This window comes from Rattus norvegicus, chromosome 5, assembly GCF_036323735.1.
Source record: "Rattus norvegicus strain BN/NHsdMcwi chromosome 5, GRCr8, whole genome shotgun sequence".
Lineage (NCBI taxonomy): Eukaryota > Metazoa > Chordata > Mammalia > Rodentia > Muridae > Rattus > Rattus norvegicus.
In genome coordinates this window covers 133,001,851-133,146,029 of record NC_086023.1, presented here as the reverse complement: position 1 = coordinate 133,146,029, position 144,179 = coordinate 133,001,851, and the positions used below count along the sequence as shown (strand labels likewise).

Genomic DNA, 144,179 nt, shown 5'->3' with positions numbered 1-144,179 from the left:
CAGGATCTTAAAATCACAAACTTGCCCACTGCACTGATTTCAGGGTCATGGAGGCTGAGAGGACCACTACCCCACCACTCCTGTGTCCTTTAGCTTTTCATTTTGAGAGGATTCCTGCACTCTTTCCACCCCTCCAGTGACCTGGAGCTGTCTCTGGGCAGTTCTGCCTTCCCTGTCATCACTGGGAGATGGACTCAGGTTCCCAGGAGATTCCCTCCATGCTCTCCGCTCTAGCTCTGGGACTGGCTACTCTACTTGGGAGATGCCCAAAAGCAATAGCCATGCCTTATAAGCCCCATCCTCTGAATTTTCACACCCCCTTCAGTATTTCCTCCAGATCCTTCTGTGGTGATTTGAATGAGAATGATCCCCACAGGCTCATATGTTTGAATAACTTGCTTTCTAGTGGGTGGATCTGTTTGGGAAAGGATTAGGAAGTATGGCCTTGTTGGAGGAGGTTTGTCACTGGGGGTGGGGTGAACTTTTAGGTTTTAAGAGATTTGCCATTTCCAATCTGCTCTTTGCCTCCTGCTTGAGGTTTGAAAAGTGAGCTCTCAGCTGTTCCTGCTGCCATCCCTTTGCTCCGCCATCATGGACCCTAATCCTCTGGAACCATGAGCCCAGCTTCTTTCATAAGCCGCTTGGTCAAGGTGTTTCATTACAGCAATACAAAAGCAATGAGTCCACTATCTCTACTTTGAGCATACATCCTTCTCAATTGCCTCAGTGTACTTCATTCTGCTTCCGTTGCTCTCAAGGCTGCTCCATGGTAGCGTACCAGGAGCCCTCAGCACACTTCTCATAGCCTTTGACCCCACTTTAAGACCACATGTGCTGAGAGAAGGCAACACTAGCACTTAGTGCAATGCCGCGAGATGCAGGATGGTAGATACCTCAAACTTTAACCCAGAAATTCCATTTTTTCAGTGTACATGCCAAAAACAGATATTATATACCCACATGCTTATGGCAGCATGAGTCACAATAGTCAAGTGATAGAAGTGTACTATGTGGTGAAAGCCTAGCAAAATGTCACATACACATAATAGAATTGTCACAGCCTTACAAGGAAGGAAAGACATATGGATGGAACTCGAAAACGACAAGCTAAGTGAGTCAGAAGCACAAGAATAAAAACCGCTGACTCTACTTCTGTGACATTTCTACAGCAAGCCATTGACAGAGTCTGAATGTGGAGGAGTGGTTACCAGGAGGCTGGGTGGGTAGGAAAGGAAATGTGGAGTCACTGTTTAAGGAGTTGGGTTTATGTTTGGGATCAGAAAGTACTAAAGATGGATAATAAGGAGGGTGGTAACAACACTGTGGACAGTGCTTTATACCCCTGAATCATATACTTAAATTTTTATATTTATGGCTTTTATATGTATATGCATAAAAAAGCCAAACATTCATATCCTCCACACCTGGCAAAACCCAACCAAGTATCTACACAGCTGAGGTGAGTTCAGGGACTGTCTTATAAACTGAGCCACTGAGGCTGGCGGCAGACTGTGGCTGTTCAAGGTATTAGTGGTCAAGCACGAGATTAAGCTCTTCTTATGAATCCCTTTATTAAGGCTACACAGTTTCTACAGTAACTGTCAATTGCTCCAATGAGTGGGCCTGAGGCTAAGAAGTTTGCTTAAGGTCATACAAGGATAGCTGGGAATTTGACTGTGAGTGTCTGATTACAGGGTCCCTGTTCTCAGTCAGGATTTGACTGTGAATGTCTGATTACAGGGTCCCTGTTCTCAATCATTATACCCAACTACTTCTTGAAATAAAATTAAGAGCAAGAATACATTGGAACATTTCACAGGTACACGCATGCGTGCATGTGCACACATGCGCGCGTGCACACACACACACACACACACACGCACGCATGCACATATGCATGCACTCAGGCACATGTAAACATGCATCCTGGAGGTAGAATAATGGGTGAACCACGTGTAAAAGCTTCTTAGAGAAGGAGTTGCCTTGACTCCAGGTTTAGTCCTCTGTTGAGATGTGTAAAGAAAATAAATTCTGAAGGGCCATCGATGTATTCTTAAGAGATCAGGGCATCTTAGCAAGGGGCTTCAGTATGGGATACAAGAGGACAGAGAACCCCTCCTGCACTCTACTCACAAGCCTTGCCAGCTTTCAGGCCTGGCTTTGGAGAATCTGTGTTTCTCTGTGCTCCTTTCCCTAAGTGTTCTTGTGGGATGGCACCTGCAAAATTGTGACCTGGCTGTGGGTCCATTATTCCTTTAGGCTGTCAGTGCTTCAGGGCAGAGCCCCAGCAGGATCTAGCACAGTGGGCACTTCTTGCTGAGGAGATGAAAAAAGGCAGAGAGGGCCAGAGAAAGCTTTGGAAGACCTTAGCCTTGAGCAACTCCTGTTCAATTCTCCTTGTTTCCTCATAATTAGAACAAATTCGCCGCTGTTAGCTCAGTTTCCATTCCTGAAGGTGGGAGGAATGCAGGAAACGTCTCCTCAGATGCTGAGTGTCCTTTTCAGTCTGACTGTCTAGACATATGACCCATGGGCTCCCCTTGGTGTGATGTCGTGCTGAATTGGTGGGGGCTGCGGCTGCAGCTGGGGAGCATTACCTCTGGGGTTGGCAAGGCCTCCGTTGTGGGCTGAGGATTCCTCATTCTGGACCGCAACAGCCCCACTAAATGACTGTGACACACACCTGGCTGGCAGTCGCCTGTGCGGGTGAAGCTGGGGGCTCCGCTGCACTGCCAATCCCACCAGGCACAAGTCGCATGGAAGGCACAGCAGATGGTATTTCCTGGAGCTGCACACCATGTGTACCAGGCAGCGTGCGTCTGTGTAGCTGCCTGTCCTTGGGGCCATCTCCCCTACTTCCAATGATCTTGATACTCTCCAGGCTTCATTGCTTGCCCATTGCTTGCTGGGGTCCTGGAACCCCAGCTCTCTATACTGGATATAATTTGATTTCTCTTTTGTCAAATGAACCAGTGCAGGGTAAGTGAAGGACTTCTTATAGGTCTTGCAGTTTTAACCTTATTTATAATTTGGAGGTAGGAGAACCTACCTTTAGTTTTGCTTTTTTTTTTTTTTGCAAGGTTTAAATGAGACAGTATTGACAACATTATTAGAATAGTCCCTAGTGCATACAAAGTCTTATGTGTTTTGTTTAGTGCATGCATATTTATCTACATGTGCCACTGGTCAGTCTTGAGACTGGAAAGCAGTGAAAAACAACTGAAACCTGGGTCTGAGTCCTAGATCTATTGCTTTCTTTAAACCTCCTTTTCTTAGTCTTACAACTGTGGTTTATGTCAACTCAATCCTGAGGGTCTAGTCACACCTTCACACCTTGGCATCCTAAGACTCAAAAGCTCAACCACTAGATTCAACTTCCGTTCTTACCTCGAAGTCTTGGCTGAGCTCATCTCTGGCTACCCTGTGCCTTAGGGTTCTTAACCTGGGTGGCCTGAGACTTCTATACTGCAGGACTTAGACCCGGTAGAAAAGACTGGGCTAATCAACAGAGATTAGTTCTGGGAAACAACAGTGTCCCCAGAGAGGGTGCATACATAGCCAGGCTATTGGGAGTGGGGAACTGCACATTCCAAGTCTGCCTAAAGTAGCCTCTGGGGAGGACCTAGAGGAAAGGAGAAACTGGTACGGGGTGGGGGGTAGTTTGGGGATGAGGGGTGGGACCTTAATCTTGGGGGATTAAGCTACTGCAAAGTGGACTCAGAAAAGAGCAGGGATTTACTTCTCCCATCCACCGGCTGCCCTGTGGAGAGAGGTTTAAAATAGCAAAGGTGACTTTGGTTTAACTTGGCCAAGCTCACAGTTGAACACATTCTTCATTTGGTTCCCAGAACTCAGAAATAGTCTGGTGATAGGCAGGGAGGGTAATGAAGGTTCTCTGAGGGAAATAAGACAATGGTCTGTTCTGATGGCCAAAGGGGAATTAGCCCCACCAAATAAACCCAGTGGTACCTTCCTGATCATCATGGAGGATTTTAGGGTTTACCATGCCTGAGAATTCTCCTGTGACCCTTAAACAGTGAAAGCAAATCTTGGAGACAAAAATAGATTGGCTCAAAATCACCCTAGAAAAAAATTAAATCATTGGCAGGGTCAGGGCAAAGCTCTGGGTCTCCTGGCTAAAGTAAGGCTGACCTCTACTATTTATATACAGATGATGGGCTCCTACTCTTTAGATATGCAGCCTCTGCACCAGTCACCACCAGTATTGCATGTAGGTTATAGACAAAGCAGGATGGAGTTGGGGAGGTTCCAAAGAATAAGGGCAACTCCTGCCTCCATCAGCAAGGATGAGAGCAGCCTTGGGGAAGAACTAGAGAAGAGGTACACATTTGCCTGGGGAGAAGAAGGCACAGGTCTTGGAGGTGGAGAACTGTTTCTATTTTCTGTTTTTGAATTTCCATCATTCTTATAACTACTCAGCCTAAGAGAGGAATAAAAAGTCCTTCCTTAGCACGGCGGCTCCTTCTCTCATATACTCCAAGTGAGCCTTTCCGATTTCAACAGGCAGAATGAGCATCCCATCGGTTAGCAACATCCAGCATCAGTCATCCCAACAGTCTTCTGTATCTATTATGACCTTGCATTGAATCTCCAGCATCCAGCACAACGTCCTATCAGTCTCTATACTGGCTGGTTTTGTGTGTCAACCTGACACAAGCTGGAATTATCACAGAGAAAGGAGCTTCAGTTGAGGAAATGCCTCCATGAGACCCAACTGTAAGGCATTTTCTTAACTACTGATCAAGGGGAGAGGACCCATTGTGGACGGTGCCATCCCTGAGCTTACCAGCTCAGGGTTCTATAAGAAAGCAAGCTGAGCAAGCCAGGGGAAGCAAGCCAGTAAGTAACATCCCTCCATGGTCTCTGCATCAGCTCCTGCTTCCTGACCTGCTTGAGTGCCAGTCTTGACTTTCCTTGGTGATGAGCAGCAATGTGGAAAATGTAAGCTAAATAAACCCTTTCCTCCCCAACTTACTTCTTGGTCAAGATGTTTTGTGCAGGAATAGAAACCTTGACTAAGACAGTCTCCAAAATCTAGCACAACCTGTGTTTGACTTGTTCTGGCCTAGCTTCTGATTGGTTCAAGATACATGATATCTCACCTGGTTTAATACTGGACTCCTCCTCATCAACCAGCAGTCTATTTTTGCCTTCTGGGTGATATTTCTATAGCAAAATAATCTTTAGGAACTGAATTTTGCAGGTACCTGATATCACCTAATTCTTGTCAGGGCTGTGTTCTGGAGCAATCACAGTCAAAGAAGTTCTGTGTCATCACAAACACCAGAGCTAGGACCAGTGGGAGGGGCAGAGGGAAGAGGTTCCAGTTCTGATGACACACTCTACTTACCAGAGAGTTCAGTGTTATAATGTGCTCTTGGGGCAGAGAGAAAAAATAAGTAGTGATTTCCACATCTTGGGAAGCATACAGATAGGTGCACCAGGCTCCTTTGCTTAGTCAGACATCATAGAGAGTGCTCAGGGATCAAATACAGGTCTTGGATTCCACATCAGGTCTGAAGTCTGCAAGCATTGTGTTCAGCCTTTATTTCCATGCTGTACCTGTTGGCAGGAACATTGTGGGATTTTTTTTCCTTCTTTGGAGACAAATATTTCCTAGGGCCAGGTAGTCTCTCCTACTGAAATATGTTGAAACTATGGTAAGGAAAAGCTGCCCTCTGGTTCCCAGCCTCTGAGAGCACCTCTCCCCTGCTTCTAAGAACTTGCAGATAAGAGGGGCTTTGTCACTAGGTGAGATCCTGCCTTTCCCCACCCTCCTCTCTTCCCCTTGCCAAATGTGCACAAGACAATTTAACTTCCTTATCTGACTGGGATTAGATTTGTTACCCTGGAGCTTGAAAGGCCAAGGTGTATGTGTGTGTGTGTGTGTGTGTGTGTGTGTGTGTGTGTGTGTGTGTGTGTGTGAAGGGGGTGGATGGCCCATTCAAATATCCTTAAAGGCCTCCAGCTGTGGACCATAGGACATTGTTCCTTTTGAGGAATTCCTACTTGCATGGAAGTGTGAGGTTCTGCTTGGCTAGCAATGGAAAAGGATGCTGGGAAATCGGGAAGGCAGCTGGAACCACTAAAGGAGGAAGAGTTGGGTGGAAAGGATCTCAGGAGAGGAAAGAAGGCACTTTTGTCTCCTAACTAAATGAGGCAAAGGCTCTCTGCTTTGGAGGGAATGAATTTCCTTTAATGCAGAGTGCTTATTTCACAGGCGATGAGTGGGTGGCTGAATGGTTGGAGAGATGGAGAACGAAAACAGATCACAGTTCATTTAAAGACGTATTGATGCTTCTTTAAATTCCATAGTGAGTCAGCTCTAGCCTGTATCCCCAAGGAGCTCATAGTAAACGCATTGTGACACCACAGTTGTCATTCAATTTGGAGCCAAGCCTCAAAAGATGGGAAGGGTGTGACTACAGGCTAGAGGCAAAATTGAGCTGAGGTCTCAAAGAGGGTTATGGGCTTATTCCCTAGGAATTTGAGATTTTTCAGAACATTTCACGGACCACTTTGAAATGAAATTCAAAATGACTTGATATGTTGGCTGAGTGTTGGATTGCCGCTTTTTAAATTGGATTTTAGTATGGTTAAGGTATAGGAGGCATAAAAATTCATGAAAAGCTTATGGAAGAAAATAAAGAAAATAGATTTCAATGTAATCCGTGTGTGTGAATTGAAAGCGTGAAGAAGAGTGCACTCCTCGAGATCTCTTATCCCACACAAACGGTGGGAGATAACTCACACACTTTTCGTATCTGCACACTTAGGTTCAAGGAGTTCAAGGTCGCATAGTCAGAACGACTCTGGGGTGAAAGCCACCTGATTTCTATTACATCCCAGGGCACAGGCCTCTCCGGATCTGTCCTTGAGCGGGACCCATGGGTACTCCTGCTGGAATTAAGAGACCATGGAAGCAGAGATGGAAAGCTTTTCGTCTGAACAAAGAATGCAGAGCAGCAGGGTTGGGGTGAATACCATGGAGACGTGCGTATTGTTTATGGTGGTTAGGGAAAGTGTTTGCTCAAGAGAGGGGAGAGAGAGAAGGAACTGGGAAGGGAGAGATAGGGCCTGGACGGAGGAGACTTAGATCACTGGATCCAAGCCTGATCCCACTTTCTCATATTCCTGGGATAGAGCTGACATCAAAAACTCTTTGTTGGAAATACTGTAAACCAAAGGAACATATGGCAGCTGGAGTTAAGAGAGGAGCTGAATTTTGAGTCATTTGATTACGTTCCTACAAAGAATATTTTAACAGGCACATCAGTTATGATGGAACATCTATGGACAACTTCTTAGTTTGTGGCAGGCACCTTTCAAATTTTTACATGAATTAATTCATGCAGCCTTAAAACATCCCTGGGAGGTTGGGATTGCAGTGCATCAGCTTAGGGAGGCTGTAATCATTCATCTTGGAGGACTCACATAGAATCTCTGGGTCCCAGTGTTTGTATCTGTAACAAAAACTGAACGACTGACGTGAGGAAGAAATGTTTGTGTAATCCTTATCAGGCATCAATATTAAGGCAACAAGCAGGACTCCAGACATTACTTAGTTTGCTACCCTATGCTTCCTCCTAATGATCGCGCATATAGTAGGTGGGCGTTAAATGTCTATGAGGGGGCTGATGAAATCCTTGAGAATTCCAGAATCGGGTCACACTGGCTACAGATCGACATTTCATTCATAGGAAGGACAGGGCACATTTTCCTGGGCTAGGAAGTCCCCTCCTGCCAAGACACACTGCTTCCCTGACTCATGGGGTCTGATCTCCAAGTGGTAAGCTTTTAAGCAGCTTTTGAGGAGGGAAGGCTCCCCCTTGACAAGGTTATGCTTCCCTTTATGCTGGTGTCAGCCCTTGGGCAGGGTGGATTCCCGACTTCCTGGGTGGTATGTGCGAAGGCTGTGTCGGCTTGTCTGAGAGCCAAGTGCGGATGCTGAGCGCGAGCGTCTCATGGTGCTGGCTGGGGGGTAGCAGCTTGTGTTTGTGTTAGTGCGAACACAGCGGCCTTTGCGGCTGGTTGCTGGCCTTTGTGGTTGGTTGTTCCTACATGGGGATTATGTGGTCCTTCAGGAAAAATAATCACTCAGCAAAGGAAATGTATGCTGGGAAGTACTGATTGTGAGTGTTAGGCAGTGGTACCCTGCAAGAGATCTCTGTGTGGCCTCCAGCACCCACGCTGATGTTGGGGACTTCTGTATAACCTTTGCTAGGATCCTTACAGTAATGTCTGCTGAGATTCTGGCCTTGCATTTGGGCCTAATAACGGGGAAAGGGGTGAGGAAGCTAGTGGTGCAGAAGGGTGACTCTGGGGCACAAAGAAAATGGAGGGAAAAAGATGTGATCAGGTAGGAAGACTTGGCCAGTGAGGTCCTCAGGCATTCTTTCTTGCCAGGGGTGGCACTCACAGGCATTGTGCTGCAGTGGCGACCATCATAGAATGTGATAACACATATAAAAAGCTTGGATTGTGTTGCCAGGTCTTTGAATAGCCGCTCAAGCAAGGCCCCTGTGAACCTGGAGCAGGGGCAGGTGGTGAACAGTTATTTTTATTGTTAGATCATTGGCTGACTTAGTGTCAGGGCCATAGCCCCTCTCCTGGCCATAGGAAAAATGTTTTCTATGCTACCTTGGGGTTGGAACTATTCACAGGAAGCCTAGCTCACCCTAACCTGTCAGACCTTTTATATCCTACCCCCAACCCTCAATAGAACAGCTCAGTTGGAGTCTGTTTACACAGCTGGGCTGGGGTAGACCAGTAGGTGGGGAGGGGCTGCCCTCTGGATCCCAGGTTTTCAGCCAAATATCCCTAGGCCAATTGGAAATAACCCAGGAGGATGAAAGGAACCTTGCGTATCCACAAATGGGATGTGGAATCATGGATGGGAACCTCAGGGCTATTTTCTTCCTGTTGCCCATTTCTACCCAGTGGATCCTCTGTGAGTCCCACTTCCTCATCTGTAAAAAGGGAAGAACGCTGTGCATTTCTCTAACACTATGACTCTTTAACACTATACAGCCTACTGTGGGGAGTTGGGGAACTAACCTGATCATCTATGGAAGCAACCTGGCCAGTGGCAGGCACGACAGGGCTCTCCTTGTCATTTCTGTTTTATTTCTCCTCTGCCTAAACCGTCTCTTCCATCCTTTGCCAGCTATTAGTTATTTCTGTGCGCATCCACGCAGGCCACATGCAGCATTCCTTAAGGATGCTTCCGTGAGTGACACAGGTCCTCCCCTCCCAAACTCAGCCCATGAAGCCATGGCAGCACAAACATGAACAATCCATATGGCTTCTCAGAAGTGGTCCTGTCTGAGTGGAGCTGAGGCCTGCTCAGCACACCGTGCTCAGGATCATATGCCTTTCTCATAGCGTTGCCTCTTCTGTGAGTTTTCCCTGGGTCTCCTAAGCATCAGTCGCACCTAAAGCCACAGTCCTCAGACCTCTGCTCAAAGGACAGAGACCTTATCATAGTGATTCGTAAGTCTGTTGAACCAAATAAGGGTGGGTCCAAGTCTCAAGTCTCAGCTCTTTTCAGCAGGCTGATTTGTTCTCTCTCTCTCTCTCTCTCTCTCTCTCTCTCTCTCCTTCTCTCCCTCCCTCCCTCCTTCCCCTCCTTTCTTTCTTCTTCAGCTTTTCAAGGGTAGTTTTCACTCTGGGCCCTGATGATTTATTTGTCGAGCTGTCCCCACTACTCAGAAGATCTTCATTCATGCCTGTGACCACAATCCAGCAGAGTCCCACTCCTCATGTCCACAAGTGTCCATCTCTCTACAGGAACACCACTCAACAGTTTCTCGAGTGCAAGGGGGAAGAAACTAATTTGCAGCAGGGGCCTTTCTTTCTGGATTTGACCTCTGAGGCACAATCCCACCCCTGCTGGCCTGGGCTCCTCTTCCCCTCCTTTCTGCTAAGTCTCTGTGTTCTGAGTCCAACAGGATGTTACAAGGTGGGATACGTGATGGATACACACATCTAGCCAAGAGGACAGAAGCTTCTGACTCAGCATGAGATGAGGATGTGGCCAAAGGAGAAATGCTGGTCACACATCATCTCCCAGGCACCCAGCAACACCAGCAACACCATAACACCAACAAAGCTTTAGAAGAAGTTTTGGGAATTTAGGGTGGAGATTCAGAGATGCAAGATGGGAGTGGCTTAAAAAGTAAAACAGACACAGACAATTCCTCCAGTGCCCACATGTGGGTCTGTCTGACATCTGCCTCTAAGTTTCTGCCTCTTCTCCCTGTCTGAACAGGCTCTCTGTGGTGCCCATTTGCCCGGAGTCCTGGAGGCTGTTAGACCAGAGATGCCTAGGAAGTAGATCGCTCTGGAGAATGACTGGCAAGTTTTCGGCAAGACATATTTTCAGATGGAAACTTGGTCCAGGAGTGCGATCCCAGAGTGAGTTGCCCTGGTGATGGATGCTGAGATGTTCTCATCTGCCTCTTTGCTCTCTCCCACTCATCCTATCCTCCACTCAGCTTTCTTGTTCTCTCTTTGGTCTCTGGCCAGTGATGCTGGGGGTAGAAAAGCCAGCTAATCCATCAGGCAGGGGATGCAGGGAAGCTGGGGCCATCAGTTCATGAATCAGCCCAGCTCTGCTACTTTGACAGATATAGAACAGAGGCATCTGGAATATGCACCCCAGGGACACTGACTGAGAAAGAGGATCCTGGCCCTGACAGACCTGAGCTCAAATCCCTGTACCACTTCCCGCCAGTTCATGACCTTGAATACACTACTTGATTTCTCCATGCTTCAGTGATCAACTGTCAAACAGGGACAGCAGAAACCACTTTGCTTAACTTTGAGGTTACGGAGATAAGTGAGGGGGAAGAGAGAGAAAGAAACAGAGAGATAGAGAGAGATAGGCAGAGAGAGAGTTTCCAGGCAGTGGACATGACCATGACAGTATACCAGTGGGCTAGTTGCCAAGTCCAGTTATATACAGGTCCCCTAACTTGTAAACTTTTGTTATATCTAGACAATCAACACATACTGACTATTCCTCGCTTACAGCCTGGTCTAGAGGCAGAGGGATATACTTGATGAGCTTGGACTGACTCCTCTGGGCCTACATGATACAACTGCAGGGGGTTGAAAACACATTGAAATTAGTCTATAGTTATTCTAACTGCCTAAATGACTGGTCTGTGAATGTGGCTGACAGCAATACAGTGCACTTTTACAAATATCATTAGAGCCTCACTCAGCATGAAAGGTGTATTTGTTTATCACGGAGCAGAAGGGAACAGGTGTGGGGAATCAAGAAAGAAACAACTAAGCTCCAGTCTTCAATGAACTTGTAAGCTATTGGGAGAGAAGAGATTCCCACTGAAGATAACTTAGCCAAACATGCTCACAAGGATATCCAAGATACCAAGTCTAGTCATTTCACAATAGAAACCCCAGTGTCTCATGTACGCAGTCAACATTTAATATATCTCTGCCTCACAAAGGAACAAAAAAGATGAACCATTTTCAAATCCTTGTGTCCTACCCCTGTGGCCTTTGGGATTTCCACACCCTTTATAGCTTTGGAAAGACCCCTTGTGAGTCACAGGCCACTCAGCTGCTCTGCAGTTGGTTGTCATGTGTGTCTACTGGCTCTGATGATGAGGGTCTGCAGCCCCTCTCCCTTGTGTCAAACCATCAGGCACAGACATAAAACTTTGCTCTTCTTCTTTTCCCATGAAAATTTAATTACACATGGAATTTTTTTCCGGGTTTTGTCACTTTACTGAAGAGTTGATGGTGTCATCAAGGAGGGATCACAGGTCTTACCACCTGCATAAGTTGGGTCTAGGGAAGACTTACCATTTCCTCTACTCTTTGTGACCTGTGACCCTGTCCACAGACTCTAGAGAAGTCCAGTTTAGGGACTTCCCATAAGCTTTTGTTCCATTCCAGACCATAGAAAGAGGACTGCTGATTTACTTTCTGCCATAGGTGAGAATTAGAAGAAAAGTAGTGTTCTTCATTTTCCCTCCCACATTAACATCCTGACAAGAGTTCTGTCCCCAGGGGATTCCCAGATGAGTCCACAAAGGGCAGAGAGGCTTGTTCTGACTCAGGATGGAGACATTCATTTCAACACTGAGACCTACCCAGATTGCCTCATGCTTTCTCTGTCCTAGGAGGTTTGCTGCTAGTGAGAGGCTAAGAAGAAGCCTTCAACACATTGAGTGGATTAGCATCCATCCATCCATCCATCCATCCATCCATCCATCCATCCATCCATCCTTCATTCATCTATCCATCCAATAGGTATCTCCTATTTCCAAAGAGCATAAAAGTTTTTTTTAAGTACTGGAGCTTTGTGTGCTTGACAAAATTCTCACCCATCTTTGTGCCTCAATTTTTCCATTTATGCCAGTGGCTGGGGAAAGTAGCCAGGAAAGAATGACTAGTTGTTCTCTTAAGATCTCTGAAACTTTGAGATTCTGTAATTTTTGATGTCTCAAGAATGGATGTATTTCTTACCTACCGTAGGATCTAGGTGTGAAGTTTATGGACAACTGCAAATGAGTTACTGGATCCTTTTATATCTCTGGCTGCAGGTTGGGCAGGGTCTCTATTCAGCTGGGGCTCTGTTCAGCTATAACAAACAGAGATAGAGCCTTGGAGTGAGAAGAGCTTGCCCCAGGCAGTTCCCCAAGTAGGTGAAGCAGACCCCAGCTGTGGAGGGGGTGGTCCTTCCCAACCTTGTTGATGGTGCAGCAGCACAAAGTGGTGTGCTTTGTAACTGGGGGTTAGGGGGAGAATGAGAGAGCATCTCTAGCACCCCCGTATTATTCAGGGGCTGGAAGAAAATGAGCTGCTCTTGAGGTGAGCCTGAGCTATGAATGGGGCCTTCCTCCAACAATGTAGACGTTGCAGAAAAAATGGAAACCTAGCACTCTGATACTGGGAATGGTGTAAAATTTCCAAAATTTCCCCTCTCAAGGTCTCCAGATTAGTCTGTTTAGAGTGGCTATAAGAAAATTTATTTTTTAAAGTAAGGTTTGTTTGGCTCATGATTATGGTGACAGAAGTTCCAAACAGCGCAGTGCTAACAATCCAGTAAAAGTTCCTTGGCTGCACCAGAAACATGGTAGAGAAACAGCTACATACATGGGTCATGACTTTACAACAGCCTGCACTGGTGAGAACTAACTGGGGTCCAGGGAGAACTCAGTCTGTTTCTCAGGACAGTGTTCTCATGACCTAATTACCTTGCCCTGGGCCCCAGCTCTGAAAGATTCTCCCACCTTAATGTTATTTCACTGGGGACCAAGTTTCAAATGCATAAACATTGGGGATGGGGCTTAACACTCAAACTGTATCCAACCCATAGCATTCTCCAAAACTCCTTTCAAAAATAGTAATTTGAGTGTCTACTGTTATTGTAGGTTGTATGCTTGGCGCTAAGCCATAGCAGAGAAAGAGAGAATGATAGTACTGAATGGTATCTTCCGCAACAGGAAGTTATATGATACCTGGATGTAGTTGGGCCAGACAAGGATTCCAGTGTCTAAATAGGGATTTGCTTAAAACCAGGGAATGTAGAGCAGAGCTGGCAGTTTCAAGGGATAGGGCTGAAGCCTGCAGCAGGGAACGAATCACCCAGAGGCCAAAAGCGCTCTGTCTGGAGTGTGAATGGCTGGTGATGAGCGACAGGAGGGAGGGAGAAGTGAGTTTGGTGTGATGATTCTGAGGCTCTTGGGATGGTTGACTTGGGCTGACCTTGTTCAAGGATTTTCTTCCTTCTCAATGCTGGCTTGATGATTCAAAGGTTCTCCAGAAATAAGGGAGATCAGTGGATGAAGCAGAGCTCAGATAAATAAGTGGGGCTTCATTTCTCTGGGTCCCATGGAACACCTCTCCTTCCTCTTAACACTCCCTCAGCTCTCTTCATGTTTGTCCTGAAAGTCTTTTATACACCTCCTCTTCACTCAACGTTTCCTTTTAAGATAGAATTTGAATCTGATTTGGAGTCAACAGTATGTCTTTTATAAAAGACTTATTTTAAATTATATGTATGCATGTGTGTCTATGCATGGTTATATGCTTATGAATGCCAGGTACCCATGAAGGCCAGAAGAGGGCGTCTGGGAGCTGGAATTACAAGGCATTATGAGCTACCTGACCTCAGCATTTAGAAACTGAACTCAGGTTGTCTCCAAGAGCAGTATGTGTGCCTAACCATTGAGCCTTTTCCCAAAAGTCCTGATCCACAGTATTTCTACCTGTGGTCTGGAGTTCCTGTCCTAATCCTTCATTCATTCATTCGTCATCCATTTGTTCAGTATCTCATTTTCATTTCTTTCCAGGTTATGTTCTGTGTTGAGGCCACAGTCTAAACACATTCTGATATGGTTGATGCCCCCCTCACTGTCCACAGAGAAAGGTAGCCGCACCCTAGGATGACCACTAAAGAATAAAGGAAAGGTGGCAAGGAATACTTTTCAATGGAAATAACACCTCAGATTACACATAAGGATTCTCAGATTTAGCTAGGATAGAGAAAGGAAAGAGTAGGGTACCCAGGGGAGAACAAGCAAACGGGACCCTGAGGTTAAGAAGGGCCTTTTCTAGATTTGAGTGTAGACACCTGAGTATGTAGACGTCATGTTTACAGGCTGGTGGGGACCACATTACAAGGGGACTAGGAACTCCTGACTTGTACTTGACCTTCATCCAGAGGCAGTGAAGAACCGTGGGAGCATCTTGGCCTCCACAACTACAGAGCAAACATGACCATCCTCGTTTACATCTTATACTGGAGGCTTAGACTCCAGTGTCTCCTCTGCTAGCTCATCCTACTACCTTGGACCTTTCCATTGTTGCTATCTATCTTAACACCTACCCAGCCTCTCTCTAGCCTCCAGCTCTAGGCCTCTGCATCTCTAAAAGAGGGTGTTTGTACTAGGTAAGCATTTGAAGGAAGTACTTGCATTCCAGGATATTCTATTGGACTCATTTACAAATCTGTGCTGGGCATTTGATGAAACGATGGAGATGCCTCTTGCTGACTAGCAAGAGCTTTCTTACTCTGGGTAGATAGATGCATAAATCTGTGCTCACAACACAAAGAAGAATGAGCTCAGAACTGCGGGAGCACAGTGGAGCTAGTGATTCATTCTCCCTCGGGGATCTGGAGGCGGCAGATGATCCAGGCCTTGAAGGATGTACTGGAGGATAAGGATAGGGCCTGCATTGTTCGGGGTAGTGAGTCACCTGGGGTCTGGAGACCAGAGCTGGGTACCCAAAAAGACCTTGAATTCCAGCCCAAGGGGGTGTTCTCCACCCTCTGTAGGTTGTGGGGAGCACTAGAGAGTGCTAGGAGTGCTAGTGGGCTTACTTGCTCTATCTTTTGGGGCTTCAGTAGTGTTTGTTTCATTCACGGTAGTCAAATTCATGTGGTGCAAGCAGGAAAGGAGGGATAATTTCCCAGTCCCAGACATAGGCCTGACCCAGGGCTGGTTTACTGAATATTTGATCTTCATCATCATCATCATCACCACCACCACCACCACCACCACCACCACCAGCAGCAGCAGCAGCAGCAGCAGCAGCAGCAGCAGCAGCAGCAGCATCATCAGTGTATGAGTGTGTTTTCTGCATATCTCTCTGTGTACCACATGCAATACGGTACCCCAGGAGGCCAAAACAGAGTGTCAGATATCCTGAAACTGTAGTTACAGATTCATGTAGGTGCTGGGAATTGAACCCAGGTCCTCTGAAAGAGAAGCCAATGCTCTCAACTGCTGAGCTCTCTCTCCAGCTCCTACTTCATCTTTCTTGTCTTAGCCTTGGCACAAATTCCCAATGGAGTTATAATAAAATGAGATTTAATGATAGCTTAGCCACATTCAGTTAGAGGCCAGTAGAGCTAGGAAAGCACATTGGTTTAGGTCCAGTCCAAAGCTGTGCTATTCCTCCCAGCTTGCTGCCTCGCTGGTCAGAGCTTTGAGCTCAACGTAGTTATTTTCCACTGGACCTGGTGCCTGTTTAGACGTGCTGCCTCCAAGATGTTTCATGCTGGTGATAGTGGGGTGTGGAGAGGAGCACGTGCTGGAGAGAAGGGTAGGAAGTACCTCACATTTGTCCTGTCACCGGACACCTTCCAAGAATGGGCACTAGGCACCCCACTGCCCTGGATGGGAATAAATTATTGAACCCTCTGCAGAGATAAAAAGCGTTATCTCCTCCCAGCCTTGAGTGTTGGTAGATGTGGCCTCTCAAGCCAACCTGGAACTGTGAGGAAAAGCTGTCTGAGCAGAGTGGGATGAGGTTGGCCCTCAGCCCCATCTTTCTCTGGGGGATGCCCCAATGCAGTTGTTCATCTTTTTAGCAGGGAAGATGGAAAGGTGACCTGGGAGATGGATAGATCTACCTGCCAGCCCTGCCAATTCTCTGAAATGCAACTGTGAGCAAACCACTTCGTTGAGGCTCAGCTTCTTTTGCACAGTGGGTATAAGCTGTTTGAGGCATACACAGTACAATGCTTTTGTAGGTGCTTTTGTTAGTCTTGCATAGAGCAAGCCCTTTGCCGGTGGATCTTGTAGTGATGTGATGGAGTCAGGCTGCTTGTGATGGTTTATTTATGCACAGCCCAGGCCTAGGGGTGGCACTTTTAGAAGGTGTGGTCCTGTTGGAGTAGGTGTGTCTTTGAGGGTGTGGGTTTTCAGATCCACCAGTATTCTGTTAGCAGCCTTCAGATGAAGATGTAGAACTCTCAGCTCTGCCTGCACCATGCCTGCCTAGATGCTGCCATGTTCCTGCCTTGATGATAATGGACTGAACCTCTGAACCTGTAAGACAGCCCCAATTAAATGTTTTCCTTGTAAGAGTTGCCTTGGTCATTTACGGCAGTAAAACCCTAGCTAAGACACTGCCAGCATCCATATGTTAGCTACATCCTCTAAGTGTTGACCGTGAGAACATTTACTTCACTTCAAAGCTTTGGCCTACTCTGGTATAAAGTGAGGGTGGTCTTGAGGATGACACTGGTTACTTCATGTGAGATGCACAAGGTGATGCCCAGCAGGCAAACAGCATAAGAGTCAGTGATTCATTACTGGGGTTAATCTCCAGCTCCCTCTCTGATTGTTCTCCTGGACACCTTCAGCCTCCTTCTGTTCCCCTGCTCTGGGAACCCTAGTATCTCTCATTGTCTTTTTCTTCCCCTGGTAAACCTCCTCTTCTATACCCTTTTCTGCTCATGTCTCTGGAGAAAGGACTGCCCTGGAATCTTTTCCCAGCAGGTGTGATGGGGACCTGAACTTTCTGTCCATGCTTAGATGAGACAAGGGAGTCATTTTTCTGTCTTTCTTGATATCTCCTGAGTGCTTCAAAGGAACCATTCTTTTCCTAATACTACACACACACACACACACACACACACACACACACACACACACACACACACACACACACACAGCAATTCCTCATAATCAGAGAGCCAGGGCATTAGAGTGCATCTTGTTTCATAGCCTTATCTTTTGAGTCTCCACCTCAGTCAAGATTGAATTAGTTTCTCCCTGTTGGTAGGAATAATACTCAAGGTCTTTTTATCTGGGCCTCAAGGCTCAGGCCTAGGGAAGGGCTGGCTTGTCCCTCTCCACACAGATCACAGCTGAGCTGGCTGGCGCTGAATCTTTGCTATTTGAAGGGATGTTTTGATAACCTCTAACCACACTGCCCTGTGCCTGCAAAGCCCCACCTGGTCACCCCACTCTGGGTCCCCTCTTATCTCCTCACCCTAAGCTTCTCATCCATTACTGTCAGCTGGCAACATGAGTTTTATCTGAGTCTCCGTGGAACAAAATTGATTTCTATGAATAATTGGAATAGCTGGCTGGTGACCCAGCACTGCTGCCACCAGGGTGGCTGGGGCTTCAAAGCTCATGGTCTCTGTTTCTATTATCATGACTGTTTTCTGGTCCAAACCACCCTAACCTTCCGCTGGGATTGGGGTTATACCCTCTATCTCTCTTCGTGGCTTATCTTTCCCAACTTCTGCCAATCATTCTTTGTCACCAATCCTCTCTGTGGCCCCAGAATTGATCTGCAAAAGCTCAGGCTCTCCTACAGAATAGTTATGTCTTTCCTTATCCTGTCATTTAAGGGGCTTTCTGGTTTAATTCCAGCCTCCAAATCTTCCGAGTAAAAACTCCGTTTTGTGTGTCTGGGTCCTCTGTGTTCCTGGTTGCTCCCTGGAGTGTATTGAGGAAGGCTGAGGCAGTTGGGAGTTGATCATAAGATCCAGACTAGCTTAGGGATGATAGGGAAGTTTTCCAGAAGAGATAGAGAGTGGATGGTGTGTGAAGGATGAGAACAATAGCCAAATAGGCAGAGATCTTGTTAAGTAGTATTGACTGCTGGAAGCTTCCTCCAAGAAATTCATCTTCACTGTTAAAACCCACATTACTCCACACAATTTTTGCTTTAACTAAGCCCCTCCCAACTAAGTAGATAATCCTGCCTCACTCACTTACTTCCTGTCACTTTTGACCAGATTCTTAACTCTTTCTTGGGGTCACTGCATTTCCAGGTGGCTCAGGTCACCTTTGACCAGAGATAGGCATGAGAGAGGCCCTTGGGACAATATGGGTAAATGCAGTGAGATCCTGCTACCACACAGCTGTTTACTCAAAGCCGGGTTAGCTCCCTGTAGGAAGGGGTGCAGCCTATTCTGCATTCCCTGTAGAAATTCAGAGACATGGCTGTGGGTAGGAGAGGTAGTCTTCCAGAAGACCCTTGGTTACTGTCCTATTGATGTTTTTACTGTCTTGGAAGTCCCTTCTGCTATCTAACCCTCATTCAGTCAGTTTGCTGCACTGATCCCCACCCTCAAAGAGCTTCTCCCATAGCCTCTGGGCAACAGAGAGAATCTGGGAGGTGGGATGACAGCATCTTCATTTCTCTGCTAATTATAAGTGCTGGGAAGAGGGGTGCTAAATGCCAGATAATTACCCAACAGGAAATGTGAGCCAGACTTCTGACTGCTCCTGGCCCAAGGAATTTTACTTTAATGGTTTTCTTTTTTCTTTTCTTCCTAGAAAATAAATAAATGCACGAAAATTAAAAAAAATTTGGAAGGAGTTAAGTCTATGGCATTCTCGAAGTCTTTTTATTCGGCCTCTTTCTACTCTCTTTTAACCAGGCATCCAAATCTAGAGCTCCAGGGTGGGTCTGGGCAGGGTCTGAGCAGCACACTTCTTCATATACAGTGAGCAGCACACTTCTTCATATACAGTGTAAGGAGGAGGAGAGCCCCGATTCTCTACACACGTCACCACACTTACCCATTTATTCATGAATGAAGGCATGTGTGCACACCACACACACACACACACACACACACACACACACACACCACACACACACACACACACACACACACACACACACACACACACACACACGAATAGCCACCCACAGCTCCTCTTCTGAGAATGTGAACTGAGCTATGCATTCACAATTAGGATTGTAGGGCATGCGGAAGCGGGGAAAGGGTATCTTTGGTCTTCTTCTTTCTGGACTTCTTCGAGAGCAAGGAGGAGAAGAGCAGCATCAACCAGCTACTTGGCCTCATTTTGATCCTTTCTCCCTTACCCTGTGCCAACCAGCTGCAGGCAGGGCTTGAAAGGTCCCCACAGGAAGCTCCAAAGCTGATGAACATTTTTGTGGTCATGCATGGGTACATAGATGCTCTGTTTCTTAAAGCTATTGTAATCTCTATAATAACATTTTCCTCTCCTTAAGTAAACTTGGATGGTAGCCCAAAGAATATGCCTGGTTTTGCCTGGGGGATTCAGAACTGGAGGCTAGGGAGGGAACTTGACTTGGAAAAGTGGCAAGAAAGGAGTAATGAAGGCTGGGGCACAGAGTGAAAACTGCACATCCCAATAACACTAGTCACTGGACTATCTTATCACTATACATGGCTTGAGTTAAGGACAGGGACAACTGGTTGAGTGGGAACCTCAAGATGGCGCTAAAACTAACTAGCTGTGGACCTTCCAAGCAACTTGACGTTTTGGGTATAGTACCTTTACCACCTAGAGGTCTTGGTCATGGCCACTAGGTACTACTGTGTCACCTCAAGAAAGCTATCTCACTACTTATGCCTCAGTTCCTCACCTGAAAAATGGGAATAATCATAATCTATAACCAAAAAGGGTACAGGAGATAAATACATGCAGAATGTGCTCAATGCCTCTTTAAAAGAAATGCACAGGGATGACCATGTCTCAGGAAATATGACAATTCTAAGCCTCTCGGGTTCTCAAGATATGGGCCTTTTGAGTCACTGAGTTAAAATAGTCTTGGGATCATGGAGTAATAAATTCAAAAAATAATTAGTATCCTAGATTCTTGGAATCACAGAAATGACTATGAAACAAAATGAAATCTACATATTCAGGCTTCAAAAGGCCAGACATATACTGCTTGTTGAGTGCCCCCCCCCCCCGCTCTCTCTCACTCTCTCTCTCTCTCTCCTATAAACCCCAGTGTCTTAGGGTTTCTATCTTGATAAAACATCATGACCAAAAAGCAACATGGGGAGGAAAGGATTTGTTTGACTTCCATATCCTGGTCATAGTCCATTGAGAGAAGCCTTTGTGGGAACTGAAGCTAACTAACCCCATGGAGGAACGCTGTCTATTGACTTGCTCCCCCTGCTTGCCGAGGTTATTTTCTGATATGCTCCAGAACCGCCACCCTTCCATTTTAATCATCAGTCAACAATCAAGAAAATGTCTACCGGCCAATCCCATAGGGGCATTTGCTCAACTGAACTTCTTCTCTGATGACTCTAGTTTGTGACAAAGCTATCATATGCACTCAGAATCTGCTGCCATCGAGGATGCCCCTGGGATCTTCTTGGACCCTAAGGCCAAGGATCTGCCTGACCAAAGTTGGCACTACTTTTGTCTGAGACCCCAGAGCACATTGGTCTCTTGGTGCGGCCAAGCTCTGTCTAAAATGCTTCAGAGCGAAGAACAGTGCTTTATCAGGGTTTGGCTCAGAGGGAATTCTGTCATCTTTCACAGCTTGGAAGTGACCAAGACCCTGTTCTTTCCAGAGCGCCATTGTCATATTCTCTTGCAGTGAGTACAAAGAAGTAAGCTGTGTGCCTGTGTGTGTCTCTGTGTGTCTGTGTGTGGGCAGAAGGCTGGGAAGGGAGCTTTGAGGCTGACTCTCAGAAGTTAAGAATACTAAGACTAAAGTGACATGAGAAAGGAAATGGAGTAGCTGGCATGTTCCCAGTAGACACAGACCTAGCCCTTGCTACAAATGGTGGACACTGAAGTGGGGTGGACAGTGCAGCTGGTAACAAGACCCATTCATGTCTTCCTATGAGTCAAATGGACTTTCAGAGTTCCTCAGTCCTGTCTCTTCATTTCCTGCCCTGTTTTGTGATAGAAGAAGCAAATAGCAATCAATTACTGCTTATTACAAGTGTGATTGTAAGATGAAGGTGTGTCCCCCAAATTGAGCTAACTGAGCATCTTGGCAAGGGTCGAGGATGATGCATGGAGCTGCCTATGTGTATTCTGGACTAAGAAGCCCTGCTAAGGTGTCTGTTAGAGCGAAAACACAGCCAGAGAGCCTTGCTCACAAATCTAATATCTGGCCTAGGGTGTCTCCAGCCAAAGGAAAGGTCTCCTGTTCTTTCTTTCTTTCTTTCTTTCTTTCTTTCTTTCTTTCTTTCTTTCTTTCTTTCTTTCTTTCTTTCTTCCTTCCTTTCTTTTTCCTTCCTTTCTTTCCTTTTCCTTTTTAACTTTTCATTGGTTCTTTGTAAATTTGACATCTTGCACCTTAGTCCCATTCATCTCCTCATCCCCTCATATCTGCCCTTCACCTGTACAATCTGTCACCCAAAATAAAACACACACACACACACACACACACACACACACACACACACACAGAGAGAGAGAGAGAGAGAGAGAGAGAGAGAGAGAGAGAGAGAGAGAGAGAGAGAGAGAGAAACAATAACAACAAAGCAAAGCATAGAAAACAGCTCCTTGTTAGAGCTGGAGTGTGTCACAGAGTGTCCTGCAGTGTATCCTTCTGTTCACACATCTTCACTTGCAAATGTTTATTGCATTGAGTCATTGGTTTGAAATTTCTGTCTTAGAACCTCATCAAGACTCCTCTGGATTTTCCTGTTGTCCTGGGCCATGAAGGTCTTGCAGCTTTGGATCAACAGGATTGGCCATTTCATGTGTTTCAGCTTTTTGCAAATGATATGGATTTTGGGATGGGCCAACTTAGAGCTGTGGATCTGGGTGTAGGTTCCTAAGCTGATCAGAGCTCGATCTCCCCAGTACAGCTTTGGCTAGGCCACCAGTGCTCATATCGGCTGGAGGTAGGGTCTGTTCTCCTGCTATCATGCTCTTGCCTTTAGAGCCAACTCCACTGTGCTGTCCAGTCAAGGCACAGGGCCTTCTCTCCCAAATGCTGCACCCTGGCTCTTGACCTCAGAGCCGGCTCACCTGAAACCCCCTCCAGCAGGGCCACTTCTACTGTGCTGCCTAGATGAGGTGAAGGTGGCCATTGTTCTAAATGCACAAGGTTATCCTAAGAACTATCAGCAACAAAGGGCAGAAGAATGGGGTAACACCCAGAGAATTGCAGCCTAGGGATGTAAAAAGCCAGGAAGGATAATGATTTATGATCTTTCTCCAAGGGCTGCCATCCTCAGGCCTTCTCAGGACTGACAGAGGCACAGTACTGACTCACACTGAACTCCTTCCCTGGAGGCAGGCAATGGATGTTCATACAGAGTAGGAGGGGAGGGAGGATGGGCTGGGGTTTCCAGCTTTGAGTTGTGAAGTGCCTGAAATACAGCATCTGAAGGGTCAGCTGAAGTAACACGGAGGTGCTGCAGAACAGGTAGGTTCTCAGCACCTGGTACAGTGTGAGGGTAAAATGTCTTCACACACACACAGATGTGTGATTGCAGGGGATCCTGCAGGGAGGTCATTTGCTTCTACCCCTAGCAGGGAGCCCTGCCCCCGATTTCTCCATGTTGCATCATAACCAGTTTTGCTCATGTGATTGGAGTCAGAGACTTGAAATCCTGTGTTAAAAATAGAGAACACCAGGCTGTGGTTCTTTTAAGTGGCCTTAGATCTTCACATCCAGGTCCAAGCCCCACTGTAAAGTAAGGCTGCATTGGACGGTTTTATTGAACTTCACACAAGAGTCATCAGAGAGGAGGAAGGTCACTTGAGACAATGCCTCCATACGATCTTGCTGTAGGCATTTTCTTAACAAGTAGTTTATGTGAGAGGGTTCAGCCCATTTTGTTTCTGGGTTCTATAAGAAAGCAGAGAGAGCGAGCCAGTAAGTGGCATTCTTCCATGGTTTCTGCATCAGCCTCTGCCTGTAGGTTCCTGTCCTGTTTAAGTTCCTGTCCTGCCTTCCTTCCATGGTAGAATAAGCCAAATAAACCCTTCCTTCTCTAAGTTGATTCAGTTATGGTGTTTCATCCCAACAGCACTAACCCTAATTGAGACAAAGGGCAGCTACTTTTATTTAGGGTTTTATCTCCTCTATCTTGCCTGAAATGGTCCTGGATTTCCCTCTTGTCCCTGTGTAGTTATTATCGGTGATAAGTTTACTCTAGAGGAGCCCCAGTTTGTGTGATAAACTATGTTTTAGTGCACCTAAAGCCCTTCTGACAAAATTAGGTGATCCCATTACATAATTCATGTAAAATCTCTCAATGGGTTGCCTGGCACAGAGTGTACATCAAACACTCACCGCTGTTACTCTTGTCCCCTGCCCCAAAAGACAGCTCAGCATGGAAAAGACTATGTATCCTTCAGTTACCAGAGGAGAAAAGCTAATTGTGAGAAAGTTGAAAGTACATTCACATCTAAATATGCAGTTGCGGGGCTGAGGGTGACCTGTCTTCTGTGACTCAGGAGCATGTCAGCAATGCCATTACTCACTCATTGCAGAACAGTCCTGTGGCCCACCAGCAAGGGTGACCAAATGGGGAACCTATGTGTCTTCTGTACCAACCAGCTAAGAAATAGAGACTCACATTGGTTCAGAGAGGCAGGTCCAAATCTACAGGATCTCAGCCAGTAATGAGTTCCTCAGTTGGGATTATAAAAAATTAGACCAGTGTAGGAGGGGAGACTCAGTTTTCCTCAGGGATGCAGACTCTGAGATGCATACAGGCAGTAGTAAATGGATTCAGTAGGTATTAAGAAGACCATGAATTGGGAGGGCAAAGTGTGGGAGAATAGGGGAGGACCTAGAGGGAAGGGGATCTGGGATATATTTGATTAAAGTACTTTATATGCAGGTATGTATATTAAATTCCAAAAATGAAAGTTATAAAACAAAGAAGCAAGGCCAGGCTTAGTGAGAGAGAAACCTAGGAAGTCAGCAGGGAACATATTACTAATGGAGTTATGAGGTATGGAAAAGGAGTTTCACTAGGACTAAAACACTAGAGGGGCCCACTCCAGGCTGCATTCCTGCAGGGGTCAACCAGGGCAGCCATGTGGGCAGAGGCCCATCTGCCTTTTAGAAAGGCCAGTCAATGATGGCAATGGTCACTCAGGTGGAAGGAAATGAGGGGCCTTGTCAAAAACTAGAGGATTGTCAGAGGCGGTGGTTCTCATACAGGGGAGTCCTACCACTGGCATATATTTACCATTCATAATGATTATTAATAACTCATGGAGTTAATGATAGTACTTATTCATTGAGCATTACTTCACAAGGTATGAAATGCCACATTGTTCCATGCAATCTTTATCACAGGCAATGCTATCGTCTCCACTTTACAGTCGAGGAAGCTGAGCTGGAACTATGAACATTTGCAGGGATGGATGTCTTTCTTGTTACTTGGGTGCTTGATTCCCAACTCTGACCCTAGTAATTGTGGAAAAAAATACTCTTAACAACAGAGCCACCTGTCCAGCCCCAAATTCAGGACTTTTAGGGTACAGCATTGTGACTCCAGAATTAATCAAGTCACCACAGTAATGCCCGTGGAGGAATTTCATAAATGTCACCTGGGCACTGTGAAGAGAACCAAGGGAACTGACCCTTGTTCATCTGCCCTGGAAGAGAGGGGACAGGGAGATTGCCATTTAGCAGGTCACTGAGAAGCGTCCCATGGAGATTCCAATACAGTTGCTGTCCCCAGAAATCCCTTCCCAGAGATACAGGCTGAAGCTGTCCCGGGGGAAGAGAAGAAGGCGTGGGGAACCAACATCCTTTATTCTCAGGCTTTGGCCTCCTACACTGTTAGCATCTTCTTTCTTCCAGCCCAGTTTCTTGTGCTGGAACCATCTCCTTCCCTCCAGAGACCACCATCTCTCAGCTAATTGGTGGAAAATTGGTTGCTAACTGTCAGGAAATCGCCTATTTTCCATCCATTACTGGGAGGACCAGGCTCCATAGCTGAGAGGGACTCTGGGTGGGAAGCAGAGGCTGATTAGCCCTCAGAGTTAACAATTAGGTTCGTGGACCTCCTCAGGCCGTCCTCCCAGACTGCTTATTAAATCCCCGCGAAGACCCACTGGTAGGAGATATTGGTTACATGGCACGCAGAACTGCCTGAGTGACTATTCATCAGGCCTCGGCTGTGGTGAGGGAGGAGACCAAGGAAAAGCTGTGGCCTCAATCCAGGAATGTTAAACAGCCCCAGAAGTTGGCAGAGAACTTTATAATTGCTGCTATTAAAATATATGTATTTATATAGGTGATTTGTAGGAGGAAAGAATTCCAGTATTCGGGTGAGATCCTTGCTATGATTTCACCCAGGATTAAGTTGTTAGGGACTAGATATTAATTAAGGCTGAGGGCCACAATCCCTTCCTAATTAGCTCATGGAGTATAATTTGCTGGGCAAACGCTACTGTTACAATCACCCCAAATTTGTCTAGAGTTCTCCATCCTCCAGAGGGACTGGGTGGGCTGATTTACCCAGTTGCATGAGCAGGAGGGGAGGGTAGGAGAGAAGGCTGGTGGGCTGGGGTTCACTCCAACCCCTGCTTCTGACTGGTAAGATAAGGTTCCCTCAATGGTGGAAGGCTAGTCAAAGGGAAGAGGTAGGGTGTGTCTGAGAAGACTTATCCAGTGGGGGCTGTTCTGAGACCCATGGCATTGATGTGTAAAGATAGAATAAAAAGATGCTCAGGATTCTCTTGGGGAGAAACCTGACAGTCTTGCCCAAGGAAGTCAGAGTGTTCTTTAGATGCTTCAATCAGAGTTGCCACTAAGCTGCTTTCTGAAAGAGCAGGAAGTGAGGAGGCCTGTCAGTGCCTTTGCTAGGCAGACTAGAACCAGCAGTGCTTCCCTGAACGTAGACCCTAGGTGGTCCTCTCTGTTTTTTGACCTGTCCATCTTTATTCATGAGCACTTCAGTATTTGCTCATCTCCCTGATTCAGAAATCCTTCCCTGAAGCTCAACACCTTTCTGCCTACCAAGCTCCTCTCCATTGTTTAGCTTCTCTCTCTCTCTCTCTCTCTCTCTCTCTCTCTCTCTGTGTGTGTGTGTGTGTGTGTGTGTGTGTCTGCCTGTGCTCAGTTTGATATTGTGTGTCTTCCTGAATTGCCTTCTATCTTATTTTCTAAAGCAGGGGTCTCACTGAACCTGGAGCTCACCAACTTGGCCAGCCTGGATGCTTTGGACAAAGTCCCATGAATTTACCCACAGACCCTCTGCACACAATGATTTTCTCTTTCCAGGTTCTGGATATTACACTAAGATTATCACGTCTGTAAATTAAACACTTCATCAAATTAGCCATCTCTCCAGCCTTTAGGTTTTCTCAGGTTATTCCATGCAAGTATAGTCAGGATCTTCCCTAAATTTCTGCTTTCCATAAATTTTTTAAGATTTCAGCCAGTCTCACTGCATGTGGAGTTTGTTTATGCTTTGGTTTTATTTGTGGGTGAACTTCCTGTAAGTGGCAAGCGTATTGTCCAATTGAACCCGAACTCTGTAGACAAAGCGTATTGTCCAATTGAACCCGAACACAGACCAAAGTAGATTCTGAGTAGATTGCATTCCATGTTCTTTGGCTTTATATAATGTGTTTGAGAAAGGTTTTCCTGGTCTCCTGATTCTCCTGTGAAGAGGACAGTAGGCTTGGAGGATAAATAGTATCCTGGACATTGGGTGCTCTTCAGGTCAGTAGGGTCTGGACTCTGGTCTCAGTCTTAGCTGAGATGGTTAAGAAGATCTACTTATTCTTTTTTTTTTTTAAATACAGGACTTCTGGTCTTGGAGGTCATGGGTTGGGAACGGAAAGTCTGTATCTTCCTTCTGATCCTTGGGGTATCTCTCCCAGCCAGATGAGGAGGTGAAGCCCTATTGCAGATAGTTTCAGCTGGTCATGATGAAACCCACAAAAGAGACTAGAAAATCCATTCAGATATGAGGAGTTAGCCTGTAGAACTTGGGCTGGACTAGGGATCAAAAGCTGGAGAGGTGCTGCTGACTGGGATAAACAGGTCTACATAAGGCATAAAGAAATTCTGAAATTTCAGATCCATAATGTGTACAGGTAGCTAATAACCATGAAAGATGAGATGGTAATAATAATTATTAATAATATCACCTGCAGGAGAGCATTTAGACTTTTTAAAGCATTTTTTTGTGTCACTATCTTATCAGATTGTCTCCACCCCTCTGGGGGATGCTAAGCAAAATGAAGGGACTTGTAAAGTGAAGTGGCTTGGTGGGTGCAGTGCTTCTAGTGGCTGTAGGGCATACCTGACTCCTTCTGCAAGACTTTCTTAGCAAGTGGGCACACTGTTTAAAGGAACCATTTGGAAATGAGCCTAATCGGATGCTACTCCCCAGTACTGCATTGGATTTCTGCTTCTGTAAATTCTCCTTCAGCAGGAGACCAGGCTCATTTCCCTGTTTATAGCGCTCCTACCATGTATCCTTGAATGGGATGCTCTACTTTCTTCATTTTCTTATTTGTGTTAGGTAACAGCTGGCTGTTACCTGGAAAGGTAACATGTTCTATTGCTATTATTGCTTGTTGAGTCACATATTTTAGGCTGGCCTAAAACATTTTATGCCACCCAGGATGACCCTGAACTCTCAATCCCCTTGCTTCATCTTCCTGAGCGCTGGAGGTAGAAGTGTCAGCTACCATACCTGGTCTATGTGGTTCTTGGGATCAAAAGCAAAGCTTCCTATATGCTAGGCAAGTACGTTACCAATGAAGCTACATTTCCAGCCCAAGGTTAACCCCTCAGTTCATTATTTTCTCATGGTAAAGTCAGATGTCAGGATCATGGGTTCCAAGGGCATAACATGGTGTAGGCAACCAACTTGGCAGTGCTCAGGGCACATGGTGAGAACTTGGCATGTAAGAACTGGAGGCAATGTCTGTGAAAGTTCCAAGGTAAGATGCTGGTGCAGAACAGGCTGGGGAAAAGGCAGCTGTTCTAGAATTACAAGTAGCACCTCTCTTGCTCTGGAGTTTCCAAGCTGGGCTCTGTAGGTGCTGACTGTGTCATGGATTCTGAATAATGGTTCCTTAGAAAATGGTGATTTGTGGAATCTTGCTAGAGCCTTGGAAAGACTATTTCACAAATGGATTGAGGCTTCAGAAGTTCGACAGATTTACATTTGTTACATTTTACACATGTGAGGATGTTTACTCTGGGACTAGTTTATCTCATTTTAATCTCTGCACTTTACTCTCTTGAGGCACGCCTTCTCAGGGGAAAAATCAAGGTTCCTCTTGGAGAAAGGGGGCAGTGCTGCCATCTACAGACGGAGACGTGATTAGAACCATTGTATGAAATGGTTGAAGAGCAAGGGAAGAGGTGAGGTTCACTTTCCAATTTCAATGTCTCCCTTATCTTGCTTTACACATCCCACTGGAACAGAATCTGTTTGTTGCAACTCAAGATGCTAATGGTGCCGTTTCCATGGTGGGTCACCAGGAGAGCTCTGGGGCTATCACACTACCTGCTGCACACACAGACCATGATGCCCAGTATCCTTGCTTGCCTCATTCTATATTACATCATCACTTCAATATTAGATCCTGATTCATGAAGGTTCTGTGTCTTCACTAAGTTCATAAGCTTTGGTTTGGCAGGCCCCAATAGGATGGCAGGATCCAAAGAGTGGTTCCAAGAATAGATCAAATAAGGACTTTTTCTTTGTGGATGAATGAACTCAGAGGACTTAACTCTTGTCCTAGAGAATGAAACAGGCATACTTTTAGAGTAAGCAGCACAGTCTGCTAAGTATGGAGAGCAAGAAGGGAAGGTCTGAGACCCTGCCCTCTATATGGTGACTCCTTGCCAAGTCTCTATGGTTTCAATATTGCAATTGCAACTGACAACCTGAATCTTCAGAGTAAGAAAGGCAAGCATGTATACCATCCTCAGGATGGCAAACCCAGTGAAATTTTCTCCATTTACCTAGGGAAGAACTTAAACTCTGAATGCAGAATGGGCATGCCCAGTGTTCCCTGGCAAGTTGAAACTGGAGTCAGGACTGGAACCTAGGTTACCAAACTGCTCATTGTAAGCTCTCTGAGAAAACTTCCACAGTTGGTGACCTCCTAGAGCAGGGCATAGCTACCCAGCCACAGCTCCCCTTCCCTGAGGGGTTTGGAGGGGAAGCTTAATCTTTAATGAATTGGTTTTTAGTTTAACTGCTCTTTTGGCAATGATTAATACCCAGTGACCTAGTCTGGCATGGGTGATCCTGACCAGGACTGACCTATGCATGTGCTGGTAGCCTGGGATTAAGTATGGCTTGTTGAGGTTTGAGAAGGATGGCCTTCTACCATGGCATATAATCAGTCCTATGTCTGTGGCTATGTCATTAAATTGTTACTTTTCAGAAGAAAAACATCCTAAATGACCCTGGCAAAAGCAGCTGGTAATGTAAGTCATGTTAAGAATGTCCCTTGAGCGGTTGATGTGATAACTCTAGTGTCTAATGGTTCAAAAAGTTGTGGCTTTTAATTAAAGACCACCCTCTAATGGCTGGATCCACAGCACAACCCAAGAGTATGTATCTATAAAGCCAGAAAAGGGTCCAAATGGCAGGCCTGTAAGGTGCTTGAGGGCAAGGATTTAGATCTTAGTGCAAAGGCTACCAAGTAGTTATCCACTGTAAGGATTGGGGAAGCTGAGTCAATTAGAGGGAGCTTTTCTATATGTTAATGCTTTCCTGTATTCTCTCATTCTCAATATTGGCTAAAACATACCTTTTGAGAGGAAGTAGAGTAGGGCCCATAATTGCATAATGGCCACCACTGGAGTAGTGGGAAGCCATGGATAGGGCTGGTCCTCTCTCTTAGGATCATGGCATCTCTTCAGAGTGTCAATACTGCAAACTGTCTTGATCTTGTTGTCCATGGTCAGTTTTGTGCCTCAGAATTGGTTGGTACCAGCAACAGATCTGGCTGCAGTTTCTTCCCATGACTACTCAATGGATGTTTGTGGATGTTGGCACTCTGACTTGGTGTGGAGATTGGCATTGCACTTCAATATCTTGGGCTACAGTGTTTGTATTCCTTATCTTGGGGTAGATGTAGAGCCAGAAGAAGCTACTGTGGAATAGTGTTATCTCCCCCACCCATGCTACAGCTTTGAAGAAGTGTGCTCCTTCATGCCTCAGACTTCATTTTTTTCTTCCCTCTACCCAGAAGGCCCTGCTCAGAAACGTTCTATAGACAACTCATCACTCAGCTTAGAGACTCCTGCTCTAAATCTCAGGAACTGGAGACTCTTCAGCCTTGTCATTCCTATCGAAGCTCTCATGCTCTGCACATTGTCTGTTTACCCCCTCAACTCTTAAGTCCCTAGCCTGGGATTTAGTGCTCAGCATAATGAACCTTGAGGTCACTCTTGGAGGATAATGACTCTTGAGGTCACTAAGCTTTGTGAAGACAGGAGTGACTCTTGTGACCTATCCTGTAAGGATAGATTGATTTGCAAGGTCAGACAGGCTGGAGCAGGTGACCATGAAGCCCCCATCGGAAGCTATGGTTGCTTCTCTGTTTTGGTTTTGCTTCTTTGTTTTGTGTTTGCTTTTGTGGGCTTTTCATTTCAGACGTTAATCTAGTTAATGCCAGCAATGTCATTTTGGCAAGCTAGCAATTTCCTTTTGCCCTTTATTTAAGGAGCCCCACCCCCACCCCCAATCTTTATAATAAAAGGCATGCAGGTGGGTAATTATAGAGGTGTGAAATAGGGGTGCTGGGTCACCGCCAACTGAGCATTCTGGAGCATCCGTTGGAGAGGCTTTTGGAGAATTACCCAGCCCCACTATTCAGTTCCACTTAGGGAAATGGAATGTTAGAAAGGCTGCGAAACTCAAAAAAGTAATACAAACGGAAGGCAGAGCCAGACACACTAGTCCAGGCTCCTAATTCCCAGAGGAGATCCTTTTCACTGCTTGATGTCAACCTCGTCCCAGGTATTCTGTTGAACACCTTACAGGGATGCCATCAGTCCTTGCATCCATCCTTGCATCCATCCCCTGCATTGACACAGCTACCCATCTGTCTGTCCATGCATCCACATATCTTATAGTTAATGAGGGTCTACTACATACAAGGCACTGTGGCTATGACATCGAGCAGGTAAGGACTGTTTCAGCTCTGTCCTCACACGGATCAAACTCATGTTATTAAGTATAATGGCAAGTACCTTGACCCATGGGTCATCTTACTGTCCCTATAATGCAGTGGTTCTCAAACTTCAAAATGCAGTGACCCTTGTGTTGTGGTGACCCCCAACCATAAAATTATCATTACAGCTACTCCATAACTGTAATTTTGTTACTGATATGAATCAAAATATAAATATCTGATACACAGGATATCTGATACTTGGTCCTCAAAGGGGTTGCAACCCACAGATTGAGAACCACCACTATAATGAGTCTTGAAGAATAGGTAAGAATTGACCAAAGGCAGAAAAAGCATTTAAAAGAATCTGGAAAGATATTTCCCAAAGGTTCATTGTTGAGTAGAGTTTATAAGAGAGGAAAACAGGGAAGAGAAATTTTACTCCCGCTTTCTAAATTTGCTACTACTTGATTTAGAGTGTGAGTATTAGCATCTTGACAAAAAAGACATTTCTATTTTGAAAACAAATATTACAGAATATTTGTGGGATAATAAGTGCCTGGAGGTAGAGGTAACGGAGAGGAGATTATGAGGCTGTGGAGGGCAGTGAGGGACCACCTAAGGTTTTGAAATGCTGGGCTGAGAGTTTGTCCTCCAAGCCTTGAGGTAAGGCAGAGACTGCATCCATGGTGCCTAGCAATGCCAGTTTATCTTGGATGCTCAGCTGCCTCGTACTCAATTATGAATATAAAGGGAAGTCATATCTTCTGAAGTTATCTAAGGTTAGAAACAGAAGGACTTTCTCCATGTGTATTGATGATAGAAGTGTTTTCCACTGGGGGGGGGAATGTTCTGCAGAGTTGATGAAGTGATTTGGGAGAAGTTTATAATACAAGAAAGGCCAAAATATTATGGTTTATTCTCAGATCAGAGGAGGGTGGAACTAATCAATATTCAGGAGACTTAGCATCAGTTGACAACTACAGGGCACACCGTTTTTCCAGTAAAAAAATTCTTATTACAGAGTTTTCCAGACAAGACAAAACGTTGATGTCTTTTGTGGTAAATATGACAAAAGCAGGTCACCACTATCTTTTGTCACCCAAATGCTGTCTTCTTTGTTCTCTTTCCTCTTCTGAGCATCCTCAGCCTACAGAAGACAAGAGTTCCCTTAAGTGAAATTCTAACCATGTTGCTTTCTCATTTAATGCCGTTAAGGTTAATCTCAGTCCCCTTGCCCCAACTGAGGACTTCTCTAAACTCCTCTATCATGGTAAGTGTATTGGTACCCCACAGGTTATCCTCAGACTCCTGATCCCAAATCCCTACAATGTGGGTCAGGATGCCTCTTACTCGAATCCTGCTCTGCAGACAACTCAATGGCCCCAACCAGTTTTATGCCTTTAAGCAGATGTCATACTCCCAAACCTCCAGGATCATCCCATCCCCGTGATCTCCATTTCCTATTGGTTCAACCAACATCCATTCCTCCCTTAAGTTTCCATCCTAAGTCAGCTTTTATCTGACGCTTCTATCTTTCTATTACTACCTGCACCCTTGGTTTTGAGTGAAATCACTCATTCCTGCTTTGATACTCTGTGCCCACCCCCATGGCCCCATGTGTTCAATACTCCAACCTTTGCGATTCTCTAATGAGCAGATATGCTAATTTGTCTTCATTATTATTAATGAGCATAGTTTGCATGTCACTTTTCCCTGCTACACTCCACTTTCCCTTGGGCCATGACTATAGGTTCATGATGTCAGGACTCCGTTTTGCTATCCTTAGCACCTGGCACAGCAGCTATAATACTGAATATATGTATTCAGTATACATTAAATATATGTGTGGCTAACAGAGCACCTCTGTCATGATTTCACTTGGAAAATACAAACCAAGCCACCCCTCTTCCTTCTCTCACCTCAGGGAGGGTCTCAACACCCCTGAAAGAGGTGGCCCTCCTGTGTTAGATAAATGTCAATCCTGGTGTAATCACTGTTTTCAAAGTGAGGGTATCTCTGCCCTCTCCTGACATGATTTTTTTTTCATATATTCGGTGAGGGTGCGAATCCTAATGCTTTGTCCCCATAAAGGCTTAATGACACTCAAAGGTGAGACTCCAATCGTTCAGTGTGGAAAATTCAGATGGGATCACTGTGTTGGCTGGGTGGGCATAGTGGTCTGCTAGGAGTCCACGCTTATGCGTTGGGGTTTCCGCTCCTATCACCCATTGCTAGAAATGTTCTCCTCTCCTAGGTCACTCATATTGTAGGGCTCAGGGGTTGTTAATTATTAGAGTCCAGCCCACCTGGGGCGCCTCTGCTGAAAGCAAACTGAGAGTATAAAGTCGAATCCATGCCCCGCGCCTGGCTTCAGTCAGGGCTTCGGCTCCCTCTCCTGGGGATGGATCATTAATCCAGACACTTAGACTTGGAACACTGGGCCCAGGAAGTCCTGAAACATTCCTGACCACCCACGGCTTAGCTCATCAGTCCCAGCAGGCAGCTAGCCTTGCTGCTGAGTTGCAGGATTTTACAATCTCAAAGTGAGATGAGACCTAGCAGCTGCTCCGGTCTCCCACCAAGCCAGAAACCCAAGCTCGCTTCTCCAGCCCATGCTGGCCCAGAGCTCAGGATCTGAATGCGTGTTCCTGAGGAACAGTCCTGGGCCCAGAGGGGATAGTTACAAGACGCTAGACCCAACCTTCCTCTTTTGTTGAAGGAAGACCAATTATCCAACTCACAGAACTGTTGTTTAGGGTTAAAAATCAATTTGAGATTTACACCTGATACATATGACCAGTTATTATTATTATTAAAAACAATACTGTAGAAATTGGGTCCAGTTCTTCCTCCCAGCTCCATGCTACCAGAACTAAGACTCAGTCTCAAAATATATTTACACATACTTTGGCTATATAGCTAGGCTCATCTCTGACTAGACCCATAACTTAAGGTAACCCATTTATTTTAATCCACATTCTGCCATGTGGCTGGTTACCTGTGCTCAGGTACCATGAGTCTATCTCCTCACGTCTTTTTGGGTGAATCCCCCACCTGGCTCTATCCCAGAATTCTTTGGACTTCTCAGGTGTCACACCTATTTCCTGCTTAACTTGCAGGCCATCAGATTTATTATTAACAGGTGATGTACCCATACAATACACAAGATATTCTTTCTACAGCATATTAATTTCTCCATGCTTAGAGACTTTAACTTATAAGATATTGTTTATCTAATTGAACGTTTTTTTAGGATGTCTTTAAATATAAAGCAAGGGCATCCTTCCTTTCCCCTAACATCCTTTAGATTTCTTCCTATATCTTGTCAGTTTTCCCTACTCACCAGCTGCTTCCCAGACGGCAAAATAATCTTTCACAGCTCTTTAGCTTGGGACATCTGTGGAGAGCCTCCTTCCTTTCCTCTTGAGTGAATTTATTCCCGGAGTTCAGGGGCCTGTTCCTGTGTCTTCTCTCTAAGAAGTGCCTGAGCTTGCCCACTAGAAACCTCTGCTGATGTTGGTTGTACTTCTTCATTCCTACCTAGACCACCACAGCACATTTTTTGCATTTTAGTTATTTTTCCTTGTGAATAAATTTAGAATATCAACATGCAACTTCCTTGGGATGACTGACATTCTAATCGTGGCTAAATCACAACAGCAGCCACTAGTAGTCCTTGGCTCCTTGGATGTTTTCTTTTTCTCTTTCAAACAGCTGAGTACCTCGAAAGTGACTATAAAATTAAAATGATCTGAATATGATTTTAAAGTAATCAAGGGCTGTGACCTTAGAGGCTATTTTGTATTTCTTAGTCTATTTCCTTTTTGGAACAGCAGTAAATTTAATGCATGTGACCTCTTAGTATTACGAACTTAATTTTAGAGACAACTATATTAACTAGTAGAATGTCTTGTCTGGTGGTGGGAATTATTCTTCCTGTTTGGGTCCAGCTCTGCCTCCCTCTGGTTCTCTGTATCTTTGGCTACAAGGTTTCTGTGTCAGAATGTTTCAGGATGTGATCCTGGTTGACATGGCTTTATACCACAGAGCATGGCACTGCAGATGGGAGCCTATAGTGTAAAACTCAATCCTTTTTAAAATTTTGTACCTTGTCTAGTTTTTTAAGGGTCCTTTGGGCTCTGATATCCAATGAAATGAAATGAAATGAAATGAAATGAAATTCAGCTTTAATGAAATGTCACAGTTCTGTGAATTGAAGCTAGGAGAAAGCATAAGGAAGGGGCAGGGTAGAAGAGGCTGGGAGCCTGATAGATTCTGAGGTAGGATTTAAGGACCTTAGGTACCTGGGAGAGGTAGAGTTTGTTTCTTTTGCATACTGTCTTACTGATTCTTTGCACAATGTTTTGCATAGAATAGGTGTTAGCTGTTCACCCTTTGAGTGGATCAAAGGAATGTGCATAGAATAGTTCTTCAGATAAGATATGTTGAGATGATATTCCATAGGAGTTAGGCCTATCCTTAATTTCTTTAGAAAACATTAATTTAATGCACTTATCCAGTATAGAAGATGACCAGATTTTTACTTCTCAATGGCTACCAAACCATAGCTTCAAAAGAAAACTTCCCAGAGGAGTACAGGTCTGAAGGGGTAGGAAGTTTGGGAATGCTTCCTGCTCAGAAAAACCAAGGCAGACAGAGCTAGATGGCATGGACCATCTCTGAGAAGGTATCAGTAGTATTTGAGGTCAGAAAATGGTTATAAGAACTCAGGTTCTTGGATATGTTCCTGTGTCTGTAAGCTGCCATTGGTAAGTATTTCAGGAGATTCCACCTTCGAAGGGACCTGTGAGGCAAGGTTGTTTACAAGGAATGGGGATCTGTGGAGGACAGAAGTCCTTCAAGAAAGGGGCATAAAGTGATTATGGACAAGGACAGAACTCTATGGCTGAGGAGACTGGTAGCCAGAGATGGGTAGGAAACACAGGAGGCAGCTCAGAAATAAGAAGAGCATTGTAGCTACCTGGAGCTGCCTGGTCTGACCTCTCTGAGAATAGGGTGGGCTTCAGGGTGGCTTTGAGGACAAGTCACAGGACACTTCATGTGGCTCCATACCAAGCTTTAGTATGGGACACATGATTAACACTGCTTGAACTCACCCCTTTCTATTTTACCGTTTTTATTTTAAGCGCAGATCTTTCTGTCCCTGATGGAGCTCTCCCATCTGGTTACAGAAACTGGATAAGGGGAAAGAAAAATCCTAGGATGCTGGAATGCCAGGAACGTTTCCAGGATGCCAAGAAAAATAGCTCTGTGATGAACCAATGGCACCATGGTGGCAGGTCTGGAGAATACATTTGATTCTGTCTGAGTTGCCATCTCATACTATCACAAAGTCCTTGAGGTTGTCTGGTCTATGCCATGATGGCACAGACCCAGGACCTCAGACCCTGGGACGGAAGCCCCAGTCAGTAGCAAAGACAGGCTTTGGAACCAAATGCTTTAGACACATGCCCCATTCTGATCAGAGGCCAGAGCTTTCCGCCTGGGTTTCCTAGGAGCTGTCTGATATGTAGCTTTGCCTTATCAGCAGGAAGAAGAATGACATCGGGCAGTCTTCCTGGCCAAGCAGCCATCAGGACCCACATAAATATTTTCTCAATGTCTGCATGACCAGAAACTACTGGCTGGCTTCCATGGGACAGTAAATAATTCAGATTGGTTACTTCCTGACCACTTTCTTGGGTGTGTTTTCTGACAACTGTGTCTTTTGAAGAGGACTTTGCAGAGACCTTGATAAAGGCAGTGAGCCAAGCTCTTACTGGATTCTGATGATGGCACTTTGTGGGCAGGAAAGAAGTACCGATGGGTCTCCATGTCTGTGCACTTGGAGGTAGCAGATGGCTTTTACTCAGTCTTAAAGATCTTTCAAGTGGGGCCAAGAATGAGTTTCAGACATTAGGGTGGGGCGAGGTTAGAGATCCTGGGACCAAAAAGTCAGAATTCAGCTCATGTGGTAAATTGGGTAAGCTTGACCAAAGGCATGCTGGGGTTTTGGCAGATAACCCAGTGGGGAAGGAAAAGATAGTACTGGAGCCAGTATGGTCTCAGATTATTTAAATGGACAATTTTGGGGTTGTAAGTTCATGAGAGAGTGGGTACAACAAGCAATGTCTATTCATGAGAATTACCCAAGGCTTCTGATGGCAGTGAGACATTAGGGGACAGTAGTTCTGGAAGTCAGGTTCTTGATGCCTTGCCTGGTTTATAGTAGGACTTTAATTGACAGTGGAAAAAAATGAAAATGGGGCAGAGGGCAGGGAATGTCTAGAAAAAGTGCCAGGGTCAGCGTGGTAGTGCAAGTGAACCTGCCGATGTTGGGGGGGAGGGGGATGTAGTAAAATTCAAGGTCTGACTTTCTGGTGGGAAGACTCTTAATTTTATGTCTCAAGAATTGTAGTTTTTGTATCCTACACAGGTCTGACTATGTAGTGGAAATGCTTTAGAACCTGTAGTAGGCTGACCTAAAGCACAGGTCCCTGATGGGTTTAAGGATACAGAATTCTAGATGGTTAGAACTGAGAGGACCTGTGCTCATCGGGCTTTGCCTGAATTGTACAATGGGAATATTTGGGCCATGTATCTTGCCTCCAGCCCTACATGGTTGCTCAGTAGAGAACACAGTTGTTCCATCCCTGGAGGAGGTAGGGAATGGAAATTATGAGGTCAGATATGACTTTAAAAATATTGTTGATTATAGAATTGTGGTTCTTTAATCTCCAGTAAGGATTTGTCACTCATGCATTATCCATATTAGTTGCACAATTAGTGGGCTTCATTATGACATTTTGATGCATGTATATAAAGTTCGTCCATAGGGTGATTTATTCCCCATCACCCGCAATTGTCCTTCCTTCTTACTGGTCTGCTTCTTATTTCATAATATCCTTATTACTGCCATGTTTAACCCTCTCATCTAACTTATGAAGGTAGACATATGCTATTTGCCTTGATGCTTTATACTGCTGTGACAAAAGATACAACAAGAGCACCTTTGGGTCTCAGTTTGAGGGAATAAAATGGCCAAGGAGACTGAGACAGTGGGTCACATAGTGTCTATGGTTGAGGATCCCAGGTCATGGGATACTATTGCCTGCATTTAGGGTGGGTCTTCCTTCTCAGTTAAACTTTTGGAAAACACCCTCACAGACATACCTCTGGGTGTGTCTTGAAGGTGATTGTATCTCAAGTAAAGTTCACAACAAAGATTAACCATATCCTTGCTCTGTTGACATTCAAACACACCAGTTTTAAACCGTGACATTTCACCTCTAAGGCCATGGGCGATTTCTAATGTGAAATGCTCTTAGTTCATTTGTAAAAGCCCTAAGAATCTTAACAGTTCTAACCTTATTCAAAAGTCTCAAGTCAAAAGTCTTTTCTGAAACTAAAGGTCATCTTCTAATTATGAGACATACAATATACAATGGCAAAAAGTAAAGATTCCTATTCTAAAAGAGAATGAGAAAGACTAATTCTAAACAGGACCAAAACCAAGTCAAATAGTAAATCATAAAGTTTCTTTTTGTCTGGGACTTGTTGCATCATTTGGGATCCAGTGGTTTTCAGTAGCCCTGCCTTCCCAGCCCTACTAGAGCTTCTCTCCTGGAATAGCTCTACTTGCTACCTTCAGCTTTTCTTGAGAGATGTCTCAGCATTGCCAACATTTTGCAGTCTTCGTTGCAACTTTGGCTTCTCCTTTATGACTTTACATAATGGCCCTGCAGGAAATCTGACCCTTCCTCACATTTTCTGGCCCTAGCAGCTTTCTAGAAGCTTGATGCAAGCCACTATGATTCTACGATGTTGCATTTTGCATGCCTGAAAAACTGTGGATAGTATTGCTAAGGTTCTCTGCCAACTGAAGGTGGCACAGATCTTCCCTCTGGCACAGCAATAGTGGACTCTGTGGACTCTTGGAGAACACTTTTAGGCTGTTTGTTTTAAGCAGGAAACACCTTTAGTTTCATTCTCAGCTCAGGATTTCTCTTTGTAAATGAGTTTGCATCTTCACAAGCTTGGGCCTTTGTTGCTTGATGTCCTATCTTCAGGACATCATTCCTACTGTCTCAGTGAAGAATTTGTGATTTCTCTTTCTTTGTACCAGCCAATGTCTTTAACAATAAGAGCTGCTTTCTCTGTACTATGTTTGTAAACTTTAAACTTGCTCACACAGCTTTTCTTACCAACTTGCACCTTCTTGTGTATTTCTGATCTCTCTCATCGTAAAAGGCTTTGTAAGAAACAACTATGGGAAAGCTTTGTCTTTAGTTATGCTGTCTTCAGATTTCCTCCACTGTTGGAGGAAGTTCTTGTGCTCTGTATTCAGATGTTGGTTTCTGTACCCTGAGATCAAGTTACAATCCAGGCATGGGCATTGTCATGAACATTGGAGAATCTCTTGTATCTATATCGTATAAAGAATGTTCCTCAATTATCTTCGACTGGTTAATAAAAGGCTGAACAGCCAATGACTGGGCAGAGAGGATAGAAAGCCTGGAATTCTGATTCCAGCTAGGGATCTTCCAAGGGAGAAGAGCCAGGAAAGGAGTTCACAATAAGGGAGGTGATGGCCTAGGAGAAGAAATTGGTCACAAGGAAGGTGGAGGAAGGGAAAGGAGGAGAAGGAAGCCTCCATGGGGCTGGGCATGAGGAAGAGTCACTAAGGAAGTTCGCCATTAGGACAGACTTGGAGCAAAGCAAGTAAGGAGAGACAAACTACAAGTAACCTGGAACATGTGCTTGGGGAAGTAGCTAGATAGCATAGAGGGATAGGAATATCTGTTCAGTTATTGTGCATAAATATTGTTGGCTAAATCAATAGGTCTTACCTCAATTATTAGGGAGCTAGGTGGGTTAGAGAAAGTGCCACCTTGAAAACTCATCCTATACTCCACCAAATGACTTAGTTCATTGCTGTTTTTCAAAATTTTTTGGGTATAGACAGAATACAAACAGATTCTTTGTCAGGATGCAACATTAATTCTTTTTTTTTTTTTTTTTGGTTCTTTTTTTCAGAGCTGGGGACCGAACCCAGGGCCTTGTGCTTCCTAGGTAAGTGCTCTACCACTGAGCTAAATCCCCAGCCCCCGCAACATTAATTCTTACTAGAGTTCCTTTCCTCTCTGAAACCTCACCAACCCAACCTCTTTTGTTTGTACTTCTGTCAGCCTTCTGATCTTTGAAACTTTCACCAAAAATCCCCATTAAGCTCCACTTACCACATCCTAGGGCTTAGACCTTAGCTCCAAACTCTTCAGCACTCATACAAAATATTTTAGAAGGCTTTGAAAACCACACAATCAGCTCTCTCCAAGCAACAACCCCACTCCCAGTAACAATTTCTTTTAGTTTTACATGCATGCACACACACAAACATATATATTAAATATCCTGTAAAGCTACTTCTAGAAAGAAGGATTTATTTTGGCTTAGTTTGATATGCAGTATTATGACAGGAACTTGAGGTAGCTGGTCACTTTGCATCTGCAAACAGGAAGCAATAAGACCTGAATGTTGGTACTCCGTTAGCTTTTTAAAAAATGTTTCATTCAATCTAGGACCCTAGTCAATGCGATGACGTGACTCATATTCAAAGTAGGTCTTTCTTCCTCAGTTAAATCTCTTTGGAAATCCCCACACAGTCATGTCTTGAGATGGTATATCTTCTAGGTGATTCTAAGTGAAGTCAAATTGACAGTGAATGTTAACTCTCTGATCCCGTTCTGGATTTATTTTATTTTGCTCACCAAGAAAATAGGTAGACCTGAGGGTGAAACTTTTTCAAACCAGATTATAATCTAAGCCTTTTGTACTATCAACCCACAGGAGTTCTTAAATTTCCTTTATTCTGAATTTTATTACAATGTGTTTTTCCTGATTTTGGAACAAAAGTGCTGAATTGTTGCAAGATTATGGAGATTAGAGTGAGATGGATTGAACCAGCAGGCTTTCGTGACAAAATTTGCCAGCATTTATAAATCTCATTTCTTTTCTTCTGAAAAAAAAAAAAAACACGGAACAATAACCACTGACACACTAAATGGAGAGTGCATGGAGTTCTAAGCAGTCAAAGGGACCAAAGCAGGTACTTTAGAAATGCTTATTAACACAATGCTTTATTTGAAGCAAATGTGATCTAAGCCTTCAATCTATCATCCAGGGTGTGTGTACTTTTTCTCCTCTACTGAACTTCAGTTGTTTTACCAGTAATCTGAGGAAAATAATACCTACTTTACAGGGCTGTTGTTCTAGGTTTATGGAAAACTACATCATTGTGTAAAATATTAAAAACAATTGTGAGCTCAGTCTCCACAACCTAATGAATGCAACAGGCTCAGGTGATAGGTTAGACACATAGTCTACTCCTTCCTTACTATACTGTTCCTTAAGTGAAGACTCATCCTCTCTCAGGTATGAGCTGTTATATCTGCTACTTCAGAGAGTCCTGTAGTGTTTCTTACCATAGCTGATTTTCTCTTTGGAGGACAGAATCACATAAAGAAGAAACTCGACCATTCTGATTACCTGCTCAAATCCTCCTGGACACAGCACTTGACTGGCTAGGCCAGTCTCTTCACTCTGTGTCCCAGGTTCCCTATAGCCCTCTACTTGAAATTTGTATTTAACTCATCTTCACTAGGGAAGACTCTGGAGCTCAGAAGTAGCTGGTGTATGTATTATTTGGGCTTTTGTTTGTCTGTTGGATTGTCTCATGGAACTTTCCTTGAAACCTGGGACACTGGGAAGTAAACTAGACTGATAGATATCCCAAGGAAATGCTATGGCTTTAAGGATGATGTGCCTTGTAAAATTCCCATTGGACTCAGTCTCCAAGGCATCAGCATTAAGAGGTGTGGCCTTTGGAAGGTGGTTAAGGAGTGAGGGTCTGTCATCATGAATGGGATTACCTTCCTTGTAACAGGACTTCTTAGTTGCCTTTTTGCCTTATACTACGTGGGAATTCAATGTGATACTTACTATCTTGGAAGCAGAGAATGGCTCTCACTAGACTTCCGTGTAAGTGCCCTGATGTGGTGTGCTATCCTCTAGAATGGTAAGAAAATGATTTCTGCTTTTGATGTTACCAAGTTTGTGGTATTTTGTTTTGAGCAGTGCAGATGGCTAAGCCAGAGCCTTTTAGCTCAAAGGCATTCTAATAGATTTAACAGTCTGCATCGTAATCAGGGGTTCTCTTTACTCTCTTACCACATGCACATGTGCACAGAAGCGCTCAGACACCTACTGATCCACGTGTAGTCTCAAACACAAGTACATACGTCCTCATATATCTGGGCACACATTTTCACAAACACATTCCCATGTACACTTATGGATCCCTGTGCCTCTGTGAACACCCTCACATATAGGCAAACTCTAGTCTGCCTTGCTCTCCATTGGAATCCCAACATTGAGAGCAAGGAAGAGCTTTCCCTATTCTCCTGTAGAGAGAGAAATAAACGGTCATTCTTTTTCCCTTCTTTTAATGCATACCTATCTATACAACTCTCAGATGTACACACTCCAGAATATTGATTCACACTGACAGACATAAAATACACTGAGTACCTGCATTCCCATTGCATTCAGTTGTTCCTCAGAGTCCCTTATTGGAGTGAAGGGAAGGCTGAAGTGGAAACTTAAGGGAAAATCAGTTGGATGATGCTTTGCTAGGGCAAACATGTGAAAGAATGTTTTGTTTAAGTGGACACAGGTATGAAAGGCTAAGGAAGACTTGTGAAGGAATGTTTCACTGGAAAAGACACAGGAGAGAAGATATTTCGCTAAAGCAAGCACCTGAAAAGACATGTAATGAAGGAATTTTGCTAACAACATGCATGCATTGGTCTGCCTTACATTGTAGGGTTGAGCTGCATATGTTGGGACTCCATAGAGAGAAATGCACCAAAAAACTTCTGGTTGTGTGTTGCAGTTTGTGGCCATTTCAGTGGACTTGAGCTGACTAGATGCATCTGCCAAGGTGAGGTATATGGAGGACATGTGATGTTTGAAGGGTATAAATAGGATTCCAGAGAGGCCGAGCTTAGCTTGTTAGTACAGCTAGCTGTGCAATGCTTGGGGATCTTGCTTCTTTGCTGATCTTCACTTCTCTGAGAGAGGCACAGCCAAGAACTTCTCCTGGTGTCCCTCTAGGTCCCTTCTGCTGGCTTGAGCAGAGCCTGAGGCCTGTTACTGCTGTTGTTAGCCTGACTCTACTGAACTGGACTGCTGGTGTATCCATAAAGTGTTTGTGAGAAGATCAAGCTGCTGCTGCCTGCTAACCTGTGAACTGAATTGCTTATTCCAGACGACACAGAGTTGCTTCAAAGTACCTTTCTAAAGAGGTCCATTTCCCCATATCCTTTCTTTTCCACTACCTCTGGTAGGTGGTGGGCTACAAGGGAGGCTAAGGCATTTAAGAACCATCATTAAAAATAAAGTTTTAAAAAAATTAGAGTTACAGAAGTCCTTTTCGGAATGGCATGAAGGCTCCCTTGTGGTCAGGTTTGGGCTCTAAGGATTATCCAAGGACCTTGGGCCAGGTGCAGAGTTAGCTTTAGAGCCTTAAGTTTGGACAGTACTTTGTGAAAGTCAGATAACAAATACTAGAGGATATCCCATCTGATTTGTAATCACTAGTTCTTTTCTCTATGTCCTGCCCACAGAACCAAGACCCAGATAGTACAGGCTGTCTACCTTAAGGCCAGAAAGCCAGATAGTCAACCCTTCTAAACATTCTGTTTACTCTCTCTAAGTGACTACTTTAAGAGAGTTATTCATTCTTTAGTTTTTTTCTCCTTTCTAATTATTTCTCTTTTTATCTTATTGTTCTTGTCCCAGTTCTGCCTACAGAGAGTAAGATTTCAACAGGGAGTAAGGGGGGGCCAAGTTCACTGTCAAAAGGAGAATCTAAAAGTAACTTTTCCTTGTAAAGCTGGGCAAGATTGCTGCCAAATGAAATGAGAACTTAACTACATGTGCACACACCCAACTTCACAAAGAACCAACTGAACTAGCAAAGAGGGAGAGTTAATGAAGTTAATATCTACTTCAGGGAACAGAGTAAGGCTCCTCTGTCCATATATTCTTCCAGCTGATAAAACATTCTTTGCACTGCTTTATGGTTTTAAAGATGCATCACTTTTGGTTGATTTGGAAGGAGCTGGTAATGGGTGGCCTTGGGATGGCTGGTGGGCATATGGGCCAGCCGTTCTTTTCTACAAAAACAGTGCTCTGAGAAGGTCGAGGGATCTTTTTTTGTATTCTGAGGGCCCATCTGGGACTTCCAATTCCTCGACTTCAGCCTATGTTTGAAAGATAGTAACTAGCATGAGAAGACCATTTACTTTGGAACCAGACTGTCTAGGTTGAATTCCAACTCTGCTCCAAGATTGCCTTATGACTATAGACACTTAACCTCATGGCCTCAAAGTTTTCATCTCATTCTACCTTGAAAAGTTTAGCTATCATTAGCACTACAGCTAGTCTATACAAGGGGACTGACACATAGTAGAAGATTGATAAATAATAGATTTATCGGTCAGCCTACCACTCGTTTCTACCCTGTCTTAAGTTTAGAGGAGGAGGCTGTGTGGAATAATGAGATAAATCGGGAGCAAAAAAGAAGGGACCTTGCTCACTCCTTTTCCTCTTGCTCCTTCCAACTCCCAAGCAACACTTATTTATTTATTTTTTTTTTGGAAGCTCTTGCCCGGCAATACGTATTTGCTACTCAACTTGATGTATTTGGGTGGCAGGTCCAGACCTGAAGACTGTGTGGACCAAGGTTTAAAATCAAATTTTCTTCTATCTCTGCCAATAGATGGTCACATAGGTCAGACACATTAGCTGCTCCAAGATATTGTAGCTGTTTGGCTTTGTTGACTGATGGTCATCCAGGCCCAGAAAAGTAGAGACGCATTTGTTGTACCTAGGTAGAGTAGATGAGGAAATGGATGCCAATGTTATCATCCTGTATTGCATATATGCATGCAATTCTTAAAACTAAAAGAGAATCATAATGACTAAATGATTAGAGAACGAGGGCTCCCCCTCAATGGATATACTAATAACAAAAGTGTTTTGTCTTGGAATAGCTCTTTGGAAGATCGCTTGCCTAGCATGTATAAGCATGTGTGTTCAATCCCAACACTACAAAAAATAAAAAAAAAATATAACAGCTCAGGGATATAGACGAGGCATAAATTCCATGCTATGGAGCAGGCCTCAAATTCTATTAGAAAGTGGTTAGTTAACCTGTAATCAGCAGGGCGCTATTATACCAGTGGGTATATCTTGCTAAGCTGGTAGGTATTGGGACATTCAGGAACCATTTTTGGATAAGACTATTGATGTTTTTTTCTCTCCCACCAGCTTGCTTAGCACCTTCCAGCACCATGAAAGCTAGCCAAGGTGGGGTTGGGGGAGGTTGTTTCCCAGTTGGTTTTGAGATTGATGTTTCTATGTCCTTCGGCCAAAAATGTGTGGTGTCTTAAGCATTATATGGTAAGGTGAACAAGGTCAATGACAACAGCCTGTGTTGTTTTGGAGACCTTTGGGGCATTTTGGCCTAATAACTCAGGAAGTATCTCACGCTGTGCACTGCTATTTTTATGTAACATCTCCTGTCTTTTGGGAGCAGAATTGTCCACCCATGTAGAATAATTCAGTTCAAACTCTTTTCTTAATGCTATATTTTGAAAATAGCTTACTAACTAGTGGTTTTCCATAATACTTTCCCACACATATTTAGTTTTGTTAATCTACCCAGTATCTCCTCTATGGGAACCCTCTCCCCCATCCCTGCTTAATCATTCAACCCCCAGTATCTCCACCTCTTCTTTAATACCACATGTATTTTACTATTCCTTCACTTGTACTTTGAATTGGGCTGTGACATAGTAAGCTTTCATTTGGCTATTCATATACCCTTCTCTCAGGCTAGCCCTTCCCCCATATTACCTCATCCCTCTCTGCTTAAATCTTTCTTTCCATGCTCACTTTTCTAATTTTCTGCTTTAGTTTTGATATAATCTATTATCTGCACCTTAACTGTCCTTAGAAATTTTTTTTGGGGGGGGTTAGGCTTTATCATGGAACAATGTTGAGGTGCAAATAAAGTGTCTAGCCTGTGCTTTTGGGGGACAAAATCAGATCAAATCACATTACCATCTGCAATAATAACAATAGTAAAGTCAAAAATTCATTTGAATGGAGTAGTTTTCCCTACCACTTGCCTGGAGTCAGAACTGCCACTGACCAGTCTCCTGAGGTGAGAAGTGAGGTCAGTTTATTCATGTTCTTACATATTTTCAAGTTGTGGATTTAAAACAAAACAGAACAATTTTTGCGTTGGCAGAGGTGAAGGAAAGGGAAGGTGGGCAGGATAGTGCTTATACATAAGTGAAGACTTTGTAGAATCATCCGTCTATGCCCTGCAGGCATTGACCTTGCTTGTCCTTTCCCAGGGAGTTTTTGCTATTTTGGAGTGCTATGTCCCTATCCCATACAGGGGGTCTCCTGATGTGGGCAAACATTATTCTACTTGCCGAGTGTTGCAGACTCCTTCCCAGCTGCTAGGCATCTCCTAGCACCACCAGTCCCAGTCAGTTAAGGATTTAGCTTCTCATGGTACTTTGTCAGGACCTAGCAGGTCTTTAGATCATCTCCCTCTCTGTGTGGTCTTGATCTAGTTTTGAGAAAAACACTTCTGCATTTTCTGCTTTGATGAACTCTGAGAGTGCAGGTTGTTTCCTATGCAGCAACCTCCCTTTATTCTAAAGTTAGAACATCTGGCTAGCTACTCTCTAACCTCTCATATTTACCAGTGGGAGTCAGATTCCTGTCCACCATATCTCCTGAATATAGAGAAAACATCAAGCCCTCCAAAGATCCCATTAGAGCCCCTTTCCTCAGGCTTGAGTTAAGGGAGGGAGAGGACAAAGATATGCAAAGTACTTACAGCTCTCTCCAGAAATCCCCTGTCTAACTCTCCACTAAGTGTTGGCTTTTGCCTCCCCCATTATATGCCAGAGGTGGGTGGTCAGCAAAGAACCACAAAAGCAATTTTCAACACCACCTTTGGCAGTCCTCGCATGGTGGTCTTCCACTGAGCTTGGGGATGTGTTATCTATTATCTTGGGACCTTGCATGAAATCTAGACTAATGTGGCTAAATTTTAAAGTTATCTTTGAATTTGTTTTTCAGGAAAAAACATTGAGGCCGTTAGTATTATTTCTATTTAATGGGTGGAAACAAAACAAAACAAAAAACATGTTCAGAGAGGCTAAGCAGTTAACTCTACGATTTTTAATTCTAGTTAGGATTGAAAAAAACCTGGTTAATCAGATTCTCAAACTTCAGAATTTCTTTTTGTTTTGTATTTTAAAATCCCACTATACAGACTGACACTTTGCCCTTGCAATTGGTAGATGATGACATTCACAGGCTTATCACACAGCTGATCATGGACATCAATACTCAGTCTGTGTGTTGGATGCTTATTGGATGCCTCAATCCCACTTGGGAAGGAGAAGAAAGCAATCACAGGGGTGGGGGTGGGGCAGAAGGAGGGAGGGACCTGGGTGGAAGAGGAGATAGGGAGGTGAAGTGGGAACTTGATCAGGTAATGGGGGAGGGGGACAGGACTGAAGCCCTGGGGATCAGCAGAAAGAATGGAAACAGGCAACCTAGGGAGGTACTGAGGTCTCAGGACTGAAGTACTCTACAGTAGGGAGGGGGAACTTGTTGAGTCCACCTCTAGTGGAGGGATAGGACATCAAGTAGAGCTATGGGATTGCCATCCCACAATCAAAGGCTCTGACCCAGAATTGTTCTTGTCTGAAGGAACTGCAGGGACAAAAATGGAGAAGAGCATGAGAGAAAAGAGGTCCAGTGACAGGCCCAAATTGGAATCCAGCTGAAGGGGAGGCCTGGGGCCCTGACGAGGTTACTGATGCTGTGGTGTGCTTGTAGACAGGAACCTATCGTGGCTGTCCTCTGAGAGGCCAAACAAGCAGCTGACAGAATCAGATGTGGATACTAGCCCAACCAATGGACAGAAGCTGGGTACTCCTATGGTTGAATTAGGGAAAAGCTGGAAGAAGCTGAGGAGGAGGGTGGTCTCATGGGAAGACCAACAATATCAACTGACCTGGACCCCTGAGTTCTCTCAGACACAGTCACCAACCAGACAGCACACACCAGCTGATAATGAGGCCCCAGACACATACACAGCAGAGGACTGCCTGGTTTGGCCTTGGTGAGAGAAGATGCACCTAAAACTCAAGAGACTTGATGCCCCAGGGAGTGGGGAGGCCTGGTGGAGTGGGGGTGGGGTGAGGGTGAAGGGTGGGATGGAGACAACCTCTTGGAGCCAGGGTTGGAGGAGGAGGTATGGGATGGGGACTAGTCTGGGGCAGACCAGGAGGGGGATGAAGTCTGGATGTAAAAAAAGGATTAAAGAATAATTTCTTTTTTTAAAAAACGAAATGTTTCTACTTCAGAACTCATTTGCTAGCATGCTGTCCAGGTCAAGAGCCGTCCTCATGACCTGTGAATTGCTTTCAAAGAACCTAGCAACTAGAAGTGCTCCTTTGTGTTTGACCTCAGCACTGCCTCTACTTCCAGTTTCTTTCCGAAGCTTTTATTTATTTATTTTTTGTCTTTGTTTGGTCATGCTGATTATTGTATTGGATAGAGATCTTCACCAACAACACACATTCTGAAAGGGTGTATTTGTTTTGGGCATGTGCCTTTATTCTGTTCATCTCTGTGTTTGCAGCCATTCTTAGTAAATATTGTTTTGCAGTAGAGGTTAGTTGAATTGACTCGTTGGTTGAGAAAAGTTAATTTGAGGGTAGGTTGGGCGCCAAGGGAGGGAATGAGAAGGGAAATGTGTACCTATAGGAGCTGTAACATCAGCCAACAATGGCTCATTCTCTCCATTCCCTGGGTGATCCTGCATGAGTCACCCTCTGTCAGCTTCAATTTTCTCCTCTGGCCAATGAGGTTGAGGGTCCCCATCCTGCCAGCCTCACCGGGAGTGTAAGATGAACCTCTGACAAGATCTTAGATGTGGAGAGAATTGACGAAGTATCAAACATGTGGGTTTGGTCTGGGAAAACAAAACTTGTGAGTCAGCCTGGGTCCCTGCAGACAGTAGACTGGGAGGACCCAGAGAGCCACCCAGCCTGTGTGAGTGGCAAACAGAGGTCTCTACTTTCTGGGATAAATTATCAACCAGGCAGAGGCGTCAGGGCTGCTGTTCTCTGTCTGGCCTCTTTGGCCATTTTGATCCATAAGACATAAATCCCCTAGACTCCCCAGTCACTTCCAATCTTCATCAGTGCTTGGGTCTTAGCTTTGTCCACCCTTTATTTCCTGCTTGCTATTTTATAGGGCTGTAGGTCAGGGGGGCAGGATCCAGCTACAAATCTCACAAATCGCCCTCTGCCTGGGACAGAGGGTGTGAATTGCAGTGGTCTGAGGCAGAAAGCCCTGAGGCAGGGCTAGAAGAATTACCTCAGAGGCCCCTGAGAGGACAGGATCTGGAATTTGCTATCCTGGTGTGCCCAGAACTGAGAAAGACCAAAGAGGAAGAAAATGGGAAGAGCTTGTGAGGAGTGGTATGGGACTCATTTCTATCCCATTGGTCTGGGTGCCAGTGACTAGGCTTGCTAATGGCACCTAGTTTCACTTTCCCATTCTTAATGAAACCCCTAAAGTCATGGCGAGGCCCAATCAGAGTGTTCTAGGCCAGTGTGGTGTCTCCCTCTTTTATGACACATCTGCTATGTAGTTTCCTCTTTTCTTCATCATCCATGATTGAAGAATTTGTCACCTGCTCTTCATTGTAACCATCTCTGACAGGAGATTTAGCAGAGGCAAGCTTATTCCTCCTGAGCCCTCAGCAGCAGTATTATGCTTGACTTGTCTGTGCTCATGAAGGACGGGGTTGAGGGGGATGAAGCCTTGTTCTTTGGTACAGAGATGTTTCTGTATTATAGAAGTCTGCCACAGAGGTTTATAGATATCCAACATGAGAAACAGTTTTAGAACAAATTGTAGCCCAATGTCCTCTATGTTGAGAAGAAAACAAGTTCAGGGAGGAAAAGAAAGAGGGCTGGGCTCACCTTAGGAGTTAAGGCAGTTGAGGGGTAAGACCAGATCCTTTGGTGTCCCATCTGATGTGTTTTATGTAAACTTCATTTCTCCGTGGCAGAAGAGAGAATGAAGAGTTGAAATAAAAGACCAATTTAGGAAAACAGAAGCCAGGAGAATGAAAGCAGTTGTGCTTAAGATCAGTATGAGAGAAAGAAGGTAGGTGGACATACATACAGATAGATAGAGATGCTCATATTGGAACTCATAATGACTTACATGCCAAATAGGAGATGGACATGACTAGCAGTCTACTTCTTCAGAAAACCACAATATCCACCTCCATTCCATGGTTTGGCAGTGAACTTGACCTCTATCCATGCCAGTCACATGCTAGAGTAGCATTGGTGGAATGGGGTAAACTTGACTTCCTGTTTTGCCTTTTTGGCCTGGCTAATTGGACTTTGCTTTCCTTATCAAGCATACAGTGGTGCTACCACAACTCCTGCTACTCTTTCTAGTATCTGTTCTGCAGTTGAGTTAGTTCATTTAATGCTATACTCACTACTGTATGTATTCTAGTTGAGAACTCAGCCCTCACAATGACTCTCATTGCACAGAGAAGGATCACATGGTTAGCTACAGGTAACTGTCCTATAGTCATGTGTTAAGGAGGGGAAGAACTAGCAGTGCAAAGCCTGGACATCTTGCTTGGCTAGAGCTCAGCACCATCAGTGCTTATGCAGTTCTATCTCCTTTGCTGGTATTTTAGATGTCGCCTTGCTTTCACTGACCTGAAGAGATACACCTGTTTATTCACAGATATGCGTCTTACTCCTCCAAGTCTGCAGATAGCTCAAATGAATTTCTGACTCAGGTCTTGTGAAAGGACTGGGGATATGAGATGAGGAGCGTAACCAAGCGGGGCTCTGACGCTGGAATGGAATGTTCTAGGATGGTGCTTTAAGTATGAAAGAGAAGCCTGCTCTGTCTTATGAGTAGTTAGAGCAGGACTCCTAATGGAGTGGGAGTGACATGAGAAACAGGAAAGGCATTGTAGCTGGGAAACAGTATGGAGACTGAAAGGGCTTGTGAGATGTGGGATAGTGAAGGAGCCAGCCGGGTTCACAAATAAAAGAGCCGAAACATTTGACTGTGGAAGAGCTGCAAGGAGGTTGTAACAGATAAGAAGACTAAATTGATAATTGGTTTTATCCTGGGTAAACTTTTCCCACAAAAGACCTGCTTGTCCCCCACATTGGCTGCTAAATTTGGAAGGATGCCCAGCAAAACCAGATGGTTGGCTAATGGTGGACTTGCTCAAACTTTTCTCTTTAATACTGTAGCTCTTTCCATCAAGGGCCCAGCCCTGCTGTGCAGAGAACTCTCTTCCCCCTCCAGTTCCCTCCAAACCAAGATTTTGCTGCTTCTGGCTGCAGATGGAGATCTTGGCTCTAGGATGTGTTCAGCTCAGAATTTCTGTAAGCCTTCATGGGCTTCTTACAAAATCGGAGATTTGGGCCAGGCCCCAGTTTCCCAACACTTGTCTAAATCACTTCCATGGATTTAAGGCCTATTACACCTTCCCACCTCTCACCATAGCCAGAGGAATGTGTAGCTAAGCTGAGAAGAATCAAACATCCCAAATGGCAACCCTGATAGATATAGGGATTGCCTGCAAGAGGTGAGAGAGCTTACCCTTAGCCCTGGGAGGAGAACTACCCAAATTTATAGCTGTAAACATTTTTTTAATAAATCTGGACATAAAGCCTCAGTTCTATTTTTCTACTTAGAGTCACCTGTGAAGCAAGTAACACACTTGATTGGAGGGCATTAAACTTGTCCTCACTGCTTGCCCGGGGCTCAGGAAGCCTGCAGGGTGTGGCTTCTCTTGATGTTCTATTACTAAAAAGGTTTCCTCTCCCCTTCACTCTAGGAGTCTAACACTCTTGCCATACAGCCGTGTTCACACCTGAGACCCATCACTCCCTCCTGCAACTCGCTCGGATCCAGCTTCCCTGGTGCTTCTTCATCTGGAGCCTCTGATAACAGTTTTCTGGCATTGTTCATTGTCTTGGAATCGCAGTGTTTCAGAATCTAAAACTTAATCAGTCTGAATTATTAATGTCTAAAATCATAAATTGTAAGAAACCCATAATTCTGCACTGTCTGAAAGTTGGCAGCAAGGAGAATCAAGATATTAAATGATAGAAATATGAAACAGTGAGGAATCTAGCATGCATGAGGCCTCTGCAGTGAAAATCAGACCAGGCCAGGCATATTCTGCTAACTGGTGATGATTAACAGCAGTGGCAGTTAGAACCACCAGCAGAAATGTAGGGAGAGGGACAGAAATGTGTTTTAGTTGGCCACACAAACTCTCAAGTCCCCTGTCATGTCTTTGAGTCTCTTGGGCACAGGGGTCAATGAAAACTTGAGTTAGTGCTATTATACAAACAGTCATTTATAATAACAATTCTGGACTGCCAGCCTTAGAATTTAAGATTTCTAGAACTTTAGGCTACTGGATTTTAGACAAGAGCCTAGAGTGTTGTAGATTAGCAGAATGATAAAATTTGAAAATTGCAAGCTATAATCACTGAAGGGACCTCTGACTGTTTCTAGCTGAGTTTTCCCCTACTGGAATAGGTTAATGTTTGGGGAAAATCTAGATTCAAGAAAGCTTGCTGGAGGCCACTGCAACTTTTATAGAGCATTGCAATGTCTGAAGTTCTAGCTGGATGTGGCAAGAAACAGGCAAGGAGAAGCCACAACACATGGCTGCCATTGGGCATACCAAAAGCATATCAACCAAATGCTTCTTAGTACAACTACCATAATATTAAGAGATGACCAGCTTGTTGTTCCTACTTGTCATAACCAATTTTCTGTCTCTAACAGAGTATCTGGATAATTTATAATGAACATAAACTTTATGGCTCTGGAGGCTGAAAAGTATAAGAGCTTAGCACTGATATCGGATAAGGGCTTTATAGTCATCATTCCGTGGAGGAGAGCAGAAGGGCAAGAGAGGATGAGGAAGGAGAAAACAGGAAATCAAGGTAGTCAGGCTCACTCACATAACTAATTCACTGTCAGAGAAAGTACTCCTGTAACAACCATTTCAATCCATCTAGGAAGGCAAAACCCTTATTATCTGGCTACCTCTTGTTAGGTTTCGCCTCCAAGCTCTGTTGCATTGGCAATTAGGTTTCCAGCACATAATCTTTAGCATCATGTTATGCATCTAGGAATCATAGATCTGGAAAAGGAAAGAGATATCACAGTTTGAAACAACCAATACATGACAGATCAAATCTGGATCTATCCATATGGCTCAGCTTCCATCCATTTATTTCCAATCTCTGGTGTCATTCTTGGACTGAGGACTCTCATCCCACAGACTTGACAGCTCTGCAGGAAATAGCTACTACCTCACCTTAAGGCAACTGCAAAGCACAATGAAGAATGGAAACAGATCATGTTATGATAACTCTATGGAATTCTTGGTGAGGCCAGTGTGTGCAGTGAGTGAGTGTGTGTGTGTGTGTGTGTGTGTGTGTGTGTGTGTGTGTGTTTCTCTAACCCAGTTCTGTTTTTCTATCACAAGCCATATTTAACATGTTCTTCATAGGCTGGCACAATGACCCCTTGCACAAAGCAAGACTTCCATAGAGCCACAGACTAACCCTCAACCCTGTCCAAAGACTGATCCTCAGCTTCAACAACAAAATAAGCTAACATAATTAATGGAGGCAACATTGGACATATTTGGTATCATGTAGTCTATAGGCCATTTCTATACTGAGCCGAACCTTGTAGTGTGAGTAAAGGACAGTAGGCACTGGTGTCCCCCACAGCAGAAAATCCTGGTTTCATGAGGAGAAAGTCTGCAAGGAAAACTTCATTTAAGATTTTTCTGCCATGGTAGACAACAAGTGACTTAGGTGATAACTTTTAGGTATAGTTTTAGGGCACACAGAGCACATTCTTCTATTTTCTATATTTAAGGACTATCTCCTAACAGGAAACCACAAACCCATTTTCTTCTGTGACTATTTGTTGGCAAAAGAGGCCTCTGCTCCAAATCCTCTCTGCCTGGTTGGATAAATGTTTACTTATGGGGATAATAGTCACACTATATCAGTCAGCATAGACTAACTTTTGAACAAACAGCTCACAAATTGCAGTAAACATAATTTCTTCCTTATGCTTATGACAAATGTGGTATGTGCTCTCATCTACATGGTCATTCAGAACCCAAGCTCCTTCCATTATGCGGCTCTGAAATCTTCTAGAGTAATGGTTTTCCAGTAGGACAATCACTCCCTTCCTACCTTAACCAGGGATCATCTGGAAATGTTGAGAGACATTTTCACGTTACTTCTACCAAGAGTGGAACACTATTGGCATCTAGTAGAGGCCAAAGATACTTCTAGGCATCCTATAGCACACAGGATATCCTCCAAAAATTCCAAAGGTCAGTGGTGCTAAGGGTGAAAAGTCCTAAGGTATGATCTTCTGGGATTATTCAATAAAAAGATGAAGAAGAGAGAAGACGAGAGAATTATATCTGGCAGGGTATGCTGCCCAATTTTTACATCAACTCAACACAATCTAGAATAATTTGTAAAGAAGGAAGCTTAGCTGAGTAAAGCCCAGCCAGACTATGAGTGAGCTCATGAGGAATTTTCCTGATTGGTAATTGATTTGCAGGACCCAGCTTTTTGTAGTGATGGTCTGCTTGGACTGGTGGTTCTAGTTGTTGTAAGAGAGCAGGCTGAGTGAACAACGAGAAGAAACCAATAAGCAGCCCTCCTCCATGACCTCTGCATTAGTTCCCGAATCTTGGTTGAGTTTCTGCTCTGATTTCCCTGAATTATAGACTTCCAATCATATAAGATGAAATAAACTCTTTCCTCCACAAGTTGCTTTTAGTCATGGGGTTTTGTCACAGCAATAGAAGGCCTTACTGAGATAGAGGATTTTATGGTTCTTCACAAAAAGTGGAGTATAGCCCTTCTGCTGAACTAAGCCAGACTAGGCAAAGAGTTGTAGCAGGTGATGAGAGAAAGTGGGCTTGCTGAACGTTTATGTAGGCTCTTCTGTAAGGCTACAAGTCTCTAACTCTAATCCATTAGGTACTTCGATGGTGTACCTCTGTAGTCTCTTTCATTTCTCAGACAACTCAGATTTGATTAGCTATGGACTCTAGCACTGGATAAACTGATTTAGCTCTTTGTTTCTCCATATGCTATCCCATAACAGAGTTAATAAACGTGACCTCATGAGGGTCACTACGAGGGTCTCTTCTTCTCTGTTTTGAATCTACATTCTGAACCCTTTTAAACTAGAATAAGGTTCCCTGGTATGCAGTTCCAGAAGAGGAAATGCCATAGTCATCACGGAACTCAGTTCTCCCAAGAGGAAAAGAAAGTGTTTGCAGGGAGTTTTAACTCCTAGATTGGCACAAGTAGGATTTTGAGAACTTCTTGGTTACTCAGAAATCCTTCCTCCCTATGAAAATAGCTGTAGAAAAGAACCTTTGAGTAAGAGGAAAGGTACCTGACTTCAAATATGAGACTTGTTTTTCAGCGGTTATGTGCACCTTGGATGCAATTCCTCTCAGGATCATAGGGTCGTTGTTATAAAGTGGGCAAGGTAACTTTCTTGTTAACCCTGAGTTGACAGAGGTTTACCTGCTGCTTACTTCTCTTTCTCCATCCCTTTCCACCTATGAGTTAACCTCCTTTTTTGGCATCAGCAACCCTTTAAAGAATCAGGTCTTTTTTGCAAGGGAAGGGCACAGTGGAGGTGGTTGGTTTAATGACCATCTCCTCTCCTGGGGAGCCCAGTTGGCAGAGGGAAGCACTCAAGTTTGTCATAAATAAGTAGGTCCTTGTTCTCACTCTGTCAGGAAGAAGCCTGGGCCCTGATTGATGTGGCCCATTTGGGCAGCAATGGGAGCCCGGAAGAATGCTCACTGGCAGATGTGCTTGTAAAGATTCACATAAACCCCAGCCTGGCTGGGAGCCAAGGTCTTGGTCATCCTTGCAAGAATTGCTCTGGCGTCTCTAAGAGGAGAGAGAAACTTTTTGCCAGGTGAGAAGTAGAGACCGGCCTGTGGGATGCCCAGTGGAGAATAAGCTCTGGATAATGGTAGAGAGGGAAACTACCAGAATTTTCTGTGGAATTTTTACAAGGCTCACTTTCTCTTTCCTTTTTCTTTGTCAGAACATCCAGGAGTGGACTCAGCCTACTCAAGGCATTGTGGGAATATGCTTGAACTGGCATGAACCACACAAGAGTTGTTGAATATTTAACTTGTTTTTGGTCAAAACTAAACAACTGTGTGTTAAAATTATGTTCACCCTGGAAAAACATTACACATAAGAGAACTGTCTGCGTCTCTCTGGTTAGCAACAGTGGATGTTGGAAGGAATAAGAAAAGAGGGAGGAAGGATGTGGGGGAAGAGCCCAAGACAAAACTGCTGACTTCAAGATCTGGCTGACCCAACTCTTAATTCCCTCAAGGGAGAAGTCTTTAAGATTTGTTAACTTAGCTCAAGATACAGCTTGAAGCTTTTTGGGCCCATGGCCACCTCTACCCACTCTCCACTTGTGAAGCTGCCTCAAAGCATTAGTCCATCAGTAAGTTCCCTCTCCTCTGCTGGTCTTTTGTCTAGCTGAGCTTGAGGCTGCCTTGCAACTGTCAGCCAGTGGGACCTGATACTTCCCTAGGAGGAAGTAAAAGTTGCAACCACTTCTTCTTCACCTTCTTCACAGCATCTGGGCATCCCACCTCAACATCTGTGCTAGTAGACAAGTCAAGAGAGCTAGGAAAATATGTCATAGTCTTTGTGGGAACTACAGACTTTCTAGGAGTCATTCTTCTCTCCTGACAGTTCCTACCTTGATCTTTGTGAGAGGAGAAAGGCGGAAGGAGAAAGAGAGAAAGAAAGAGGGACAGGAAAAGATACCAGAAACACCTAAAAGAAGGGGGAGCCTCTAAGAAGGGAGTCAGAGAGAAGTTCATTCCCAGATCGGAAGCTTCTGACATGACGAGCCTGCATCCATCCTAGACGTAGATTGCAGTATATGAAATTATATTGCAGTGTAGTGAAATTCAGACGAGTCCTAGAAAGAGCATACCTTCTGTTCACTGGGGTTAGAGGGTGGGCATGAACTTGAGACTGGTAGTTACTGTAGCATGTTTATAAAGAAATCAACCTTATGGAATAGAATTGATTTATTAGACACATTTATAGTGTCCAGTTTCACAAGTGCTAGCATTGTCTACAGTCAGGATGCTAACAATGAATAGATCTATTACCTCTGTGATTCTTTTGTAAGATTGTTTTTAATTAAACTTCCTTTATTTTACTGAGAATTTCATACATGAGAACCGTATTTATGTCATCTTAGGTTCTCCATCTGCCCCTTCAACTCCTCTCACTTTCCCTTCTTTTGTAAAAATTGCCTATGACTCATCCCTATACATCTATAATCACAGTTATGCTTGTCTAGCTTCTTTGATCTAGTAGGAATATCTAGAGATTCAGTCATGTTGCTGCTGTATTACTAATCCATTTTTCTGTTATAAGGCTCTACAATACATTCATACAACAATTTATCCGCTTACTCATTGGTGGTCCTTTTTGTTATATCTGAATTAAAATTATTACATATGAAATTTGGCATGACTATTCATACCTAAGCTACTGTAGGGTCATTCCTATATGCTCGGTGGACTAGTCACCAAACTATTCTTTGAAGTCATTGTACTATCTCATCAGTACAATAGTAGTGTATAGGAATTCAGGGTCTCCACATTCTTGCTAACAATTAGTATTTTAATTATAGCCATTTTAGTATATTTAATGTCTTTCCATCATACTTTAAAAATCCTTAATGATGATAAACATGCTTTTATATGCATATTGACTATCTATATATATAATTTTTATAAAATATCAGTTCAAATGTGTTCTCCATTTTTTATTGTTTGGGAATTTCACACACGAATATAATGCATTCTGACCAAATTTATCCAACACGGTCTTCTATCTAATTCCTCCCCTACCTCTGACCACCTTTCCCTTCAAGCCTTATGTGATATTTTTCTAAACCCACTGAATCCACTTAGTGCTGACTGCATGGGCATAGGTGTCTGTCATTAGCCATATCGCTGAAGAAAACTGGCTTTCTACCAGTATCCAACAATTGCCTGTATCTCCTAAGCTATGGACTGGGATTTCATGAGTCTGTCCTCAATTCATGATGTGAATGTGGTGGCCTGGTCTTGTGAGGAGCTTCTGTATGTAGTCATCAATATTGTAGTTCATGTCTATAATTGTTATAGCTGACAAATACTGTTTACTGTAGTGGTCTACTACCTCTGGTTCTTACAATCCTTTTACCTCCTCTTCCAAAATGACCCATGAGCAGTAGGGACAGGGGTGGGATATGGATACCCCATTTAGACCTGGGTACCCCACAGTCTCTTACTCTCTGCATATTGACCAGTGAGTCTCTCTATTAATCACCATCTACAACTACTACTACTACTACTACTACTACTACTACTACTACTACTACTACTACGATTCTCTAATGAAGAGGGAGAGATTCAATAATTTATGACTGTAAAGATAATAGCTTAAGGAGAAGTTTAATACTATGTTCATAACATAGTATACATGTATGTAATGATACTATAAAGGTATTTCTTAGAATGTATGACCTAGGCAGCCACCCACAGGTTTTTGGCCCAGTTGATAGCATGAGACATGAGTTCCAAATACAATCATAAACTGGGCATTTATTTTCATACCATTCCTGACAATATTATACCAGGGGGCATATCTTGTCAGGCATATTGTTATTGTAGCTCGAAGTGTTCACCCATGGGTAGAACTGTTAATGACTTTTCTTCTCTGACAATGATGCATAGAGTCATCCAGCACCGTGAAAGTTAGCCAGAGGGATGCAGCCTCCAGGTTGGTACAGTTTGATTTTTACCATAGCCTACTACTCAAGTATGTGGTATTTGTAACAATAGGTTCTTCCAACAAGTTACGAAGGGTAACCAAGGTAATAGGTAAGAGAAGGAAATAAATGGGGTAAAATGTGGAAAAAAATGTCAAACTATCATTTGCAGTTTGAACCACTTTTAAGTATACAGCTCAATAGTTTAAAGTGTATCCACGTTGCCGAGCAGCAGATCTCTTCAACATGCATTGAGATACTTGCTCTGCATTCTTTGGAAAGTCTCCACTTGGCCCTGATACATTATACTCTTAATATATTGGGTTTCGATTTGTTAAATTTTAATATGGATTTGATTTTCTATTGTTCTGATTTTGCATCTGTTTTTGGAAGACATTGGTTTGTAGTTTTCTGGTAATATCATTATCTGGTTTCAGCATCAGGGAAATGCTGGCATTAGACAATGAGTTGGGAAGCATTTCTCCTTCAATTTTCTGTGTAGGAGTAGTATTGCTCCTTTCCTTAATTCATGATAGGAGTCAGCAGTGAAGACAGTTGAGTTTTCTCTGTGGAAACATTTTAAGCTATAAATACCATGCCACCAAATAGATATAGAGATATTAAAGTTACCATTATCTTAATATCTTTATCTTGGAGTGACACAAGTAATATTGTTCTTCAAATATTATAAATGTTCTATTAGTTGCATAACTAAAATGGACCAGCTCCTTATATGACTCTCTCTCTCTCTCTCTCTCTCTCTCTCTCTCTCTCTCTCTCAATTATAACCTGATCATTTCATATAATACTTGCACGTGTGCTTCAGAGCTGACCATTTGGTACTGGGCAACCGATTGGTGTTCTCTTCTCTGGGAAAGACCACATCTCCTGTTTCCAGATTTCTTCCATTGCAGTTAGTTCTTTGTGCAGGGTTGAGGCCTCTTGGGATTTTCTGGTCCACCTTGTGTCTATTGGTGTCATCACTATTTAGCTTACATTTGGGCAGTCATGTTGGTGGCTCTTTAAGGGTGTAGCTTCTAATATTACTAAGAGACACGACCTCACAGCAAACTCCCTGATCTGATTCTTACAACCTTTCTGTTATTTTTTCTCCATGTTCCTCGAGCCTACCATGTGGGAGTCTTTTGTAGATGTATGCATTGAGATTTAGCTCCACAGTTCTGCATTTTGATTGGTTGTGGTTTTCTGTAATGGTCTTAGCCTATTGCAGAGACAGGTTTCCTTGATGAGGGGTGAAGAATACACTTCTCAGTGAGCTTAAGGACAAATATTTATGGTATAGTCAGGGATTATGCTCCTTTAGAAAGTGATTGCTATAGATTCCCCTTTAAGATTCATAAATTCAGTAGTACTGGGTAGTTAGTTAACCTTTGAACAATACAGATCTGTCTATTATTTTGACAACCTATTTTTCTAATTATAAGTTTACCCAATTCCTTGAAGTGTTTTATTTAATTGTTCTCTCCCCTTTCTTACTTCTTTACATGCCTGGTAATCTTTGATTAGATGCCAGAAACTGTGACTGCAAGAAACTGTGACTTTTACCTTGTTGGGTGGCAGATATTTTTGTTCCTATAAATCTCTTTTAGCTTTGTTCTGGGATCTATTAAATGACTTAAGAAGAGTTTGATCTTTTGGTTTCTTGCTTTTATGATTTGTTTGGCATGTCTTAGAAGTCTATGGGGAATTATTCCCCACCACTGAACAAGACTTTTCAGTATAGTGCCAATGAATATGAGTCTTTTGCATTTACTGGGGGAGGGGAGAGATCCAATATTCCTATCCAGTGTGAACATCGATGTTTCTTAATCTTCCAGTCTTCCAGGGTGCCCTCAAATGTATGTTCTTTCTTAGTTCTTCAATATAGGGGTTCCCTGTAGACATGTAGCTCTTTAATACTCGGTACTGCCACCTTTAACCTACTTGACTCCCCAACTCTTAGCTCTTAGCAAGCTATTCTCAGTTTAAGGGCCTCTTGGCTCTTGCTCAGCTGTCCTTATGTTGCCACTGGCCTGAAAGCTTCCTGAAGACAGGATGGTTGTCCTAGTGCTTGCCTGATTTATAGATGCTCTCTGCAGGGTCACTAATTTTTGTTTTCTGATGTCCATTATCTGGAATGTTTATGATACTTTTTCTATCTGTTGCTTGTTTCTGGTAGGAAGGTAAACTTGACCCTGAAGATTTCATTTCAGATGAAAGTGTAAAAATGTCCTAATGTCACTTGTTTGCACAGATTTCTGCAGCCAGGGAGATGGTGGAGCAACCTACTAATGAAAATGACAGTATGGACTCCAGTGAAGTTCTGTAGGAAAGAAGAAAATGTTCTTATTTCCATCCACTTTACCTCTTCCCTTTAGCCCCTGGTAAACAGACAATGCTAATGAGTGTCAAGGCTTCATTGCACAAAAGCAGAAGTCAAAGTAGCATGTGGATGCCTGGATCACTCTGGACCATATACGATGACATCCAGCCAGAGAAGTCCATAGCCATAGTATCTACTCTAATGGGACAAAAAGAAAAAAAAGAAAGAAAGAAAAAGCAAGGTTGCTTCATCCTATGGAGTCTTCAATAACGGAGAGAGGTAACATACCTTTGCTTCTTATTTTCTTTACTGCCTCAACCTGAAAGGCACGGGACCTAAGAAAAGAAAAAACAAGACCACACTCCTTCTAATTAAGACCACACCCATTTCATTAAGACAATACCTCTCATTAAAACCACACCCCTTCTCATTTAGACCACACCTTATTCTCATTCTTTCCACTGGAATTACTTGTTGGGCAAAGAGGAGAGGAAATGCTGGGGAAATTAGATATGAGAGTGGAATTTTGAACTGAGCTAGTGTGGGCTTTTGGTAACTGATGCAAAAGCAATAGGGCCTGTCTAGAGATACTGGGGGATGAGGCTAATTATGATTGGACCGATCATGGTCAATTGCAGAAGCTAGAAGGGAAAATAATAACAACTGAGCTGTTTGTCATTAGACTCAATGAATTAAGGCTAATAAGCTGGTCTCATCTGATGTGCTACCAACAACTGCTGCCCATCAAGGAGGCCTTGTGCTGAGAACATCTTATTCCTCACTGTTGCATCAGCGCTACCCCTTTCTATTATTAATGAAAAAAATACCAGCAAATCAGAACGTATTCATGTTCTCCACTGCATCTTTACTGCAATTCTTTCACTAGGCATCCATTTATCACCTCAAAGAACATCTTTGCAGAGCACATTTTCTCATTCAGAGGAGAAAGAAAGGAAGGTTTTGCTGTTTTCTTTCTCATCTGGGAGAAAACCTACACTTGACATGGACCTCTATCCTGCTTTTCCAAACACATTCTTTCAATCCATTGCTCGAGGGTGTCAGAGTGAAGATTTAAGCTCATCTTAATCTGAGAGCAAGTTCTCCAGAGGAAACACCAGAAACCTTTCAGTCTGCCTGGAGCTGGGTAACTTTAGTACGCCCTGCAGTACCTTTTGTGTGCACTAGGGGGCAGGTGCTGTTTCTGAAATGAGGAGAGGCAATTAGGTGACTCAACCTATGTATGTATGGGTCTGATCCCAGCTCTCCGGGAAGAGTTATAACACAGATGCTCAGGCCCTGTATTGAGATTCTGACCCCATGGGTCAAATTTGGGACCCAGGCATATACAGTTTTAACTATGCATGTTAACTCAGAGTAAACGTATCTTTGAACATTCTAGACTGCAACAGCCACCTGCAAATGTGAAGCCTGGATGGTTTCATGGAACTGATGATGGTTTCATGGAACATGATGGTTTCCTGGAACTGGGGGGAAGGGGGTTTCTCAACATGATGAGCTCACAAATAACCATAACTGTGTGGAACATGTTTTTGCTTGACTCAGGATTCACAGTCAGGCAGCCTGACTCCAGAGGCCATGCTTCAGTGGTCCTTAGTATGCCTTCCTGCTGTCACATCATCTAGGTGCTGCCCTCTGAATTTCAGCTCTGATGCATTTCTGTGCTCTCTGCTCCTTTCTCTCACAGTCCTTGGGCAAATCAAAACCTCTCTGCTAATTCTCTGAGATGTCAAAGAAAACTAGAGTTATACAAAATGGTAAAGACATTATGTTGCAAAAGTTGAGGAAGATCCCAGAATAGATATGCGCTCCATTGTGAATGTATCGGGGATAAGTGGGGATGCAGAGCCAATGAATAGGGTATTGGTGTACAGAAAATGTTATGAAGAAGTAGTAGGGAGCTCTCTCTCTCTCTCTCTCTCTCTCTCTCTCTCTCTCTCCCTCTCCTCGTGTGTGTGTGTGTGTGTGTGTGTGTGTGTGTGTGTGTGTGTGTTTGTGTATGTGTGGTTCTTCTGTGTGGGATATGGGATTCTGGCTAAACTAAGCTACTAGAACTCTTTGGAAGAATCATCTGAGGTTATCATATACACAAACTTGAGTGAAGAATGAGAATATTGATCAGATATTGGTGGTGATTAGGGAATAAAAGTGAAAAATTCTTACTAAACTGCTTTTGTAGCATTATGTACTAAAATTGGATTTTACAAGGCACTGCACACATGGGCCTAGGAGAAGGTTCAGAAGTCTGACTTAAGTTTAGCCAAGCAGAGAAAGTCATTGAATTGAGGCAACAGTTTCAGTACAGCAATTCTGTGTGAAATGGCAAGGGAATGTATCTTTCCTTTGTATCTTCTTTTTCTCATACTATCTTTGCAGTTACTACTGACTTGAAAAATCTTACAGCTTAAACAGTTACTTTCAGAGAAGAGCAAAGTGGGCCCAGTGACTATCACTGACAGCCTCTGCCTTTCTCTCCACCTCACACCCATGCAGTGTGAGCCTCTCCCATGAAACCTCTTTCTGGCATCTTTCTAAACACCCCTGGCTGCCAACTGCCTGTCTCCTGTTTTTCTCCACCCGTTGCATCAGCATTTGGTATCACTGGTCTTGTTCTGGGAGATCGCTGAGTTCCTGTTAGAGAACTTTATCAGTAATTAATGTAATGGTAGTTTACACAATCACAATTATTCACATGGTAGCAGCAGATAACTATTTTGTGCTAACCCATTTCAGTGAGTCTGGAAGAAGACCAAAGGAGTGACATGACCCACAGTGGCTGCAAGAAGTTGACAGAGTTTGGGTCAGAGGGTGGGAGGGTGAGGAGAGTCTGCATATGCGTCCACACACAAACACAAAGACACAGAGACTGACACAGCCAGTCAGCCAGACACACACACACACACACACACACACACACACACACACACACAAAGAGAGGGGGTAGGGAGGGAGAGAGAGAGAGAGAGAGAGAGAGAGAGAGAGAGAGAGAGAGAGAGATGCAGGCACAGAGACTGACAGAGACACACACAGATACAGAGACTGACACAGACTAACACAGACACACACAGACACAGACATAGAGACACATAGACACAGATACTGGCTCAGACACACAGACAGACAGACAGACAGACAGACAGACACACACACACACACACACACACACACACACACACACACACACACACCCCTGAGATGAGCATGGGGCACCTGAGCACACTGCTCAGCACTGCACCATGCAGGATGCTGGTTTGGGTGCAGTCAGGTCTCCTGACCTTGACTTCTGATTTTGGTTTTCTGACAACTTCCATGATTATCCTTTTCCAGCTCAATCCCTTGATTCTTAGATTCCTAATGTGACTTGCCTCTTAGGCTCCTGTCTCAGACCTTCTCTTTTCACTCTGTATGGCCATTTTCCTACCTCTGTGGGGTGTGTGTGTGTGTGTGTGTGTGTGTGTGTGTGTGTGTGTGTGTGTGTGTAACCTTTAGGCCAGTACTCCAGAGGGATGTACTTGGGTTTCCATGTGTTTAGTCTCCTTCTGAATGACTACACTGGATAGTTCTTACAGCTTTTGTTTCAAACCAAAGTTCCCTCCTATCTGCTTCCTCTCCTTGAGTTCAGTTGCTTAGTCAGGAACCAGAAGCCTCATTCTATCTTTCTTGGTCCTCCAACATCCCAGTAACCACCATGATCTTTGAACTGTAGAATTTTAGAATCATCGAACTGTGAATGTCATTACATTGGATTCCCTTTTCCTCAACTCACCTCTTTTACTGTCAGACTTGAGGTGTGATTTAAGACTCACCTGTATCACCACAGCAACTTTTCGCCTAACTAACCTCTTAGTGTTGTTCCTGACAACAGTCTTCCATGTTCGACCCTCAATTAGATTAGACCACAACCACTGCAATGCATACGCAGCCTTCATTGTGTTTTCTCTGCTCACAGAATGAGCTTCACATTCTGAAGGTGGCCTCTGGAACCTGTGTCATGGAGAGAATCATATCTCCTCAAAGGCATACAGCAGTCCTAACCCTTAGTACCTCAGAGAGTAGCTTTACTTAGGAACAGGGCTACTGGAATGGGACTAGTTAGGATGAGGCTAGTGAGGATTGGGATGACTGAATTGCATGACTGGCAGAAGAAGTGAACTGGAAGCAGACAAGGGGTAAATGGAGGATAACCTTGTAAAGCAGAGGCAGACTGTGGAGAGTCGAGATATGCCTGGGGCTCCTACAGGATCTGAAAGAAGAGAGGCTTTGGACCTGGGGCATGACACTGACAATACTTTTGATTTTTGGATATTTAGCTTCTAGAAACCAAGGCATTGCTTTTTTGTGGATTTGGTTATGGGGGTTTGTGGTAATCTGCATAGTAGCCTCAGTAATATGATCTGTTATATTCCTCATCCATTACCAAATGCCTCAGTTTCCCCTGCTATCTCAGACTAATTGTTCTGGATCTAATATAATGTCCTGAGCACACCTATATCTACACAGCTCTATGCACGCTGGCTCCTCTGCTCTTTCTGAATCTGCCCGACTCTTTTCCAGATTTCTTCCTTTTGCTCCTACAGAATCTTCAGGTGAACCACGTGCTACATGTTTTCAATTTGGTCATGGTCTGCTTCTCTTCCCAACTTCCAGCATTTAACACTGAAGCTGACCTATGAGGCAGGAAGAACTTGAGTTCATTCACAAGTTGGGAGACTCAGTATGCTCCTTCGTGCTTTCTCACTATGGTGCCAGAGAGGGTGTTGATCTGAAGTAATCAGCTATAGGGCACAGTAATTCTTAAGAAACAACTCTAAACTGCTAGATACATCTCATGGTTTGCATAGGATGCTCGATAGGTCCGAGGAAGGGTGACCCAGAAAAAGAGGTTTTCTATGTTTCATTGAAGCCAGTATCTAATTGCTGTCCCCCTTCAAATGAAAAATGGGGAAAATACTACCTAACTATTGTTTAGCGATCCTGGCCCCCACCCCTTTGAAATAAACACTCTTTCAATTAGGAATATTTGTCACTAGGGACAGTAATTCTGTGTCCTACCAAAACAAACACAGTCGTAATTAGTTTTATCCAGGAAGAAAATTAACTCTGTTTATCTTGGCATAATTAATCATTGACCTCTTTCTGTCCAGGCAGCTTGGGGGAGGGCAGGGAGTTGGGGGTTGTGATCTATAGCAAGGGGGCATTCCAGGACCCATCTATTTCTTCTGTAGTCACACGGCTGTCCACATGAGTTATTTGAAATAATATTCCTAGCCAAGAGTAGTGGAACTGCCTCTCTGCTGGGATGGGAGGGGCACAGATTAAAGCTGTGGTTTTATGGGTTCTGTCTAGAGAGGTTTGGATGAGAATGAATCAGATAGGCTTGAAAGCATATGGATCCCAAGTTGTGCTTGAGTTTTTTTTTATGTCTTTCACCTTGACTTTCAGGAGTTCTGTGCCTAGGGAAAGAAACCCCAGAGAAGAAGGAAGGTTGTGTGTGTGTGTGTGTGTGTGTGTGTGTGTGTGTGTGTGTGTGTGTGTGTGGAGGAGGTTATTGCTTTGGGATTATAGATATGTGTTTCAGTCCTGATTCCGACATACTCTAATTGTGTCATCTTAGGCATGACATTCTGAAACAGTTACGCTCCAAGTTTTAAAGTGAATGAACAACACCCAGACAAAAGGCTGTGGTGAAGGATCGGGGCTAGTGTACTCCACACCCACAGGGATGAAATAGGCTTTAGAAGTTGATGTGTGCCATGCAAAAAAATAGTGCAGGGTCTGCCACTTCCGTAAATGCTGACAATTCTTGTGAGTTTTGTATGATCTGACTGAGAGTCCCAGTGTAGGAGTCTTATCTCCTCATTTCCTTAGTCCCATGATTCTTTGAGACTCTACTGTGTGTCAAGCTTGTCTGTGTCCTGGAAGTATACAGGCATATTGATTAACCACGACCTTTGTCCTCACAGAGTACATGCCTAACGGGGAAAATTGAGGAAAGGAGAGAGAATAGGAAGGGTTGAGAGAGATACGTGACAGATAGAGAGATCTAGACTGATAGACCTAGATATTCTCAGTGTTTTACAAAGCTTGGGGAGCCAGTGTTAGACTCCCTAGTAGAGGTGCAGTTTAGAGACTGTAAGGAGTCTGATTAGCTGAGCTCTGGACTTTTCAGTGGACACTTTAGCAATATGTCACTTAATCCTCATGATAGCTCTAAAAATAGGCATGAAGGAGGGGGATCAGGGCCAAATAGTTGGAACTTCACAGATGGTAAGTCATTAGACTTCAGCTGCATGGCTAAAAGGTGGTACGTGGGGATAGTAACCAGGTTCTTGCAATGGATGCTGAAGGAAGTCTGTGTTTTGTCAGCTTTATTTCAGAGATGTGGGCTGAGACTTAATGGCTGGAGTCCTGTCCTAAGATCCTGAATCAGGGCATTAAAGCTACATAGTCCCCAGGGCCAGAGCTCACAATGTCTCTTCCAAATCAAGACCTCTTGCAGAGGGATAATTTAAAACAACTAGTTAGGCTATTCTTACATCCTCTCCATCGGTTGTACTGAAAAAAGCTACTTATGCTGTGGTGCTGAGGCAACTCCTTGCAGACAAGAGCTGTGAGGGGTTGGCAGAAGCTTGTCCTCTAGATAGGGGAAGGAGGTAATGAAACCAAGGAGGCCACATCTGGAGCTGAGACTGTTTGGAAGGACCCTGAAGAACTTACAGTGGACAGAGGGGCAAGCTGGCAAGGCCGACTGAGCAGCTAAGTTTGAGATCAGAGTTTCTCCTGTCCTTGGGTAAGACTCAATGGGCTTCTGTAGCAGTGGTCAGCTGGGAGGATCGTTCCTTGAAGTAGGAAAGAGATTCAGGCTAAGGATACTGGAAACAAGGAACAAAGTTGCTTTGCTGCTACAGGCAGAATGTTAGGTTTCCCTCTCCTCATAATCATAGAGGGAACTGGTAGCCAGGAGAGTTGGACTTCAGTGGTGCAAAGAACTCTGGGAAAAGAGGCTACCACAGATTATAAGGACCCCCAAGGTTGGTTTATCCTAGTCGTGTTGACAGAGTTGTAAGTATGGGCATGCAGCTGGCAGCGGACACCGAGTGCTCTGAGACACAGTGGAAGTGAATGTGTCAGACAAACTTGTGTCCCGTCTTTCAATTTTGCTAGTAACAAGCTGGACAAAATCCTGCTCAAACATCTCAGCATTTTCCTCTGTATGATGGGATGGCAATGTCTAGCCAGAGTACCTATAAGGAAGGTTCAATAACTACATGTAATCTTCATAGAAACCTTTGAAATAGGGATCCTGTCATTCTCAGACTGGTTGCTGAGTGAGAGTAACAGTTTCAGGTGACTTGCCAGGATAACCTAGTTTCCTTCCTGACAGAATCCAGCAAGAAGCCTATGTCAGTGTGATGCTGGAGTCCCTGTTTGACTGGAGTGTCTCTGCCCTAAGGTTTAATGTCCAAGTGAAAGAAAAACCCAGCTTCCGGAAAGCTTCTGGTATCATGATTACCTCCGCTGGAACTGCCTGAGGTCCCAGCTACTCTGCCCCTGCTATTTGCTGGGCTGCACTTCCTAATGCTTGGGCCCCCTCCTTTTGCTATAGTTCTGGAAATTCTATACCACAGAGGTTTCTAGCATGAGCCCAAGAGCCAGGCACCACTGGGTTCCGGAACTGCTGAGGTAGTCTGATAACAGCGCATAAGTAGAGCTATGGAAAGTGCCAGAAAGCTAATGAAGACTCACCCACCCCCTAGAATTTGAAGCCCAAAGAGAAGTAGCCATGGCATAGAGAGTCTAGATGCAGTCTAGGCCTTGTGGGAAAGGAGAGGAGGGTCACAGAGATGTTGGTACTGTGTAAAGTCTGTTACTCAGTGTTAGAACTTTATATGTAGGATTTAATCAGCAGGAAATCCAGGCAGGACTCATTTTTCCCATTTCTGCTTAAAGCAAGCTGCCTGGGCTGGATCCCCTGTGGCTCAGATCAGTTCAGCAAACATTTATTGAGCACGCATACTGGGTGGTAGACATTTTGCTTTGGATTCATTTTCCATACCCAGGGGAGTCATTAGGTCTTTGATAGAGGGTGTGTGGCCATGTGTGCCTCTGGTGGGCCCCCTCTCTCCTCTTCCTGTCTCTCTTTCTCTCTCTCTTTGTGTGTGTGTGTGTGTGTCTGTCTGTCTGTCTTTTGCTTATTTTGTGGCTGAGTGTGTGTCTTCATGTGTTTATATATTTATGTGCTTTCCTCTATTTCTGTGATGCCTATGTGTTTGTGCTTTCATGTGTATATTTTCATGTATGTCTGTATGTATGAATTTCTTCATGTTTTTATGTGTTGGAAAGGACATGGGAGGGTAGGTTCGATGCATCAGAATGAAAAGCTGTCAATTCTCTTAGCTTTGAAAGGGATCATCTCCTACTGTGCTCAATGGCAGCCCTGGTAGAAAGGAGCCTAAAATGGGATCTTGATAGCCTTGCACTTCCTTGGAGAAAACTGAAGAGCTGGAGTCTAAACAGTTTTGTGAGGTAGAGAGCTGAATTTTGTGACAGATGTACATCAGAGATACTCCAACCTTCCTGTGAGGAATGCGAGAGGGAAGAGGAAAAGGGAACTGAGGAAGGGCACTGCAGGTGGTCTGGCTTTGGGTCCAAGTGACCTTAAAATATCTAGTCATGGGGGAGTTCAATGCTTTCTTATTCACAATGCTTTTTCACAAGAAACCAATCAGGTACCCCGAGGCAGCACCAATAGGCAGACAGCAAAGGGCAGGCTGTCTGTGTGAGAGCACAGACACATCTGAGCATTCTTTTTCCTCAGCCCTGGATGGCCAACTGAACTAATCTTTAGAAGTAGGGACCACAAACAGGATATCTTGCCAGGTTGGGGAGCGACTGATTGTTCAAATCAAAAGTAGAGAAACCTACATCCCTGATAAGTCAAGGATGGAGGGATCATAGAGGTGGATTCTTACCTTCAGACGTGGAAGGGCTTCTTGGCAGAAGGTGCTCCTTTAAGACTGTGACTTTCAGACTTGGAAGTGTCTATCAGAGGCTGGGGTGGCTCATTAGTAAGGCTGGTCCATCAGCAACAGTTGTAGAAAGACCAGACCATGAACTGTTTTGTGGGATGTGTTTCCTGCCTTAATTCTTTGACTGAGTAGAGGGCCGCTGGTGCAGTATGTAAATGGCTGCCCCCAATCCTCATAAATAACACCTCCTTAGGATTTACTGATGATGACGGAAGATAAACCCAGTCTAGTAATCACGGACATGCTTTTCTGCAGTGCCAGCTCTATTTGAAGATCATCCAGGGTGACTAGCAATGTCTCAGGCATGAAAGGCTGGCTTCCTCCTTGTTCCCTGCTAGATTTTTCCAACCTGTGGATTTATTAAGTGGGAGGTGTTTGGCTCCCTCTGGTGGTCATAAAAGTCTTTTTAAAATTAAAAAAGTTCGACAGTAATTGTGCATATTCATGACTGTAGTGTGATGCTGTGACACGTGCATGAATATTTCATGATCATAACTAAGGAATTTGCGTGTCTACCTTCCCACGGCTTTATTTCAATTAGAATTGTTCAGAGGATGGGAACATTAAAAAATCCTATCACTTCTCCTTAAAAGGGGGAAAATATTCGTAGGAGAGGATATGAGGCAACATTTGGAGCAGAGACTGAAGGAATGGCCATTCAGAGCCTGCCCCACATGTGGCCCATATACATATAGCCACCAAAACTAGATAAGATGGATGAAGCTAAGAAGTGCATGCTGACAGGAACTGGATATAGATGTCTCCTGTGAGACACAGCCAGAGCATGTCAAATATAGAGGTGAATGCTAGCAGCAAACCACTGAACTGAGAATGGGACCCCCATTGGAGGAATTAGAGAAAGGATTGAAAGAGCTGAAGGGGCTTGCAACCCCTTAAGAACAACAATGCCAACCAACTAGAGCTTCTAGGGACTAAACCACTACCCAAAGACTATACATGGACTGACCCACAGCTCCAGCTGAATATGTAGCAGAGGATGGCCTTGTTGGGCACCAATGGAAGGAGAAGCCCTTGGTCCTGCCAAGGTTGGCCCTCCCACCCCAGTGTAAGGGAATGTTGGGGGTGGAGGTAAAGGGAGTGGATGGGGAGGGGAACACCCTTATAGAAGAAGGGGAGAGGGAGAGCATAGGGGGCTTATGGACAGAAAACTGGGAAAAGGAATAACATTTGAAATGTAAATAAAGAAATATTCAATAAAAAGAAAGTGAAACAGAAAAAAATAATCCTCCTATCTAGTTGTTTTGGAACATACAACTCATCACCACTAAATACTGTAACCCTTTTGTCAGTAGTTTAGTAAATAGCACTTATTCATCTAGTCTGTTTGCAACGACTTTCAGTAATGGAAGACAAAAATTACAGCATGGGAAATGTGTGGTGGATCAAGGGGTAGCAGGCTACTTAAGGATGGGGTTTCTGGAATGCCGTAGGTAATCTGCATAACTCTGATGTCTTAGTGGACAAAATAGAGACCTGGGGGCTGGCTGGAACCAAAGGGTAGCTGTGAGCTAGACTCAGAACCCCACAACACATCTGAGGTTGAGCATAAGATACCGTTAGCTGAGGGGCCTCGAAGCCTCTCTGCCTGTGTAATCATGTGTTGGCTGTGTTCATTCCAGGGCTGCACTTACCAATCATCTGGAAGGTTAAAACGTACTGACAGCTAGATCCTGACTCAACGGATACTGTCTTCACATGTCTGAAGTGGGAGTATGCACTAAAACAAAACAAAACAAAACAAACAAACAATAATAAACATCCATTAACAACAAAAACCTTAGGGTCTGGGGGTCACATGACTCACCGCTAAGGGTGGCTGATGCCAAGTCTGATGACATTCCATCCTGAGATCCCACATGGTGGAAAGAGAGAATTGACTCCCATGAATTGCCCTTTGACCTTTACATGAGCATTATGATATGCAAACCCCTTCCCCAACATGTTCACATGAAAAGAAATAAGATAAACTGTAACGAAATTTCTTTTAAAAGGCTCCTTAGGTGATTCCAGGGTGGCAGAGAAAGGCTTAAAAACACCTAGATATTTCAGGGGAGACCAGTCTGGCTGTTATTGTCTCTAATTCAGAGATCGTTTTTGAGCAATTTCTATGTGTAACTTGTGTTCTATAGCCAGTGGTGTTATTTTACCCTTAGGACAACAGGCTGACATATGTCACCCATAAACCTAGACATAGATGTGGATGTTTACATCCATAAAGAGGTCTCAGCAATAAACCCGGGTGATCTGATTTGTTCCCTATGCCTCTAATTTAAATAAGTGTGCATTATAAGGAAACCTGTACCCCGAGTATACAGAATAGCAGTGGCACTTTGGTTCACGGCCATTTTGCTAAGGTTCACATTGTATTAACTCAGGATTCATGGTGTACAGAGCACACATGTGCTCACTAGAGAGAGACATCCTTAGGGCATGTGTCCAGACCTCTAGACTTTGTCACTTCGACAAGCACTATTACTGCAATCTCTGCTCTTTCCTGTGCCCTTGTGCGAAATTTAACATCGATGGGAAAAGGCAAGAAAAAGACGAGCTACAAGGTAGGGCTATCCTTGAATTAGCAGAGTGTTTTCTTTCTTTCTTTCTTCTTTCTTTCTTTCTTTCTTTCTTTCTTTCTTTCTTTCTTTCTTTCTTTCTTTCCTTCTTTCTTTCTTTCTGTCTTTCTTTCCTCCCTTCCTTCTCTTTCTTTCTTTCTTTTTTTTTTTTGGAGTGAGCTGTTCCTATTAGGATCATTTAGAGGGCAGACATTATTCTGAAGTGCTTGGAGAAAACCATGTGCTGAAAGAGGAAGTGTGAAGCATATTTTAGACTCATGCCTTCACTCCTCCTGCACTCTTTCTGACCATTGAATAGGCATTCACAAGAGATGGCTAAGTGGGTCCAGATGGGGGTACACCCAGATGAGAGGAGCTCTGGATCAGATTAACAAGAAACCACACAAAACAGTGTCAGCAGTAAGAACCACACCCGATTGAGTGCTACCCGACACCAGATGCCTTGCTGCAGACACCTGAACATGAAAACAGGTTGCACGACTTTTTCTTGTTATTGCTCAAGGTCTATCTGCCTGTAATAGCTCTCCTCCCTGACTTTTCCAAGAATATTGTTCGGCAGGAAGAATTTGCAATGCTCCCAAATGAACTCAGCCTGTCAGGGTCTGATCTTGTTGTTGTCAGAGAGCAAGACACAATTTAGCCTCTCAGGAGTAGGATGCCATGCAAAGGGCACTTTCTATTAGCCTAAAAGAATCCTGGTATGGTCATTTCACTTTTCGGTGTGATCTTTTGGTTGTTTGCAGTAACTGAAAGATGCAGCCAAGGTATTAGGAACAAAATCAAAGGACTGAATCAAGGTAAGAAACTATCTGTCAACTTCCAGATTGAAGCCACAAGAAGGTTCTTTGGATGAAAAAATTGTAAACTTCTGTCTTGACAGCTTATCACACATGTGTACACATTTTAATATTTTGAAAAATAGGTGAGATAGTCTCATAGTTGACATTGTTATTGTTATAGTAGGTTAAGCTAGCATTTTCTTAGTACTTTGCTTCAGGAATTTTGCTATGTAAATAATAAACACAATGGTTAATTCTTACTATATGGCCATGATGTAGGTTATTCTTATTGCACTTAACAAACTGGGAAATCTGGTCCCAAAATGGTTAAATAATTTGCCTGTGTGCCAGTAATTTGTACATTTTGCAAGAGTCAGAGCTGGGACATCAGCAGCACATCTTGCTGCCTTTCAGTGATTCCCACCACACAAAGGTACAAGCATGCAAATGCTCAAGTGTCCCAGAACACCTGGAAATGTAGAGCGTGCTCTTCTAGAAGTGGGAATCTGGTTCCCACTTTTCAGAGATGTCCAGGGTATCCCTCTGATGGGAAGTAGAGGGAGGATGATGACCAATCCAGTCCAGAAAGCGACCTGTGATATGAATTGGTCACATTGATAACCATAGACTAAGAATACATCAATAGTATCTGTTGGAGAAAGAAATGGCATTGGCACCAATGAAGTTCTAAGGGAAACACACTAGGCTCTCTTAGGGAGTTGAAGTTAGTGTGCTCTGTGATGATCAGAGAAATTGAGGTAGATTGTTGGCTGTGGCTGTGTAAAACTTGATTTCTGCTAACTACTGGTCATAGGAGCCACCACACTGTGTTGACAACTTTTGTGTGGAATCGTTAGCCTTTAAAAATCCTGCAGTACTGTGGCACTACCTCTAGAGGTCACTCAGACACCTTTATAGCCTGCAACTGCTGTTCAAAGTAACACTGCATTGTTCAACCTTTCCAAATCTTCATTATGTGTCTCCAAGTCAGGGTTTCCACATACAATTATAAAAACTGGCTGAGAACAAACACCCTTTATATTTTATCATTCATATATTCATTTGTCCATCCATCCATCCATCCATCCATCCATCCATCCATCCATCCATCCATCCATTCCTTCTCTCAGCCTAACTAACCTTTGAATATACCCTATCACTCTGGCATTCTAAATTATAGATAGCCTTTTTTCTTTGGTTGGGAGGTGTTTAATGACTTCTATTTCCTTATGGGATATGGGACTGTTTAGAAAGTTTACATGCTCTTGATTTAACTTTGGTATGTGGTATCTGTCTAGAAAATCATCCATTTCATCTAGAGTTTCCAATTGTGTTGAGAATAGGCTTTTGTAGTAGGATCTGATGATTTTTTTGAATTTCCTACATTTCTGTTGTTATGCCTATCTTTTTATTTCTGATTTTGAGATTTTGGGATACTGCCTCTGTGCCCTTTAGTTAGTTTGGTTGGGGGTATATCTAGTTGATTCTCTCAATGAACCAGCTTTTAGTTTTGTTCATCCTTTGTATTGTTCTCTTTGTTTCTTATTCTTTTTTTGAGTTTTCTTTTTTCCCATTGTATATTTTTTATTTACATTTCAAATGTTATCCCCTTTCCCAGTTTCTTGTCCATAACCCCCCTATAACATTCCCTCACTCCCTTCTCCTAGAGGGTGTCTTCTTCCCCAACCACCCACCCCTTCCCGCCTCCCCACACTGACATTCCCCTACACTGGGGTCCAGTTTTGGCAGGACCAAGGGCTTCTCCTCCCATTGGAAGAGAAATAGAAACAGAAGGAGTGCTACCCAATTCCTTCTATGAAGCCACCATTATGCTTATACCTAAACCACACAAAGACCCAAAAAAGAAAGAGAACTTCAGACCAATTTCCCTTATGAATGTCAATGCAAAAATACTCAATAAAATTCTCACAAGCCAAATCCAAGAACACATCAAAACCATCATCCATCATAATCAAGTAGGCTTTATCCCAGGGATGCAGGGATGGTTCAATGTATGGAAATTCATCAACGTAATCCACTATGTAAACAAACTCAAAGAAAAAAAACCACATGATTATTTCATTAGATGTGGAGAAAGCATTTGATGAAATTTAACATCCCTTCATGATAAAAGTCTTGGAAAGATCAGGAATTCAAGGCCCATACCTAAACATAGTAAAATCAATATGCAGCAAACAAGAAGTCAACATTAAACTAAATGGAGAAAAACTTGAAGCAATCCCACAAAAATCACGGACTAGACAAGGCTGCCCACTTTCTCCCTTCTTATTCAATATAGTACTCAAAGTCCTAGCCAGAGCAATCAGACAACAAAAGGAAGTCAAAGGGAATCAAATTGGAAAGGAAGAAGTCAAAATATCACTATTTATAGATGATATGATAGTATATTAAGTGATCCCAAAAGTTCCACCAGAGAACTACTAAGCCTGATAAACAACTTCAGCAAAGTGACTGGGTATAAAATTAACTCAAACAAATCAGTAGCCTTCCTTTACACAAAGGACAAACAGGTTGAGAAAGAAATTAAGGAAATGACACCCTTCACAATAGTCACAAATAACATAAAATACCTCGGTGTGACTGTAACCAAGATAAGAACTTCAAGTCTCTGAAGAAAGAAATTGAAGATCTCAGAAGATCTCCCATGCTCATGGATTGGCAGGGTTAATATAGCAAAAATGGCCATTTTGCCAAAAGTGATTACAGATTCAATGCAATCCCTATCAAAATTCCAACTCAGTTCTTCATAGAGTTAGAAAGAGCAATTTGCAAATTCATTTGGAATAACAAAAATCCCAGGATATTGAAAACTACCCTAAATAATAAAAGAACTTCTAGGGGAACCACCATTCCTGACCTCAAGCTGTATAACGGAGCAATAGTGATAAAAACAGGATGGTATTGATACAAAGACAGGCAAGTAGTTCAATGGAATAGAATTGAAGACCCAGAAATGGACCCACACACCTATGATCACTTGATCTTTGGCAAAGGAGCTAAAAACCATCCAATTGTAAAAAGATAGCATTTTCAACAAATCATGCTTATTCAACTGGAGGTCAGCATGTAGAAGAATGCAAATCAATCTGTTTTTATCACCCTGTAAAATGCTTAAGTCCAAGTGGATCAAGAGTGTGTACATAAAAGCAGATACACTCAAACTAATAAAAGAAAAGTTGGGGAAGAGCCTCGAACACATGGACACTGGGGAAAATTTCCTGAGCAGAACAGCAATGGCTTATACTCTAAGATCAGAATTGCCAAATGGGACCTCATAAAACTACAAAGCTTCTGTAAGGGAAAGGACACAGTCATTAAGACAAAATCGCAACCGATAGATTGGGACAGGTTGTTTACCAATCCTATACACTACAGAGGTCTAACATCCAATATATACAAAGAGCTCAAGAAGATAGACTACAGAGAGCCAAATAACCCTATTGAAAATGGGATACAGAGCTAAACAAAGAATTCTCAGGGGTTGGGGATTTAGCTCAGTGGTAGAGCACTTGCCTAGCAAGCACAAGGCCCTGGGTTCAGTCCTCAGTCCGGAAAAAAAAAAGAACAAGAATTCTCAACTGAGGAATATTGAATGGCTGAGAAGTACTTAAAGAAATGTTCAACATCCTTAGTCATTAGGGAAAGACAAATCAAAACAACCCTTATACTCATCTCACACAAGTCATAATGGCTAAGACTAAAAACTCAGGTGACAACATGATGGCAAGGATGTGGAGAAAGAGGAACACTAGTCCATTTTTGGTGGGATTGCAAGCTGGTACAACCACTCTGGAAATCAATCTGGAGGTTCCTCTGAAAATTGGACATAGTACTATCTGAGTACCCAGCTATACCATTCCTGGGCATATACCCAAAAGATACTCCAACATACAACAAAGACACATGCTCTGTTATGTTCATAGCAGCCTGATTTATAATAGCCAGAAGCTGGAAAAAACCCCGGTGGCTTCCAAAAGAGGAATGGATACAGAAATATATATCTACACAATGGATTACTACTCAGCTATCAGAAACAATGACTTCATGAAATTCATAGCAAATGGATGGATCTGGAAAATATCACCCTGAGTGAGGTAACCCAATCACAAACAAAACAAAACAAAAAAACCAAAATGAAACAAAACACACATGGTATGAACTCACTGATAAGTGGATATTAGCCCAAAAGTTTGGATTACCCAAGAAACAATCCACAGACCACATGAAGCTCAAGCAGAGGGATGGCCAAAGTGTGCATGCTTCAGTCCTTCTTAAAAAGGGGAACAAAAATATTTATAGGAAGAGATATGAAGACAGATTTTGAAGTAGAGACTGAGGGAATGGCCATTCAGAACCTGCCCCACCTCGAGATCAAGCCCATATATACACAGCCACCAAACCTAGACAATATTGATGAAGCCAAGAAGTGCATGCTGACAGGAGCCTGATATAGCTGTCTCCTGAGAGGCTTAGCCACAGCATGAAAAATACAGAGGTGAATGCTAATAGGAAACCACTGAACTGAGGACAAGGTTCCCATTGTAGGAGTTAGAGAAAGGATTAAAGGAGCTGAAGGGTCTTGCAACCCAATAAGAACAATAATACCAACCAACCAGAGCTCCCAGGGACTAAACCACTACCCATGGACTGACCCATGGATCCAGCTGCATATATAGCAGAGGATGGCCCTCTTGTGCACCAATGGGAGGAGAAGCTCTTGGTCCTGCCAAGGCTGACTCCCCCAGGGTAGGGGAATGTCAGGGTGGGGAGGCAGGAAGGTGGTAGTTGGGGAGGGGGACCACCCTTATAGAAGGGGGATGGGGATGAGATTGGAGGCTTATAGATGGGAAACCGGGAGAGGGAATAACATTTGAAATGTAAATAAAAATATTTAATAATAATAAAAGACTGCTTTCTATTCAGTTTACAAATATTTTATTGAGAATTTCTGGAGGGTATGGTTAAAGACATATTAGCCTATAATTATCTCGTTTTTCGTGGAGTCTTTATATGGTTTAGTCATTTGGGTAGTTCTGTCATAGATCTTCCTTTTTTGTGCTATTGCTTCTCTCTCGCCATTTTCTTCTTTCCTTCCATCTTTATTAAATTGGGTATTTCTTATTTACATTTCAAATGTTATTCCCTTTCCTGGTTTGGTTTGGTTTCCAGGCCAACATCCCCCTAACTCCTCTCCATCTCCCTTCTATATGGGTGTTCCCCTCCCCACCCCCCATTACCACCCTCCCCCCAACAATCACGTTCACTGGGGGTTCAGTCTTAGCAGGACCCAGGGCTTCCCCTTCCACTGGTGCTCTTACTAGGCTATTCATTGCTACCTATGGGGTCAGAGTCCAGGGTCAGTCCATGTATAGTCCTTAGGTAGTAGCTTAGTCCCTGGAAGCTCTGGTTGCTTGGCATTGTTGTACATAAGGGGTCTCAAGCCCCTTCAAGCTCTTTCAGTCCTTTCTCTGATTCCTTCAACGGGGGTCTTATTCTCAGTTCAGTGGTTTGCTGCTTCTTGCTATTTTCAATATCCTTTTTTGTTTTGTATATTTTGTGGACTATCAGATAGCAACAGGCCTTTAAGTTCCCACTTTCCACATTCCTTACTTTGTATCATCATTTTGCATTAAAGGATAACAACAAAAGTAAGAATAATGATCAGTAGGAGTTTACTAATAGGATTTTGATAATTCACCAGGCTGGCCTCATATTTATGTGGCAGAGTTGTTGCTGCTGCAGTTTCACTGAGCAGTGCCTTCAGCCTGTGTCTTCATCTCTAGCTCCCAGGGTATGCTTCCTCAGTTAAGACAGTAGAGGGTTGTCAGAGATCTAGAGCTCCAGAGTTTTGCCTAATGAACTTATTTGCTATGGACAAAAAGATTCGTGTGTAGATTTTTTTAAATAATGGCATCGCTTATAACTGTCAAAACTGAAACAGTGAAGTTGTCCTATAAAAAGAACTTAGTTGAATAAGTTAGGGCACATCAGACATAGTTAAAGGCTCCTTTGTTTTAACATGTGTTTTTTTCCAATCTGTTCAGTTCAAATTTGTTTTTAGTAGATATTCTCAGGGTTGTTAATTTCTTACTACTCCACTCTCTGATTTTGTTCTTAATGCTTATCCAGCATGTATTGTGTGCACTGTCTTAAAAAAAGTAAGACAAAGGCCCTCCTATTTGGACAAGGTAAGCCAAAAGGAAGAAAAGAATCCCATGAGAAGGCAAAAAAGTCATAGACACTCCTGCTTCCACTTTTAGGAGTCACACAAAACCACCAACCTACCAACTATAACATATATGCAAACCTATGCCTGCCCCATGCTTGTAGCTTTAGTCTCTGTGAGTCCATATGAAACCTGCTTAGTTGACTTGATAGACAATGTTCTCCTGGTGTCCTCCATCCTTTCTTGGCTCTTACAATTCATTATTCCCTTCTTCCTGGCAGTTCCTGGAGCTCCAAGGAAAGGAAACCAGATGGAGATCTCCAATTTAGACTCTTTTTGCTTAATGTGTGGCTAAGAAGCTTTGCACTCACTTCCATTTGCTGCTGGAAAAAGCCTCTTTGATGATGACTGGACAAGGCCCTGATCTATGAATATAGCAAAACATGATCAGGAATCATTTTATCACTGTCATCATCATCACCATTTTATTTTATTTTTTTTTTTGTCAGTCATGTGTGGTTTTACCCTAGGTCTCTAGACTATTTTGTTTCTGCTTCTTGTACGCCCAGGCAGTGTAGGTAGAGGATGAGTTCCCTCAAGTGTCATGGACCCAGATAGTTTTTGGTTATGCCCACAAGTTCTGCACCCCCATTGCCCCAGCACATCTTGCAGACAGGATAGACCGTAGGTCCAGGTTTTGTAGTTGGGTTGGTGTCAATGTTTCTCTTCCTTTAGCCTGCAGAGAAGTTTGTAGAAGGTTTTTATACATCTTCAAATACAGATAGGGTTCAGAACATTCATGAAGGACACTGTGAGAGAGGAAACATCTACGCCACAGAAAGACATATCTGCGTTCATTTTTATGGGCTATCTTGTAATATTCAGCTTTCACATTGAAAGCTGTTGTAAATTTTATGTTTATTTTATGTTCCAAGTTTCTAACTAACAAGCTTTCAAGAGCTCCCAAACAAGTAGTGCTCTATAATCTAGGGTTACCATGGAAGATGATCTCATGAATCCTGGAGAAAAGATTATCCTCAAACTTTTGGTTCATAGTTTAGATTTCAATTCAAAGTATCAAAATATAAACTTTCCCTATCATACCTGATTATCTCTTTAAAGCTTCTTTTTGGGGTGCGTGCATGCGTGTGCGCGTGTGTTTGTGTGTGTGTGTGTGTGTGTGTGTGTGTGTGTGTGTGTGTGTGTGTGTACTGAATTCCCTGGAGCTGGAGTTAGAAGTGGCTGTACACCGGGTTGCTTGGACCTGCCTTTTGCTTCTCTCCAGAAGTAACTAGTGTGTTAACCACTGAGTCATCACTCCAGTCCCGATACTTGCTATCTCTTGAGATATTGCTTTTGGCTGATGGCATTGCAGCCATGTGAAGGGGATCAAAGCAGAGAGGAGGTGGAAGGCGGATACTTCCTAATGCTTCAAGAGAGCATGCAATCTGTTCACCTTCCTTCATAACCCCAGTGTGACATCAAATCTTGCAAATTCCACAGTATTAGGTGTGACTTGAGAAACCTTACCATGTTCACTTTGCATGTCATTACTCCTTCTTGGGGTTTATTTTCCACAAGTTTGAAATAATTTATGGGCTTGCTGAGTAGTTCTATGGTTTTAGGAATAAAGCCACACCAGTAAAAGGAAAGACTGCAGTGCCATCTTCTTTTCTGTATAGTTATATATTTTTTTCTAAAAATCATTTGCTTCTTTAATTCTAAAAATTCTGAATTTTACATTTACTTAATTATTTACTTGTGTGTGAACAAATATATTTGTACATATGTGACCATGCATGTGCAAGCAAGAGAAAAACCTGAAGAAGTTGGATTTATTCTTCCAGAGTGTGGGTCCCTGGGATTAAACTCAGGTTTTCAGGTTCAGTGGCAGGCACCTTTACTTACAGAGCCATCTTGCTGTCCAGACATCTTTAGTTTTAATACTTTCTGTGACCAAGCTTATAATCCTGCCTGTTTGTAATTGGTCTTGACTGTAATTCTCATTCTGAGGTTCTCCTCTGTCTGGTCTCTCAGTTGATGTCTGGATACACATTATATGTATAATTGGTTCCAGGTTCTCAGGTTTTTGTAAGCTAGGACACTCTCTAGAAACCTGTAGAATAGAATTTTGCTTCCTTTCCATCAGTAATACTGCCCATCTTTATTGTCATGTCTTATTGGGGATCTCCTATTGGGGATCTCCCTTCCAAGTGATCTGTGAGCATGTTCTCTTTGGATAACCTTTCTTTACTGAAGCATTACATTTTTTTTTCTCGTGAAACTTGTTTTAATGGGTCTCAAAATTCTGTGACATAGTTTTGGTCAAGTTGGTTCCATTACAAATGTACTGATTTTGAAAACTAATAATTTAAAACTGCCACACCACACACACACACACACACACACACACACACACACACACACACACACACACAAATGGTCCACAAAACATTCTTTCCTTCTGAAGGTTTTACTGCATTGTTATCATCAATAACAATCTTTTATTATTAAACTTAAATGGCCAATTGAGATAAATAGTTTTGAGACCGTTCTTCCACCACTGATTAAGACTGGGGCGGCAGGAATTAGGGATAATATTCATTTAGCCTTCTGAGCTTTCTGGGGAGACTTGGTGACTTTGCCAGTTTCTGTAGCCTTCTAGTCCACAGCTTTGATGATACCAATAGCTTCCGTCTGTCTCATGTCACAAACAGCAAAATGACCAAGTGCAGGATAGTCTGAGACGCTCTCAGCACACACGGGTTTGCCAGGGACCAAATCAATAATGGCAGCATCACCAGACTAAGAATTTGGGGCCATCTTCCAGCTTCTTACCAGAACAACATCGATCTTTTCTTTAAGCTCAGCAAACTTGCATGCTATGTGGGCCGTGTGACAATCCGGAACAGGGGCATAGCCAGCACTGATCTGGCCTGGATGGTTCAGGATGGTCACCTGAGCAGTGAGGCCAGCCGCTTCCATGGTGGGCCATTTTTGCTGTCACCAGCAACATTGTCACCTCTAACATCATTGACAGACATGTTCTCTACATTGAAGCCCACGTTGTCTCCAGGAAGAGCTTCACTCAAAGCTTCATGGTGTATTTCGACAGATTTGGCTTCAGTCGTTACATTGACTGGAGCAAAGGTAACCACCATGCCAGGGTTGAGGACACCAGTTTCTACTCACCCCACGGGGACAGTGCCAATGCCCCCAATTTTATAGACATCCTGGAGGGGCAGTCTTGGAGGCTTGTCAGTTGGATGAGTTGGTTGCTGGATACAGTCCAAAGCTTCCAGCAGTGTGGTGCCACTGGCACTGCCATCTTTGCGGGTGACTTTCCATCCCTTGAACCACGGCATATTAGTACTTGGTTTCAGCAAGTTGTCACCATTCCAACCAGAACTTGGCACAAACGCTACTGTGTCAGGGTTGTGGCCAATTTTCTTAATGTAGGTGCTGACTTCCTTAACAATTTCCTCGTATCTCTTATGACTGTATGGTGACTCCGTGGAATTAATTTTGTTGACACCAGCAAGTAGCTGTTTCACACCTAGGGTGTAAATCAGAAGAGCATGCTCATGGGTCTGCCCGTTCTTGGGGATACCAGCTTCAAATTCACCCAACACCAGCAGCAACAATCATGACAGCACAGCCAGCCCAAGAAGTGCCTGTTATCATGTTTTTGATGAAGTCTCTGTGTCTTGGGGCATCAATAATAGGCACATAGTATTTGCTGGTCTCAAGTACACAGGGCGATGTCACTAGTGATACCACACTCACGCTCAGCTTTCAATTTGTCCAAGACCCAGGCATACTTGAAGGAGCCTTTTCCGATCTTGGCAGCCTCCTTTTCAAACTTATCCATGGTTCATTTGTCGAATCAGGTTCATTTGGAGATCAGGCGGCTGGTTGTGGTGGATTTACTGGAATCTATGTGTTCAATTATGACGATGTTCATGTGAGACTTTTCCTTCCCCATTTTTGCTTTGAATTAGCAGTGGTTTTCACAACACCTGTGTCCTGATGGCAAACCCATTGTGAAAAGGCTACATGTTTTTTAAATTGAAGAATAAAATTTCCTGGTTTGAGATTGAGCCAATTTAAAAAAATGATGAATTTAGGCTTCAGCAATATTATGTAAACCATCCCTTCTAGGCTCTGGCCTTAGTTCTCGGCTGATGGAAGTGGAGTTGGGAGGAGGTAAGTTTGCTGAGTGTGGTTGCTTTACAGCCCACCTCATCTCTGCCTCCTCCTCTTCCAAGATGTGTGAAGGCGAAGAGAACCATATACATGCTCATTCCCAATGCCATGTCTTCCAACCTTGATGGATTGTATCTAACCAGGAGCTAAAGTAGATTCTTCTTTCCCATGAGGTTGCCTCTTGTAAGGTTTTTGCTACAGAAATATGAAAAGTATTTAACACGCTCTCTATCCATCAATTCGTGAAACAGAATCACAACAGGATCTGTCTGTCTGCTAGATAGTGAGATCTTAGAAACTCTGGCTGATTCTATGTAGCGTCCCAGTCTCTGGGATGAAGGGACTCTGAAGTCTTGTGCTATAGCTTCACCTGTTTAGTAACCTGTTATATGTCCATTGTTTCATTAATTTTTTAGCATTTCCTGGGACAGCATATTTGGGGAACTGTTGTGGTGATGACAGGAAAATCTGTGATATTTTAAAATTTTCACCAAATTAAAGAGTAAAGGGTGATTTAGAAAGTGTAAGAAACTTACTTGGAATCATGCTAAATGGAGAAGCAAAGTTAATCTGGATGAAGAATACAGACTTCCCTCTATTTTATCCAGTCACTTTCTTGCTCTCCAGGTCTCATCAAGACCAATTAGAAGTAGGCAGTAACCAGTCCATGGAAAGTGGCAGGGTGAACTAGGGGTTCAAATGGAAGCAATCAGGTTGGATATCTAAACATGGCATGAAGGCACGTGATAGCTTTCAGTTTATAAAAAAAAATTCAAGACTTGAGAAAATCAACTCCCAAGAAGGTAAGATTTATTTTGGCACAAAGTTTCAGAGGTTTCAGTTTGTGATTAGTTAGTTGTAGTGATTTTGTTCCTGTGTTGGGGCAGGGGATGACCATAAGTGGGATTTGTGAATAGGGTGTATAATACTGAGTAAAACTCATCACTTTATGTCCATCGCAAAGAAAATAGAATGAAAGTGATAAAGAAAGAGAGAGAAAGAGGAGAGGACTGGGGAAGACCTGTAGGAGGGGGAGGAGGAGGGAGATAAAGATGAGCTTTATCACACTATCGTCTCTAAGGGCATGATCTCAATAATTCACTTTCATCCATGTGACAGCAGCCTTATAGGTTCCACTACTTTTCACTAGTATCACAGATTAGTGATCTGTGTCTTTGGGGGTAACATTTAAGATCTAATCCATAAGAAAACTATTATCAGCGATCCCTTCTGTTTTCTTCCCAGTCATCAGAACATAATCCAAGCCTGGTCCAGATTTTTTCCTAGGTCCTCTGTACCTTTTTTTCAGTCTAAGTTCCTACCTTTTGAATTCTGTGCTCTCTGAGCTGGGCTATGCCTTGGTTCTAATTATTCCTACACATACCTTATCTCTGTCACTGTGGGCCATAATCATGATTTAATTTCTCTGGGAACCTTTCTCTGTTACACTCCCTTAAAGAGAACTGATGAGTTGGAAATCACCTCCTCTGTGGGAGTCACTAATTACTTCTACTTTTCTTTCCCTGCACTAGAACAAAAAGTCAGGACACAGGGTCAGCACTTTGCAATTCATATTCTTTCTCAGAAATCAGAGAAAAACTCAACTTTCTTTGTTATTGACACTCCTCAGCCAGCACAAAGTTATTTTTATAATTGTTGCTTTTGTTAACTACAAACACTCCTGATGATCCTGTCTGACCTTAGCTTATGCTGTCAGGACAACGTAATATGCCCAAGGACGGTCATCAAAATCAGAGCAAATGCATATACAGTGCATAGCACTGTCAGATGATGAGTAATTAGGCACCCAGTACAATGATTTATTGGTGATCACTATGGTTCTATTCAATACAGTTACTGTTTAGTTATATGAAACTTTAATGACTAAAGGACATACCCAAACCCCAAAATGTTCATTTGAACTCCTCTTTGGTCCTCCATGGATATAGCAATAGTTTCTAAGTTATTATTTTAAGAGTGGTATACATTTCTTAAAACCATACTTACCAGTAACTACTTTATATATTTCAGGTAGAGAAAAACATGGCTTACTTAAGAAAATCCCTTTTGTTGCCAAAGAAGAAAGTTTCCCCCAATACTACTGGCCTCTTAATATACCACTGTGCTTTTCCTGTCTTCCTTAGTCTATTTTATGTTGATACAGCAGAATACAAGTATGTGTCTAGATATATTTTGTAAGAGGACTTATTTAATTCAAGTTTTGGAAGCTGGTATTATAAATCAGCAATCTGTATCTCTATCTGTTCTGTTCTGACAAGGGCTCCATGGGGGCATGTTATCACCATAAAGGGAGAACTTGTGAGAGAGAGATCAACTACTGAGACTGGGATGAGGCCAGTTTGCTTTACATAACGACTCACTTCCATGGGAATTAAACCTTTCTGTGGGCGGCTCTCTGAATGACCTAATTATCTTGCCCCAACCTATAAGATTTTACTACCTCAGCTATCTCCAGCACACAGACTTTTAAGGGCCATACTATACTGTAGCTAAACTATAGCGTCATTCAAAGGAAACGAAGCATTATGGCGTATTGATACCACTAGGTATATTTCCCAAACTGTATGAGAATAATTTATCAAAAGCCAGCTGCTACAGAGATTCCATCCCTATTCAAATTACTGAAAATCTGTTTGAGATTCTGAATGGCATGCATATTTGTCCTAACATAAATGGACTTTGAGGTGGTCACAGGGTGATTAATCAAGTAGGATGGATGAGAAAGGAGAATAAAGCATTCCATTTGGCTCTTACAATCAATCAATATTTATATGCCCAGCAAAGCAAACTGCTGACACTATAACTTAGCCTCAGTTGTCATCAGTAGAAACTATTACCGATCTGCAATTTTAAGCAAAATATCAATATTTGATTATAATTTTGTACTTGAAGGTATACATTTAGTCTACAGTTTTTGTTATAGCTACTCATCTCTTCTGTTTCACAAGACTTTAAAAACTTATTCTTTGACTTTTCAAATAATGCCAAGGCTGAATTGGGTCTCGCACCCTCCATGGTCCTGTTCATTTGGGGCTAGGGCTAATGAGACTGTGGCTTAGAGTTTCAAAGTGTTTCAAGAAGTCTCCTAAGTACAGGCTAGTCCTTGAAGAGCATGCATAAGATATTTGTCTATATTACAAATGAATGAATGAGTATGTCCTCAGTTTGGGTGTGTCTGCATTATGAAATGAGATACTATCTAAACCTGAGTCCTGTAAGTACCTGTTGATAAGCTACCCATTCTCAATGGTTGAAGAGAAATTGCATCCTCACTCTGGAATCTAATTAGTAAAATTTATAATCTCTCCACTCTTTTTCACTATAATGGCTGGGGAGTCAGAGTCTGCTTATTTTCTGAGTATATCCTATTTATTTAAGCTACAAGAGCAGTGTTAAACCCATAAATAAAGATAGCTTGTTAAACCCATGGGTCGTACACTTTTGCATGTATAGATGAAAACAGCATTTAGCCAAAAATTATTAGACAACTGTGGTGCATTATATTATATATAATATTATACATTACTTATTACATATTATATATCACATATCATATATCATACATCTTACAATATACTATATATTATATATCATATATCACACATAATATATCACATATCATATATCATGTTACATGTATTATACTATATTACCTATCACATGCTACATGTTATTTTATATTTTACATCTTTCATCTTATATATCATATGTCAAATTTCACACATCCAATATATATCACATATCCTATTATATATTATATAATATTATAGTATATATTGTAAATTTTATATCATATGTCTATATTTAGTATATATTATATGTTATGTCATACTATAGAATGTATAGTATATGTGATATACTATATATATCATGTATGATATGTCATATGCTATGTATTATATATTACACATTCTATATTACACATTGCTTGTTATATGTTGTATGTCATATGTCACATGTCATATATACCAAAATATATTAAATAACATATAACACATATTACATGTGACACTTTACATATTATATTTTACATATTATATATTATAAACAATATTATATAAAATATATATTTAATATATTTGTTATATATTATATAATATATTTTTTTATGATATATAATCATATATCACATGTTAAATGTCATTTGTCACATGTTATGTGCCATATGTCTTATAACATAATACATTTATATGGTATATTCATAAAAGTATTCATATATATTATATATTTTATGAATAATATGTTGTATTATATATAAAATATAAAACAATGTTTTTATTTATATAATGTTTATATTAATTTTAAAATTATGAATTATTAATTAATTAGAAAATATATTAATTCTCAAAATATGGTATAGCAACTGTTTTATACATTTATATTATTTTGTCTATTGCAACTAATCTAACAATAAGTTAAAGCACTGGGAAGATTTTAATAGGTTAGACACAAATAATGTATTATTTTGTAAAAGGAACTTGGTTATTTATGAGAAGACATGAAGGTCCTTGGACTAATACTATATGGAAAGTAAAGGATGAATGTATTTCAGGAAACAGTGATAACTAGATCTATAAGCTTCCTACCCCAGAGGTAACCTTTCCTCTTTGTGAAAAACAAAACAAAACAAAACAAAACAAAACAAAACAAAACAATAACTTTGCATATGACGTTATGGTAGTATTTTTAATCATTAACAAAAGACTGATTTTTGTCAATTACTTATTCTTGAATCTTTCAAGATGATGACTTGATTTTAATTGACTGTGAGAAGTCAGGGGATGCTGCTCCGGGGGTGGGGAAGTGTGATCTGAGGCTTGGTGGTCCCAGGCCATCGGTTCTCAGGCTCTTAGGCATCCAGGCACCACTGGGATGCTGGGGAAGGATTGGGGGCCCACAGGGCTGGATCTAGCTTGGGGCCGAGGGAGAAATGGTGTGTGTGTGGGGGTTCTGGTTGGTCCTGCTGGGAAGTCTTTGGCTGGACTATGACAGGGTACAGGCTTCCCCTTAGTAGCCGCTGCCACTGGGAGCCCAGGGAAGCCTTCTGTGGGAGATTTGGTGGTAGCTCTGTTGTTGAAGGGGTTCTCTATGGCTCCCCACAGAGGATCCTATGAGAAGAGGCAGTCCATGGTTTTAAGGCATTTGTAGTCATGGAGGAAAGTGGATGAGTAAAACCGTATCCCCCTTGTCGGAGTGGGCCTGAGATTAAATACCTTTTGCAGGGAGGAGTGTCTGAGAAGGAATGCTTCGTTGGCTAAGCTTCCAGGCCTTTAGCTACCAAATTATAATGGAGATCTGTCTTGAGCCAACATGACCTGAGGTCACCTCCTCTACCTGTGAAGGTGCTTCTTTGGGCGGTTGTCCTTATGTGGATTTGTGATGGTCACAAATCTATGGAGAGCTGCAGGCCAGTGACTAACCTGGTTTCCTAGGAGTCAGGTGAAGCTCCTACTGTCCTTTTAGGGTCTCTGGCGTTCGAACTTCCTCAACCAGGATCCAGGGTGTCTTTCACTGCCCCACAGTTTCCTGTCACTGTTTCTGGGTCATTGTGGGTGGAACAGGAAGGAGTGGCAGTAAGAACCTCTTGTGGTATATTTCCTTTGGCTCCTAAAATTTTCAGAGGCGTCCAAGGTAGAGCTATCACTTTGTGATCATGTGCTCAGTATATGAATATATGAGAGGCATTTTATATTCAGTCCAGTTCTTGAGTCTCCAAGTCCTTATCAGTGCTAATATTCTTTAAAAAACTCTGAGTTCAGAGTCTTTTTTTTTCTTCATGGAAACCCATTGTGCTTTATTTAAAAGGGCAAAAGAAACCCTAAGGCTAGGACACTCACCACCTGCCACATTCAAGATGGTTCTCTTTCTTTTATTAGTACAATAAAGATATATAGGCTGAGCCTGGTAGTACACAATTATAATCCCGGCATCCAGGAGACTGACATGGGAGATTTTGGAGTTAAAGGCAGCCTTCGGGTACATAATTAGACATTGTCTCAAAACTACAACTTAGGAATAGAGAGATGGTTCAGCAATAAAGAACACATTGGCTCCTCAGGCTATGGTAAGCAAAAATGGTTCTTGGAACCAAACTGCTTTCTTCTGCAAGAGCAGCAAGTCTATTAACCACTGAGTTCCAACTCCTAGATATAATTTAAGATTTATTATTGCTTTACATGTATGAATGTTTTGCCTGGTGTATGTATATGTGGCATGTGGTCATCTGGTTCCCTCTGAGGCCAGAAGAGGGCATTAGATCCCCTGGGACTTGAGTTACAGATAGTTATGAACCACATTGTAGGTGCCAGGAATGGAGACCTGGGCTCCATGAGCAACAAGTGCCCTTAATTGCTAAGATAAATCTCCATCCCCCAAAATGTGTTAAAATACCCTTTCCTTAAAAAAAAATAGATATCAGGTCATAGTGTCATTTGCCTTTAATTCTACTACTCAGGAGGTAGAGGCAGGTAGATCTCTAAGTTCAAGGCCAGCCTGATCTACAGAGTACTTCCAGAAGGTCTAAGCCTATAAGTGAATTGATTACAAGCTTTTGTTGTGCAAACCTTGTTCCTTAATTTAAAAACTACTGGTTAAATAAAACTGGCTACAGCCAATTACTGGAGGGCTTAAAGGTAGGTGGGTTTGGAATTACCTGGTGGGGAGCAGAGAAGAGGGGGGTGAGAGAGGAGGGAGGGAGGAGAAAGGAGAGGCAGGAAGGGAGGGAGGGAGGGAGGGAGAGAGAGAGAGGGAGAGAGAGAGAGAGAGAGAGAGAGAGAGAGAGAGAGAGAGAGAGAGGAGGGAGGGAGGGATGGAGGGGGAGAGGGAGAGGGAGAGACAAGATCATGAGGAGGAGGAAGAAGGAGAGGTGAGGAGAGGCAAGGAGGAAGCTGCTACAAGGGGAGATGGACTATGAGCACATGGCTAGGAGAAACAGCAAGCATTGGGGGGAACACCGCTGGGGAGGTAGCCAGGCATGCTGATTGCAGCCTCCCAGTGATTGTCAAAGCAAAATAAAATAACCATAGTCTGAGTCTCATTTATTTGTAAGCTAGTTGGGGATAAGCTTAAATTCGTTGAACTACATCTTGGCCCACATTATATTGGGCATAGAACCAAAGTATATGAGACAAGTTATCGGGTAGAGAGTCAAAGCCTTCCTAAAAACATGTAGTCTTTGAAGTTACCACAGAGCAAACATCAGACACTGATTGAGACCAACCAACTGCAGCACTGGGGAAAGGTGCAGCTCTCCTGAAGGCTGCTTCAGAGCCGCAGACTACAGAGAACTTCAGGGAAGCTCCCTCCCAGCACAAGGCACAAAGCTGTGCTGAGACACAACCAGAAACACAGAGGCTGGATTTACAACATGCATTTCTGTTACAGAAAAAAAGTCTTTTCTAAGGCTCAAAGCTATTTTTAGCTGTGATTGTGTATGTACAGTACAGAATAAGCATTCTCATTTTGAGAGAAATACCAGAGTAACAAGGTGTGGTGGGACTGAAGAAAGACAAAGCACGGGACAAATAAATAAATCCTGTAGTTCCAAAGCTGGCATCTAGTGTTGGTGATGTGATATGGCCACCAGACACAGAACAACAAATATTTAATTACACTCACTCAAGCAAACTAAAACACTCAAATATATAAAAAGTAGAGAGTAGATCATCAGTATTTGTCATATTTGCAATGAACTAGGAAAAGGAAGAAATGAGTTGATAGCTAATCAACATGTTAGCTGTGTAATATGACTAAGTTTTATGCAAGTTGGCTACATTTTACATACTTAAATTTGTGCTTTGTAGGTAATTCTCCTACCACAAAAAAGGTCATATACAAGGTAAGACGTGCAAATTAGCTTGATTGTGGCAATTCAGATTTCGTATGTCAAATACTAACTTCTATTTGTATACCTTAAATCGACAGTTTTAGTTTACCAATTATACTTCAATAAATCTGAAAGAAAAAACCAAATTGGTTTTGTGCAATGTTAGGTGAGGGGATTTCCGTCATCCAGGAACAAAGCTGCTAGACTGACTTTCATAGAGGCTTTCTGTTTCTGGTGCTAACCTACCTTGGCGTGGTTCAGGCTTGCTAATTTAAATTATGCAATGTGAACAAGCTGGCTGCTAGCTTAGTTCTGCCCTTCTCCTTTCCATTCACACAGTAGCATTGGCTTCCACACTATTGTTTCTGAGAACAAGGAGGGAGCAAGGTCATGCTGGCATTTTTGCATTGGTTAAACTACATTTGGGTGAGTAATCTAATCCTTTGCTTACAATGTGATGGTTGCTATTTGTAGGGTACAGTCTGTAAATTATTTTTCAATCCTAATTTTTCTACTATATTGGCTTCTACTGTGTATTGTTCAACAAGAGAAGTTTTCTCATGGACAGCTTGAAGAAAGCCTGCAAAAGTCAATACTTAGCATTTCACAGTTATTTCAAAGGCAAACAGATGCTGATAAAGGTAGTTTCAGAACACATGTTGTCTTCTCTTCTTTAGGATGTTAAACACTAATAAAAACAGAATACTCAGATGCTTGTTCCTCTTCAAGACAACGATTTATCCTTATTTTCCCAGATGGTCCAAACTATTTAAACCAGATTCCTTCAGTTTCAACATGCTACCTTGTTAGAAATCTAAGATGCTAGATGGCAGTGGTGGACCAATCTGATAATTACAGAAAGGACACATTCTAACCCTACTTGTAGGTGTATATCTGTATTAGAAACAGGTACAAATTTTTTAGAATAGCATACTTTTTGGTCAGCAGTGTTCATTTTTAACTACAGATTTGTAATGTAGCACCCCAAGAAGAGATCATGAGAAGCACGCTTATATTACCTCCTCAACAAGATATGTTTTTATGTTAGTTATCTAACTCAGTGAAGATGAACTGCTCTTTTCTGTGTGGAAGAAGTGATCCAATATAAGTAATAGAGGACGATCTGTAGATGCTTAGTCCTTACTAATGAAAGATGTGCAACCAATGGATTCATAGGAAGAGAAGGAGTGAAAATATATTTTGTTTTAACTTTTGAGGTCAGAAACCTTCTCTCCTTCATTAAACAAACACTAGAGTTGTTCCAAATAAAGGCCAATTGACATCCATAAGTTGCAGCACTTAGTTCATTTGATTGTTGGGGGTTCCCAACCAATAGCAAACCTTGGACAACTGTGATAATAATACATGACTATGATCAGACCTTTTGCCAATGTTGATAGCCATAGTCACATGTTTTTTGGACAATATATTACCTTAGTCTAATTAAATTCATTTCAGAGTTTAAGTAACAAGCTAGTCTATATGAAAGTTATCATAAGTCAGTGTAAGTCTTCATGGTCACTTAGTCTCTGTCAGAGATTTAATTGCTTTAAATAAAATTTTATTTTCATTTAATTACTTGAATATGAGTCAGTGTGATCTGGGAACACACAAGCATCTGGCCAATATATTGAAGTAGTTGAAGTGATAAGAGACTGTGGTCATGTATGCTTGCTGTCAACCCCTGTAGTGTCCACTCACTAAATAATGGAAGCCCAGAGTAGACACACAGACTCAGTAGGACATAGGTCCCTTATGTACCTTTCAAAGGTAGGAGATACAGAACTCCAAAGTATTAGGAGACAGGGAACTCTGCAAAAGAGGTATTCTGGGTCCTGAGTATCCCTACCCACAGGAGTCATTAAGAAACAACGTTGCGAGCCATCAGCCAGCCTCAGCTAGAAGAATATGGTAAGAATGGGGTTCTGTTGATCTGCAGATTACTAATGTCACAAGGGTATCATCTATAGGGCAGGCAGGGGACTGCAGGAAGGAGCCACTTACCCTTCCTCTTGGGACAACAATGTCAGTAATTTTGTTTTTTCTTTTCAATTTTTAGAGTAGCTAGAAATTAGTTCAAGAGTGTTCTGAAGTCAAGTGGGCACATGCTTCTTCTTGGCATTTGGGAAGAGCACAGAGATGAATCTGAAGTTCACGATTCCTTGTTTTACGAACCCAACTTGCATCATTCCATGAATGTGAGCCATGCTCATCCTCATCCAGTTGTGACTAAGTGCCTTCTACAATCTGTTTGCCTTTGGGGCTGGTTGCTATGATTATCATCACTGTCTCTTCTTCAAGGCAGTACTTCACCTACTTAATAACATCTGTAATTCTGATACCAACACAAAGTTCATGAACTTCACTACCTCATGGCTGTGTCTATAGAATAAGTGATAAATCTTTCTGTACTTCCTCTGGCAAATTGGTAGCAGTTAGAGTTCATTCAGTTAGGAAGTTCCTAGGTGGTAGCAAGGGGTTTTAGGCACAACATCTGGGGGTGGAGCCTGGAGACCCTGTGGTCTCAACTCAGCAAGATGATCTGAGGACTCTTGGGGAGCTCCAGCCTTGTTAGGTGGTAGTAGGTGATAAAGCTGGTACACAGGAGACTGAGGAAAGAACAACCCCTGTGTAGGTCTCTCTTCTGGATCTTGGGGACTGGGGTAATCAAGATGGTCCTCTGTACAGGGTGTGTGTCACTCACCATTGCTTCAGGAAGGTCTTAGCCAGGCAAAGCAGGCTATATGCCTTGCTGATAGGCACCCAAGGGCAGCCGTGGCCATATTGCACATGGTTATAGAACCAAGACTATCATACTAATAATTCCATGGAACCTGAGGGGACGGATTGGGTGGTAGATTCTGTGTACATGTAGGATTCCTCAGAGGCTAGAAAGGTCCTGTAGGTAATATGCAGTGGCAAGGGACAGTGGCCATTCCAATTGCCTGATGCACAGGACATCTTGGGGCTAGGAATTCATACTCAGTGTCTATCATGGGCATATGTGGGGCTGCTCTGTTCCTGTTGATCATGGTCTCTTGGCTACCCTAGAGGAGTCTGTCAAAGCATTAGTCCAGCTTGGGTCTGATTTATCTAAGTCATAGAGTAGTTCCTTTTAAAAGTGCCCAGAAACTTATAGGATCCCTGTCACATGTTGCATATTCAAGTGTTTCTGCTACAAAGGTCTATATGAACAGTTACAATACCAAACAAAAACCTGTATTGTACATATTAACATATTCATTTGTACATCTTTGTAAACTTATCTAAATATCATAGTGTTGTGGGGTATTCACTAGACAAGACTGCTTGGACATGGGTTTATGCCAATAGAAAGTCTTTATTAGCTGGCCGGTGACTAGTACCCTCAGTGCTTGGGATCCCAGTGTAGCACTGAGCCTTTCTCAGGGTGAATTTTAAGCACAAAAACTATGCTCTTGGTTGACATTGTTCAGTTAACAAGAATGGTTAGCCAGAAGTGGAACTACAGAAACCAATAAGCAAGGTTAGTACAGTATGTTAGTTAGTATACAGTTTCCTAGAACTATGGATTTGATATAGTAGGCCTTTGTTTTAGTTTTACCAGGTGGTGCCTCAGTCTATGTGCTGAGTTTTATAGCCTGAGAAGTACTTCCATCAAAAAGTCAGTTAGTATATATCATAAATATGCATTTTGAAAATGATTTAATCAACTTTCATGTTAGATGCTAGCTTGAGCCAAGATAGTTCAAGCCCATCTTTGGCATCATAGAATGACTCTGCCTCAGGAAAATAAATAAACAAATGAATATTAGATCTTTGAGAAAATAGATATTTATGGATAATCAATATCCTGAGCTTTCCCCCAAAATTATATATGCACTATACCAACTTCCCTACAAAAATCTGTTTAGATTTTGAAATTAAGTTTAATGTATAGGTTAAAAGTTAACAGTAAATTTATAAAAAATACTTTGTCAATCTATGAGTTATGTGGTTCTTTAACTTCTCTAACCAATATTTTATAATTTTCATTGTGTGAATTTCATCCTCACTTTATTAGACTTTTTCTATGTAAGTATTTTTGGTGCTATATTTATAAATTATATTTTGACATATTTAATAATTATATTTTATATTTAATGACCTAATTATAGTACTCAATGCCAAATTTATTTTGTTTCGTGTGTGTGTGTATGTGTGTGTTTATATGTTTGTATGTTTGTGTGTGTTTATATGTCTGTGTGTGCTTATATGTGTGTGTATTTGTGTGTGAGTGTGAGCTTGTGTGTATGAGTCAGAGGCTAACATTAGGTATTTACCTCAATAACTTTCCATTTTGGAGACAGGGTTTCTCACTGAACCTCAAGTTCACTGGTTTGACTAGATTGGCTAGCCAGCAAGGCTTTGGGAACCACCTAGCTCCACTCCTACACCTAACAATGAGATTACAGGTTGTGTCCCCACGCTCCACTTTTATTTGCATTCTGGGCATGTGCACAGACCATTCTGTAGTGAAGGCTTCTCAATTAGAATATCCCAGCCCACATATGACAATTATCCTTTTTGTTTATGACAGGTTTCTCTACCTCCTACGATTTTATCAGAAGTGAAACAACTGCAGAACTTCCTCATTAAAAGTTCCCTCAGTTTCCATAATCCAGTCCATTAGTTCTTCATGTCTTTAGTCGTTTCATGGGTATTGCCACTCTATAAATTTCTGGTTTACCACATTATTACTTTAGTGTAGGAGAAACTATCTCTCAAAAGTTAAACTTTGAAAGAACTTAACAAACATTCTTCATTGCTTTAAATATCAATTTTTATTTAGATACCACTTCATTTTAGAGAATAAGAGATAATTTATTTTGTAGCCAAATATTAATGGCCATGGACCTGGAATACATATTTAGTTGAAACTGCTGGTAACAGTTTGGTTAAGTCACAGGATAAAGAAAAACATAAATCAAGATACTTATATATTAGTGGCAACATCAGGTAAGTGGGTTACAAGCAACGTGGGAAAAATTCTTCAGTCCTAAGATGCTATCTGATGAAGCCTTTGGGTTGGTGGAGGCTATAGGTCTGTTTACATGTTCTTATATTTTTATTTTATTTTGTCTCTATATAGGTATGTACATGTGAGTGCTGGTCCCTGCAGAGATAAAGCTGGAATTACCAGTGGTTGTGAGATGTCTGAAGTGGGTGCTTGGAATTGAATCTGCAAGAATTGAACTTGCAAGAGAGTATGTGCTCTTAGCCATTGAACAATCTTTCTAATCTCACTGTCTACACATTATTAAAAAGGAATTTACTAATAGCCACTAGAGTGTTAAGTCAAACACAGACTGGGTAATATATGCCTATTTAGATGGGTAAACGAATCCCAAGATAATTGGCTCTGGACCTGCACCATTTCTGCTTTATATTATCAGAGAAATTTTAACCATCAATTTTAAACGTCTATAAAATTTTGTAGATATTTAACACAGGTAAAGATTTTTCCTTGAGAATTTCAGTTAAAAAAACTTCAGTCTACACAGAGAATCCATTCCAGTCTTAGAATTTGTTCATGAAATGTTCTTTATAGAAAAATAATCTCATCAAGGATTATGCAAGGCACTAGTGATGTAGATCTTTCAAGTCTTTTTAAGTGTGGGAAATTTTCTAAGTTCTTTCTTGAGGATTATAGGAGAAGCATATTAGAGTCATACCAGTTTAGGTTTGTATAGTTTCTTTTCTGATTAGACATACAATAGTTTAGCTTGGGCCATCAAATATGATTATCTCACCCACTAGATATTGGTATATATAACGTTTCGTTAGAAATTTTGATTGATTGAAAAGGTGTCTACCATATTTTTCTATTATAAAGTTATCTACTCTCTACTACTTTTATTTATAACTATTTTGTGGGGTACTCCATTTTATATTAATCAATTAATTTAGATTCCAAATGTTGCTCCCCTTCCCGGTCCCTCCCTCACAAAGTTTTTTCCCCCTCCCCCTCCCCTTCTCTGAGAGGGTGGGTTACCTATGGGATATCTCCCTACCCTGACACATCAAGTCTCTGTCAGATTAGGTGCATCCTCCTCCATTGAGGTCAGAAAGAGCAACTATGAAGATTGAGCTGCCTGTCTGCTACATATGTGTGAGCAGGGGTAGGGGTAAGGGAGGAGGTTGTTTCAGTCCGTATATGATTTTGGTTTGTGACTCAGATTCTGAGAGCTCCCAGGAGTCCAGGTTTGTTGACTATGTTTGTCTGCCTGTGAATTCCCCATCTACTTCTGGGCCTTCAATCCACCTCCTCCATAAGTATCCCTGACTGCTGTCTAATGCTTGGCTGTGGGTATCTGCTTCTATTTCAGTCTGGTGCTGGATAAAGCCTCTCAGAGAACAGTTATGCTAAGCACCTGTCTGTTAAGTATAACAGAGTATTGTTAGTAATGTTAGAGATTGGTGCTTGCCTATGGGTGGGTTCTGACTTTCACCAGTTATTGGTTGGCCTTTCCTTCAGTTTCTGCTCCATTCCTGAATTTTTTAGACAGGACAAATTTTGGGTAGAAAATTTTGTGGGCAGAGCTCTGTCCTTTCACTGGACAGAGGTAGCCTGTTCAGGTACCATGTCCTTACTATTAGGCATCTTGGCTAAGGTAACCCACAGTGGGGGCACTTCATTGTTACTACAAGTTTTATGTACTAGTTTTGTGTTTGTGTTTTTTTTTTGCTAAATTAATTATTAGCATCATAGGAGAAAATGGAGATTTCTAATATTATGAAAAATAATTAAATCATATTTGTTAAACCATTTTAGGGCTGACTTTACTCAGGACCCCTATGATTAAAAAATGAGGACAAATACAATGGGATTTTGAAGGAAATGAGATGAGACTCACCTGAATACACCATGAATGAATGGGAGTTTATAGCCAGGGACAGATTAATGTTAGTGGATAAAGAATTTCTAAGAGTGAATCTAAGAGGGATGAGGAGAATTCTGACTGAATTGTACTGACAGAATTGTTTCTTGCTATCAGACAATGTACTGGGTGACATAAGAGGGACCACAGCAGATATTAAGGTATCAAAGATGGAAATCCCTGTTATATTGGCTTGGAAGATTTTTTTCCTAAAACCTTTATAGCAAAGTGAATAGATGATTGCAAGAGGTTTAGCAACCTGAGTGGATTTTGGTTAAGAAGATGATTCTGCAAATTAATTTCAACTTTTTATTATTTTTAACTTGATATTTTATTCTAAGAAAATCATTTTGCCTTTTCCCATTTACTTTTTCTTTTGTTTATTTAAAGCTGTTTATATCAATTTTAACTCATGAGTGTTTTTATTGGACTGATATAATCCATTGTTATATTTATTTCAAAACTAATTTATCCCTATTTCAGCCAGAGTGAGCCCCAAATCCACATGTGTTTCTTTTATTCTAATTCCATGGTCAACTTCTTCTTTTCATACTTTGGCACTGGCATTAGTTATTTGCCCAGACAACCATGGGCCATTGAGTGTAATAATATTTAAAGAACCTGTCAGGTGCTATATATGTTCAGTGCTCCTGAAATGTTGTTGCTCTTAGGCTCTCTCAACAGATACAGCTAAATATCTCAGTCTGTCTGTTTCTATCTGTTTGTCTATGTATCTATCTGCTTCTGTAGTGATTGATCTGCTCTGATTCCCTGGCAGCAATGGCGCAAGTTCCTCACAACTTGCCCTAATGCTCTAATGCACACACATGCAGCCTTATATTTAATATGCCTTAATCTTCTCAATGGATTGGCCTCTCCTAAACTTCAATGCTGCTAACATCTACTTTTCGATACTTCCGAGTTACTACTTACTAAAATATATATTCCATCTATGCAACCCTAGACCCAACCAAGGCCTCTCTTCTCTGGCTCTTACATTATTAGTATGCCTCCTTTCATGCCACTCTCAAGTCTGGATCTTATTCCTTTTGTGGCATGGCAATTCTGCTTATTCCTCAGTCCCCTTGCCTATGAATCCTAAAGTCTCGCCTCTGTCTCCCTGTCTAGCCATTAGCACCTGCAACCTTAATTACCAATCAGAACCAACTGAGGACAGGGACCCTCGGCATCTTACAAGTAAAATTCTCCTGTGATTTTTGGAAACCCATAATTCAAGCATTGAACTAAATCCACAATATACCCCCACTTTTTTCCAATAAAAGGTCTTTTTTTCCCTCAAATATAGGTATAACAGTTATATAAACTATAAGGTATGATATACACTAATAGCACCCAGCCCATCTGTTTTGTCAATTTAGGTATACCACTCTAACATCTATCCTAACTTAAAGAGTTTACAATTATACACCTGAATTATGTTTTGATTTTAACTTGCATTAATATCTGAAAACCATCCTTTTAAATCTACATCATCTTCCTTAATGCTAAACAACTTATGTTTGATTATGAGATTTTAACTAGTCTTCTACCCCATCAGAGATCCAAGAACAAACTAAATATAACCTGAAAACATAGGGAACAGAAAAAGTTGGGTTCCAAAATTTAAACATTGACTACATAGACAGTCTCCTATTCCTCAAAACATTGGATAATCTGTCTTTAACCTTCTAGCCACAAACCATCTGACAGACCTTAAGTGAAACAAGAATTATGAAGGACTAGCTTACTTTGTCTTGGCAGAGCTCAGATGTCAACTATACCCATCTTGTGTCCTTCCCTGTACAGTATTTTTTTTTTTTGTCTGTAGATGAATGAGGGCAATTCTTGCCCAGTGGCTACCTTGCCACAACTTAAACAACTCTAGATGGAGGTTATGATGATCAATATTTTCTTTCAACATTGAAGGGAGTACTGTCTGGAGCAGACATGTTTCTTAGTCAAAATCTAATAATAATTAAATGATTATAAATGCCATATTTTGTGGATTTCTTATACTTTTGAAGACTACATAAAGTATATATGAACTGTTAAACCATGAATATTCTTAGTTATTCCTAATTGAATAATATTAAAAATACTTCATTGTAATGAAATGAGAATCTAATATAATCATGAGTTTACTCTCTGGCTCTTAACCCACGTTACTTAATCATCCTATATAGTGTATAATAGCAGCTATAAAAGGACTGGGTCAAAGCCTTGCATTCTTTTTTTTTTTTATTAACTTGAGTGTTTCTTATTTACATTTCGAGTGTTATTCCCTTTCCCGGTTTCAGGGCAAACATCCCCCTAATCCCTCTCCCTCCTCTTCTTTATGGGTGTTCCCCTTCCCAACCTCCCCCCATTGCAGCCCTCCCCCCAACAATCACGTTCACTGGGGGTTCAGTCTTAGCAGGACCAAGGGCTTCCCCTTCCACTGGTGCCCTTACTAGGCTGTTCATTGCTGCCTATGAGGTTGGAACCCAGGGTCAGTCCATGTATAGTCCTTAGGTAGTGGCTTAGTCCCTGGAAGCTCTGGTTGCTTGGCATTGTTGTTCATAAGGGGTCTCGAGCTCCTTCAAGCTCTTCGAGTTCTTTCTCCGATTCCTTCAACCGGGGTCCCGTTCTCAGTTCAGTGGTTTGCTGCTGGCATTCGCCTCTGTATTTGCTCTATTCTGGCTGTGTCTCTCAGGAGCGATCTACGTCCGGCTCCTGTCGGCCTGCACTTCTTTGCTTCATCCATCTTGTCTAATTGGATGAAAGCCTTGCATTCTTAAGTGAGTTGTGTAGGCACAATGCCTATCTAAAAGTAACAATATTAATTTCAAATTTTAATCAATAGACAAAGAGTTCTACCAATGAAAACTTGAAACCTGTCTTAATATATAAATTCTGTACCAATGTGAAAAAATATAACTTCAATTTTGCACCAAGACAGTACCCCCTTTATGGGTACTGATTTATACTGGTTGTATATATAGATGGTGTGAAGTGTTTCTATTTGTTTCTGATTTTCTGAAGGAATTATTTAGACTGACTTTGTTCTGAAGTAATTGTCTAGGTTTATATTGTTTGGTTCCATAAACGCACAATGAAATTAGTTTTTCTGTGTCTGACTTGTTTTACTAAATATAATGTCTTCCAGTTCTATTTGTTTTGCTGAAAATTATAGTATTTCATTCTTTTTTATGGATGAATAATACTTCCTTTAGTGAAGTTATTATTCTGAAAGCACAGAGCCAAGTACAAAACAAGACAGGACTCTAGAAGAGATCACCTCAGAGAAGTGGCACCAGTCATTGATACTTTTCCTTGCAAGGGAAATTTTCTCAAAAGGTAGGATTTCAGAATGGCCTTTTGTTGCTCTTCTCACTGTTGTCATGGTTATTACTGCCCCAATTTTGATAGCACATTTTCAATCTAATTTTTCAGGTGTGATGGAGTCTTCAGCTTCCTGTTTACCTGGATTCTTCTTGGTCTTCCTTCTCTTACAGATCACAGTACTCACCCAAGGTAGAGACACCCTCCCACTTTTATTGATGAGATTTGTCCTAGGACAATTTATATATTACGAGGAATTCTGCTTACTTTCTTCCAATACTCTTAGTTCCCTTTAACCTTTGTCACTCTCTCTCCTCCCAATTTGTTCCCTTCTCACATTTATGCTTTTTTGCATTGTACTGTAACTCATTGCTTTGTAACCAGGACCATCTGTGTGGCCACATGTTTCAGATTATCTGCTGGGGCATGGTGGACTCACAAAACTGAAGACAATGATTATCTCTGCCTTAAAATCCACCAATAGTTCAGCATGAAGGGATAGGGTCCCATGTGTAATTCCCTGAATGAAAAAAAAGCAGTTTCAGCCTTTCTTTTCTTAATTGATTATTTTATTTAGTTACTTTTCAAATGTTATTCCCTTTCCAAGTTTCCTCTCTGCAAAATCCCTATTCCATTCCCCCTTCCTCTGCATCTATGAGGGTTCTCCCCTACCTACCCACACACTCCTATCTCACAACCCCTAGCACTCTTCCATGTTGGGTCATCGAGCCTCCACAGGGCCAAGGAGCTCCCCTTCCACTGATGCCAGAGAAGGCAATCTTCTGCTACATATGCAGCTGGAGCATATTCTTTGGTTGTATTCTTTGGTTGGTGGTCTAGATCCTGGGAGTTCTGGGGTGTCTGGTTGGTTAATATTGTTTATCTTCCTATGAGTTTAGAAACCGTTCAGCGTCTTCAGTCCTTCCTAGTTCCTTCATTGGGTTCCTGTACTCAGCCTGTTGGCTGACTGTGAGCATCTGCATTTGTATTGGTCAGGCTCTGGCAGACCCTCTCAGAGGACAGTTACACCAGGCTTCTGTCAGTAAGCACTTCTTGGCATCAACAATAGTGTCTGGGTTTGGTGTCTGCAGATAGGATGAGGGCAGTCACTGGATGGCCTTTCCTTTAATCTTTGCTCACTCTTTGTGCATTCCTGCATTTCCTTTAGACAGAAGCAATTCTGGGTTAATATTTTTGAGGTGAGTTAGTAATCTCATCCCTCAACCAGGACTTGTGCCTAAGTATTGGATATGGTCTCTATAGGTTCCATCTCCGCTTTATTGGGTATTTCGGCTAATGCCACCCTTGTTGGGTTCTCAGAACCTCTTGGATCTCTAGCATCTGGGACTATCTGGTGGCTAAACAAGTTCACCATCTCTCGACTGCTACATTCCTCTGTTCAAATTCCTGACAATCTCTCGCCTCCCCTAATCCCTCAGCCCTCCCTTGTAGGATGTCATATAGATGAAGGCAGGTACAAGATAGAACGAGGCCTGTTATTGGATGAGGAGGAAGGATGGGTGGGAGAAAAGTTTTAGAGAGAGGAAGAGAATGGAGGGGGGCAGAAGAAACCACTGAGAGAAAATGGAGGCAGATGTTAAATTTCCTTTCTGCACATTTACAGGATGTTATGGATATTCTTAGGGATGGATGTGAATAAAACTTTGAGTGTCTAGGTGGGCAATTATATCTTATCAATTGGATCAGAGGTTATTGTGTTGTATGTTCTTTCACATGCCGATTTAAGTTCAAGAGAATATGTGGCAGCTGGAGACATTAGACTGCCACGGAATTGAGATGTATATTTCTGGCATGGTGGCAACCTGCCTTGGGAACTAGATGGGTAGAGAGGTTGCTGCCAGGCTCAGAGAGAAGTCATTGGCAGTGTGATATGGGATGGAGCAGAGCAGGTGAGATGCTTTGCTGACTGAGATTAAGATATCTATCAGGTATCTTGGGACACTGCAGTGCCAGACTTAGTGGGGGTAAAAGACACATTTTTTTAAATATAATTTTACAGAAACACTCCCTGTCTCCTCCCACACCTGATCCTGTCACCTTTTCCTTCTCTGTCCTCTCTCCTTCCCAGGTTCCTACCTTCCTCTACCTCCCATATTTATTCAGTTCACCCTTCTAAGTAGTACTGAAGCATCCAGATTTTGGTCTTCCTTCTTCTTGGGTTTCATATGGTCCATTAGCTGTATTGTGTGTATTCTGAGATTTTTGGCTAATATCCACTTATCAGTGCGTATATACCATGTGTGTTCTCTTGTATTTGGTTTGCCTCACTCAGGTTGATATCTTCTAGTTTTATCTATTTGCCTGCAAATTTTTTGAAGTTGTTGTTTAAATAGCTGAGTAATACTCCATTGTATAAATGTACCACATTTTCTGTATCCATTCCTCTGTTGAGGGACATCTAGGTTGTTTCCAGCTTCTAGCTACTATAAATGAGGCTTCTCTGAACACAATGGATCATGTGTCCTTATTTTATCTTGGAGCATCTTTTGGTATATGTCCAGGAGTGGTATATCTGGGCCCTCAGAACTATTTTGCATTTTCTGAGGAATCACCAGACTGATTTCCAAAGTGGTCTTTCTAGTTTAGAATCTCACCACCAATGGAGGAGTGCTCCTCTTTTCCCACATCCTTGCTAGTATTTGGTATCACCTGAAATATTTATCTTGGCCATTCTTACTGACGTGAGGTGGAATCTCAGGGTTGTTTTGATTTACATTTCCCTGATGACTAAGGATGTTGAACATTTTTCTAGGTGCTTCTTGGCCATTTGAGATTCCTCAGTTGAGAATTCTTTGTATAGCTCTGTATCCCATTTTAAAATAGGTTTATTTGTTTTTCTGGACTTCTTGAGTTCTTTGTATATGTTGGCTATTAGCCCTCATATCAGATGTAGGGTTGGTAAAGATCTTTCCCCAATCTTTAAGTTGCTGCTTTGTCCTATTGACAGTGTTCTTTGCCTTACAGAAGCTTCTAACTTTTAGGAGATCTCATTTGTCTATAGTTGATCTAAGAGGCTGAGGCATTGATGTTCTGTTCATGAAAAATTTCCTTGTGCCCATGTTTTTGAGGCTCTTCCTCTTTTTCTCTTCTATTAGATTCAGTGTGTCTGGTTTTATGCAGAGGTCCTTGATCCATGTGGACCTGAGCTTTGTACACTGAGATAAAAATGGATCAATTTACATTCTTCTACATGCTGACTGCCACTTGAACCAGCACCACTTGGTGCTGTTCTGTTATTTTTCCAGGGGATGGTTTTGGTTTCTTTGTCAAAGATCAGGTGAGCCTAGGTATGTGGATTTACTTCTGGGATATTAGTTCTATTCCAATTATCTACCTGTCTCTCTCGTACCAATACCATGAGGTTTTTTTTTTTTTTTTTTTTTTTTTTTTTTTTTTTTAAATCAGCATTGCTCTGTAGTACACCTTAAGGTCAGGGATCGTGAAATTCTCTTTTTGTTGATAGTTTTCACTATCCTGGTTTTTTTGTTATTCCAAATGCATTTGAGAATTGCTCTTGTTATTTCTATGAAGAATTGAGTTGAAGATTTTATGGGGATTGCATTGAATCTGTAGATTGCTTTCGGCAAGATGGCCATTTTTACTATGTTAATCCTGCTGTTCCATGAAAATGAAGGAGCTTTCCATCTTCTGAGAACTTCTTCAATTTCTTTCTTCAGAGACTTGAAATTCTTGTCATACAGATCTTTCACTTGCTTGGTTAGAGTCACACCAAGATATTATATTATTTGTGACTGTTGTGAAGGGTGTCATTTCCCTAAACTTTTTCTCAGCTAGTTTATCATTTGAGTAGAGGAAGGCTACTGATTTGATTGAGTTAATTCTATATCCAGCCACTTTGTTGAAGTAGTTTATTAGCTATAGGGATTCTCTGGTGGAATTTTTGGGGTCACTTAAGTATACTATCTTATCATCTGAAAATATATCAAGATATCAAGTGATATCTTGACTTCTTCCTTTCCAATTTTGAGCTCTGGCTAGAACTTTATGTACTATATTGAATAGATAGGGAAAGAGTGTGCAGCCTCGTCTAGTTCCCGATTTTAGTGAGATTGCTTCACATTTATCTCCATTTAGCTTGATGCATGCTATTGGTTTTCTACTTATTGCTTTTATCATTTTTAGGTATGGGCCATGCATTCCTGATCTTTCCAAGACATTTAACATTAAGAGATGTTATATTTTGTCCAAGACTTTTTCATCATATAATGAGATGATCATGTGGTTTGAGTTTTTTATGTAGTGGATTATGTTGTTGGATTTCTGTATACTGAACCATACCTGCATGGCTGGGATGAAGCTTATTTATTCATGATGAATGATCATTTTGGTGTGTTTTTGTATTAAGTTTGTGAGAATTTTATAGAATATTGAAGCAATATTTATAAGGGAAATTGGTCTGAAGTTCTCTTTGTGGAGACTTTGTGTAGTTTAGGTGTCAACACAACTGTGTCTTCATAGAATGAATTAGGCAGTGATTTTTCTGTTTGCCTTTTGTAGAGTAGCTTGAAGAGTATTCATATTAGGTCTTTATTAACATTGATAGAATTCTTCACTAAAACCATCTGGTCCTGGACCTTTTCTAGTTTGGGGATTTTAATGCCTGCTTCTATTTCTTTAGGGATTTTTGGACTGTTTAGATGATTTTTCTGATCCTCATTTAACTTTGGTACTTGTTATCTGACTAGAAAATTGTCTATTTATTTTAAATTTTCCAGTTTTGTTGAATATAGGCTTTTGTTGTAGCATCTGATGGCTTTTTAATATCTTGTTTCTGTTGTTATTATGTCTCCCTTCTCATTTCTGATTTTGTTAATTTGTATACTGTCTCCATGCCCTCTGGTTAGTCTGGATAAGGGTTTATCTATCTTGTTGAATTTTTAAAAGAAGGAGCTCCTGCTTTTGTTAATTGTTTATATAGTTCTCTTTGTTTCATCCTTGAGTTTGATTATTTCCTGCTGCCTATTCCACTTGGGTGTATTTTCATCTTTTTGTTCTATACTTTCAAGCTGCTAATGTATGATCTCTCCAATTTCTTTATGGAGGCACTCAGAGCTATGTGTTTTCCTCTTATGTGTCCCATAAGTTTGGGTACTTTGTGTTTTCATTCGTGTTAAATTCTGAAAATTTTTTTCTTTATTCCCTGTCCAAGTTACCATTGTGTAGAGAGTTGTTCAGCTTCCACGTGTAGGTGGGCTTTCTGTTGTTTTTGTTGTTATTGAAGGCCAGCCTTAGTCCATGGTGATCTGATAGAAAGCATGGGATTATTTCAATATTCTTGTAACTGTTGAGGGTTGTTTATATTGTCAGTTTTGGAGAAGGTACTGTGAGGTGCTTATAAGAAGGTATATTTTTTTGTTTTAGGGTTGAAATGTTCTGTAGATATATTTTAAATCCATTTGGTTCAAAACTTCTATTAGTTTTACTGTGTATCTGTTTAGTTTCTGTTTCCATGATGTGTCCCTTGGTGAGAGTGAGAAGTTGAAGTCTCTCACTATTGTTGTATGAGGTTCAATGTTTGCTTTGAGTGTTAGTATTGTTTCTTTTACAAATGTAGGTGCCCTTGCATTTGGAGCATAGATGTTCAGAATTGAAAGTTTGTCTTGGTTGATTTTTCTTTGATGATTATAAAGTGTCCTTCTTTGTCTTTTTTTTTGATAACTTTTTCGTTAAACTTGATTTTATTGGATATTAGAATGGCTAGTCCAACTTGTTTCTTGGGGCTTAGAAGTGTCTGTCTCTGTCACTGAGGGATATTTCTTATACATATCAAAATTTTGGGTCCTTTTAAGTGTCCAGTTTGTTAGTCTATGTCTTTTAGTTGGGGAATCCAGTTTGTTGGTTAAGAGAAATTAAAGACCAAGGATTGTTGCTTCTTGTTATTTTTGTTGTGGAATTTTGTTTTTATGGCTCTCTTCTTTTGGGTTTGTTGTGGGAAGATTAATTTCTTGCTTTTCCTTGGGTGTAGTTTCCCTTCTTGTGGTGGACCTTTCCATCTATTATCCTTTGTAGAATTTGTAGGATTTGTGGTTGTTTTAATTTGGTTTGGTGATGGAATATTGCTTTCTCTATCTATGTTAATTGAGTGTTTTGGTGAATATGGTAGCCTAGGCTGGCATATTTTTTCTCTTAGGGTCTTTATGACATCTGTCGAGGATCTTCTGGCTTCTAGAGTCTCTGTTGAGAATTCTGGTTTAATTCTGATAGGTCTGCCTTTATATGTTATTTGACCTTTTCTTCTTACCACTTTCAATTTTCTTTCTTTCTTTTTTTGTTCTGTGCATTTAGTGTTTTGATTATTATGTAATGGGAGGAAGTTCTTTTCTAGTGCAGTCTATTTGGAGTTCTATAGGCTTTTATTATTTTTATGAGCATCTCCTTTTTCAGGTTAGGAAAGTTTTCTTCTAGGATTTTGTTGAAGATATGTTCATTGGCCCTTTGAATTTGGAATCTTTGCTCTCTTCTATATCTATTATTCTTAGGTTTGATCTTCTCATTGTGTCTTGGATTTCCTGGATGTTTTGGGTTAGGAGCTTTTTGCATTTTGCATTTTCTTTGACTCTTTTTTTTGAAGACAATCTTTTTCTTTTAATCTTTATTAACTTGAGTATTTCTTATTTACATTTCGATTGTTATTCCCCTTCCCGGTTTCTGGGTCAACATCCCCCTCCCCCTCCCCTTCTATAGGGGCTTCCCCTCCCCATCCTCCACCCATTACCACACTCCCCCCAACAATCACGTTCACTAGGTGTTCAGTCTTGGCAGGATCAAGGGCTTCCCCTTCCACTGGTGCTCTTACTAGGATATTCATTGCTACCTATGAGGTTGGAGCCCAGGGTCAGTCCATGTATAGTCTTTGGGTAGTGGCTTAGTCCCTGGAAGCTCTGGTTGGTTGGCATTGTTGTTCATATGGGGTCTCGAGCCCCTTTCCTTGACTCGTGTTAGTGTTTTCCAAACAAAAAGTAGTATCTTTTACACCTGAAATTCTCTCTACTATCTTTTGTATTCTGTTGGTGATGCTTACATATATGACTCCTGATCTTTTCCCCAGGTATTCCATCTTCAGAATGGTTTCCCTTTGTGATTTCTTTATTGTTTGTATTTCTATTTTTAGATCCTGGATTGTTTTGTTCAATTCTTTCACCTGTTTGGTTGTGTTTTCCTCTATTTCTTTAAGAGATTTATGTGTTTCCTGTTTAAGGGCTTCTACCTCTTTATCTGTGTTCTCCTGTATTTTTTATAGGGGAGTTACTTGTGTCCTTTTTTTAAAAAAAAACATTTATTTATTTATTTATTTATTATGTATACATCATACAGCTTTCTGCCTGCATGTATTCCTTCAGGCCAGAAGAGGGCACCAGTTCTGATTATAGATGGTTATGAGCCACCATGTGGTTGCTGAGAATTGAGCTCAGGACCTCTGGAAGAGCAGACAGTGCTCTTAACCTCTGAGTCAACTCTCCAGCCCCTCTTGTGTTCTTCTTAAAGTCCTCTATCATCATCATGAGAATAGATTTTAGATCAGAATCCTGCTTTTCATGTTGGGATATCCAGGGCTTGCTGTGGTGGTAGAACTGGGTTCTGATGAAGCCAAGTAACATTGGTTTCTGTTGTTTATCTTGTACTTTCCTCTTGCCACATGGTTTTCTCTGGTGTTAGCTGTACTTGCTGTCTCTGACTAGAGCATGTCCCTCCTGTGAGCCTGTGAGCCTGGGTCTATCAGCACTCCTTGGGGTTAAGCATTCTCTGTTTGGGATTTGGGTATAGGATAGTGTCTACTTTTTGGTACACATTCAAATGGAAAGAATCCGCTACTTGGCTTGGAGGTGGTTCATATGTGCCCTTGGTTCAGGGGGGTCAGGTATTGGGGTGGTAATGTTGATCTCACTTCTGAGCCTTCATGTGCCAGCAGTCCTGAGGGTCATACTTTCTATGCGTGGGATTGAGCTGTTGAGGTTTGTAGCACAGGGTCTACTCCTCGGTATACATGGATAGTGGGAAGGAAAGGTTCAATCTTAGGCAGGCCCAGTGCAGATTACTGCAGCTGCTGTGAGATCCTGTTTGTGATGGCTGTGTCAGTCTCAAGGATTTTTGCTTCTATGTAGAAGCAAAACTGATTTTGTAACATTCACTACTCAGTAGCATAAGGAATAATGCCAGTAACAGGCAAATGGGACTTTATGAAGTTAAATGTTTAGGTATAGCAAAGAAAACTGTCAACCAAGTGAAGATGCAGCCTTTAATCCTAACACATGGGAGGCAAAGACAGGTGCATCTTTGTGAGTTAAAAGCCTATTTGGTGTACATCAGAGTTTCAGGCTAATTAGGGCTATATAATGAAATTCTTTTCCAAAAGCAAAACAACTGAAACAAAATAACAGAAAAAGTATATTTGCAACAATAACTTTTAAAGAGGGGCTATAAATTTGAGAGAGAGCAAGGGGTACATGGGAGAGCTTGAAGGGAGAAAAAGAGAGAAAGGAATGACACAATTGTAATTTCAATATATCTGTAATATATTCTTTTTTTCCTTTTTCCCCATCTTTATTAACTTGAGTATTTCTTATTTACATTTTGATTGTTATTCTCCTTCCTGGTTTCCGGGTCAACATCCTCCTAACCCTTCCCCCTCCCCTTCTATATGGGTGTTTGGCTCCCCATCCTCCCCCCATTACCATCCTCTCCACAACAATCCCGTTCACTGGGGGTTCAGTCTTACCAGGACCAAGGGCTTCCCCTTCCACTGGTGCCCTTACTAGGCTGTTCATTGCTACCTATGAGGTTGGAACCCAGAGTCAGTCCATGTATAGTCTTTGGGCAGTAGCTTAGTCCCTGGAAGATCTCGTTGGTTGGCATTTTTGTTCATATGGGGTCTCAAGCCCCTTCAAGCTCTTCCAGTCCTTTCTCTGATTCCTTCAACGGGGGTCCTGTTATCAGTTCAGTGGATTGCTGCTGGCACCGCATAAGTTTTGCTATATTCTGGGTGTGTCTCTCAGGAGAGATCTACATCCGGTTCCTGTCGGCCTACACTTCTTTGCTTCATCCATCTTATCTAATTGGGTAGCTGTATATGTATGGGCCACATGTGGAACAGGCTCTGAATGGGTGTTCCTTCTGCCTCTGTTCTAAACTTTGCCTCCCTATTCCCTGCCAAGGGTATTCCTGTTCCCCTTTTAAAGAAGGAGTGAAGCATTCACACTTTGGTCATCCTTCTTGAAATTCATGTGTTCTGTGCATCTAGGGTAATTCAAACATTTGGGCTAATAGCCACTTATCGATGAGTGCATACCATGTGTGTTCTTTTGTGATTGGGTTACCTCACTCAGGATGACATTTTCCAGTTCCCTCCATTTGCCTATGGATTTCATAAAGTCATTGTTTTTGATAGCTGAGTAATATTCCATTGTGTAGATGTACTACATTTTCTGTATCCATTCCTCTGTTGAAGGGCATCTGGGTTCTTTCCAGCTTCTGGCTATTATAAGTAAGGCTGCTATGAACATAGTGGAGCACGTGTCTTTGTTATATGTTGGGGTATCTTTTGGATATTTGCCCAAGAGAGGTATAGCTGGATCCTCAGGTAGTTCAATGTCCAATTTTCTGAGGAACCTCCAAACTGATTTCCAGAATGGTTGTACCAGTCTGCAATCCCACCAACAATGGAGGAGTGTTCCTCTTTCTCCACATCCTCGCCAGCATTTGCTGTCACCTGAGTTTTTGATCTTAGCCACTCTCACTGGTGTGAGGTGAAATCTCAGGGTTGTTTTGATTTGCATTTCCCTTATGACTAAAGATGTTGAACATTTCTTTAGGTGTTTCTCAGCCATTCGGCATTCCTCAGCTGTGAATTCTTTGTTTAGCTCTGAACCCCATTTTTTATAGGGTTATTTGTCTCCCTGCGGTCTAACTTCTTGAGTTCTTTGTATATTTTGGATATAAGCCCTCTATCTGTTGTAGGTTTGGTAAAGATCTTTTCCCAATCTGTTGGTTGCCATTTTGTCCTAACCACAGTGTCCTTTGCCTTACAGAGGCTTTGCCGTTTTAGGAGATCCCATTTGTTGATTCTTGATCTTAGATCATAAACCATTGGTGTTTTGTTCAGGAAATTTTTTCCAGTGCCCATATGTTCCAGATGCTTCCCTAGTTTTTCTTCTATTAGTTTGAGTGTATCTGGTTTGATGTGGAGGTCCTTGATCCACTTGGACTTAAGCTTTGTACAGGGTGATAAGCATGGATCGATCTGCATTCTTCTACATGCTGACCTCCAGTTGAACCAGCACCATTTGCTGAAAATGCTATCTTTTTTTCCATTGGATGTTTTTGGCTCCTTTGTCAAAAATCAAGTGACCATATGTGTGTGGGTTCATTTCTGCTTCTTCAAATCTATACCACAGGTCTACTTTTCTGTCTCTGTAACAATTCCATGCAGTTTTTTTCATTATTGTTGTGTAATACTGCTTGAGTTCAGGGATCATGATTCCCCAAGAAGTCCTTTTATTGTGGAGTATACTTTTAGCTATCCTGGGTTTTTTGTTATTCCAGATGAATTTGCAAATTGTTCTGTCTAACTCTCTGAAGAATTGGATTGGTATTTTGATGGGGATTGCATTGAATTTGTAGATCACTTTTGGTAAAATGGCCATTTTTACTATATTAATCCTGCCAATCCATAAGCATGGGAGATCTTTCCATCTTCTGAGGTCTTCTTCAATTTCTTTCTTCAGAGGCTTGGAGTTCTTATCATACAGATCATTTATTTGCTTGGTTAAAATCAAACCGAGGTATTTTATATTATTTGGGACTATTATGAAGGGTGTCATTTCCCTAATTTTTTTCTCAGTTTGTTTCTCTTTTGTGTAGAGGAAGGCTACTGATTTATTTGAGTTAATTTTATACCCAGCCACTTTGCTGAAGGTGTTTATCAGGTTTAGTCCTTCTCTGGCGGAACTTTTGGTATTGCTTAAATATACTATCATATTATCTTCAAATAGTGATATTTTGACTTCTTTTTTTCCAATCTGTATCCTTTGACTTCCATTTGTTGTCTGATTGCTCTGGCTAGAACTTCAAGAACTATATTGAATAAGTAGTGAGAGAGAGTGGGCTGCCTTGTCTAGACTCTGATTTTAATGGGGTTGCTTCAAGTTTCTCTCCATTTAGTTTAATGTTAGAGACTGGTTTGCTGTACATGGCTTTTACTATGTTTAGATATGGGCCTTGAATTCCTATTCTTTCCAGGACCTTATCACGAAGGGGTGTTGACTTTTGTCAAATGCTTTCTTAGCATCTATTGAAATGATCATGTGGTTTTGTTCTTTCAGTTTGTTTATATAATGGATCACGTTGATGGTTTTCCGTATATTAAACCATCCCTGCATGCCTGGGATGAAGCCTACTTGATCATGGTGGATGATTGTTTTGATGTGCTCTTGGATACGGTTTGCCAGAATTTTATTGAGTATTTTTGCGTCGATATTCATAAGGGAAATTGGTCTGAAGTGCTCTCTCTTTGTTGGGTCTTTGTGTGGTTTAGGTATAAGAGTAATTGTGGCTTTATAGAAGGAATTCGGGAGTGATCCATCTGTTTCAATTTTGTGGAATAGTTTGGATAATATTGGTATGAGGTCTTCTATGAAGGTCTGATAGAATTCTGCACTAAACCCGTCTGGACCTGGGCTCTTTTTGGTTGGGAGACCTTTAATGACTGCTTCTATTTCCTTAGGAGTTATGGGGTTGTTTAACTGGTTTATCTGTTTCTGATTTAACTTCGGTACCTGGTATCTGTCTAGGAAATTGTCCATTTCCTGCAGATTTTCAAGTTTTGTTGAATATATGCTTTTTTAGTAGGATATGATGATTTTTTGTATTTCCTCTGATTCTGTAATTATGTCTCCCTTTTCATTTCTGATTTTGTTTATTTGAATACACTCTCTGTATCCTCTCATTAGTCTGGCTAAGGGTTTATCTATCTTGTTGATTTTCTCAAAGAACCAACTTTTGGCTATGTTCATTCTATGTATGGTCCTTTTTGTTTCTATTTGGTTGATTTCAGCTCTGAGTTTGATTATTTCCTGCCTTCTACTCCTCCTCGGTGTATTTGATTCTTTTTGTTCTTTATCTTTTAGGTGAGCTGTCAAGCTGCTGATATATGCTCTCTCCCGTTTCTTTCTGCAGGCACTCAGAACTATGAGTTTTCCTCTTAGCATAGCTTTCATTGTGTCCCATAAGTTTGGGTATGTTGTACCTTCATTTTCATTAAATTCTAAGTAGTCTTTAATTTCTTTCTTTCTTTTTCCTTGACCAGGTTATCATTGAGTAGAGCATTGTTCAACTTCTATGTATATGTGTGCGTTCTTCCCTTATTTTTATTGAAGTCCAGCTTTAGCCCATGGTTGTCTGATAGGACGCCTGGGCTTATTTCTACCTTTCTGTATCTGTTGAGGCCTGTTTTATGACCAGTTTTATGGTCAATTTTGGAGAAAGTACCATGAGGTGGTGAGAAGAACGTATATCCTTTGTTTTAGGATAGAATGTTCCATAAATATCTGTTAAGTCCATTTGGTTCATTATTTCTATTAGTCTGTCTATGTCTCTGTTTAATTTCTGTTTCCATGATCTGTACAATGATGAGAGTGGTGTGTTGAAATCTCCTACTTGTATTGTGTGAGGTGCAATGTGTGCTTTGAACTTTTTAAGGGTTCTATTATGTATGTAGGTGCCCTTGTATTTGGAACATAGATATTTAGGATTGAGAGTTCATCTTGGTGGATTTTTCCTTTGATGAACATGAAGTGTCCTTCCTTATCTTTTTTCATGACTTTTAGTTGAAAATTGATTTTATTTGATATTAGAATGGCTACTCCAGCTTGCTTCTTCAGACCATTGGCTTGGAAAGTTGCTTTCCAGTCTTTTACTCTGAGGTAATATCTGTCTTTGTCTCTGAGGTGTGTTTCCTGTAGGCAGCAGAATGCAGGGTCCTCATTGCGTATCCAGTTTGTTAATCTATGTCTTTTTATTGGGGAGTTGAGACCATTGATATTGAGAGATATTAAGGAATAGTGATTATTGCTTCCTGGTATATTTGTATTAGGATGTGAGGTTATGTTTTTGTGCTTTTCTTCTCTTTGTTTTGTTGGCAAGACGATTAGTTTCTCGCCCTTTCTAGGGTGTAGCCTGCCTCCTTATGTTGGGCTTTACCATTTATTATCCTTGGTAGCGCTGGATTTGTAGAAAGGTATTGTGTAAATTTTGCTTCATCATGGAATATCTTGTTTTTTCCATCTATGTTTATTGAGAATTTTGCTGGGTACAGTAACCTGGACTGGCATTTGTGTTCTATTAGGGTCTGTCTGACTTCTGTCCAGGATCTTCTGGCTTTTGTAATCTTTGGCGAGAAGTCTGGTGTGATTCTGATAGGTCTGCCTTTATATGTTACTTGACCTTTTCCTTTACTACTTTTAATGTTCTTTCTTTGTTTTGTGGATTTGGTATTTTGACTATTATGTGATGGGAGGATTTTCTTTTCTGGTCCAATGTATTTGGAGTTCTTTAGGCTTCTTGTATGTTTATGGGCATCTCTTTCTTTAGGTTAGGGAAGTTTTCTTCTATGATTTTTTTGAAAATATTTACTGGTCCTTTGAGCTTGTAGTCTTCACTCTCTTCTATACCTATTATTCTTATTTTTGATCTTCTCATTGTGTCCTGGATTTCCTGCATGTTTTGGACCAGTCCTTTTCCATTCCATTATCTTTGAGAGTTGTGTCAATGATTTCCATGGAATCTTCTGCTCCTGAGATTCTCTCTTCTATCTCTTGTATTCTGTTGGTAATTTTTGTATCTACCACTCTTTGTCTCTCCTTTGGTTTTCTACATTCAGGGTTGTTTCCCTTTGTGCTTTCTTTATTGCTTCTCTTCCCATTTTTAATTCCTTTACCTGTTTGATTGTGTTTTCCTGGAATTCTTTGAGGGATTTTTGTGATTCCTCTCTATAGCCTTCTACTTGTTTACTTATGTTTTCCTGTGTTTCTCTAAGGGAGTTCTTCATGTGTTTCTTGAAGTCCTCCAGCATCATGATCAAATGTGATTTTAAATCTAGATCTTGCTTTTCTGGCATGTTTGGATATTCAGTGTTTGCTTTGGTGAGAGAATTGGGCTCCGATGATGCCATGTAGTTTCGGTTTCTGTTGCTTGGGTTCCTGCGCTTGACTCTCGCCATCAGGTTGTCTCTGGTGTTACCTTGTTCTGCTATTTCTGGCAGTGGCTAGACTGTCCTATAGGCCTGTGTGTCAGGAGTGCTATAGACCTGTTTTCTTGTTTTCTTTCAGCCAGTTATGGGAACAGAGTGTTCTGCTTTCAAGCGTGTAGTCTTTCCTGTCTACTGGTCTTCAGCTGTTCCTGTGGGCCTGTGTCCTGAGTCCACCAGGCAGGTCACTTGGAGCAGAAAAGTTGGTCTTACCTGTGGTCCTGTGGCTCAAGTTGCTCATGATGGGCTGCTCTTGAGCTCTCCATGCGGGCGGCAACCAGGAGGGCCTGCCCTGACTTTTCCCTGAGCTCCCGTGCAACGGGGTCCCAGGTGGCATTAGGTGTTTTTCTCTGGAGTCAGAAATGTGGCTAGAGTGTATTCTCTTCTGCCTTCCCCAGTGTGTCTGCCCCTCTGAAGGTTTAGCTCTCCCTCCCACGGGATTTGGGTGCAGAGAACTGTTGACCAGGTCCCTTCAGCTCTGGGCCGGGTCTGGAGCGCAGGGGTAGCTCCAGTTTTTAACCAATATTTTCTAAATATCACATAATATGTGAAGCAGATGAGAATCAAGAAAATTGATAGTGGCATTGACGTGACCATTATTCAGGATCCTGTAGACCTGCCATATTGTCCTGCTACAGTTTCTTACTCACTCCTTCCTGTCTCTTCCAACTTTCTATTCCCTGTAATATATTTTTAATTATAACAGAATTATATCACTTTCCTTGCTTCAGTTCCTCCCATACATCCTAGTTCCAATTCCTCTTATATCCTCCTCCCCATTTCAATTTAATAGATTTTTAGTGTCATATAATCATTCAATCAGACATCATTCAATCATGCATTTTGAATATGTAAAAATATGTAAATATAATCGTTGAGCTTGCATTTTTGTATGTATATGGTCCCAGTGCTGACCATTCTGCATTGGACAACCAATGAAAGGGGTTCCTTCTCCAGTAATCATTAGTTGCTTGTAGTGTTTTGTCTTGTGTGAGATCCTGCAAAATTTTTCTCCTTCTATGTTAATATGCTTATTACTGTTGCCATTGTTTCAGGGTGCAGCCATTTCTAGGAAAGAATGTCTTAGTGTAGATCTCCTACATTTTAGCTCTTACAATTTTTCCACCCCATCTTCTGTTATGTTCTTTAAGCCATAGATGCAGAATCTACAATGTAGTTGTATCTACTGGGTTGAACTCCCCACAGTCCTTTGATCTCTACATGTTAGTCTAGCCGTAGTTTCCAGGAGGGCCACCATTTGCTGGAAATTTCTTTTACAAGGAGGCTAATAGCTTCATTTACATCTGATGATATAAATAAAAAATAGTAGTACAATGAATTCATTGTGAAATATCATCATTCCTATAGCTATGAAGTCACGAATTAATCTCCAAAGAAGCTAATATAATTTTCGTCTTATATATCAATGCTGAGATTATATTACATATGTACACCAAGTATAAAACATTCATGACTACATGTATGTATATATAAAGAAATACGTACACATATGTATGAAAGCACTATATATATGTATATGTGTGTATGTATTCTTTTCAATAAATTCAAATATACTCTGTACACACTTTCAAAATTGCTTTTAAAATGTGAATTTTAAGTAACATTTTGAAATTTTTTATATTAGATATATTTATTTATATTTCAAATGTTATTCCCTTTTCCGGTTTCCTGCCAATAAGCCCCCATCCCTCCCCCCTCCCCCATATGGGTATTCCTCCACATCCAGCCCCCTTACTCCCCTGACATTTCCCTGCACTGGGGGGTCCAAACTTGGCAGGACCATGGGCTTCCCCTTCTACTGGTACCCGAACAAGTCTATTCCCTGCTACATATGCAGTTGGAGCCCTGAGCCAGTCCATGTATAGTCTTTGGGTAGTGGTTTAGTTCCTGGAAGTTCTGGTTGGTTGGCATTGTTGTTCTTATGGTGTTGCAAGCCCCTTCAGCTCTTTCAATCCTTTCTCTAATTCCCTCAAAGGGGGTTCTATTCTCAGTTCAGTGGTTTGCTGCCCATATTCACTTCTGTATTTGACATGCTCTGGTTGTCTCTCTCAGAAGAGATCTATATCCAGTCCCTTTCAGCATGCACTTTTTAGCTTCATCAATCTTACCTAGTTTTGGTGGCTGTTTATATATATGGGTCACATGTGGGGCAGGCTCTGAATGGCTGTTCCTTCAGTCTCTGCTCTAAACTTTGCCTCCATATCCCCTCCTACGGATATTTTTGTTCCCCCTTTTAAGCTGGAGTGGGAACATCCACAGTTTGGTCATCCTTCTTCTTGAGCTTCCTGTGATCTGTGGATTGCATCTTGGGTAATTCAAGCTTTTGGTCTAATATCCATTTTTCAATGAGTACACACCAAGTGCATTTTTCTCTGATTGGGTTACCTCACTCAGGATGATGTTTTTTAGTTCATTCCATTTGCCTATAAATTTCATGAAGTCATTGGTTTTGATAGCTGAGTAGTACTCCATTGTGTAGATGTACCACATTTTTCGAATCCATTCCTCTGTTGAAGGGCATTTGGGTTCTTTCCAGCTTCTGGCTATTATAAATAAGGCTGCTATGAACATAGTGGATCATGTGTCTTTGTTGTATGTTGGAGCATCTTTTGGGTATATACCCAGGAGAGGTATAGCTGAGACCTCAGGTAGTGGAATGTCCAATTTTCAGAGGAACCTCCAAACTGATTTCCAGAGAGGTTATACCAGTCTGCAATCTCACCAACAATGGAGGAGTGTTCCTTTTTCTCTACCTCCTCGCCAGCATCTGCTGTCACCTGAGTTTTTGATCTTAGCCATTCTGACTGGTGTGAGGTGGAATCTCAGGATTGTTTTGATTTGCATTTCCTTGATGACTAAGGATGTTGAACATTTTTTTAGGTGCCTTTTGGCCATTCGATGTTCCACAGCTGAGAATGTTTTGTTTAGTTCTGTGCCCCATTTTTAATAGGGTTCTTTGGCTCTCTGGAGTCTAACTTCTTGAGTTCTTTGTATATTTTAGATATTAGCCCTCTATCTGATGTAGGACTGGTAAAGATCTTTTCCTAATATGTTGGTTGCCATTCTGTCCTAATGACAGTGTCCTTTGCCTTACAGAAGCTGTGCAGTTATATGAGATCCCATTTGTCGATTCTTGATCTTAGAGCATAAGCCATTGTTGTTTTGTTCAGGAAATTTTTCCCAGTGCCCATGTGTTCGAGACTCTTCCCCACTTTTTTTCTATTACTTTAAGCATATCTGATTTGATGTGGTAGTCCTTGTTCCACGTGGACTTAAGATTTATATAAGGTGATAAGAATGGATTGATTTGTATTCTTCTACATGCTGACCTCCAGTTGAACCACCACCATTTGTTGAAAATGCTATTTGTCGTTTGTTTTATGATTTTATCTCCTTTGTCAAAGATCAAGTGACCATAGGTGTGTAGGTTCATTTCTGGTTCTTCAATTTTATTCCACTGATATATCTGCTTGTCTCTGTACCAACGCCATACAGTTTTTATCACTATTGCTCTGTAATACTGCTTGACGTCAGGGATGGTGATTCCCCCAGAAATTCTTTTATTGTTGAGGATAATTTTCGCTATCCTGGGTTTTGTGTTGTTCCAAATGAATTTGCAAATTGCTCTATTTCTATAAAGAATTGAGTAGGAAATTTGATGGGGATTGCATTGAATCTGTAGATTGCTTTTGGCAAAATGTCCATTTTTAGTATATTAATCCTGCCAATCATGAGCATGGGAGATTTTTCCATCTTCTGAGATGATCTTCAATTTCTTTCTTCAGAGACTTGAAGTTCTTGTCATACAGATCTTTCACTTGCTTGGTCACAAGTCACACCAAGATATTTTATATTATTTGGAACTATTGTGAAGGGTGTCATTTCCTGAATTTCTTTCTCAGCCTGTTTATCCTTTGAATAGATGAAGGCTACTGATTTGTTTGAGTAAATTTTATGAGAATATTTTGCTATTGTTTTTATAGTTGTGGAAAGTTCCATCATGTGATCAGTCAAAATCAATTTATCTGTGTTCTATTATATAAATATACTGAACTATCATTTATCCTTTTACATTTGTTTTCAGTATTAGTATTAGGATATGCTTGTATTATTTTTAATACTTTGCGTGAGTTTGGGGGCTATTATGACTAATGTCACCATTAATATTTTAAAAATATGTTAATATCTACTAAAAATTTCTGGGTTGTGAATATATATAGTTTAGTACATACTGGTGCTTTCCTATCCAGAGAGCTCTCTGTCTTTTATCTGTGGCAATGTCAGTCCTGTTCTTCAACATTGTAGTGGGGTCAAGTATGTCTCAATGAGGTTTTGTTTTGCATTTTTCTGATGGGTGATGATGTTAAACATCCTTGCATATTCTTATTGATATCATTATGATGTCTCTTTAAATAAATATGTCTTCTAGTGTTTTCACATTTTAGAAAAAAATAAACTTGATTTATAGTGCTTGTAATCTTGTTTCACACTTCCTTTCTTAGATTTAGTATACATAGTTTCTAGTCTGTGACTTTCTCTTTTTGCTTATTTCTTGTTTTTCTCTGATTATATTTTTGTGTCTTCCCAGTTTGCATTTGACTTGGATCAATGCTTTTGCCCTAATTGTGGCTATTCACATTCCCAATGGGACACAAGCAGCAGACCCCTGGGAATGAGCACTTTCACAAATTTCTCAACTCTTGAATGCACACTGAATCATAATGCCATCTTTCTCTTCTTCCTAGCTATGAGCTTGGATATACAGATTAACATCCGGGTTCCAAATACAGAAGGGGTACTGGTGGAATGTGCTTCAGGAAGTTTGATCCCACCTGCTGAGATGACATGGAAAGACAGCAAGGGGAATATAATTCCACATTCAACCACATTTGACTCTCAGGATAGAGCTGGGTTGTATTTGAAGAGCAGCATTCTTCTGAAGAACAGAGTACAAGGTCCTATTACTTGCTCCATTTACAATGTAACTACTAATCAGGAGAAAAAGAGAAGTATTGATCTACCAGGTAAGCTTTTCTATCAAATATCCATTGTTTTAGTCAATGAGTCAAACTAAGAAGAGAATTGAGTAAAGGAATAAATGTGAAGTTATGTTACATGCTATAAATTGCTATAAAGCTGCACTATTGGAGTTGCTGAAAATCAGAAAAATACTGGATGCTATGGAAAATATTTTAAAGAATGGCATTTGGTGCTGGAGAGAAGACTCAGAAGTTAAGAACAATTGTTTTCTTTGATGAGCATTTTTGTTCCTAGCACCCATATTGGATGGCTGGCAACTATTTGTAACTCCAGCTCTAGGGAATCCAGTGTCCTCCTCTGGACTCCACACACTCATGCATGCTCATTTAAACTCACAGACACTCACCTCCACACATGTACACATACATAGAAAGTAAATCTTAAAGAAAGTATTGAAATAATTGAACAATGATCTCTCAATCTGTGTTGCAGGTTAAGGATTCAAAAGTCATATGACTTCCACACAAACTATTTCTAGATTTGGACCATTGAATATTATTTTTTCTTTAAAACTATTGATTTGTATCATCTGGAAAACAGCATTTAAAACTTCTGGGATAAAAAGAAGATTAGAAGTTTTCTGTATGTGTCTTTGTGGTTAAGATAAGTCAAGGTAACAAGAGAAAGATCATATTCTGAATGGAAAAATAGAGAAAAGCACCAGGAAGTGATGACAGGGCAGCTTAAAAGCATAGTATTAGGATGACTACACACAGACAAGCAGGAAACAGCCTCCACTCCCATGCCAGATAATGGAGGGAGACATAAAAACAAAGTTTCAACCATATTGAAGCCTGGCAGCCTGTGATAGACTGGTGATCCTTATCACAGACCATGCCAGAGTTCTCATAAGCCTTAAGTTCAGTGTGTGTTGTGGAGGGTGAGATTTGATGTGCTAGTCACTCGTCTTAAATGGCTGGCCAGTATTGAAGAAAAAAATACATTTTACTGTTCTCTATGTCTCAGAGCAATATACACAAGCTCCAAGCTAGCAGTCTGACACATCCATTTTACCCTCCATATTTCTTGACTCATCAGTGGCCCAGAAACAAAGGAGCAAAGCAACTTTGGAATAATCTGTCTAACATCATGAGCCAAATAAAGCATTCTTCTTAACATTTTTAATTAGTTAATTAATTTACTCTACATCCCAGTCACAGTTTCCCCTTCCTCCTCTCCTCCAAGTCATTCCCCAGCTAGAATCCTTCCATCCATTCTTTCTTCCTCCCTTACTCTTTAGAAAATGGGAGGCCTCCCATGGATATCAACCTGTCTTGGCATATCAAGTTTTAGTAAGACTAGGCTCATCTTCTTTTGAGGCTAGACAATGAAGCCCAGTAAGGGCAAAGGGTACTAAAGGTACTCAGCAGAGTCAGGGATAGACCTTGCTCCCACCATTAGGAGTCCCACATGGAGACCAAGTTGCACAACTGCTACATATATTCAGAGGACCTATGTCAGTTCCATGAATGTTCCCTGGTAGGTGGTTCTGTCTCTGTGGGTCCCTATGGACACAAGTTAGTTGATTCTGTAGGTTTTCTTGTAGTGTCCTTGACCCCCTTGTTCCTATAATCATCCCTTCCTCTCTTCAAAGCTCTGTCTAATGTTTGGATGCGGGTCTGCGGATCTGTTCCCATCAGTTGGTAGATGAACACTCTCTGATGCTGGTTGGGCTAGGCTGCTGTCTGCAAGTATAATAGAATGTCATTAATGATATCGAGGGTGGGTTACCTCTCATGGCATGGGATTCAAGCTGGACCTGTCATTGCTTGGCAGATTCCTCAATTTCTGCTTTATCTGCATATCTTGTAGGCATTACAAATTGTTATGTTGAACGTTCTGTGGCTGGATTGGTGTCCCAATACCTTCATTGGAAGTCTTGCCTAGTTACAGAGGATAGCCAGTTCAGGATCTATATCCCCTATAGATAGGAGTCTTAGCTAAGGTAACCCTCACAGATTCCTGGGAGTTTCCATTACTCTAGTTTTCTGGCTTTTCCCAAAGATGCTCTGTCCAATTTTGTCTTTCTGGGTCTGGGTTACCTTGCTCAGGATGATCTTTTCTAATTCCATTTATTTGCCTGCAAATGTCGTGATGCCGTTGTTTTAAATAACCGAGTAATACTTCATTGTGTAAGTGTGCCATGTTTCCTTTATCCACTCTTCAGCTGAGTGACATCTAGGTTGTTTCCAGTTTCTGATAATTATGAATAAAGCTGTTATGGACATAGTTGAGGTAGTGTTTTTGTGGTAGAATGGAGTGTCGTTTAGGTATATGTCCAGTAGTGGTATAGCTAGGTCTTGAGGTAGATCTGTAACCAATTTTATGATAAACCACCAAATTAACTTCCAAAGTAACAGTACAATTTTGCACTCCCACCAGCAACTGAGGAATGTTCCCTTTGCTCCACATTCTTGCCAGTATAAGCTGTCGGTTGAGTTTTTATCTTAGTCATTCTGATGCTGTACGATGGAATCACAGGGTCCATTGGATTAGAATTTCCCCCATGGCTAAGAATATTGAACATTTAAAAAGTACTTTTGGACATTAGAGATTCATGTTTTGCGAATTCTGTTTAGATCTGTATCCCATTTGGTTTGGTGATGTCTTTTTTTTTTTTTTTTTTTTTTTTTAGTTCTTTATATATTTTGGATATCAGTCATCTGTTAAATGCAGGGATATCTTTTCCCATTCTATAGGCTGCTGTTTTGTTCTTTGAAGAATGTCCTTTGCCTTGCAGTGTTTTTCAATATCATGAGGTCCCACTTATCAATTAATTTCTGATTAGTGTCTCCTGTGCCAATGCATTCAAGGATATTTCCTACTTTCTCTTCAATCAGGTTTAGTGAATCAGATTTTTGGTCTTTGATCTACTTGAACCTGACGTTTGTCTAGGGTGATAAAAAAGGATCTATTTGCATTTTTCTACATGCAGACAAACAGATAGTACAGCAAAATTTGTTGAAGATGCTTTATTTTTTTATAGGATATTTTTATTTACATTTCAAATGATATCCCCTTTCCTGGTTACTCATCCATAAACCCCCTACCGTATTCCCCCTTCCCCTTCTTATATGAGGGTGTTCCCCTATGCAACCACCCTCTCCTTCCCACCTCCCTGCCCTGACATTCCCCTACACTGGGGGGGGGATCCAGCCTTGGCAGGACCAAGGACTTCTCCTATTGGTGCCCAACAAGGCCATACTTTGCTACATGTGCAGCTGGAATCATGGGTCTGTCCATGTGTACGTACTCTTTGGATGGTAGTTTAGTCCTTGTAAGCTCTGGTTGGTTGGTATTGTTGTTCTTATGGGGATGCAAATCCCTTTAACTTCTTCAACCCTTTCTCTAACTCCTCCAATGAGGACCCCATTCTCAGTTCAATGGTTAGCTGCTAGCGGTCACCTCTGTATTTGTCATGCTCTGGCAGAGCCACACAGGACACAGCTTTATCAGCCTCCTGTCAGCATGGACTTCTGGGCATCAGCAATATTGTCTGGGTATGATGGCTGTATGTATATGAGCTGGATCCCCAGGTGGGGCAGGCTCTGAATAGGCATTCCTTCAATATCTGTTCTAAACTTTCTTCATATCTCCCCCTACGAAGATTTTTGTTTCCCCCTTTAAGAAGGATTGAAGCATCTGTAGTTTGGTTGTCCTTCTTGAGCTTCATGTGGTCTGGGGATCATATCTTGGGTATTCTGAGTATTTGGGCTAATATCCACTTATCAGTTAGTGCATACCATGTGTATTGTTTTGTTGCTGTGTTACCTCACTGCCTATGAATTTTATGGTCATTGTTTTAATAGATGAGTAGTATTCTATTGTGTAGATATACCACATTTTCTTTGTCCATCCTTCTGTTGAAGCACATCTGGGTTCTTTCCAGCTTCTGGCTATTATAAATAAGGCTGTTATGAACACAATGGAGCATGTGTCCTTGTTATATGTTGGAGCATCTTTTGGGTATATGCCCAGGAATGGTATAGCTGGGTCCTCAGGTAGTATTATTTCCAAATTTCTGAGGAACCTCCAGACTCATTTCCAGACTGGTTGTACCATCTTGCAATCCCACCAACAATGGAGGAGTGTTTTTCTTTCTCCACATCCTTGCCAGCATCTGTTGTCACCTGAGTTTTTGATCTTAGCCATTCTGACTGGTATGAGGTGGAATCTCAGGGTCATTTTGATTTGCATTTTTTTTTGATAATTAAGCATGCTGAACATTTTTAAAGATACTTCTCAGCCATTTGATATTCTTCAGTTGATAATTATTTCTTTAGCTATGTACCCCATTTTTAAAATAAGGTTATTTGATTCTTTGGAGTATAAATTCTTGAGTTCTTGGTATATATTGGAAATTAACCCTCTATCAGATGTAGGATTGGTAAAGATCTTTTCCCAATCTGTTGGTTGCTGTTTTGTCCCAATGACAGTGTCCTTTGCCTTATAGAAGCTTTGCAATTTTATGATATCCCCTTTGTCGATTCTTGATCTTAGAACATAAGTCATTGGTGTTCTCTTCAGGAAAATTTCCATAGTGCCCATGTGTTTGAGGCTTTCCCCCACTTTTCTTCTATCAGTTTGCGTGTATCTGGTTTGATGTAGAGGTCTTTGATTCACTTGGACTTTAGCTTTGTACAGGGTGATAAGAATGGATTGATTTGCATTCTTCTACATGCTGACCTCCAGTTGAACCAGCACCATTTTGTTAAAAATGGTATCTTTTTCCTACTGGATGGTTTTAGATCCTTTGTCAAAAATCAAGTGACCATAGGTGTATTGGTTCATTTCTGTCTTCAGTTCTGATCCATTGATCTACCTGCCTGTCTTTGTACCAATACCATACAGTTTTTTTATCACTATTGCTCTGTAATACAGCTTGAAGTCAGGGATGGTGATTTCCCCCAGAAGTTCTTGTATTGTTGAGGATATGTTTCACTATTCTTGTTTTTTTGTTATTTCAGATGAATTTGCAAGTTGCTCCTTTTAACTCTCTGAAGAATTGAGTTAGGAGTTTGATGTGGATTACATTAAATCTGTAGATTGCATTGGGCAGGATGGTCATTTTCACAATATTGATCCTGCCAATCCATGAGTATATGAGATCTTTCCAACTTCTGAGATCTTCTCCAATTTCTTTCTTTAGAGCTTGACGTTCTTGTCATACAGATCTTTCACTTGCTTGGTTAGAGTCACACTGAGGTATTTTATGTTACTTGTGACTATTGTGAAGGGTATTTTTTTGCCTGATTTCTTTCTCAGCCTGTTTATCCTTTGAGTAGAAGAGGGCTATTGATTTGTTTAATTTTATAACCAGCCACTTTGCTGGAATTGTTTATCAGGCTTAATAGTTCTTTTGTAGAATTTTTGGGGTCACTTAAGTATACTATGATATCATCCACAAATAGTGATATTTTGACTTCTTCCTGTCCAATATGTATCCCTTTGACCTTTTGTTATCTTGAGTGCTCTCTCTAGCACTTTAAGTACTATATTGAATATGTAGGGAGAGAGTAGGTGGCCTTGTCTAGCCTCTGATTTTAGTGGGATTGCTTCAAGTTTCTTTCCATTTAGTCTGATGTTGGCTACTAGTTTTCTGTATATTGCTTTTACTATATTTAGGTATGGGCCTTGAGTTCCCATTCTTTCCAAGAGTTTTATCATAAAGGGGTCTTGAATTTTTCAAATGATTTCTCAGCATCTAATGAAATAACCATGTGCTTTTCTTTCTTTGAGTTTGTTTACAGAGTGGATTATGTTGATGAATTTCTATATATTGATCCATCCTTGCATCCCTGGAATGAAGTCTACTTGATCAGGTTGGATGATGGTTTTGATGTGTTCTTGGATTTGGTTTGTGAGAATTTTATTGAGCATTTTTGCATTGATATTTATAATGGAAATCTTCTATGAAGGTGTGATAGAATTTTGCACTAAACACATCTGGTCCCGGGCTCTTTTTGGTTGGGAAACTTTTAATAACTGCTTCTATTTCTTTAGGGATTATGGGATTGTTAAGATAGTTTATCTGATCTTCATTTCACTTTGGTGCCTGTTATCTGTGTCCATTTCATCCAGATTTTCCAGTTTTGTTTAGTGTAGACTTTTGTAGTAGGGTCTGATAATTCTTTGAATTTTCTCATATTCTGTTATTATGTTTCCCCTTTCTTTTCTGATTTTGTTAATTTTGATATACTCTCTGTACCCTCTGGTTAGTCTGGCTAAGGGTTTATCTATCTTGTTGAATTTCTTAAAGAATCATATCCTTGTTTTGCTGATTCTTTGTATAGTCCTTTTTGTTTCTACTTGGTTGATTTTAGCCCTGAATTTGATTATTTCCTGCCTTCTACTACTCTTGGATGTATTTGCCTCTTTTTGTTCTAGAGTTTTAGGTGAACTGTCAAGCTCCTAATGTGTGCTCTCTCCTGTTTCTTTTTTGAGGTTCTCAGAGCTATGAGTTTTCCTCTTAGAACTGCTTTCATTGTATCCCATAAATTTAGGTATGTTGTACCTTTATTTTCAGTAAGTTTTTTTTTCTTTTTCTTTTTTTCGGAGCTGGGGACTGAACGCAGGGCCTTGTGCTTGCTAGGCAAGTGCTCTACCACTGAGCTAAATCTCCAACCCGCTTCAGTAAGTTTTAAAAAGTCTTTAATTTCTTTATTTCTTTCTTGACCAAGTTATCACTGAATAGAGCATTGTTCAATCATTTTGTATATGTGGGCTTTCTGTCTTTTTTGTTGTTATTAAAGACCATAGGATTCATGGGATTATTTCAATCTTCTTGTATCTGTCACCTGTTTTGTGACCAATTATATGGTCAGTTCTGGAGAAGGTCCCATGAGGTACTGAGAATGTATATATATATTTTTGAGGATGAAATGTTCTATAGATATCTATTATATCCATTTGTTTCATAACTTCCCTTAGTTTCTTTGTGTCTCTGTTTAGTTTTTGTTTCCATGATCTGTCCATTGCTGATAGTGGGGTGTTGAAGTCTCCCACTATTATCCTGTGAAATGTGTGCTTTGAACTTCGTAAGGATTCTTTAGGAATGTAGGTGCCCTTTCATTTGAACCATGGACATTCAGGATTGAGAGTTAATCTTGGTTGATTTTTCCTTTAATGAATATGAGGTTTCCTTATCTTTTTTGATAGCTTTTGGTTGAACATTGATTTTATTCAATATTAGAATGGCTATGCCAGCTTGTTTCTTGGGACCATTTGCTCGGAAAATTGTTTTTCAGTCTTTTACTCTAAGGTAGTGTCTTTCTATTTCACTGTGGTGTTTCCTGTATGCAGCAAAATTCTGGGTCCTCTTTACCTATTCAGTCCGTTAGACTAATGGGAGCCAGGTTCATCCCTCCCCTCATCAGTAACTATACTCTGCCCTTGGGAAAAACCCCAATGTCTGTGTCCTGCTTTTTAATTATTAGGGGCTTCTTTTAAAAATCTCATTCCAGGGAGATCAGAGGGAGAGGAGTGGAGAAGCCACGGCAGGACATGGAGGATGATATAAAGATCTCACTCTCTGCATTTACAGGTTGTTCTCAATGTTCTTAACGGATGGATGGTACTGAGCTTTGTATGTTTAAGTGGGCATTTATATCTTACGAATTGGGTAAAAAAAAATCTCATTCCATACTATCTTCCTGTGCTCCTTGATTAGGAAATCTTCCCAGCTGCTTGTCTTGTGTTATTGGCATTGGTTTGGTTTTGTTCATTTGCAAAATAGACCAGGCTTTTTGTTTGGCTAGCCTGACTTTTTCATGCCTTTGACCGAGGCCTTTTTAGGTTGTAAACTTGGGTTCTACTTGCTGTAACTTGGGTGCCATTTGTTGAAGTTTTGACTGGTTCTTTTTCCCAGCCCTGTGCTTTTAGAAATATGATTCAGACTCAAAATATATTTACAAATATTTTGGCCATATAGGTCGACTCTGACTAGATCATAACTGTAACAATTTAATTATTTAATGTACATTCTGCTTTGTGGTTAGTTGCTTGTGCTCAGTTACAATGCATCCATTTCCTTAAATTATTCAAGGTGAACCTTGCCATGCCTGCCTCTATCCCAGAATTCTTCCTCCATTCCAGATGCTCCACCTTCTATTTCCAGCCTAAGCCATAGAATTTTTAATTAACAGGTGATTGATCTATACAATACACAAGATATTCTCTCTACATTGTACTAGAGATGTAGATGTGGGCTCTTAATTAATGGAACTGGACTGAGAAGAAAAACAAGATTGGCAAGTTATTAGTCACAGAATAGAACAGAATTAGATGAAGGAATAGCTATAGTATTTTATCTTATTAGCAAGGGCTTGCAAGATGGCTAAGCAGTTAGAAGGCCTTTCAATCTTAGTTCAATTCTTGGTACTCATATGATTGAAGGAGAAATCTGATATAAAAACTGAGTTATAGTCTGTGCCAAAGAATCTCTAAAAACAACTAAGTTAATAGAGAAAAAGCAGAAAAGGGAAACTTAGTCTATGGGCCACTCTGGGAAGAGGGATAAAAAAATCCAGTCACTCCCACAAGGTCACCTTCACAAACCTGAAATGAGATTAAAGTTTAAGTAGAGCCAAAGATATGTAATCTCAGAAGTCCTGACCAAGTTGTAGTACCCTACTATGACACTTGGCCCATCGTTGTCTGTGATTCAGTTTCATCCTACAAGTCTGACAAGGTGCTAGATTGATGTAAAATATCTATTTGGGCAGACGTAAGTTTCCCTTTGAACTGAAGCTTTTCCTTCTCTGAGTATGATATTTTTGGGGAAATCCTCATTTCTTTAGGGGTGCTTTGTTTCAGTAGTCTAATAGTCATATTAAGGGACACAAATGTTTCTAGAATATCAGAGTATTGAGGCGATGAAATTGACTGTCTTGCTTCATCTTCACAGCTACCCAAATTTCTATCTTCCAGGCATTGTGGCAAGAGGACCTAGATTCCCTGAGCCTTTAATCTTCATTGTTTTCAGGTGCCTAGATAATCCCAATTTCAAATAGTAACCAAGTATCAAGATGGCCAGGAAAGAGCAATTGGAGGTGGGAGGAGGATCAAGATCTATTCTTCAGAAACATGTCTCTATTTACCTACTTTATCCAACCAACTTCACTTCCTAACATTTTTGCCACTTTCCAAAAATGCCATCAGATTATGAGTCATCAACAGATCAGTCTACTAACAGAGTCAGAGCTTTTGTGCCTCAAACACTTCTCAGTGGTTGGATCTGGGGACTTAGTCTGTAATATGAATCTTTTCTAGGAAATGTATATCCAATTAATAACACCAAGTCCTTTTGTTCTTTCTTTCAGATGTCCTGTTCAAATCGGAGTATATGTCATTGATGTCAAACAAATTTTCATGTCCTTTAATGTATTTAAGCATTATACTTTTTCTTAATTTTCTCAGAGGAATACTTGTTTTTTGTTGTCTCAAAGGAAAACCTGTTTATTTCAGAGAACTAATGAGTAAAATCAATGAAGGTAAAGAGGCCTGAAACCATTTCTTCTTGAAACACAATATTTAGATATTATATATACAAAATTGTGTAACCCTGAACTTTAGTGTATCCCAATACTCTTTATCAAAGGATGTCTCAAAACCTTCAGTGATCCTCAGGTTATGGACCTACCCTCTCCTCCCTCCTTGTGTGCTTCAGGGCTAGGGTATGGTTATAGTTGGTATTCCCCTCAAGGTCTCAGAATTCTTTCAGAGAATTCCTTACTGGGTGAATGCAAGGCAGCTTCTTCTTCTTTTAGCTAGCTCAGAGTTTCACAGAAGCCCTTCCCTGTGGATCCTACAATCTTTAGGCACTTAAGAAAGGAGACAAGACTATGGTGGACAGGGTCCCACATCATCCAAATCATGTTTTCATGCTGATTATGTGCTACACAATTATGAAAAAGCAAGATGATATGTATTACTTGATATTGTTTTTAAGTCTGTTTCGTCTTGAGACTAAATGACCATAATCTTAGCTTCACCAAATTCTAAGTTCTATTTTCTCTAAAAGTTCTTAACCATAACCATAAAAGTCTTGCTTATGAGGCTTTCGCCCTGGGATAACTTAAATAAACAAATGAATATAGCACCAAGACCTTCAAGACAATGCCTGTATTCAACATTTCTCTTGCTGTTTCAGTGCATTCCCTTAGACTTAACTTCCTAACCTTTCCTACTGACTCTTTTTCAGGTTTGAATAGTAAAATGAGAGCTTGCTGTCCACTTATCTGGGAGTGTCTGCTGTTAGTTTTGTATATTTTCTTCCTCCCTCTCTACTTGAATTTCAGGAGCCAAGGTGAGTGGAATTAGAATGAGATCTGGCATTTCCCCCTCCTCTGTCCAGTGCCTTCTCACTCTGGAACTATTTAGCTGAGTAGTGTTTGTCACAACAGGAGCAGTCATGATTTCAATAACATCTCAGTGGCTTCAAGTGATGTCCTTGGATTTACATATTTTTCAAAGTTTTAGTCTTCTATCATGAGTATATTTTTATACACACAGTTACAGTTGCTTGTATAACAATAAAATGGATTATTTTTCCAGATCTCGTCTTTACTTAATCAGTTACAGTCTTCTGTAAAATACAATTTTCTGATCTCACTTATCATTTACACTAAACCAATAATTTATAAACATTAAAATACTTTTGGTTTAGAGATTCCTTTTGAAAATTAATGAAAAAGGTACAATTTTTCTCATTTGACTTTTCATTTTCATTTTCCAAGACCCTAAAAGCTGATACTTGATCTTCTTGAATATGTATGTATAGACTACTTGAAAGTATGGTCACAGTACAGCATACACAATGTATAGGATAATATCTGAGGATTTAGAAATACTTTTGACTTCATTATAGATATGTATTTTATTAAAAAGCAACCATCAATGAAAACCAGAAAGATCTGGTTATTATCTCAAGGAATTTGCACTTATCTGTAAGAAAAAATTTATCAGATGTCAGATATAGATATGCTCCTTTCCAGTTTAACATGTATTTCAGAATGGCTACCAATGAAACTCATGCCATCTACTTCACTGTGAATCATTAAAACAATCCTCAAATCTCAAAAAACAAATGAACTAAGAGGAAAATGGAAAAATAGCAACATTCTATAAAAACATGGAAGATATAATTAACTTCCAGCACTGTGAAATACACTAAATACCCTAAACCAGTCTTTCTGATTATAATACATATTTCTACCCATGTAACACTTATACAGCTATGTAATTTTAAAGTTATTTTGGATCCCAAGAAAGCAAGAACTATATTTTGAATAATAGAAAATATAAATGTATATGAATATTTTCTCTCCCATTTTCCTCTTTCCCTCCATTTTCATGTTTCTGTTTGGATTGTGATATTCTGACTTTAAAGTCCATGTTAGGATTAAATGGGCTAATTATAACAACCCTCTTTTTACAGAAGGAGGATTCTTACTGAAGTATTCACATTCATTTTGCCAGCCCAAAGTAGTGAACACTGAAAAAAAATCTGTAAAAAATGTTTACTAAGTAAAATTGTATATTTTATGTAATATTATGAAGAATAGAGCTTAGGGACTGGAGAGATGGCTTAGTACTTAAGAGCACTTGCTGTTTTTGCAGAGGATCTGGATTCTGTTCCAGCATCTATATGGCAGTTCGCAACTCACTATTTAAACTACTTAAACTCACATTTAATGGTTCTGCAGATTTCTTCTGGCCTCTAACAATCTTGCATAAAATAAAAATAAAGGTACCTTTTTCAAAAAGAATATATTTTAGAGATTATGTTCCCTTATCAAGATTGCAGGTATTAACTGACTTGACAATTTGAAGATGATTGCCAAAGAGGACTAGATTTCAAAATTATCAACCATGGACTGATCTGGACTTCTTGTGTATGTTAGGCATATGAAAGGTATATTTTGCATTTAAAAATGAAATAATGGATTTAAAATATTAACAGACAAAAAATCTATAATAAAAATTTAAGAATATTTAGAAAGCCTAAGTAGAATATCTATATAGAGTCAATTATACTAATTGAAATAAAAAATAAACCAGTGGAAACATTAAAGAGCAAATGATATATAATAAAAAAGAACTAGGCTTCAGATATCAGGTAAGATGCAGTGTGTATGTACATGCTACCACAAATAGATGAACCCAGACTATGCATCATTCAGCCCCCATAAGAGAAACTCCTATTTTTGATAGATGACAGCACAGAGATCAAGGTGCAGAGCATATAAGATGTCTGAATGGTCATTCCTAAGCTGGGCATTTATAGCACACCTCTTCCCAAGGATCATGGATCATTGCAGAAAAGGAGAAAGAAAGGTTGTAAAAGTCATGGGTGGCTGATGACTGCAAATAATCAGTGTTTTCTGTACACAGCAGGACAGTTACATGTATGAAATCATAGCAATTGAGACAGGATATACATAACCTGTGTAGTCTTGGGCCAAACAAAATTCTATCATGGAGGTTGGGCATGAAATTGCACCCCTAGCTATGGAGGTATTAACATTTAATAACTCCCAGGAGAGGGAGAGTCAATTTTCTTTAGTTCTGTGGCCTTTGTTGTGTTGACTGTCCTCAAGTGAAGGATACACATCCAACCTTACATGGGCTATACTTGGTGTATATGCGTGTGTTGTGGGGTGTGTGTGTGTGTGTGTGTGTGTGTGTGTGTGTGTGTGCATGTCTGTGTGTCTGTGTGAGTGTGTGTACACGTGTGTTCATTAGACCCATGTATTTCCCCCGTGCTCTTTCTGCAACATCTTGTATTGGCAGTTCTGGTACCAGAGAATAAAATTAAACAAGATGATGCTTTAAGCTATTGGTGAATAAATGATGAAAAATAACAACATCTTATCATGTTCACATATGGCTCAGACCAAACTGCATAAACTACTGGGCTCAGTCAAATGCAAAACTTTGTCATAAAACTATGGAGAGGTGACCTAACTTTGCCCGGAAATGAAGGCTACTTAAAGCCTCCTTTTCTTCTTTCTTGTTGACTAGGGTCCTGTGTTCTGGTTTCTTAACTTATACATATTTCCATATCTGCATTTACTTACTTTAAAATATGCATAATATTTCTTTGTTTTTCTCCCCAGCTTCTATTTTGGATGATGCATACCCATTGTATAGTAACTGGCTATGGGACATATGCATAATCTTGGTTGTAATGATGATATTTTTCACTGGGCTCATTTTGTTTCTGCTTTGGACCCTAAACCGTAAGTGAAGGTGGGGATGGGAACTCCAAGGATCTCCCTTCTGTCTCTCTTCTTGAATTCCTGTGAATCAAATCTTTGCTTGATGAAACTAGAGGAAAGTAGAGTCTTGGATTATTGCTATTTTTTTTACTTCCATAAGGATATCAGGGGCATTTCAGGATTCATACAGTCCTTGCTTAATGTTCAATATGCTTGCATGTAGGCTTGCCTGTGGAGGATTATATTTATTGGGTTAGTTGAAATGGGAAGATCTACCTTAACTGAAGCCTTCCTTGTGGGGTTTACTGCCATTCCTCTTTTAAGCACTTTCTGAAGTGCTATCCTCAAATATAGAGAGCCCTATCAGGCCCTGCCGCCACAGGCCTAGGTAGTCAGTGTTCAGCTTTGCCCTTGAGAAAGCCTAATTTTGCATCTTTAATTCTGGATTCTTACTGAATGCTTTTTTAAGAGAGTGTCTTTTGTAACTCACTAAGACCAAGATAAGCTGAGTTAAACTACATGGATTTTCATTTATCCATCTATGGTCTCTAACGGTCCTTGAATGGTTACAAAGACATTCAATAAAGCATTCTTAGAAAAAAAAGCTCCAGGGCTACCCAGAGAGCACCTAGACCTCAGACCTATTTATTCTTTTATTGGATTTTTAAATTTATTTTTTAAATGTTATCCTCTTTCCTGGTTTCCCTTCCAGAAACCTGCTACCCCATCCCCCTGCTTCTATGAGTGTGCTCCCTCACCCAACCTTACCTACTCACTCCCACCTCCCTTCCCCAACATTCCCCTACACTGGGGCATTAAGCCTTGACAGGGCCAAGGCCTTCTCCTCCCATTGATGACTTATGAGGCCATTCCCTCAGAGTTAATTAAACCTATTAGAATAGAGAGAATCTGGCTTTTCTTCTATGGGATATTATTTTCATTAATAAAATAATTTAAACACAGACATAAAGGGAAAGTGAGATACAATTTTATCTGTTTAAGAGAAAAACAAAAGGGCCTGCAGTCAGGGATGGTGATACCCCCAGAAATTCTCGTATTGTTGAGGATAGTTTTGGCTATCCTTGTTTTCTTGTTATTACAGATGAACTTGTAAATTGCTCCTTCTAACTCTATGAAGAATTGAGTTGGAAATTTGATAGGGATTGCATTGAATCTGTAGATTGCTTTGGGCAAGATGGCCATTTTTACAATATTAATCCTTCCAATCCATGAGCATGGAAAAAATTTTCCATCTTCTGAGATCTTTTTCAATATCTTTCTTCAGAGACTTGAAGCTCTTGTCATACAGATCTTTAATTTGCTTGGTTAGACACTGAGTTTTTTTTCTTTGTTATTTGTAAATATTGTGAGGGGTCTTGTTTCCCTAATTTCTTTTTCAGCCTATTTATCCTTTGAGTAGAGGGAGACTACTGATTTGAGTTAATTTTATATCCAACCACGTTGTTGAAGTTGTTTATCAGGCTTAGTTTTTTGGTGGAACTTTTGGGGTTACTTACATGTACTCAGTTTGTGCATATGGTGGATTATGTTGATTGATATTTATATGTTGAACCATCCCTGCATCTCTAGGATGAAGCCTACTAAATCATAGCAGATGATATTTTTACTTTGTTCTTGGATCAGTTTGCAAGTATTTTTGCATCGAGGGCTAATAAAAGGACCTTGTCTTAAATATTGCCATTCTGACTTTAGACTACATTTTACCTAAGCTGGCCAACTCTCTCTAAGCAACAACAGTTACAAACTCCTTCTTTAAGCAATAGTAGTTCTCCCAAACATGATGCCTATTCCTAACAGCAAAATGAATAAATGAATTTGATTGGTTTGTCAAAACCACTTATGTTTGTGTCATTTAACACACTTCTGAAAGTCTCTAGTCCCTGAGTTCTGATTGGTAAAAAGTATAACTATAACTTGGCCCAGATACTTGCAATTTTTATGCTTATAATCTCCGTTCCAGCCCTTACTCAGGGCTGCCAGAAGAAAGAAGGCTATATGTCCTTGTCTGGAGGATGTGATCCATCAGTGTTTATGTAGTGAGAATAATAAAGGATTTTGCTGTTTCATGAACTCACTGGTGTCTTTCTCCATGTCTCTGTAGCACACAATGGAGATAGTGTAGCATATCTAAATTCACAAGAGAAACTGGTCTGTAATTCTCTTTCTTTGTTGAATCTTTGTGAAGTTTGGATATTAGTGTTGACTGTGGCCTTCTAAAATGAATTGGACAATGTTCTTTCTGTGATACTTACTATTTTGTGGTACAGTTTGGGGATCATTGGTATTAGCTCCTCTTTGAGATCCTGGTAGAGTTCTACATTACAACCATCTGGCCTTGGGTTGTTTTGATGGGGGATGCTTTTAATACTGTTTCTTTTTCCTTAGAGATTACAGTTATAGTTAAATTGTTTATCTGATCTTGATTTAATTTTGGTAGGTGAGATCTATCAGAAAAATTATCTTTCTTTTTAGATTTTTTAATTTTGTGTAGTTCAAAATTTTAAAGTATGACCTAAAGATTCTTTGGTGTTTTTCAGTGTTTGTTGTTAATTTTAATTTCTGAGTTTGATAATTTGAATCCCCTTGGGAAGAGAGATTGGAACAGATTTTTTGGGTGTTCTAGGAGCAGGTTGGAACAGGAATGGGAGGGATCAGGTGACCAGAGGGAGGGAAGGAGAGGGAAAGAGAGAGGGAGAGGGAGAGGGAGAGGGAGAGGGAGAGGGAGAGGGAGAGAGAGAGAGAGAGAGAGAGAGAGAGAGAGAGAGAGAGAGAGAGAGAGAGAGAGAAGAGAGAACTTGGAAAGATGATTGGAATTGGCATTTGAGAGCAATGTATAATGTTAGTTCAGTAGAAACTTTTAGGATTCTATGAGGGTCACCCTGAAGAGGGCTCCTAATAATGAAGAATATAGAACCTTAACTGTTTATCTTCTGTAACCAAGCAAGGCTTTTAGTGGTGGGAGTGTACCAATGCAGCCGCAAAACCTTGACCTAAAATTTATCCTGCCTGGGAGGTGTGCCAGGGTAATAGAGGTGCAGAATGTGTGGGAATGGCCAGCAAATGATTGGTCTAATTTGAGGCCTATGCCAAGAGAGGAAGTCTATGTCATACACTGCTTAGATAACCAGAACCTGGAGCGTGGATAGCTCAGAGACCTGGAATTAAAAAAAAAGGAAGAAAATGATTCCCAATTGTATTCTGCTATACACAAAGATAAGTATATAGCCTAATTGTCATCAGAAAGGTTTCCTCTGGTAGCTGATTTGAGCGTATATAGAAACCAACAGCTAAATTTTAAGTAGAGAGAAAATCTAAGTTGGAGATCTCAATCAGATTCCTCACCTTTGGAGCTCAGGTAAGTCTGCAGAAAGAGGGAGGAAGAATGTATGAGCCAAAGGGGTTGAGGACACCACAAAATTACAGTTAACAGAATCAAATAAGCAGGGCTCATATGGGCTCATAGAGACTAAAGTATCAAACATAGCGCCCACAAATGTCTTTACTAAGTCCTCTGCTTATGTTACAGCTTTATGCTTTTGTGGGACTCCTACAGTGAGAAGGGGTATCTCTTACTCTTGCATTTGCTCTTGAGGCCCTTCTCCTCCTACTGGGTTTTACTGTTTAGCTTTGGTATGAAGGTTTTTCTTAGTCTTATTGCATCTTGCTATTCCATGTTTCACTGATATCCCTGGGAACTCTAACTGTTTCTGAAGGAAATAGAGTAGATGTGGAGGAGAAGTGAAATAGAGCTGGGAACTGGGAGGGAAAACTGCTGTTAGGGTATGTTGATGAGAGAATAAATAAAAAGAAATAAAAAGAAACTTCATAGTCCATGTTCATTTAGAGAAATGAACTATCCTAGTTACATTTGCCTTAAGTAAGTTATAAAGAACCCCAATTCTGGATATCTCATTCCTAAACTCAAGTAAAACTAGTGAGAACAGCCATCTTAAGAGGTCTGAAAGCCCTTGTATATTCTCACAATAGCACAAGGGAATCTGATGCTTTTATTAAAATAGAGTTTGGTATATATACACCCAAGAATAGAGACAAAATATCTGTATCTGCCAAGATTTAGTTCCTCCAAACGATGTCAGATTCTGCCTTAAGTCTAATGGTTTTTAGCACTGTGGTTCTTGGGTACCTCATTGAAAAAATGGAACCTTTCTTTTAACATTTATATGATGATTGTGAATAACAAGTTGCTGAATAATGGTGTGTGTGTGTGTGTGTGTGTGTGTGTGTGTGTATGTGTGTTTGTGTTGATGTGTCAGATAATAAAATACTTTCTTTCAGGTTATGGTCAGATGTCCTGCTTATCCTCTATGAATATGAATCTTTCCACACATGACTCTAACCAAAATAGTTCTCAATCTGCTGAGTTCCAAGAAAATTATGATGTAAACTGCAACATGTTCCTAGAACCTGGTGAAGAGGCAATACTTAGTCAGCACCAAGAAAATTATGAACTGGAGAGCTTCAACCCTCTTCAGCCCTTAAGATTGGATTGCAGTCGCAACTGAAAAACTTGAGGCAGTAAAGAAAGACAAAAACGGATACTGACTTGAACCATAAGATTTATATCTATATAAAGAAAGGTTTTCTGATTAAATTTGTTATGTCTTAAAAGTTGAGATTTTTAAAAATACATTTTAATAAAAATAGAATTACATTGCATTCCCTCCTCTCTTTTCTTTCTCCAGCTCCTTTCAGGTACCCTCCTTTCAACCCTTTCCATGTAACACCATGCAAACTGATACTCTCTTTTTTGATTATTATTGTTAAACATGCACATCTGCGTATGTATGTACAAATATAGAAATACAACCTGATGTACTGTTTCTGTTGTTTTTGTCTATATAGTTTTAGGGCAAAAAATATAGATTTTGATGCCAAAAAGTATTCACATGGCCTGTGATGCATGACCTCCTCTACATCTTAAATTCAGTAAGGATTTAATCAATGTGGATTTGTTAAAAATGATTTTATGACTAATTTTCTTCAAGTGTGAACATGGGTTTTTTAAAAAAATGATTGAAGGCAATAAAAGCATCCATACAAAACTTTAGGGGAAAGCGTTTTGAAATAAAAAAGAAATATACTTTTGTATAAAAATCAGTGTTTACCAGCAAAAGAAAATATTTTACTAGCTATTGAAAATTTCTAAAATATATTACTTATGCATCATCTTTGTAATTTTCATAAACTAATATAAAATATAAATAATATCATAAAAATATCTACCAGGTATGAGGATATCTAAATTTGTACAACCATTCTGGAAATCGGTCTGGACGTTCCTCAGAAAATTGGACATTGAACTAACTGAGGACCCAGCTATACATCCCTTGGGCATATACCCAAATGATGCTCCAACATATAACAAAGACACATGCTCCACTAATGTTCATAGCAGCCTTATTCATAATACCCAGAAGCTGGAAAGAACCCAGATGCCCTTCAACAGAGGAATGGATACAGAAAGTGGGTGGGTATAAAATTAACTCAAATAAATCAGTAGCCTTCCTCTATACAAAAGAGAAACAAGCCAAGAAAGAAATTAGGGAAACAACAACCTTCATAATAGTCCAAAATAATATAAAATATCTCGGTGTGAATTTAACCAAGCAAGTAAAAGATCTGTACAATAAGAACTTCAAGCCTCTGAAGAAAGAAATTAAAGAAGACCCCAGAAGATGGAAAGATCTCCCATGCTCATGGATTGGCAGGATTAATATAGTAAAAATGGCCATTTTACCAAAAGCAATCTACAGATTCAATGCAATCCCCATCAAAATACCAATCCAATTCTTCAAAGAGTTAGACAGAACAATTTGCAAATTCATCTGGAATAACAAAAAACCCAGGATAGCTAAAACCATCCTCAACTATAAAAGGACTTCAGGGGGAATCACTATCCCTGAACTCAAGCAGTATTACAGAGCAATAGTGATAAAAACTGCATGGTATTGGTACAGAGACAGACAGATAGACCCGTGGAATAGAATTGAAGACCCAGAAATGAACCCACACACCTATGGTCACTTGATTTTTGACAAAGGAGCCAAAACCATCCAATGGAAAAAAGATAGTATTTTCAGCAAATGGTGCTGGTTCAACTGGAGGTCAAAATGTAGAAGAATGCAGATCGATCCATGTTTATCACCCTGTACAAAGCTTAAGTCCAAGTGGATCAAGGATCTCCACATCAAAGCAGATACACTCAAACTAATAGAAGAAAAAGTGAGGAAGCAACTCGAACACATGGGCACTGGAGAAAATTTCCTGAACAAAATACCAATGGCTTATGCTCTGAGATCAAGAATTGACAAATGTGATCTCATAAAACTGCAACGCTTCTGTATAGCAAATGACACTGTTGTTAGGACAAAATGGCAACCAACAGATTTGGAAAAGATCTTTACCAATCCTACAACAGATAGAGGACTTATTTCCGAAATATACAAAGAACTCAAGAAGTTAGATCGCAGAGAGACAAGTAACCCTATTAAAAATGGGGTTCAGAGCTAAACAAAGAATTCACAGCTGAGGAATGCTGAATGGCTGAGAAACACCTAAAGAAATGTTCAACATCTTTACTCATAAGGGAAATTCAAATCAAAACAACCCTGAGATTTCACCTCACACCAGTGAGAATGGCTAACATCAAAATCTCAGGTGACAGCAAACGCTGGCGAGGATGTGGAGAAAGAGGAACACTCCTCCATTGTTGGTGGGATTGCAGACTGGTACAACCATTCTGGAAATCAGTATGGAGGTTCCTCAGAAAATTGGACATTGAGCTACCTGAGGACCCAGCCATACCTCTCTTGTGCATATACCCAAAAGATGCCCCAACATATAAAAAAGACATGTGCTCCACTATGTTCATAGCAGTCTTATTTATAATAGCCAGAAGCTGGAAAGAACCCAGATGCCCTTCAACAGAGGAATGGATACAGAAAATGTGGTACATCTATCTACACAATGGATTATTACTCAGCTATCAAAAACAATGACTTTATGAAATTCATAGGCAAATGGAGGGAACTGTAAAATATCATCCTGAGTGAGGTAACCCAATCACAGAAAAACACACATGGTATGCACTCATTGATAAGTGGCTATTAGCCCAAATGCTTGAATTACCCTAGATGCCTAGAACACATGAAACTCAAGACAGATGATCAAGTTGCAAATGGTTCACTCCTTCTTTAAAAGGGGAACAAGAATACCCTTGTCAGGGAATAAGGAGGCAAAGATTAAAACAGAGGCAGAAGGAACACCCATTCAGAGCCTGCCCCACATGTGGTCCATACATATACAGCCACTCAATTAAACAAGATGGATGAAGCAAAGAAGTGCAGGGCAACAGGAACCGGATGTAGATCTCTCCTGAGAGACATAGCCAGAATACAGCAAATACAGAGGCGAATGCCAGCAGCAAACGACTGAACTGAGAACGGGACCCCCGTTGAAGGAATCAGAGAAAGGACTGGAAGAGCTTGAAGGGGCTCGAGACCTCATATGAACAACAATGTCAAGCAACCAGAGCTTCCAGGGACTAAGCCACTACCCAAAGACTATACATGGACTGACCCTGGGCTCCAACCTCATAGGCAGCAATGAAGAGCCTAGTAAGGGCACCAGTGGAAGGGGAAGTCCTTGGTCCTGCTAAGACTGAACCCTAGTGAACGGGCTGTTGGGCAGAGGGCGGTAATGAGGGGAGGCTGGGGAAGGGAACACCCAAATAGAAGAGGAGGGGAGGGGTTAGGGGGACTTTGGCATGGAAACCAGCAAAGGGAATAACAATCGAAATGTAAATAAGAAGTACTCAAGTTAATAATAATAAAAAAGTATCCAATTTAATAAAGTTGGAGAAAAAAATACCCCAAAAACAGAAATCTAGGACTGAAGAGATGGATCAGCAATTAAGAGCCCTGACTGATCTTCCAGAGGTCCTGAGTTGAAATCCCAACAACCACATGGTGACTCACAACCATCTGTAAAGGGATCCCCTCCTCTGGTGTGTCTGAGAACAGCTACAATGTACTCAAAATTGTATAAATAAGTCTTCAAATTAAAAAAGATATTTAGTAAACATAAATGAATCACAACTCCAAATATTTCCTGGAAGAATTAAAATTTTTCAGTAAAAGGGGTTGGAGAAATGGCTCAATGATTGAGTATCTGCTGCTTTTCCAGACGATCAGAGTTTGGATTTTAGTACTCATGTTAGATGGCTCATAACCATTGTACCTCCAGTTCCAAGGGATCCAAAACCCTTTCCAAGCTTCTTCTTGCATATGTACTCACATGCACATACCCATATTCAGACAGTCAAAATATGCCCATAATTTAAAAATGAAAAAATCCTTAAAGTATACTATTCAGAAATATAAATGGACTGAAATATCTGTTTTTAAGTATGATGCTAAAACTAAATGAAACAAAAATGCATTTGTATATTTTTTAACAAATATGCTTAGACAATGATAAAAATGTTTTCAATGTAAAGAAATAGAAAAAGAAATAACTGAATACATTAGTATTTAATGACTAGGCCATCTCTTCAGTTCTGTATGATTTGTCCATATTCACTAGCTTTCATAGTTTTGGGAGGTGCTATGTATGCTACCAGAGGAGAAAAGTAATTAAT

General features: G+C 41.2%; 1 protein-coding gene and 2 pseudogenes across 1 annotated transcript; 1 reads left to right on the top strand and 2 right to left on the bottom strand.

The window, feature by feature from the left end:
• Positions 1-83,266: 83,266 nt before the first annotated feature.
• Eef1a1-ps9 (eukaryotic translation elongation factor 1 alpha 1, pseudogene 9) lies at positions 83,267-84,650 on the bottom strand (annotated as a pseudogene).
• A 10,016-nt stretch (positions 84,651-94,666) lies between these two features.
• Positions 94,667-95,749, bottom strand: Traf3ip2-ps1 (Traf3 interacting protein 2, pseudogene 1; annotated as a pseudogene).
• Positions 95,750-97,458: 1,709 nt separating this feature from the next.
• On the top strand, positions 97,459-140,253 carry Skint10 (selection and upkeep of intraepithelial T cells 10). Its single transcript, XM_056985551.2, has 8 exons — positions 97,459-97,942; positions 102,829-102,952; positions 103,049-103,129; positions 121,985-122,263; positions 131,600-131,770; positions 132,481-132,585; positions 135,398-135,520; positions 139,817-140,253. The coding sequence occupies exons 3-8, from the start codon at positions 103,054-103,056 to the stop codon at positions 140,041-140,043; spliced, it is 981 nt and encodes a 326-aa protein (XP_056841531.1). The 5' UTR covers positions 97,459-97,942; positions 102,829-102,952; positions 103,049-103,053; the 3' UTR covers positions 140,044-140,253.
• The last annotated feature ends 3,926 nt before the right edge of the window (positions 140,254-144,179 follow it).

Bases quoted from the DNA above. Each gene is read 5' to 3' on its own strand.
- Skint10 (XM_056985551.2), top strand. From the start codon at position 103,054: ATGGAGTCTTCAGCTTCCTGTTTACCTGGATTCTTCTTGGTCTTCCTT. The intron at 131,771-132,480 runs GTAAAGAGGCCT...ACTCTTTTTCAG, and splicing joins AATGAGTAAAATCAATGAAG to GTTTGAATAGTAAAATGAGA. The intron at 135,521-139,816 runs GTAAGTGAAGGT...ACTTTCTTTCAG, and splicing joins TCTGCTTTGGACCCTAAACC to GTTATGGTCAGATGTCCTGC.